The sequence below is a fragment of the Anabrus simplex genome, chromosome 6 (genome assembly GCF_040414725.1).
Source record: "Anabrus simplex isolate iqAnaSimp1 chromosome 6, ASM4041472v1, whole genome shotgun sequence".
Classification (NCBI taxonomy): Eukaryota; Metazoa; Arthropoda; class Insecta; order Orthoptera; family Tettigoniidae; genus Anabrus; species Anabrus simplex.
Genome location: NC_090270.1, coordinates 64,077,721 through 64,221,899, shown reverse-complemented (window position 1 = coordinate 64,221,899; position 144,179 = coordinate 64,077,721). Strand labels below are relative to the sequence as shown.

The 144,179-nt window shown below is 40.3% G+C and overlaps 1 protein-coding gene across 1 annotated transcript; it reads right to left on the bottom strand.

Annotated features, from left to right (window-relative positions):
- Positions 1–43,502: 43,502 nt before the first annotated feature.
- On the bottom strand, positions 43,503–111,031 carry LOC136875862 (metabotropic glutamate receptor 3). Its single transcript, XM_068228227.1, has 18 exons — positions 110,988–111,031; positions 109,509–109,677; positions 103,030–103,189; positions 101,947–102,083; positions 95,938–96,086; positions 94,076–94,272; positions 92,335–92,490; positions 90,096–90,277; positions 85,136–85,388; positions 81,492–81,617; positions 78,682–78,812; positions 76,647–76,839; positions 72,863–73,145; positions 64,924–65,123; positions 61,347–61,527; positions 55,507–55,661; positions 51,600–51,713; positions 43,503–43,639 (listed from the first exon to the last, which is right to left on the bottom strand). Exons 1-18 carry the CDS (start codon positions 111,029–111,031, stop codon positions 43,503–43,505), a joined length of 2,967 nt encoding a protein of 988 aa, XP_068084328.1.
- Positions 111,032–144,179: the final 33,148 nt, after the last annotated feature.

The following is a 144,179-nucleotide window of genomic DNA, read 5'->3' as shown; positions in this document are numbered from 1 at the left end:
CACCCCGCGATGAGATTAGGTACTGTAGCCCAGCGATGACGAATTCAAATTATGTGCCTTTGGGCACTCACAGCCACTCATGAGCTACTCAAGTGGCGTAAGGGCGAAGTGCAGCTTTTGGCCGTTTAATAATATACATTGTCGTGTTTTCTCTTCGCGTGATGTTTTCAAGCATTTCTATACTCTGAATATGGATTTTTTTTCTAAGGATTTATACGCCTCAGAAACCATATCCATTGCAGATCTAAACTGATAGAAATTGTAAAGCAATAAAGGAAAATTTATGGTCCCACGAGAGAAAATGGATTCGGGATTAAGAGCAGAACAGCGGACATCTATGATAGGTTCCCTGACGCCGTACGCAGGAGACGCCTGAAATTCTATGGCCACATCTACAGAATGAACAGCGACAGACTCACCAAAATATTATTAATTTAAAGTAATCATCTCAAATAAGGTCAATATAAACCGGCTAAAAGTAACTCGGACCTCCACCAAATGAATACCATGGACAACATAGAAGATCGTGAAGCCCTTACCACAATAATAGCCGAGCACAAATTCGTGCAGAAACCTAAAAATAATGCTGGTACGGGCTATCCACAGAACGCAAGATGCAACACAGTGCATTCATAAAAAGATTATGGAAGAAAAGGAAGGCGCAAGTTTTTTTTTTTTTTTTTTTTTTTTTTGCTTTACGTCGCACCGACACAGATAGGTCTTATGCCGACGATGGGAGATGAAAGGCGTCGGAGTGGAAAGGAAGCGACCGTGGCCTTAATTAAGGTACATCTCCAGCATTTGCCTGGTGTGAAAATGAGACACTATGGAAAACCATCTTCAGGGCTGCCGACGGTGGGGCTCGAACCCACTATCTCCCAGATGCAAGCTCACAGCTGCGTGGCCCTAACTGCACGGCCAACTCGCCTAGATAAAAACTGACTGCTAATCGAAGTCATTATAACCGATAGTCACACAAGAGTTTCTGTTTCCTTCCTGAAAATGTCATATCTGCAAGTTTTAGGTTTCACGGTTACATGGTTAATTAGAAGAATTAACGTAAAACTATAAAAACCTAACTGAATACGTGTGTATTTACAGTAGAGTATTAGTGGAGTGGAGCTGCGAGGAATTTAATTGGCTCTCGCTTGAAGAACAGGTCCATTGATCGGCACATTTTTGTTCTTTGCTGCTTTAACCACAGGAGTTCAAGATCCTTCAACATCTTTATACTCAGATGATCTGGCCCGCTTGATTTTTTAAAGATGTTTCTTTGAAAAAGGAGAATAAGAAGAATATTAGGTTTTTTTGCTAGTTGCTTTACGTCGCACCGACACAGATAGGTCTTATGGCGACGATGGGACAGGAAAGGGCTAGGAGTGGGAAGGAAGCGGCCGCGGCCTTAATTAAGGTACAGCCCCAGCCTGGTGTGAAAATGGGAAACCAAAGAAAACCATTTTCAGGGCTTCCGACAGTGGGGTTCGACCTACTATCTCCCGAATACTGGATACTGGCCGCACTTAAGCGACTTCAGCTATCGAGCTCGGCAATATTAATTTATTAGACGATGGTGTAGAAATTCTCAACACACAAACGTTCAAGCTCTTTTCTGACCAGAGAGAAGGCGTTACCTTCAATCAATCAATCAATCAATCAATCAATCAATCAATCAATCAATCAATCAATCAATCAATCAATCAATCAATCAATCAATCAATCAATCAATCAATCAATCCTGATCTGCATTTAGGGCAGTCGCCCAGATGGCAGATTCCCTATCTGTTGCTTTCCTAGCCTTTTCCTAAATGATTTCAAAGAAACTGGAAATTTATTGAACGTCTCCCTTGGTAAGTTATTCCAATCCCTAACTCCCCTTCCTATAAATGAATATTTGCCCCAGTTTGTCCTCTTGAATTCCAACTTTATCTTCATATTGTGATCTTTCCTACTTTTATAAACGCCATTCAAACTTATTCGTCTACTAATGTCATTCCACGCCAACTCTCCGCTGACAGCTCGGAACATACCACTTAGTCGAGCAGCTCTTCTTCTTTCTCTCAGTTCTTCCCAACCCAAACGCTACTCTTTTGTCGGAAATCACCCAGAACAAATCGAGCTGCTTTTCTTTGGATTTTTTCCAGTTCTTGAATCAAGTAGTCCTGGCGAGGGTCCCATACACTGGAACCATACTCTAGTTGGGGTCTTACCAGAGACTTATATGCCCTCTCCTTTACATCCTTACTACAACCCCTAAACACCCTCATAACCATGTGCAGAGATCTGTACCCTTTATTTACAATCCCATTTATGTGATTACCCCAATGAAGATCTTTCCTTATATTAACACCTAGATACTTACAATGATCCCCAAAAGGAACTTTCTCCCCATCAACGCAATAATTAAAACTGAGAGGACTTTTCCTATTTGTGAAACTCACAACCTGACTTTTAACCCCGTTTATCATCATACCATTGCCTGCTGTCCATCTCACAACATTTTCGAGGTCACGCTGCAGTAGCTCACAATCTTGTAACTTATTTATCACTCTATAGAGAATAACATCATCCGCAAAAAGCCTTACCTCCGATTCCACTCCTTTACTCATATCATTTATATATATAAGAAAACATAAAGGTCCGATAATACTGCCTTGAGGAATTCCCCTCTTAATTATTACAGGGTCAGATAAAGCTTCACCTACCCTAATTCTCTGAGATCTATTTTCTAGAAATATAGCAACCCATTCAGTCACTCTTTTGTCTAGTCCAATTGCACTCATTTTTGCCAGTAGTCTCCAATGATCCACCCTATCAAATGCTTTAGACAGGTCAATCGCGATACAGTCCATTTGACCTCCAGAATCCAAGATATCTGCTATATCTTGCTGGAATCCTACAAGTTGAGCTTCAGTGGAATAACCTTTCCTAAAACCGAATTGCCTTCTATCGAACCAGTTATTAATTTCGCAAACATGTCTAATATAATCAGAAAGAATGCCTTCTCAAAGCTTACATACAATGCATGTCAAACTTACTGGCCTGTAATTTTCAGCTTTATGTCTATCACCCTTTCCTTTATACACAGGGGCTACTATAGCAACTCTCCATTCATCTGGTATAGCTCCTCCGACCAAACAATAATCAAATAAGTACTTCAGATATGGTACTATATCCCAACCCATTGTCTTTAGTATATCCACAGAAATCTGATCAATTCCAGCCGCTTTTCTAGTTTTCAACTTTTGTATCTTATTGTAAATGTCATTGTTATCATATCTAAATTTTATTACTTCTTTGGCCTTAGTCTCCTCCTCTATCTCGACATTTTCCTTGTAACCAACAATCTTTAGATACTGCTGACTGAATACTTCTGCCTTTTGAAGATCCTCACATACACACTCCACTTGTTCATTAATTATTCCTGGAATGTCCTTCTTGGAACCTGTTTCTGCCTTAAAATACCTATACATACCCTTCCATTTTTCACTAAAATTCGTATGACTGCCAATTATGCTTGCCATCATGTTATCCTTAGCTGCCTTCTTTGCTAGATTCAATTTTCTAGTAAGTTCCTTCAATTTCTCCTTACTTCCACAGCCATTTCTAACTCTATTTCTTTCCAGTCTGCACCTCCTTCTTAGTCTCTTTATTTTTCTATTATAATAAGGTGGGTCTTTACCATTCCTTACCACCCTTAATGGTACAAACCTGTTTTCGCATTCCGCAACTATTTCTTTAAACCCATCCCAGAGTCTGTTTACATTTTTATTTACCGTTTTCCACCGATCATAATTACTTTTTAGAAACTGCCTCATGCCTGCTTTATCAGCCATATGGTACTGCCTAACAGTCCTACTTTTAAGACCTTCCTTTCTATCACATTTATTTTTAACTACCACAAAAACAGCTTCATGATCACTAATACCATCTATTACTTCAGTTTCCCTATAGAGCTCATCTGGTTTTATCAGCACGACATCCAGGATATTTTTCCCTCTGGTTGGTTCCATCACTTTCTGAATCAGCTGTCCTTCTAGGTGGCCCGCCCCTCCCCTTCCGGGAGTGGAATGAAAACTTTCCCTAGGTCGTAGGTCTCTTCCTCTCACAAATCTAGTACTATAAAACATTCAGTTAGTTGTTCATTTCCTGTTTGGAACTGACGCTTCTGGAGGGCGATTATTTTACTCAATGAATAAATTGCAGTCTGCCTCTGGTGTAGTGGTTAATGTGATTAGCTGCACGCCCGGAGGCCCGGATTCGATTCCCGGCTCTGCCACGAAATTTGAAAAGTGGTACGAGGGCTGGAACGGGGTCCGAGGTCAACTGAGTAGAGGTGGGTTCAATTCCCACCTCAACAATCCTGAAAGTGGTTTTCCGTGGTTTCCCACTTCTCCAGCAGGCAAATGCCGGGACGGTACCCACGGCCGCTTCCTTCCCTCTTCCTTGTGTATCCCTTCCTGTCTTCCCATCCCCCACCAAGGCCCCTGTTCAGCATAGCAGGTGAGGCCGCCAGGGAGAGGTACTGGTCATCCTCCCCAGTTGTATCCCCAGACCCAGAGCCTGAATCTCCAGGACACTGCCCTTGAGGCGGGAGAGGTGGGATCACTCGTCATGTCCGAGGGAAAAACCAACCCTGGAGATTAAGCAGATAATGAAAGAAAAAAAGAATAAATTGCAGACTGCTGAATAAGAAATCTCCTCAGCATTGGGATACTCAGAACAATGCCCATAACCAGAACGATTTTTTCTGTCCCTGTTCAGTTTGTTTTCTACGCTCTAAGAAAAGAAGCCACCACTGAAGGAAATTCACTCATCAGAAAAATATGTCCACGAAAGGAACCCACAAATTAAATCGGAAATGTGCCGTATTTTTATTCCAGAATTCTTGTCATCTTACGTTAAGAACAACACACGATTACTTGCACAGTGAAAGCATTTTGGTCCTTCAATTTGAAGAAAGTGATAGACTTTATACACATGTTCATTAATCTTATGTAATAGCCCCTTCCATTTGCGATATACAGAATGAACCGAAATTCGCGCACTGGGGCATCGCAGCGTGACTCCTAACATGCCAGCAATACAAAAATATCTCTCAAAAAAGTTCGTCTTGCGAGTATATCCGGCAGAAAAAGGACGTTGAAGAGCGGCAATCTGGCAACACTGTAACCACATGTACGGTAACTACCTCTGTCAGCACATATTAGTCATGCTGTACAGTTTGTGCAGTGGATATAGTTTTGGGTTAGCATGCAGGAGGTCGAGAGATTTATCCTGGGTTGAGGCGTATGTTGTTTATTTCGTAAATGTAGTCCAGGAGGTATGGTATATGGCATCTTAATCGTCAACAGCGATTGCAGCGGGACCTCTAGAAACCATTTGTACTCTCATACTGCGATCCTAGAAACGGACGAACAATCGTTTTCATTGGTCAACTTTGAATGACGCCCTTTCCACGTCGTGGGCGTGAATTTATTCGCTGTTAGATGCCAGATACCATACCACCATACCAAGATTAGAATGGGTAGACAAGGAAGAGGGACGGAAGCGGCCGTGGCCTTAAGTTAGGTACCATTCCGGCATTTGCCTGGAGGAGAAGTGGGAAACCACGAAAAACCACTTCCAGAATGGCTGAGGTGGGAATCGAACCCACCTCTATTCATTTGACCTCCTGAGGCTGAGTGGACCCCGTTCCAGCCCTCGTACCACTTTTCAAATTTCGTGGCAGAGCCAGGAATCGAACCCGGGCCTCAGGGGGTGGCAGCTAATCACACTAACCACTACACCACAGAGGCCGACTGGACTACATTTACGAAATAAAAAAACATACGCCTCAACCAAGGATAGATCCCTCGACCTCCTGCATGCTAACCCAAAACTCTATCTACTGCACCAACTGTACAGCACGACTAATATGTGCTGACAGAGGTAGTTACCGTACATGTGGTTACAGTGTTGCCAGACTGCTACTCTTCAACGTCCTTTTCCTGCCGGATATACTCGCAGGACGAACTTTTGTGAGAGACTTTTTTTATTGCTGGCATATGAGGAGTCGCGCTGCGACGCCGGAGTATGTGAATTTCGGTTCATCCACTATATTTATCGCTGAACTTTTTCATAAAACTCACTGTGATTTGTACGTGTTTCGAAGCGCATGGGTATCACTAGTTCACGACATTTACTTCATAGAACAATGCCAGAATAAATTCACTCAGTGGTAACTTTCAAAACAGGAGTAAGAGGATGTAAACAATCCAATGGCAAGCAGCCACTTCTTCCAGTATATTTTTCTCGCAATTCTTTTGTCATTCTGCCAGAATCTTTCATCACTCGTTTCCTTCCCTTCCCCCAGCTTCCCACATTTCACCAGCCCGGAATAATTGCCTGTTTCTCATCCGGTCCCCGACCCCTCGATATAAGAGAGAAGTTATTTTGACACAAAGCTGCTAAGAAGCCGTCAACAAGCACTTCTTATTATGTACTCAATAATTTACCGGCAGATTCAACCGTAAAGTGATAAACTATTTGTAAACTTTCTACCATTTTGAGCAAAACTAAAATGTCACGATAAATGAACACACCATAATCTTTAGGAGCATACAACTAGTTGAACGGCCACAACCTTCTAAATGAATTATGCATGGCCGTTGATGTCGTAATCACAGCCAAGACTCGAGTTGACCGTGCGGTTAGGGTCGCGCGGCTGCGAGCTTGCATCCGGGAGATAGTGGGTTCGAATCCCACTGTCGGCAGCCCTGAAGATGGTTTTCCGTGGTTTCCCATTATCACACAAGGCAAATGCTGGGGCTGTACCTTAATTAAGGCCACGGCTGCTTCCTTCCCACTCCTAGGCCTTTCCTATCCCCTCGTCGCCATAACACCTATCTGTGTCGGTGCAACGTAAAGCCACGAGCAAAAAAAAAAAAAAAAAAAGACACGAGGCAACCACCCAACCTGGGCCACGGCTATCTCAATACACAACTTATTATATAAGCTGACATCGTGGTAATAGTAGATTCCGGCCGGGCCGGGTTCCTCTATTTCGGAAACTGGTGTCCGGCTCCTCCTGCGGATGGAGGTGGTAGAATAACATCCACGGTAACCCCTGCCTATCGTAAGAGGCGAATAAAAGAGGCCCGAGGGACTCTTAACTTCGGAGCTTGCGTTGGCAACCATGGGGCCTTTAGCTGTGTCGTGGTATTGCTTCCGCTTCCGGGCTCTTCACTTTCCCCAGGCGAACCTAATATGTATGTCCTCGGACACTCTCGGCACTAAAAGCAATGAGACTAGGTGTTCTTGCTTGTCTCAATCGACATCTTCATCTATACACCACATATCATACAACAATTCCCCGCAGAAACGCGCAATAGTGAACACATTCCTCGATGATCATACGAAAGTTTCCATTCCCCTACCTGAAGGGGAGGGGCGGGCCACCTAGAAGGTAACGCCTTCTCTCTGACCAAGAGCATCCCCCCACATAGGGATTGCGCCAGACCGTAAAACGTATTCATTAACTATCTAAAGTACCCGTTCTTCGTACAGACTGTTAATTATTAGTGTGATTAACTGCCACCCCTGCAGGCCCGGGTTCGATTCCCGGCTCTGCCAAGAAATTTGAAAAGTGATACGAGGGCTGGAACGGGGTCCACTCAGCCTCGGGAGGTCAACTGAGTAGAAGTGGGTTCGATTCTCACCTCAGCCATCCTGGAAGTGGTTTTCCGTGGTTTCCCACTTCTCCAGGCAAATGCCGGGATGGTACCTTACTTAAGGCCACAGCCGCTTCCTTCCCTCTTCCTCGTCTATCCCTTCCAATCTTCCCATCCCCCACCAAGGCCCCTGTTGAGCATACCAGGTGAGGCCGCTTGGGAGAGGTACTGGTCATCCTCCCCAGTTGTATCCCCGGCCCAATATCTCACGCTTCAGGACACTGCCCTTGCGGCGGTAGAGGTGAGATCCCTCGCTGAGTCCGAGGGAATAACCAACCCTGGAGGGTAAGCAGATTAAGAAAGAAAGAAAGAAAGAAAGAAAGAAAGAAAGAAAGAAAGAAAGAAAGAAAGAAACAAACAAACAAAGAAAATACATATGACTTCTTTTTGTAGAAAATTGTATTTCAAGGCCATACAATTGTTAAAGCTTTAACAACGAGTTTATAACAGTTTCAACGACTATAGTCACCATAATTAATTAAGTTATCTTTTCAGGTAAAATCTGTTATTGAATGTTTTTCTTTTCGTGTCGATAGATTTATCGGAACGTAAAAGAACTCCCGTGAGACAAAATTCGGGCTCATCTCCGTAAACCTTAAATGAAGGCTTCTTTCAATTTGCTTTACGTCGCACCGACAAAGATAGGTCTTGGGCTAGGAGTAGGAAGGAAGCGACCGTGGCCTAAATTAAGGTGTGAAAATGGGAAACCACGGAAAACCATCTTCAGGGCTGTCGACAGTGGGGTTTGACCCCACTATCTACCGAAAACAAAGTCACAGCTGCGCGTCCCTAACCACACGGGCAACTAACTCCTTGTAAAAGAAGTTAGTGGGACGTAAATTCAACATTATTATTATTATTATTATTATTATTATTATTATTATTATTATTATTATTATTATTATTAGATATTTTCTAATTTTATTAATCCGGCATTAATTTCGACAAACTGAAAACTTCACAATTATAGAATGTGTACATGAAGTGTTTGGAACACAATCTGATGTTTGTACATGCAAGCACCGAAATGGTGTCCCGACGTAAACAATCAACACTGCCCCACTCCAGAACTGAAAAGAGGGGAGGGAGTGAAGGGGTAGTGCTGAAGGCACAGTGTGTGTATTGCTATACATCCACCACTGTGCCCATTTCAATCACAACAGTCTTGTAGCGGGCTGTCTACCTGCAGCAATGCGTTAAGCGTGGAGGTGAGGGTATACCATCGCACGAACGATATATAGCAGGACTCAAGGGCTCTTTTTGATTATATCGTTCGCCAACGGACGATGATTTACTGTCTTCTTCAGTAGTCTATATAACAAATCCAACGGTCCGCTTTGAAAGCTACAGTGGCCAACTGCTGCTGACGTTGATAACGGCAAATTTAAGAACCTACCATCCTATACCACCAGAGGAAGTACGATCTAGGAGAAATCTCAAGTCATCGGCCTAATAGTCCGACTCGTTGGCTGAATGGTCAGCGTACTGGCCTTCGGTTCAGAGGGTCCCGGGTTCGATTCCCGGCCGGGTCGGGGATTTTAACCTTCATTGGTTAATTCCAATGGCCCGGGGGCTGGGTGTTTGTGCTGTCCCCAACATCCCTGCAACTCGCACACCACACATAACACTATCCTCCACCACAATAACACGCAGTTACCTACACATGGCAGATGCCGCCCACCCTCATCGGAGGGTCTGCCTTACAAGGGCTGCACTCGGCTAGAAATAGCCACACGAAATTATTATCGGCCTAATGGGAGCGCGTGGAACCTCCCCTCGCCTGATCGCGGACTTCTGACGAACTTTTTCTCTACAGACTGACGTCTTAAAGCAGAAATGATCTGCCTCCGTCTCCAAAAGCCGCTGCTACTAATTGTGAGTGGCAACCGCAACAAAAACGTATTGATGAACACTCAAAATTTTAACCAATTAAAAATCTGTTTAGTATACTTTGTCCGACAGGCAACCCAGGATTCTGGGAAGAGTAGGGTAAACAAATCCTATTTGTATACGACAAACTTGTATCGCTTGCTTTGTGAAGAGTGGGAGTACGAAATGATCCAGTTTTAACCTTCGAGGAAAGTATTTTAGTTGTTGACATGATTTTGTCAGTTATTCGTTTCGAATTATTTTTGAACTTCATAAAACTACAACACATTTACTTGAAAAGAATTATTTCGGATGTGAAATTAAATTCTATCTTCACACAGACAAAAAATTCTCTTGGACTTTCTGCCTTTAAAAATAAAGTCTCCCAAAGGCACTGCTGAAATCATGAGTTGGGCCTCTGTCATCTGAGGCTCACTTAAAAAATTAGTGAAGGGTCCTTAAATGCCCTCATGGCATAAATAATCACTATACTGCTGTCATAGCACACATTTTTAGCGAAAAGGGAGAGAATGAACGATTCTGAATATTCAGTTTCGATGAAGTTACACTTTGGAAAGAAATTCAGTTTAATATGATGATGATGATGCTTGTTGTTTAAAGGGGTCTAACATCGAGGTCATCGGCCCCTAATGGTACGAAATGAAATAACAAAAAGTTCTAATTCACCCACTGACCAAAATAAAATAAAAAAATGTCATGAAGAATAAATGGATGGACATGAACCCAACACAAAACAAAAAACCAAGCAAACAAACAAAAAAACCGCACTCCCAAGATGAGAGCCCCTTGGGCCCCTTGCAGTCGCCTCTTACGACAGGCAGGGGATACCGCGGGTGTATTCTACATGTGCGTCCCCCACCCACAGGGGGTTCAGTTTAATAAAGTGGCTGCTTTATTGATTTGGGGAATCTCACTCCGAAGGAGAGCAAGGATCAGTGGTAAATCATACACTAGTTTTTATGTTTGTTCTGCGCTTTTGAATAACTGGATTCAGCATCTGGTAACATAATCGGAAAAATTCTCATCCAGATTATCATACAATTACAACAACTAGGTGTCAGAATAAATTACTGATTTCACGTCAGTCGGTGGCCAATCTAATAAGTTACGGAAATGTTTAGGATTCTGCGGTACCATAAGAAACCTAAAAAGCTCTACTAAATCCAGCCGACCAAAGTTGAAAACTGTGGGCATTTTCAGATAAGCCACATATTTAAATGCGCAAGGAATCGTTTCCTTGACAAAATGCAGGCAGATTGCAGTGGTGGCGGTGGCGATTACACATTTTAGAGGGGATATTACGTATGTAATATATCTTCCAAGTTTTCTGGTATGAACTCACATCTGTCCATTTGGACCCTAATTTATTCCATCGAATGAAAGTTTGATTGACATTTTAACTGTTCAGTAGATCTGCCGCTAATATGATAACATTTTATCCGAGTGTTAATTCACAACGTTTATAAGGTAGCGAAACTGGCGCAGAACTTTAACACAAACGTTTATGATTATTTTACCGAAAGAATGGGTAATACATTAACGAAAATGAATATTAAGGTTTACCTTCAAATGTAGCAACTAAGCCTCCATTTAGATGTTGATTATCTCTTCCACCGAAGGATTCGTCTTTGCAGAAAGGATTCTCATTTTCTTTACAGCTGCTGTGGTTGATAATGGTTGTTTCAACGTTTTGATATATTGTAGGAAGGTAATTGCACCACTTTAATAACTTTTCCAAAGATCCATATTATATTCTTGACATGTTTTTTAAATTTTCTTTGTAACAGAACGATGGAGATGAATAGGGCCTATTTCGCTATAGAGTTGCTTAAGCATTTCAGTTAGCACATGATCAGAAAGAAGTGGTTCCTGATTATTATTTTTAAACCTCTATAGAACAATTTTGCCCCATTTGTCGTTTGGGAATCGCTTGAAGGACTACTAGCCTATAATTATGGCGGAGAGTTGACGTTATCACTGATATACTGTAGTTTCCGAACACTCGACGAAAGCATTCAATTGGGGATTATCAGGTATCGTATTGTGTCATTCAACAAACCCCCAACTCACTATGTTTGAAGGCAAATTCTGCAATCCAAAGAAATATTTTGAGACGTTTGCCTAATTATGAGATTTTATTCACGCATACACATTTAAGTCCAATGTTTACAATGTTTATGGAACCAGGCCTGTCCCATTTTACATTTTATGCGCACGTTCGGGAACATTTTTACATGAATTTTGAGCAGATCAGTCAACATCTACAATTATACGGTCAGGGTTAAAATTGGTTTTACATCCAGTAGCTGGCGGATATCGTTTTACATGCTTTGTTATACATATACAGTTTTAGACAAAAGCACCTAAACAAGTTGTATGTACCCGGTCTTTGCATAGGAATTAATGGTTTAGGCTATATATCTGATAAAGAAAACTTCAGGGCTCACATAAAATGTGCCATCAGCTAATATGGGATTAGGATTACTGCATATCACGCGACTGGCAACTTGTATTCGGGAGATAGTGGGTTAGAACCCTATTGTCGGCAAGCCAGAGAATGGTTTTCCGTGGTTTCCCATTTTCACACCAGGCTGTACCTTAATTAAGGCTATGGTCATTTTATTCCCGCTCCTAGCCTTTTCCTATCACATCCTCGCTATGAGGTCTATCTCTATCAGTGTAATGTAAAGAAAACTGTAAAAGGAAAGGATTACTGCATACAAACTGTAAATTTGTTGTACACGTAAAAAACACCCATTTTTTGTGTTAAAATACATGACTTGATACATCAGACTCATGTAATTGTAACAGTGTTTCGTCTGAAGAACGAGGTAAAAGTGGCAATAATTTCTGTCATTATCTCTACATTGATATATTAATATTATTTGTTACGTTTCTTTTAGGACCGGGCGAGTTGGCCGTGCGGTTAGGAGCGTGCAGCTGTGAGCTCGCATCCGGGAGATAGTGGGTTCGAACCCCACTGTCGGCAGCCCTGAAGACGGTTTTCTGTGGTTTCCCATTTTCACACCAGACAAATGCTGGGGCTGTACCTTAATTAAGGCCACGGCCGCTTCCTTCCCATTCCTAGGCCTTTCCTCTCCCATCGTCGCCATAAGACCTATCTGTGTCGGTGCGACGTAAAGCAAATAGCAAAATAATAATAATAATAATAATACCAAACCAAACCCAATGGCACTACAGCCCTTGAAGGGCCTAATAATAATAAATTTGGAATTTCACTTTGAGAGTTACTTACAAATAATCTTACGCGGTTGCGTAGCCAGGTCTTCGACAGCTCTGCGTGTACAACAGAACTATTTCTAATTATATGATTTTCGATACACTCTCATGTCTACGTTCACCTCTTGTAAACACTACCTACTGTACTCATTAGAATCCGCATTAGTCTGTATGGTAGATACACAATTCTTAACAGTAAGCCGCCACGATATGTATCCACTACTCATTATACGTCGTCCACGGTATCTATAACTATGCCAAATGGCATATTGCACTCCACGGTTGGTCACTCTTTTGACAAGCTCCATGTCGGCACTAGTACTGAAGCACTGACACACGTTGATGTCTATTGACATACCAGCAATTGTTCGACAGCGCTGCCACACCTGATTCTTATGGCACTGGTAGTGCCATCTATTCGGAAAAAAAACCCCACTGCGGTGTTACCATAGGTCCCTTAGTCATTGCGGTACCGTAACAACAAGTTTTGCGTAACGGGAACCCACAGCGCTTCTGCAACGCACCTAGCGAAACAACTGACAGTTACACGAGGGATCTCAACACTCTGATTCATGCATAAAACTCATCAGTTCCGACACAGACATTGCATAAAGGAGCCATTCCCATTCTGTGATCCGCGGACCCTGGGGGACCGCGATGATAATCCAAGGGGTCCGCAATAGTAATGTAAGTCGCAAGTGCTTAAAGAGCGAAATTTTATTGTAGAAACACAATTCATTGACCATTATACCAAATTTAGTAATTACTAGCTGATGTACCCGTGCTTCGCTACGGAATTGTCAGAAACACTGTGTTTGTGATTTTCGCAGCTGAAGTCAACATAGGGCATTACAATGACGTCAGTAGGAATGAAGCGATTAAAAGCAATGTTATCATACGAAATACTCGATCAAATGAAAAACCGCACATTTTCTCACTTTTAACGAACAGTACTACGCTGCCGATCTAACGGTCCAAAGTTCCAGAGCTGGAATGACCAGGCTGCGGACAGCCGCGAACAATCCTCTTCCATTATTCTATTAAATGTGCACACTGCTCATTCTAATCAGTGACTCAGAGTAGGGATTGAATATCTGGAATGCTATGATGAACCAGTGTGTTACGTACCAGTAGTATCAGAAAATTTATGAACCAGAGGAGTGACATGCTAAAGAAGAGAGGTACTTCTCGCCAATATTCAGGCATGCTGATATACTCGGTAAGCAGCAGTAATCCTATCTATCGGAGATGAGTGGCAGCAGAAGACACAAAGCACATCACACACAAAAAAAGTCAATGTAATGTTACTGTTGATCAATTTTATGAGCTTTCTATATTGTAGGTCTTCCCATATAGTTTTCTTCCGACTCTGTGATATTAGGACATCTTATAAAATTATTTATAGCGTAGATTGTAGTTCCTTATTCCCCGACTTTACATACCGATTTTCATTAAAACTATTCACCCATTTTCTCGTGACAGCGCTGATATAGACTTAGCAACACAAATTCAAATTCATGAATAACTCTGTTATCATATCCGGTACGGTAAAACTGTATAAGACATAAATGATCGAAAATTTAATTCTATATAACTAGTTATGTAGTATTTATCGATAGAACCACTAATAACAGAAATATTTCAGAATTAAATTTAAGGCCATCCCCTAAACTGCCATTTCACTAAGCGTGAATACAATTATTTATGGCCTTGATTGTAGCGACTTCTTTCTCGACTTTACAACTCGTAATGCGCGTACATACATACATACATACATACATACATACATACATACATACATACATACATACATACATACATACATACATACATACATAAATAAATACATGCATACTGTACATACAGACAGACATTACGGAAAATTAAAAAGTGTATGTTCTTGTTACTGTGGATACATAAATAAATTCTTTTTAAATTCTGAGCAATGTACAAACAAAACTTAGATGTCTTCATTGTTGTATAACTTGCATGCAGTCATGGCCGACTTGATGCGTCGCTCTAGCTAGTTCCTATAGCCTAAGGAGCGCAGCGAGGGATCCAGTCGGCCGTGTTGCAGTATATGTAACTTTTAACTTGGCCGATAGATAGTACAAGACTACAAGTTAGCAGCGAAAAAAGAAGAAATACTACTAGGCGGTGGTGTATAGTACATTGGTGTTCTGTGGTGTAATGTAATTGTGAGACACTTGGAATTGCTAGTATTCGCATTCAGTCCATATTTTCCGCCTCTGGTTGAGAAAATCTCGTGGATTAGAAATCCTTTCTTTGAAACTGAACATGAATTGTCCTCCCTTAAGGAATAAATTGAAGTATAAGGGTGTAGAATCAGATGGAGTGGCATGTTTAGCTCTCTCTTTTTTTTTTTTTTTTTTTTTTTTTTTTTTTTTTTTTTTTTTTGCTATTTGTTTTACGTCGCACCGACACAGATATGTCTTATGGCGACGATGGGAAAGGAAAGGCCTAGGATTAGGAAGAAAGTGTCCGTGGCCTTAGTTAAGGTACAGCCTCAGCATTTGCCTGGTGTGCAAGTGGGACACCACGGAAAACCATCTTCAGGGCTGCCGACAGTGGGGTTCGAACTCACTATCTCCCGAATACTGGATATTTGCCGCACTTAAGCGACTGCAGCTATCGAGCTCGGTATGTTTAGCTCTAGGAAGCACCATGAATGTATCACAATTCCACGTCTATGATCCACTTTTGGGTCTGTGACGTCCTCTACACCGGACAATTTGTAGAAAGGAAATAGTGCCTTTAATGGCTTCCATGACTACATGCCCGTGTGAGTGTATCTTTTCTCCTCTCACACAAATGTAAACGAAATACAGGAACGGAGCTAATATAGAGGCTGATGTTTGGTTCGAGTGATTACGCTTTAAAATGTTTGAACCAACAACCGCAACAAGTGAATTTTTTCAAGTAAATTTCCAGATCCAAACTGTTGTAATTATTAGCCGAATGTCACACACTTTTATAATTTCTGTGCATGTATATAGCATCTTTATTCAAATGAAGTTCAATTAAACTTTCAAATAAATATTAATCATAAATCATACGAAAAATCAAACATGGTATCATCACAAAATTATGTTTTCTATTTACCGAATGCATTATTATTATGTTCTGTGGCTAACGGGTCCTTGGACATGTATGCGATATGCTCTGGGGACCTCAGAGACAAAAAGTCAGGAAACACTGGTATAAAGGATCAGAATCATTTGAAACTTATTCCGATATGGTCAAAACACATTCGCTTCTTAAAAAAAAACCACCAAACCCGGTATTTTTAGAGTGACAGTAGAAGGCGATTTAGTTGTGTCCTAACATTTTATATTAAACTACTCGCTTTCGCTCGTTGGGGGCTGCGCCCCCAAACCCCCAATTCCTCTATATTACAAGTGGTCTTATGGGAAATTACTGTGAGGAATGGGTACTTCGTTACGGAAAACGGATTGTGCCACCAGACGGCCCATTTATTTGCGTATATTTTTGGTCCCATAATATTTTCTCGTACCGTATATTCACGATTTATAGCAAAGATAGCGTTAAACGTTTGGACGTGGTGCAAATTACGTACGATTCTCACAAGATATGAAATATTTTCCTAACGTAAAGGGGAGTTATAGTCTTGATTCTTGGTAGGTTTATCGTGGTTGAAACGCTCTATATTTACGTTCTTTGATGTTCTGTCGTATCTGCATCGAGTTAGGGGAAGATTGGTGTAGAACCTTGGATTAGTAGTACAGTGTTTACGTATTACTTCCGTTTTCCATTTTTACAGGGTGCTAGAATCATGCATTTTGCTCACATATGATCCACGAACGTTCCAACGAGCCTGCCATATTTCATGATTCTGTCGGTCTTATAAGTGTGTAAAACAGTAACATTAATTAGGGAAAATGTAAAAAAAATGGACGTCAAATCTGAAAAAGCAGCTCTATCCAAGTCATAAGGGATCAAGATACGACTAAAATTCCCGGGACCGAAGTTGTAGATCTCTTCATGATGGGATCCGAACGCCTGGTCGATTTGGCGGTAAGACTTACAGTTTAGCCACCGAAATCCTCGAAACGTTAGTTATCACCATCATGAAAACTGCTTCCAGATTTCGATAATTTCTGGAGATAAAAACGTTAAACAATGCAACTCTTTCGAATTTCTCCCTCGCTTGCAGGCCAAAGTTGTAACTGCGACAAATATTAATTTCCTTGCGCACGGCAACACATCGTCCACAATTTAGTTTAAAAGAAGGGAAATAAAAATAACAAAAGATCAACATTCAGCCAGGCAATGTGCATGGTAAATAGTGCATGCTTTCATTTGGAAATTTATTGCGGGCAAACGGTGCGTCGTATCGTGGTACGGATTGCGGCGTTAGACGACCCTTTTAGTGGTCTACATTACTGTCTTAGGCGCTTTCTCCTATCCCGCATATTTATGCCATAGAAAGAGGTGAACGTTTCGATCCATGTCAAATTTCGCCCACTTTTCACAAATTGAAAAATAATTTTGCCAACTTGGCAGACAGCTACAGTCTTGAAACCTTGCAGGCAGGTTGATGATGAAACGACCTATAATTTTGGTTATTTGAGGTTTTGCCGTATCTCAACGGGTTTCGCCATAAATTGCTTAAGAATCATAAATTAGGCCGAAATTTCAATGGTGTTTCCACATGTAACCTCCGTTTTCCCGTACTTGCAAGGCAGCTAGAATAACGAAAGTCGGTCTACATATGGCCAATGACGTTGCCAAGGAGCGTCCTGAATTTCGTTCATCTATCCATCTTATGAGTGTGTGAATCAGTAACATCATTTATGGAAATTTAACAAAAATTACCAAAACCGGGAAAATGAAGCTCAATCTAAGGTAGAAGGAGTCGAGATACGACAAAAAGTCATAGGACCAAAGTTGTAGATCTCTTCATTTTAGGGTACGAAAGTGCAGTCCGTTTATTGATAACAATTGCCGTTTAGCCACAAGACAGCTCGAAACGAAAGCCTGCACCGTCATTTAATTTGGCTTAATATTTCGAATTTTTTTTGTGGATAAAATATTAAATATTTCAACTTATTGCAATGTCTACGTCGGTTACAGGCTAGGAGCTACAACTTTGCCAAATTTTAATTTTGTAGGGCACTTCATCACGGGGTCTGCCATTTTGTTTGGGGGGAGGGGAGCAGAAATTAAAAATGTAAACTTTTGGAATTTTTCCGTTGGTTACACGCTAATAGCTATCATGTTGAAAAATTGCAAGTTTCTAGCTCATCTGGAACGGAAGGGTCTAACCCGAAAATTGAGTCCGACGATTTGATTCGACGGGGGCTAAATAAAAATTTGAACTTCTGGAATTTGTCCTTGGTTTACAGCCTAATAGGTATCAGAAAGGGTGTACGAAATTTGAGTCCGATAATTTGATTGGGCGGAAGGGTGTAGCACGAAATTTGAGTCCGGTATTTTAATCCGGTGTGGGGGTCTATATATGAAAAATTTGAACTTTTTGAAATATTTCCTTGGGTAATGGAATAACAGTTATCAGATTTCCGCATTTCAAGTTCCTACCATATCTCGAAGGGTCTAACACGAAATTTCAGTCCGATATTTTGATGGGGCGGAAGGGGGGCTATATATGAAAAATGTCAACGTTTTTAAATTTTTCCTTGGGTTACAGCCTAATAGGTATGAGACTGCCGAATTCCAAGTTTCCAGCTCATCTGGAACGGAAGAGTCTAACCCGAAATTTGAGTCCGACATCTTGATTCGACGGGGGGCTAAATACGGAAAATAGAACTTTTTGGAATTTTGCCTTGTGTTACATCCTATTAGCTATCAGATTTCCGAATTTAAATTTCTTAGCTCATCTGGAAGGGTCTAACACGAAATTTTAATCCGATATATTGATGGGGCGGAAGGGGGGCTAAATATGAAAAATGTCAACATTTTTGAATTTTTCCTTGGGTTGCAGCCTAATAGCTATCAGACTGCCGAATTCCAAGTTTTCAGCTCATCTGGAACGGAAGGGCCTAACCCGAAATGTGATTCCAATATTTTGATTCGATGGGGGGCTAAATACAAAATACAGATTGCCGAATTTCAAGTTCCTACTTCACTTGGAAGTGGGCAAACATTAATGTCAGTCAGTGAGTCAGTCAATTAGCCTTGTGGCTTTATATATATAAGATAAGATTTACCGAGCTCGATAGCTGCAGTCGCTTAAGTGCGGCCAGTATCCAGTATTCGGGAGATAGTAGGTTCGAACCCCACTGTCGGCAGCCCTGAAGATGGTTTTCCGTGGTTTCCCATTTTCACACCAGGCAAATGCTGGGGCTGTACCTTAATTAAGGCCACGGCCGCTTCCTTCCCAGTCCTAGCCCTTTCCTGTCCCATTGTCGCCATAAGACCTATCTGTGTCAGTGCGACGTAAAACAACTAGCAAAAAAAAAATAAAAATTGAAGTATTTAAACATAATCCAATATTTGTACCTGCTTCTGTAACACCAATTAAAGTTTACGATTCTATCCAGAGCGATAAATAACTTACCTATCCATCGGAAAGTGTATTTGATGTATTGTTGCGAGTGGTAATAGTAATTGTCACAGCAAAACTATCGTCTGCTAATAGTTTATAGGAGGATATATTATATTCCTTGAGTGTTTGGATGGTTTAAATGTAATTACAGCGAAAACCTTGCAATTAGGATGCTGTGAAGATCATGTGTTGCGTTTAATATCCGAAGTTGTATTCCGCTGTTTGAAACACAAAGGAGATGAAAGCAAAATCATCTCGCAAATTCTCCAAACCATCCAGGTGCTGAAGTATTCCATAAGACAGTTTGAATTCTATATACCGTATCTGTTTATTACACTAGCCTGAAAAAAAAGCTTTTTTTGTGCGGTAAAAACGAAAATAGGTGGGTTTTATGAATTACTTAACGCAGAACTCGAGAAAAAAATAGTTTTGGCGTATCACGTCTGGTTTAGTGGCAATTTTACAAAATGTTATTTTGTTCTTACGTAAAATTGTTAATACTTAGTATTGATTAAATTTGACATATTAATGTAAATTTCAGTTTTCAAAACGTAATCATATTTTGCATGCATTAAATACATATGCATGCTGCTTTGTAAGCAAGTAGATGGTTTGTATTACATTTTTAATATATATTGAAATTCGTGAAACTGAAGCATAAAGCGCCTATTTAGTTTCGGCTGTACAGTTGCTTTTAAATTAATATAACCGTACCTTGAATAAAAATTACATGGTTAAACGTACATAGTTTTGTTACTTAAATTATGTGCAGGTTAGATTTACACCTCCGTCTTTTTCCGTTTTCCGTGGAATTTCCGAGTTTTTGAAGTTTTTGAATGATCTCTAGAAAGGTCGTCTCGTGCAATCGACCAACAGTAATCAGCCATCATATACACATCCCAACGTCCCTGATAGCGTCGTTCTGCATCTTTGAGATCCTAGTGAAACCTTTCACCTTGTTCTTCTGACACATCCTAAATTTGGAGGGAAATAATCCAGATGCGAAGCTAAGAAATGAAGCTTAAAGCTCATATTACAACCGAGTTCCTTAAACTTTACCAACATTTTCCTTACAATTTCTTTGTATTGAGGGTCCTTAACGTTGCCAAGGAATGCGTTCCATGTCTCTTTCTCAATTTTGGTCATCGTGCCTGTGAAATTTTTATCCTTCATCAGTTTACGAATCTATGGTCCATCAAATACGCCTTCTTTGATTTTTGCATCTGATAATGAGGGAAATTTAGTGGATAAATATTGGAAGCATAGGCTACTTTTATCTAATGCCTTGAGATACTGTTTCATCTATCCTAATTTGATGTGCAAGGGTGGAAGTAGTTCTTTATTACGGTCAATAAGACTTATATTCAAGACTTTTTGGATCCTGGTTGTAGTTGTTTCCTTTCTGGCCAATTCACTGTATCCCAATGTTTATCCCTTGCCCTGCTATCCCATTCGCATAGGAAACAGGGAAATTTTGTATAGCCTTTTTGTTGTCCCAGCAACAATCCAATGATCTTCAAATCCTCGCAGATTTGCCACCCACGCTCGTGATATTTAATTTTTTCAAGCACCAACTTTAAGGTCTCGTATGTTTCAGACATTTTTGTGGAGTGTGCAAGTGGTACGGATTCCAGAACATTTGTATTATGAAGCAAAAGAGCCTTTAAACTTATTTTGGAAGAGTCAATAAAAACACGCCACTTACTAGGATCATACTCTTTCTCTTAGAAGATTTAAAACATCCGTACAAAATTTACCAGGAAATGCCCAACTACAAATTGAAAATTTAGACAGCAATAAAACTATAATAAAATGCAACAATAACAAATCAAATCACATAATTGTATTCTAAGAAAAGTTGCGCGAGAACATCTCTCAACATTACATCTTACGAATTCATGCAGATACTAAAACTCCGAATTGCGTCAAAACTAGACGTGATGAGGAAAAAATAGCATCATTTTCGGAATCAGGGCAGCGATTTCCGAAAGAATTACATATTTTCTATTTTACCGCAAAATCATGTTGGTTAGTGTTATGTAATTAGTTGTGTTTATGATTGTCACTGTTCGTCATTTTTTTTCTTTCTTCCTTAATCCGTTTACCCTACAAGGTTGGTTTTTCCCTCGGACTCAGCGAGGGATTCCACCTCTACAACCTCAAGGGCAGTCTCCTGGAGCGTGAGACTTTTGGGTCGGGGGATACACCTGGGAAGGAAGACCAGTACCTCGTCCAGTCTGCCTCACCTGCTATGCTGAACAGGGGAGTTGTATAGGGATGGGAAGATTGGAAGGTATAGGCAGGGAAGAGGGAAGGAAGCGGCCGTGGCCTTAAGTTAGGTAGGAGCGGGCGAGTTGGCCGTGCGGTTAGGGACGCGTACTGTTGGGAGATCAGAAGAGAATGCACATGCCCGGTGAGGCACGGGGCGAAGGGGTTTTCATCAGCAGAGCCAGTGACGCAATGGTTACCATAGCAACCGGGTTACTACCCATGCGAATTTATGTTATCTTCTACTGGCAGCTCTTCTCTCTTGTCAGTTGTAATCCAGCAAACTGCAAAGTGTGAGTCAATGTTTTCGTGTAGCAGATACGAGAAGATAAGAGCCGATCTGTCTGGGCAGAACATGAAGTTCGTGCTTGCAGGCCACATTCCTCATTCTTCTCATCTCTACACAGTAACTATGAGCTTACATCCGGGAGTGGGTTCGAACCCCACTATCGGCAACCCTGAAGATGGCTTTCCGTGGTTTCCCATTTTCACACCAGGCAAATGCTGGGGCTGTACCTTAATTAAGGCCACAGCCGCTTCCTTCCCACTCCTAGCCCTTCCCTATCCCATCATCGCCATAAGACCTATCTGTGTCGGTGCGACATAAAACAACTAAAAAAAAAAAAAAGCACTTGCCTGGAGGAGACCACCCGAGGCTGAGTGGACCCCATTCCAGTCCTCGTACCATGTTTCAAACTTCGTGGCAGAGCCGGGTATTGAACCCTGCCCTCCAGGAGTGGCAGCTAATCACACTAACCACAGTGTGGCGTGTTGCATATAATTTTATTTGCATACCCACTCATGTTGTTTTATAATTGGGCAATTCTATACATATAACAACACTTTAATCTGTGTTTTAACTGGACTTCATGGTTCATATCATGTTCATGCTGCACCATTTTAAGATTCAAGATTGACAAGACACCAACATGCCACATCACAAGATTTAAAGACTTTTCATTAAATTATTTTAACATGTACTCACCTTATTTTCAATGTTTGTATGTGTGACTGAAAATGTCCCACAAGAGGACGAAACATTTATCATGAATATAGTCTAATGTAGTCTTTTCAATAAAGACAAATACAGTATTGTAAAGGTGGAATTATAAATTTAAATCTTCACAAGTTGATACATTGACAATACAGGCTCTAATATGCAATTTATTACATACTTTTTGTCGTAAGGTTATAAAATCAGCAACAAGTCTTTAAGTCCTTATCAAGATCTTTGTACCTGTGTGGGAGGAGAACCATTAGGATGCAGAAAGAGCCAGGAGTTGTATGATTTATTGAATCAACCCAACATTACACGAAGAATGAGGGCCAAAAGACTGCGATGGGTAAGACACGTGGTCCACATGTCTGAACACATCCAGAAGAAAGAAGTCCTGCAAGGAAGAACTAAGGGAACATGTCCACTCATTAGACCCAGAAAGAAATGGGAAGATGAACTGTTGAAAGATTTTTGGCAACTGGATATATGCAGTACAAAATTCTTTTAACTGGAGGCATATTGTGAGATGGGAGCATGATTTTCAAGAGTCCTTCAGTGCTGATTAAAGTAAGAAGTCCCTGATAATGAGTGGAAAGACACTCACACATCCTTTCACCATTGATGGCTGTGCTGAGAATTTTGAACCTACATAATTCTCTTCTGAGTGCGTACCACTGACCATGTTCTTACCTAATAACCTGTACTGCATCTCAGTTTCCTCAACTTCTATAAACAAAAATACACTTGACTGGCTTTCCATACATTGTTTTAGCTAAAAAGTAGTTGACGATCACACATCACAACAAGGGAACAAAAATACTAGAGAGGAATTCACTTATTTCATTTATTGCTGACATATAACAGTCTCTCATGATAATCTTACAAAATATAGATTCAAAACACTCATATTTACAAAATACAGATAAAGTATTCTGAATAGGTGCTCAGTGTTCAAGTCTCTGTTAGTGGCAAAGACAAGAACAACAAGCACTGACTAGCAAAATTAGGAATGCAATCAATAGTACTTATAAATAAAATACAAAAGTATGAACACAGTGATAATGTAAAATGTGAGTGGAATACCAGTGGTTCAGCACTTGATTTGAAATATATTCTGCTTCGTTTTACCTCTGTACCAGAGACGGGACCAATCAGGCCTTGGCTCAGAACTCTTAGTTCAGTTGGATGCCAAAATAGATGATTAGAGCACAAAAATGTAACTGAAAATTTGAGTTTCACACCTCGGCTAGGCAGCATCTCCCCCAAGAAAATCCATAATGACTGAGCATTGCTGCTGTGTGTTAATCACTTATTTTCCATTACCATCTTATAAAAGACATTTCAACATTTTTGATATACAACGAGAGGTACAAGCAGCATGCTTGTTAAATTTATAAAAGTTTATAGCAGAGTGAAGTCTGAGAGTGCGGAAGAAATGCTGTATTTTTGTTAACTTAGGAACCATAATGGTATCATAAAGCAGAAATTTTCCCATAATTAATTCGCCTAGTATATCTGATGGTATTCCTTGATATTGAGAAAGCGTACAACAGCATTGCAAGAGAGAAGATATGGGAATGCCTGAGAAAAAGGAATGTGCCGGAGGGACTGGTGAGGAAAGTTAAGATGCTGTATGAGCACTGTGCTGGCTGTGTGCGATTGAATGATGGGCATTCATCCTGGTTCCAGACCAAAAGTGGAGTCCAGCAAGGCAGTGCACTATCCCCATTATTGTTTATCACCATCATGGATGACATAAGAATATCAAGAAAACCTCTGGTGAACTAAATGCAATGGCTTTTGCTGATGATGTTATGATCTGGTGAGAAACTGAGGAGCAAGCACAGCCGAGGCTCAATGAGTGGAAGGTTAAGTTCCAGGAGTTCAATCACAAGATAAGGGAACCCAAAACAGTAGTGATGGCAATAGAGGACAACCAGCAAATATCATGCTAGGAGACCATCCACTAGAAAGTGTGGAAAACTTTACATACCTCGGCAGTGTAAATGTCTCGAGATACGCTAGCCACAAAGGAGGTGGCAGAGTGCAGAATAGCCTTCAAGTCAAGAAACTGTCAACAGAGGGCAGTGTATCAGTAAATTCCCTCCCAACCACCACAGCACAGTGCGACAATCCCCGAGTCCAGTTAGTGGGGGCCGTTGATCGTATGGTCGTGACTACTACGTTCCGTCGAAGAATTTCTTTGCTCACTGTAGGAGGCATACCTCCACATGCCCTGATGAAGGCCAATGCAATTTGGAAGAAAGCTTGGCTTTGCTAAATATACATAAGTAGCTTTAATCCGGTTCACATATTTATTTCTTTATTTTAAGAACAGGTTATGTTAACTTAGAGAGACATGTAACAGGAAAACAGATGGTGGGAAGACCAAGAACCCACTGGGTGGACATCGTAAAAATGGACGTTGCAGATCAGGGAAGGACATTGGAGGACGTCATTAACAACAGAACGTATTTCAATAGGACAGGATGGAAGAGGCTCACCAACAGTACCCAGAAAACTGGAACTGTAAAATGATGATGGTATCTCATGAATGAAAATCCACAGCCTGTTTCCAATCATTTGACCGAGTCAGGAATGGAATGAATGAAGCAGCAAGGATAGGAAATGTGCCAGCTGCCGAAACCTGTCACACTCCTCTGGGGCAATGATAAATGACTGACACATGAGATGAAATGTTAATGGAAAGTGTTGCTGGAATGAAAAATGACGGGGAAAACCGGAGTATCCGGAGAAAAACCTGACTTGCCTCTGCTTTGTTCAGCACAAATCTCGCATGGAGTGATCAGAATTTGAACCACGGTATCCAGCGGTGAGAGGCCAGCACGCTACCGCCTGAGCCACGGAGGCATGATATCTCATACCATAATAAAATATTATAGTGCAAAATTATTGTAACCTACATGCATTCTGTCACATCCCTGTAACCATTTCTCGGGATCACAAAATACATGCAAGAAAGGCACAAATATCTATAGAACTGCACTACTTTAAATCTGCCTCTGTTTCTTTTCATTTATTTCTGCAATGTGAATCATCACGTATGAAGTAAATATTGTTCAGAATGAGCACCATTTGTTACTTGTTGGTTGGCAGTACTATGGAGATGAACATTCAAGCAGCACCCTTCACCCTCCCCTGTCCCCACTTCACTGCAAAGCCAGCACTTAACCAAAGTTGGGTGTACAAAACCAACATTTTTCTTTCAGATTTTCAGCTTCAATTTAAGCCATGTTACATGAATAAGGTCCAATTCTAATTCAACGGTGTGGACATGTACGTGACTATGCAACTTTAGAGCTTATTTTCTGCAAATTAAAATTTATTTTGTAAGAGGAATATATCCTTAGAACCTACTGAAGATATTCAAATGAAACATACAGAAATTATAGAATGTTTTAACATAATGGTTATAAAATTCTGGTATTTTTATTTACTTACATTTTGTGTAGCAGTTTATGAATAAAAATTATAGCATATTTTTGAAAGATTATAGTTCAAGAACAAAACGTGAAAATACAAATTTACTCCATCAAAATATGTGGAAAGGTCACTAAAACAACCTGTAAAACTTCCAATCTTCTGTATTTAATACATTCTGAGAATATGTTCCTTAAAAATGAACAAACTTAACACTGAAAAAAATACCTGCCTCTGATTCCCTTAAACAAAGCAAGCTTGTTATTGTGATCATAGCCACAAGTTATTTATTTTATTCTGTGCGAAGCAGAATATACTTCTTTGTGAGGTATGCTGAGTAGATATTAAAATAAATTGGGAAAGAGGGATTCAATAAACCTATATAGCAACCCAATTACATACAATCAGGCCTGAATGCATATTATTTTCAGCATTGAAAATACCTCAACTGTATATTTGAAGTTGATATCTTTGAGAATAACAGCCATTCAGGTCAGATAATTACCAGTAAAAACTGTCACTGATTTTCCATTCATCTATACTGAAAGCTGTAGAAAGAATTTCAGTTCTCTGATATACCTGGGTACCGGTATGTAATTTGCATGTACTGTCTGTAACTTGGGAATACACTAACTACCCCATTTCTCATTTTATTTTTAACAGTTCAATTGCAATCTAAAGACAACCCTGCATAAACGAGTAAAATTCAATCTATACTGTACAACAGAAAATAAATTTATGACATAGAACAAATTACTAATACAAAACTTCTCTTTTACATAATATACAGATCACAACTCTGTCTCTGAAACATTCATTCATTATAAAATATTCTATGCTCACAAAAAAGAAAAGTTACCCATTTTCTCTTCTTTTTGTGACACAGGAGGAATGGTATGGTACAATATATAACCTTCAAAACATTATGATGATTTTTTTTGGGAAATGTTGACATTAGTTTTGATGTTATGAATTAAAAAGTAAGATGCTGCATTTTAGCAGTCAGTGTGTAGGGTATGTCTGAGAAAACATTCATTTCTTGAAAACTACATTTTACAGAACTATTTCCCCTCATAACTTCTAGGCTACGTGATATATCTTAATGATCTTTCTTGCTTGTATTCTTAGGTATAATGTATATATAACTGACCAGAAGCATATTTCTACGGTTGACAGTTGTTTGCACAAAAACTGTCTACATGCAGAAAATATTGACCAGACAACAGTAGGCTATATTTGTACAATTTTGCTCATTTTAAAAATATGTTCCTGGAAGTTGTCACTTATGTATCTATGACTGTAAGCAGCATAATTAAAAAAGCAAAATACAAATATATTAATAAATGGTCCAGTTATGAAGGAAACAATGAATATCATCATGTAGAAGCCACCATTTTGAATAGGTAATTAGTGAGTTTGTCAATCAATCAATCAATCAATCAATCAATCAATCAATCAATCAATCAATCAATCAATCAATCAATCAATCAATCAATCAATCAATCAATCAATCAATCAATCAATCTGCAATTATGGCAGTTGCAGGTGGCAGATTCCCTATCTGTTTTTTTACCTAGTCTTTTCTTAAATAATTGCAAGGAATTTGGAAATTTATGTAACATCTCCCTTAGTAAATTTTTCCAATCCCTAAGTCCTCTTCCTATAAACAAATATTTGCCCCAATTTGTCCTCCTGAATTCCAACTTTATGTTCATAATGTGATCTTTCCTAGTATTAAAAACACATGAAATATGTGATTCTATTGTAAACATGTAATTTTGTTCATTTTGAAGGTATCATTGCTTTAGAGTGCATGTACTGGAGGTTGAAATAAAACATATTTAAAAGACCAATTTTTGAAGGTTAACATATACCGGTACCAATTCCTTTAATATAAACAACAATCACATTCATTGCTCTTCTTAATCATAATATCATCCATCAGATATGTGCACACAATACTATCTTTAGACTAGCATTAGATACCGTAATACATTAATCTCAAACACTCTATTATGGAATAATACAATAATTCTTATAAATACCAAGGAGACACATATTAACCAGCTTTAAAAGAAATAAAGACTTTAAATTCTTACTCTCACCATCAGAACAATTAACAACAAGAGGTGAGCTTGTTAACAAGAATGGATACAGTGCACTATGGTGTAAGTACGATAAAAAATTGAACAGGCTGTATTGAGTAACGGTTGCAGGTTTTGACATAGAATGCATAATTCCAATATAATTGAACCGTTATGGAAATTGTACCGCATGAAAGATATGTTGAAATGAAGTATCTAATACAACATTTTCTACTGTGGCAGTAGATGTGTTTGGTTGGGTTCCAGTAGCATGGAACTTGCCTCACAAAGCTCGGCTGCCTTAACTTTGAGACTCTCCAAAAAGCCTTTGACAGTTGGGATTGGAGATTTTGGACGTTTTGGAACTTGACAAGCCACTCTATCCTTTTAAATCTGTTTTTGATAATTTTGAATCCATTTATTGTCCATATATTGGGACGTTTTGCAGAAGAAAGTTTTCTGCGCTTACTGCCATCGTAATTTTCTCTCATGTTCACTATTTGATATTCCTGAGTTGTTCTCCGATTTCTCTCTCAACTCACACCAAAGTTCCATCGTCTGTTCTCTTGCCTTTATAGGCCTTTGTTCTTCACTACTCATAATTCCTCTACTGTACTCTTCCAGTTTGTCCGCAAACTCGTTTAATTTCTTCTTTGACTACTTTTCTGTATTGCAAGTTTCTCTTTTCTGAGGTACAATAAATACTATCTTTCTTCCTCATCCTCTCTGCTGCATAGCCTACTAGTAAACAAATCTGTAAATTACCTGTGTAAAAGGAATGGGATGGGATAATTGAACAAGCTAAAAATTTGCAACCTCATTTTAAATAATGCTCTTGGTTGAAGTAATATTCGAATAGGGTGTACCACTGCTGTGCTTATTGGCTGTACAGTGAAAATATTGTCTCGCATCTGAATAAGTTTTTAGAATCTTTTAAAAAGCATGCTGCTAAAAATTGGGTGTGGAAATTCTACAAAATAAACCATACTGAAAGACTTTACTTTATAAATGAAATATGGTGTTAACCGGTCAGTGAGCATGTGTGTTACTTTAGGCCCCACTGTAGCTAAGCAGGTTTTGAAATAGATCTCTTCCTCTATTCGAAAGTTTTCTAATCTTTAGTTAATGGCTACCTGTACCAATGGCCAATTTTTTTGAAAAACGACTAGTGGGCTCTTTAGGAAAGTTTCACTGTGCCTACATATGGAGATAAGAATCTCCAAAACCTTTCTAATAAATAATATAATTAAAATTATTATTTACGTAAATAAATTGTTATTTAAACTTTGGCATCATGTAAGGTTTTAAAATATCACAATTAAGGATGAAATTATATTTCAGAACTTATCACAATGGTCGAAAGCATAGTTTGGTGCATTAATGTGTATACAGAAGGTTATATAGGCAGTACTATTTATTTTTCTATCCTTCTTCACTGCTACCAGGTGTATGCATAAGTCTTTTCTGATTTCACTAAGAGATGGCATCAGTGAACAGTATGCAGCGTATGATTTGGACACATATATCAGTCAGTTTGCCTGACATTAACCTACCAACACACACAAGGTGAGTCCGCCAAACACTGGCATCTCTATTCAGTTATCATGTCAATGTTTGTGCCTGAAAAAGAACATTCACATTGCTTTTCTTATTTAATCAAAAGAAAAAGGCTATGGAAAGTCATAGTTTGCTGGTAGAAACATATGGTCAACACGTTCCATCGATTAGAATATGTGAGACATGGTTTTGACAATGTAAACATGGTGATTTCAATGTGACAGACAGTGTGCGCTCTGGAAGACCACAAAAGTGCGAAGACAAGCAATTGCAGGTGTTAGTGGATGATGACCGAACTCAAACTCAACAGCAATTGGCACAAGCATTAAATAAGTCATAAGAAACAATCAGCAGATATTGAGGGGACTCAATCAAGTGGACTGAAGGATAATCAGTGCACAAACAACTGCTCTGCGAGGAACGACTTAATTAAAGAAGTCACCACGTTATGAGAGGTTCTAGCTACCACGACTGCGTATAGCAGAGGCCGGCAATGCAGTGCCCACTAGTACCACAGGTTTTAGGTGCATGCCTTATATTTTGTAATTTGTAAATTTTATTTTAAAATTTCATTTTCGATCACTAATGGAATAATTGTCAATCATTATTTGAAATTAATGCGAGTAAATTTAAACATTCACTGCACACCTTGGCACTCACCAATAGGAATTCACTGAAAGATTCACAGCCATCTCTGTAGTGGAACCAGTAGCAAAAAAAAAAAAAAAAAAAAAAAACCTTTTGCCATGACTGGTCTCAATGAGGTAACTCCTTGTATTTCAAGAAGCTTATGAACTGAAGATACAATACAGAAGCTCTTGAAGTGGAAATAATAAACCTGCAATCTAACATCCCAATGCAGTGAAGGTACATTCTGGAACTTGGCAGACAAATACTCCCATTCAGTGTTCAGAACATGCACCTTGGAACACCAAATCTCTATAAACTGGATTTATAGCCAATATAACAGCCTCAGGTAGAGAGTTCTTTTGGGTAAACTTATCTAAAGTTCCAGCTGCTTCACCTTTTTTGTATTTACACCACTCGTCAGAACAAAGGTTGTGGATTGGCTTGTCATCTGTTGATATTTTATGGAAAAAGGTTGCCAACACAGCCTTTTTCATATCATCCAGGTTGCTTCTGATCGCTTGACCATAGTATTCTGATAGTTGATTGATGGCATTGTCTAGCAGACAACATCTTTTGCTCTTGTCATGATCAAATGTACTCAAGTTCAATAACACACAAGCACAACAGTACAAAGAATGAAAAAATGAAAAAATATGCATATTATACCAAGAATATCATGCGCACAATGTAAACAATAAACACAAGTGTTATGCCAGTCCCACCAACTTATGCAGCAAGGTTTCCACTAGAATTTAAATCAAACCACAGCCTTCTAGACCTTATGGTTCTTGAGATATTAAGTGTTTACTGAAAAATGGTTTATGAAATCCTGAAAATGCCCTGTGCAACTAATTAAATTAAATTAAATATACTTCTAATCAAGCAAATTTAATAAATCATACACCAAATTAATCAGCAAATTACAAATAATGTTTTGGCATAAAAATAAAAAAAAAATACGATTTTTTTCAACAAAATGTTCATTTATACTCCCCCTAAAGTCACTAGGTTCCAAACCTGGGATCCTCAGATTGGAAGAGCTAGATGGTCAGACTGCTGACTTCGAATGCCTACGAGATTATATTAATGTTTACCCCCTAGTTACTAATGAAGAAGGCTGGTGCATAATGGATGAGGTCATTGGTTCACTATACTTATACATCAGGTTGCACTGTGCAAAATTTCATACGGTTCTCAAAAGGGAAGCAAGTTGAGCACCTTAATAAAACTTGGCTCATAGAAAGCTCATAGTTCGTGAAATCTGTTTTGGCTGGCGTCCATATGTTAAAGAGATTCAAGGCCTATAAGTAGAGGCATGATTTTTTCACATTAATTTATATTTGATTTTGCAAAAAGAAAACAACTTTTTGAGTTATTTTGCAAAATAGGGCTGAGCCAATCGTTTTAATAATTTTTTATTTTTTTGCTATGGGCTTTACGTCGCACTGACACAGATAGGTCTTATGGTGACAATGGGATAGGAAAGGCCTAGGAGTTGGAAGGAAGCGGCCATGGCCTTAATTAAGGTACAGCCCCAGCATTTGCCTGGTGTGAAAATGGGAAACCACGGAAAACCATTTTCAGGGCTGCCGACAGTGGGATTCGAACCTACTATCTCCCGGATGCAAGCTCACAGCCGCGCGCCTCTACGCGCACGGCCAACTCGCCCGGTAATAATTTTGTAAAATTATTCATAAAATGTTTAATTAGTGAGATTTGTGAGTTATTTATGTGAAAGATAGATAAATAAAGAGAAACAAAATTGATAATCATTCATTATGCCTTATGTAATCTTGATTAGAACTATAATATAGGCCTAATCAAGATTAATAACAAATTGCCCTTTCACTATACACGGCCACAGCTGTCACTCTATATGGCCATACCATTACGGGATTTTACAATTTTAATTAATACGAAGAGTTACTTCTGTCAAATTGAGAAATCCTTATTGTGTCTTCTGTTTTCCTTCACGCACGTGATATTGGAATACAATTTCAAGATCGTTATTTTCAATGAATTTCGCTGCATTTTCACACTTATCACAAAATAAGTGCATTTTGCTTTAAACTGTCTTTGTTGCTTTAATTTTCTGTAATTCGCAAAAAACAAAATCACTGATTTCATAACCAGAATCATATGATTCTTTAAGATATCTCAAAATCGCTTCAAAATATTTTTTGTCGCGTTTATCGTTAAAGCGAAAAAATCATGCCTCTACCTATAAGTCATGCAGAAACTCATTAAAAACTTCCAGATATGAGCTGTATAAGGTATTTTGCATGTCTGCAGTTCAGCATTACCATTTTCACTTGTGTAAATCAGTAATCTAAGAATCAAAGAATTATTTCATCACCTAATCGATATCTTTATTTGCCTTTGGTAATTTTATAAAATCATTAGTAGTACATGTTTTGACTGCTTTGCAGTCATCATCAGGTACATTCACTTATGCTTAGGTATAAAAAAAGGTGAACGTATGCACAATATACGTTCTCGTAATTTCCCTTGATCTCTTCTCATGGGAAACTTATGACTTTGTCTAATGCGGAAGGATGATGGTAGTGAGGGGGCCGAGGGGTTTTCAGGGATGGGGAGGAATGCTTAAAAAGTATAATTAAAAACTTATCCTTAACTAAAATATTGTCAAAACAATCTTTTGGGTTCCAATTAAGAAGATGAAAACACGTCTTTTTAAGTATCTTATTTTGTGCATCCGCTCAGAAGTGTATTTGAAAAACAGTAGTTAACTTTTTACAAACTAATTTCTTAAGATGTAATTAAAATGTAATTAAAACTTATCCTTAACTAAAATACTACTAAAACACTTTAAAGAAGCAAAAAAATAAGACACTTATATAGACTTTTTATCCTCTTAATTGGAAGCTGAATTTTTTAAAAACTATATTTTAGTTAAGGATAAGTTTTTAATTATACCTTTTAAGCATTCCTCTTCCCCTCGGAATGCCCCCCCACCCCTTCACCCCTATCATCGTTCCCCATTAGACAAAGTCATAAGTTTCCCATGAGAAGAGATCAAGGGAAGTTACGAGAACATATATTGTGTATAATTTGACTTTTTTTATACCTACGCATAAGTGAATGTAGCTGACGATGACTGAAGCAGTCGAAACATGTACTAATAATGATTTTATAAAATTGCCAAAGGCAAATAAAGGTATCGATTAGGTGGTGAAATAATTATTTGATTCTTAGATTGTCATATCAATACAGACATGAAGTGGACAGTTTGTAGTAAGTCAGTGACAGCACGATGATAATAAGAATTTGTACAATGAGCACATTGTATAAAAACCACAAGTATCACATTTATTACTGATACTATCAAAGCATAGTGAAATGAATGGAATTCATGATTGTTTGCAATGGTCATAATCATGGTTTCTTATTCATTTACACACTCAAAAGCAGATAAAAACGTATGGCCAAACAATACGAAGAAGATATTTAAGTCTGTGGCAATTTCAAGGAGAAGTATCACATAACGTTTTGTATATCAGCTGAAATGGACTTCACTTTTTGAGTCTACTGTTGCCTGCTTTCTACAATTCAAGTTTCATTTATTAGCTCAACTTACGTCCTGTACACTTCCCTTGTTGGACAGTATTTGTGCAGCCATATGAGCATCTATTAACATTTGTTTCTACAGCATAAAGAAAGACCTAAGTTACTACAATTTAAGAGTATTTTTATGGGAACATTCAGTTCCTGAAACATACTTTCAGTTTTATTAGGTCATTTTAAGTAAATATACGGTAGTACTGGATGATGATGATGATGATGATGATTATGATGATTATTTGATGCCACCTAGGCTGCCTGCATAACGTTTTACTCTTCCCGAATGGCAGAGTAAACCAGATCTCTCTTGGGCAATCTATGGCCGAGACTTAATTTTATTTTGCTGGATAAACACCAAATGTGTCACTAGAGATCCTTTTACATGCCAACATCGTTCAACAAGAAGTGATGAATGGTGCCCTTCAAAAATCCAACTACCACCTCTGCCAGGTTTGAAGGTGCGCTCTCGGGACCTGGAGGATGATACTCAGATCTATCTAATAAGCTGAAAGTATATTTCAAGTACAATATGGTTGTGAAAATTAGATATTCACATTTAATTTTGTTCATCTCGCATTCCTTAAAATTTAACACTAAACGCTTAAATATATGAAACACAGATCTTGAATGTATAGTGAAGGTATGAACATACATGACAATATATTTACACCACATAAAAGTCAAAGGAGAACATGAATTCATATTTGGCACATTTTATCTCATCTTTCTGATAATGACTGTCGAATACCATTAAAGGGAGTCTAATAAACAATGTCCTCTAGATTTTTATAGTGATTTCAAATTGACTTGATCATGAACTCATTAAATATATTAACAGCTCTCATTCCCATGTTCATTCCTACATCCATTGTTCATGACTTGATTTATTTTGCAACATAATAGGGTTCCAGAGAGCAAGATAACACAATATTTCCTTATACCAACTGCATCATCTGGAGTAAGCATAGGAATCTTGTGGTCACTCTCATAAAACCGAGGAACTTGCTGAGCTTCAGCTGTTCAAACATCCTCAATGCAGGGGCAGAGATTTGGGGGAGGGGAGGGACCCCACTTTGTGGAGAAAATTCAGTTTTTATTTCATTTTAGGCATCTGAAACTAGGAATTATATAAAAGAGCAATTTGCACAAATTTTGTGGTTTTTTTCAGCTAATTCTTTCCTTTAAATTCTTTAAGTATTAAGAAAAATACTTGTCAGAAATACGCACAAAATGCTGTTCATTGCGGCTAACCGATTTGTACAGTGCCACAGCAAGTAGTGGAGATTCCTGCAGCAGTGAGTGGCATGTGCTGCGTGGGAGAGTAGCAGGAGTTTTGCTCCAATTTTGAAAATCAAGGTATGCATGCATAGCTGAAACTTTGCTGAATGCAAAATAGCTTTGTGACTGTAAGTAACGTTATCAGTTATTTTTGTATAAAAATGTGAAAACGCATTAAAATGCTCAGTCTACAGTGTAAGATCTAACTTCACTTGCTCAGTCTTCAATGTGTTAAATTCCTAGGATGCTTGGAAGTACTTGTTCATTTGTTTCCTTCTACTTTCACCTTTCTATATTGCTACACTTTGACTTCCATTTATTAACATAGGGTATCCCCAAAAAATGTGGAATCAGGGCGTGGATAGTATAACACAAAACATCCCTATGGGCATGTCATATGGTCGATCATTTTCGAGTCACGCCTGCTGATTTTATCACCTGGAATGTATGAGATATTTTTGTATGAATTTTTGAGTCTGGAATTAGTCTTAAGGTCACATATCATTTAATTTACTATCTAATCATTACAAGCTCATCAATGTCTGTTCTACCTGTATGGCCAAAGTAATGTTAAGATTCTCTCTTTGGTAAAATCATGCAAGATTCCCAACAACATGCAAAAGTAAGCTACTGAATAGCCGGAAAGTCATCTAGCTTGTGCCACATTTTGAGCATTTCTTGTACACCAGCGGTGATCAAACACTGTACCGTTCACAGTGTGTACAGTTACCGCACACTGACTTCGCATGTGTGAAGAGCTTGGCAGGCGTGTCTGCTCTCGATGAGAGAGAGACATAATGTGGTGGGGAGCACTGACTGCAGTAGCGTAGCCAGGATTTCAGTTTGGGGGGGGCCCATTTATTTTGATAGGTGTCCAAATTTCCAGAGTTTAGGTGGTATACAATACCTAAAAAGGAAATGAGTGTCCTTGGATCCAAGTAAGAGTGGTGGATTCGTGCGGACTCCGGAAGCTAATAGTAATCATCATCATCATTATCATCATCATCATCATCTTCTTCTTCTTCTTCTTCTTCTGCTTCTTCTTCTTTTTATTCTTCTTCCGTTTTGCCCACACCTGTGGGGTCACGGGTGCGAAGTGTGTCGCACATGTGAATTTGGCCCTGTTTTACGGCCGGATGCTCTTCCCGACGCCAACCCTATATGGAGGGATGTAATCACTGTTGTGTGCTTCTTTGGTGCTTGGTTGTGTAGTATGTTGTCTGAATATGAAGACGAAAATGTTGGGACAAACACCCAGTCCCCAAGCCAGAAAATAAATACGGTAATTTTATTATAATAATGGTCATGTGATAAGCTATAAAGAAGTGACATTTTATACGATTAATGCGGCAAGAAACATACACATACACGTCGAATAAAGGTTTCTCGCCCTTCTCCATGGCTAGATGTTGAAACCAAGAGAATGATGGCCCACCGTGACTCGTTACTTCGACATTATAAACAAACCTTAGATGACACAGACTTCGAATCGTACCGCATCTTAAGAAATCGCACAAAGCAGTTAATCAGAAATTTTAAAAATGTGCGTATTTCCGGAATTTAGCTAACAACTTTAATTCCAATCGCGCATGGGACTAATTTAGAGCTCTGGGAATAGGAAAACATCAACAGAGCCTGACAACTCCTGACATTCTACTTGACGAACTGAATGATTACTCTAGTAGAATAAATATTCAACCTACCCCAATTAACTGCACCGACTCACCGCCCTCCTCTCCAGCCAATCCATCATTCACATTTCACAGTGTCACAGAAAATCAGGTTAAAAAGGCTTTGCACTCTATTAAATCAAAGGCCAATCACATCAAAAGCGAGTAGATGATATTCCTATTACTTTTATACATAACATTATGGGTGCTGTCCTGCCTATACTGACGCACATACTGAACTACTGTTTACTAAACGGAATTTTCCCTACTGTCTGGAAAACAGACAATATTGAATGTCATACTGGTACCTAAGAGTTTAGACCCACAATCACTCTCTGACATTCGTCCTGTGGCCATACTCCCTGTGCTTTATAAACCTTTGAACGTTTAGTATACGACAGCACTTTTGAAGGTAAGAAGAAACGCTATAGACAAACGACTGCTCACTATACTTATCATTCTTGACTTCAGTAGCACCTTTGACACTATAGAAATTCCGACTATGATAAAGTAAATGGAACTGCTAAATTTCGACCTGGCTGCACTTAAGTTTTTTAGTTATTGTTTGAGTAACCATCAACAGCGTGTAACAGTAAACGACAAGGCCTCTAAATGGAAAATGAAACTTAGTGGTGCCCCACAGGGCAGTATTCTAGGGCCCTTACTTTTCTGTATTTATATCAATGACATACCATCCGTGACAGGAAATAACATATCGACACTGCAAGACAAGATATTAACAATGACCTCCGATGACTCAGTATACATGCACAACGAAATTCTCTTATACTAAACTCCACAAAATCTCAGGCAATCATAATTGGATCACGAAAATCACTGAGCTGCTCAAACAATGTCGCAATCCTGCCTATCCTACTGAATGGTAACATTATTCCCTACAGTAAAACGGATAAAAATCTCGGCTTAATTATGAATGAAACACTTGATTGTTCTGGTCACACGAAAGAAATACGTAAAAAGACTTTTGGAATGCTTCAGCCTCTTAAACGACAGAGGGATATATTTCCATTTGAGCTAAAGGCCAAACTAATACAGACACTCATTATCCCTGTTCTTGATTATTGTGACGTTTTAGTTGACATGGTGAGAGAAGAAACACTTAAACTTCAACGAGCACTGAATTCCTGCCTGCGATTTATTTACAACATCGGGTACGATGTTCATACCACCCCATACCATCAGGCTGTCTCATGGCTGAAGCCTGATAAACGCCGGCAGCTACACATTTTATCGATGGTGTTCAGAAGTGTTAGCTGAAAGGCAGCCACGGTATATTTCTTCTAAATTCACCTTTTTATCATCATTTCACAACTTAAATACACGTTCTAGATCCTTTCTTTCTATTCCATTGCACCGCACAATTAAAATTAATAGATCATTTGTGGTGATCGGCGCCATATTATGGAATTCCCTGTCAGCTCAGGTCAGAGATCAAGATTTAAGGTCACCTGCCGAGACTACCTGCTGAGGACAGGTGACTGAATGGTTGAAGTGTGAATGTGTGCGTGCCTGAGGATTAGTCATTTTTAAGAGTTTTTAATATTGAAATGAAGTGCCGGGAGTGTCCGAGGACATGTTAGGCTCGCCAGGTGCAGGTATTTTTATTTGACTCCTGTAGGCGATCTGCGCGTCGGGATGAGAATGAAATGATGATGAAGACGACACATACACCCAGCCCCCGTGCCAGCGAAATTAACCAATGATGGTTAGAATTCCCAACCCTGCTGGGAATCGAACCCAGGACCCCTGTGACCAAAGGCCAACTCGCTAACCATTTAGCCATGGAGCCGCACTTTTTAATATTAATTCGTTTTAATATTAATTTAGTAATTTATTTAAATTTATTTTAATTATATTAATTTATGTAGTTTTAACTTTTTACGTATCTCAGTATTTTATTTAAGATTTTGATTAGTGTGCGGTTAAGTGTACGAGAGGACCTCGAGCCCTAACTTCGCCACTGTAAAAAAGGCACTAATAAATAAATAAATATAGAATGTAAGGGTATGGGTATAGATATTTTGTTAGTTGGCAAAGAAAAATATACGTCACAACATATGCTACGGAGTGTTTACCTTGTCCTATTAGTTTCCCTAGCAGTTAGGGCAGCGCAGCTGTGAGCTTGCATCCGGGAGCCAGTGGATTCGAACCCTTCTGTCGGCAGCCCTGAAAATGGTTTCCCGTGGTTTCCCATTTTCACACCAGACAATGCTGGGGCTGTACCTTAATTAAGGCCACGGCCACTTCCTTCCCACTCCTACGTCTTTCCTACCCCATCGTCACCATAAGGCCTATCAGTGTCGTTGTGACGTAAAGCAAATTGTTAATTCGTTTCCCTCGCAAGCCTGGGGTGCAGAATATAGTATTATAAAATTACAGTTTTATGACGCCAATATTCGTATGTGCCGGTCCCGTGGTGTAGGGGTAGCGTGCCTGCCTCTCACCCAGAGGCCCCGGGTTCGATTCCCGGCCAGGTCAGGGATTTTTACCTGGACCTGAGGGCTGGTTCGAGGTCCACTCAACGTACGTGATTAGAATTGAGGAGCTATCTGGCGGTGAGATAGCGGCCCCGGTCTAAAAAGCCAAGAATAACGGCCGAGAGGATTCGTCGTGCTGACCACACGACACCTCGTAATCGGCATGCCTTCGGGGCTGAGCAGCGGTCGCTTGGTAGGCAAAGGCCCTTCAAGGGCTGTAGTGCCATGGGGTTTGGTGTTTGGTTAATATTCGTATGTATAATTTTTATTAACGTGCCAGAAACCAACGATATGGTGCTGTTGCCATTTCAACACCGTTTTGAGGGCCACCGACCAAAGTCGGGATTTGAACCTGCGAACTCGGACTCAGAAGGACCGCGACTCAACCAACTGAACCACATGAAAAGGAGACGTTTGTGATTATTGTTATAAATAGATTCAGTTAGTATGTTTACACAGGTTTAATAAAGAGCATTATTAAGGTGTATGTTTTCCAACTGTCCTAAATGCACGAGACCGGACGGAAGAACTAGCTGGAAGCTAAAGGGCCTTGCAGGGGTGTCGCTTCCTTCTCTGTACACTTTTCCAAACCAAACTCCATGGCATAACAGCCCCGATGGGCCATCGCCTACCAAGCGACCGCTGTTCAGCCCGAAGTCATGCAAATTACGAGGTGTCCTGTGGTCAGCAGGACGAATCCTCTCCGCCGTTATTCTAGGCTTTCTAGATCGGGGCCGCCATCTCACCATCAGATAGCTCCTCAATTGTAATCTCGTGGGCTGTGTGTACCTCGAACCAGTCCTCAGATCCAGATTAAAAAAACCTGACCTGGCCGGGAATCGAACCCGGGGCCTCCGGTAAGAGGCAGGCAAGCTACCCCTGCACCCCGGGGTTGGCTTGTTACTTTTAGGTCTCCTTATTTTAGAATTAGACTTAAGGCATCCTGCATTCGATGCCCGCCACTGACAGAGTTAAGAAAGTCACGGGATCGGGAAGATACAGCCTTGTTTGTGGATGCAATAGAGTTAGCCACGAATCTCCCGTGATCGAAATATCTACGACCTGGCAGGTAGTCACCTTCACGGGGCGTAGTACCAAAGTGGTTCCTTTTTTTAAAGAAAAAAATTAAATGAAGATTCTACTTCCTCACAAACGAAGAATGATATTATCAATTTTACGAATAGTTTCAATAATGCAACCGGTTTAGAGTACAGAAGCTATGATTTAGATTGTTGGATATAATTACATGGTAACAATCAAACCCATCAATATCTACGGAAGATCCGTCACCGTACTCGGTAGAACCGGCTTTCTTTTCATATCCACCGGGCGAGTTTGCCGTGCGGTTAAGGGCGCACAATTGTGTGCTTGCATCCGCTTCGAACCCCACTGTCGGCAGCCCTAAAGATGGTTTTCAGTGGTTTCCCATTTTCACACCTGATGGCGGAGCTGTTGAGGATCTAACCAGCCTTAGGGCTGAACATACAACATACAATTAAGGCTACAGCCGCTTCCTTCCCACTCCTAACCGTTTACTTTCCCATCGTTGCCATAAGACCTACGGTGCGACGTAAAGCAAATTCTAAATACAAAATAAAACATCTTTTCACAACCCCTTCCAAGGAAAAGTTGTATCCACGCCACTGTATCCACTCACCATTTAAGGTACAAGGTAAGCCCGCAGAATGGTTGATACTCAAAATACACCATCGTAAATGATGCGATTATGTCTCAAAAGTAGTAAAGAAAGGTAAGGCACGCGACCTAGTGTTTTAAGTAGAATCTGAATCAATAGAACGTGACTTCCCATTTTTAAAATGTTTCATGCATCGACTGCGACTCAAGCCTCGGCCGTGTTGATGAGAAGATAGAACCATTGGAACTGAGTTATCACGTTCGCTGATTACAAGATATTTACATGCACTTTTGATGGTGCCATTTGAGGTTCCAATCAGTCCCCGGGCATTTGACAAAATATATAGACCTACCTATAGAACTAAGGCACGCATCTGCGATCTGTCTTGCTACTGTTAGAATTTTTAAAAAAGAACTTACCGAGGATGCACATTATTTTGCCCTTAGTGGCAAAACGGTCCGTGTTCAAATAAAGTTACTTATATGGCACAAAATGAGGAACTAACGTGCAGCTCACAATCCTGTCACATTCTTCCGAACGATGCAACTTAAACATAGCACATCTTTCAACCACGGTACAACCCCAGTTTCCTGGAACCGATCTGCAAAAGCTGACGCGATATTGTAAGCTTTGAACTGTTTCTGGCTGTGGACACCGTTATCTCGGTGGTCACGTTCCGGCCCCCTATTGAGTCATCCCTGGCTAATTGCCCTTTTCCTCATCTTTTGGCATTTGTCAACACACAGCTGCATTCCCAATACTGAGGCCTCTACAGTGAAATATCCCCGCGCATCACAATCCTAAGTGTTTTCCTTTAATTCAAGCAGTACAAATATGTAGGCCTAGAATTATGAATGGCCGTATTGAGCCCTGCTAGTAGATTCTTTGTCGCTACGTTAATTTAATATTTCGGCGTAAGTTTTTAAGTTGTTCATACCGTACATAAAACAACGGCCGATCCTCGCTCTAGTTCAGGAAACATTTTGGGGGGGGGCCCGGCCCCACTGGGCCCCCCCCCTTGGCTACGCCAGTGACTGACTGTAGAGCTGGCCAGGTGTATTGTATGATTCTAATGGCTAGGAACATAGCGCATATGGTTCAGGACGGCAGTTGGATGGAAGTGCTGTTGCAAACACATTGCATTATGAAAAGCATACCAGAAAAGAGAAGAAGTGGAAAAAATTTGCAATCCTTTAAAACATATGTTTTGTGAAAGGTTTTTCTCTGTAATGAAAATTCACAAGTCATGGTTGCATGCAAGATTATCTGATGAAAGCTTGCAAAACAGCCTCGCTTCTCTGTGTGCTGTACGTTTGTGCCAGACACTGGTTTCATCATTACTTCGCGAAAGCGTTGAAATGAAATGGCGTATGGCTTTTAATGCCGGGCGTGTCCGAGAACAAGTTCGGCTCGCCAGGTGCAGGTCTTTTGATTTGACTCCCGTAGGCGACCTGCGCGTCATGATGAGGATGAAATGATGATGAAGATGACACTAATAACATACAATACAATAGCATTTCGTACGTGATATACTGTTAATTAGAATGTGCTGTCACAGATTTACTCAAACAAGCCCGTATCATACGGATTTGTATTTGTAATGAGCAAGCATGGGACCAGCTTATCACATATTAGTGTGCTACACAGGTGCGACATTCCTGGTCACCGCTGTTGTACACAAATGTGGTTACAGCTACTTTAAGTAGAATGTGCCAAGTAGGGCTATTACCAAAAATTCCAATACAACTTCATCATGTCTGTAACTCAAAGAAGTGACCATATGACGCACGTTCATACCGACATTTTGTGTCATTTTGGTATGTACTGCCCTGACTACTTTCCACATTTTTAAGAACAAGTTGCATAGTTACCGAGCTCGATAGCTGCAGTCGCTTAAGTTCGGCCGGTATCCAGTATTCGGGAGATAGTAGGTTCGAACCCCACTGTCGGCAGCCCTGAAAATGGTTTTCCGTGGTTTCCCATTTTCACACCAGGCAAATGCTGGGGCTGTACCTTAATTAAGGCCACGGCCGCTTCCTTCCCACTCCTAGCCCTTTCCTGACCCATCGTCGCCGTAAGACCTATCTGTGTCGGTGCGACGTAAAACAACTAGCAAAAAAAAAAAAAAAAAGTTGCATAGTTAACATTGACTCCATTGAAAGAAATAAAGGTGTACCTTAATTTCTGGAACCCCCTTGAACCTCACTTTCTAAAGAAATGTTTCATTTCAAAGGCAGCTTCTCTTCTCTTCAAATCACATAAAATTCTTCAGAAGTGCCTCAATCTTCTGTGCATCAATAAATATAAATACTGTAACAACATTATAAAAAACAACACTCTTGTTCTCATTTCCACAGCCATTATCCATGACAACTCGCTGTCATCTAGTACTAACACCACTCATTGTGATCCACAGAGACCTGCTTGTGAATCACTTGCATTATTTGGTCAGCAGCTTGTTACCTGACTTCCTCTTCACACAATCCTCAACTCGGCTGATTCCTGAGACAGTTCTTTCTTCATGTGATTTTCAACCAGATTCAGTTCCGATGTAGCAGTATTCATAATGGAGGAATTCTTGCGAGCCTCCTTCAGAGATAACTTTGATCTCCCTAAAATTAAAACAGGAAAAATGATCAGATAATAATAATAATAATAATAATAATAATAATAATAATAATAATAATAATAATAATAATAATAATAATAATAATAATAATAATAATAATAATAATAATAATAAAATGGCCCTTCAGCTGCCGTGCGTACGTATTTTAATTTGACAGCATCTGGCTACCTGCTTGTCAACTGTGTCATTCTGTTTTACTTTAGCCCTTCTACTGGCTGAGCAAACCAATTCTTTCTTTGGTGTCTATGACTGAGATTTAGCAAATTTTGTTGGGTAAACACCAAATGTGTCACCAGAGTTTTTACATACCAACATAGCATGACAAGAAAACAAACCAAACCCCATGGCGCAACAGCCCCAAAGGGCCATGGCCTACCAAACGACCACTGCTCAGCCCGAAGGCCTGCAGATTATGAGGTGTCGTGTGGTCAGCACCACAAATGCTCTCTGCCTATATTCTTGGCTTTCTAGACCAGGGCCACCATCTCACCGTCAGATTGCTCCTTGACTGTAATCATGTAGGCTGAGTGGACCTTGAACCAGCCCTTAGATCGAGGTAAAAATCCCTGACCTGGGCGGGAATCGAACTCGGGTCTCCAGGTAAGAGGCAGGCATGCTACCCCTACACCAAGGGGCTGGCAACATAGCATGACATGGAGTGTCAAATGGACTTTTTTCAGTCTATCGAAATCAGACGACCTCTGCCAGGTCTGAAACTCTGACTTTGGCAATCAGAGGCTGATACTTTACTACTGACCCAAGGAGTGAGCAGAAAATAAGATTCATGAAGACAGAAATATAGAAGAGTACAACAAATTTACCTACTATGACAAATTACGCAGACATCTCCTACAAAAATCCAGATGAAAACAAATTTATTAAGTCATATACAGAGAAATAGGAACATGTACAGGAATGAACAGTAGGATAAACTCAATGATACGTCAGAATGTGAAGAGTAAAAAAAATGTAAACTCATGTCATCTGAAGGAGGTGTATCTCTTTTCAGATACACTGCTAATGGAGTCAAGTTGCATGTACTTTTATAACCACACACCAGCCCTCATTCCAATCTTTGCTAGACTGAGTGGCTCAGACGGTTGAGACGCTGGACTTCTGACCCCAACTTGGCAGGTTCGATCCTAGGTCAGTCCGGTGGTATTTGAAGGTGCTTAAATACATCATCCTTGTGTCGGTAGATTTACTGGCATGTAAAAGAACTCCTGCGGGCCTAAATTCCAGCACCTCAGTGTCTCGGAAAACCGTAAAAGTAGTTAGTGGGACGTAAAGCAAATAGTATTAATTATTTCCAATCTTAAAGTTCTGCAGTACCAGGAATCAAACCTGGACCTCCAAGAACAGGAGCTAATAACGCTAACTGCAACACACTGGAGGAGTCCTTCTCTCCTCCTGTATTTGCATGTTTACTACCTGCATTCATCAATCTCTCTTTTCTTTTTTCCTTTTCCTCCATTGCCCACCACATTAAAATCAGAAAGATTTCAAGATAGTCCCTCAGCAACTGCTGATGCACACCCCCCTGATAAAACCAAGTAACAGAAACAAGCTTGTCAGAAGCTGAGAAAAATGAATGTAGGGAAACTAGGATTGATCAGGAAAGAGCCCGTCTATTTGAAGAATATATGACCGAGTGGATTAGCCGCATGTGTTAACACACTACGGCTAAGGAGCCACTCAGCATTTAGAAGACACGTGGGTTCACCTGTCCTGCGAATGGTTTTCTGTGGTTTCCCATTTTTACTTCCAGCAAATACTGGGAAAGTTCGTATCCATAGGCCATGGCCAATTCTTTCTACCTCCTTATCCTCTTTCATTCCCCATCATTCATTTTATCTTCATTAGCTCCTCAACTGAGGGTGGCATCAGGAAGTGCATCTGGCCGTAATAAAAAAGCATACCGTGTAATACATAATACATGTCACCTCGTCTCTAACTCTATACCACAAAACGGGATTAACCTTTTCAGTGGCACACCCGAAAAATTATCGGGCACTGTTTGCTTGCCTGTAACGTGACCGTCCGAGAAATTCTCGTTTAGCTGCAGTGTTTATTTTGCGATCGCCCAGTAATTTCTCAGGCATTGTAATCTCTGTGGAAAATGTTTTCCAGCATTCTTGACAGATGGCAGGAAGGTTTCCAGCTGCATTCATAAATCTTTGGCCTTAATATCTCTTATCTCCTCTCTTTTACGTACACTCTCTGACCAGCTGACGAGGTAAACAGAAATTGCAACCCCACAAAAAAGACGATTTTTTGAAAATAAAATAAGGGACTACATTGAAGATGAATCTCTAAGTGATATCAGTATTTCTGATAGCAGTGATAACGATTCAAATAATTTTTCAGATGTTGATCTTGTTGGTATTTCTAGTGAAATTGAAGAAGAAATGCTGGGAGCAGTGGTGATGGTACGAGATGTAGAACATAACTTTGTAAGGAAAAATTGTTGGTCTAGGAATATGGTACGGTCTAATATAGTTCCATTCACTGGAAATCCTAGTATACAAGAGGTCAGTGCGATTTGTTTCAAATTATTTCTAACGGATGATGATATACATTTGGTAGTGATTCAAATCTATTCTTATGCTAAAAGGAGCTTTCCAAAACTTGTAAAAAAAACTCCGAGTACAAGGGCACAATTTTCAAAGGAAACCAACTTTTGTGAAATTCGGCAGTTTATTGCGTTAGTTTTGTTTATTGGAATAATTCGAAGGCCAGAGATAAATATGTATTGGTTACAAGACAGTACTCACAATATACCAATAAAACACCAAAAGAAAGGTAAAAATTTGTAAATAAATTGTTAAGTAAGCTTCTAATAACCATTGAAGATTATATAATGTGTTAGCGTTTTTCCTATATAACTGACGTGGCTTTAATTAAGGTACAATCCCAGCATTTTCCTGGTGAGAAAATAGGAAACCATGGAAAACCATCTTCAGGGCTGCCGACAGAGGGATTCGAACCCACTATCTCTCAAATGCAAGCTTACAGCTGCATGCTCCTAACCGCACAGCCAACTCGCTCAGTAATGACAAGTTTTGTATATGGTCAATGCATATACACAAACATACATACATCATCATTATAGACTATTATGCCTTTCAGTGTTCAGTCTGCAAGCCTCTGTGAATTTATTAAACGTTGCCACAATCCTCTATTTGCAACTAGTGCTGTGGCCTCATTTAGTTCTATACCTCTTATTTTTAAATCGTCGTCTTGGTCTACCTCTACTTCTCTTACCCTCCATAACAGAGTCCATTATTCTCCTAGGTAACCTATCCTCCTCCATTCGCCTCACATGACTCCACCACCGAAGCCAGTTTATGCGTACAGCTGCATCCATCAAGTTCATTCCTAAATTAGCCGTTATCTCCTCATTCCGAATACCCTCGTGCCATTGTTCCCACTTTGTACCAGCAATCATTCTCGCTACTTTCATGTCTGTTACTTCTAACTTATGAATAAGATATCCGGAGTCCACCCAGCTTTCGCTCCCGTAAAGCAAAGTTGGTCTGAAAACAGACCGATGTAAAGATAGTTTCGTCTGGGAGCTGACTTCCTTCTTACAAAATACTGTTGATCGCAACTGCGAGCTCACTGCGTTAGCTTTACTACACCTTGATTCAATCTCACTTACTATATTACCATCCTGGGAGAACACACAACCTAAATACTTGAAATTATCGACCTGTTCTAGCTTTGTATCACCAATCTGACATTCAATTCTGTTGAATTTCTTACCTACTGACATCAATTTAGTCTTTGAAAGGCTAATTTTCATACCATACTCATTGCACCTACTTTCAAGTTCCAAGATATTAGACTGCAGGCTTTCGGCACACTCTGCCATTAAGACCAAGTCATCAGCATAGGCCAGACTGCTTACTACATTTCAGCCTAACTGAATCCCTCTCTGACATTTTATACCTTTCAGCAGATGATCCATGTAAACTACAAACAGCAAAGGTGAAAGATTACAGCCTTGTCTAACCCCTGTAAGTACCCTGAACCAAGAACTCATTCTACCATCAATTCTCACTGAAGCCCAATTGTCAACATAAATGCCTTTGATTGATTTTAATCATCTACCTTTAATTCCATAGTCCCCCAGTATGGCGAACATCTTTTCCCTCGGTACCCTGTCATATGCTTTCTCTAGATCTCTGAAACAGAAATACAAATGACTCTTCCTCTCATAGCATGTTTCAATTACCGGGCGCATACTGAAAATCTGATCCTGACAGCATCTCTGTGGTCTGAAACCACACTGCTTTTCATCCAACTTCTTCTCAACGACTGACCACACTCTCCCTTCCAAGATGCCAGTGAATACTTTGCCTGGTATACTAATCAATGAGATACCTCGATAGTTGTTGCAATCCTTCCTGTACCGAGCTCGATAGCTCCAGTTGCTTAAGTGTGGCCAGTATCCAGTATTTGGGAGATAGTGGGTTTGAACCCCACTGTCGGCAGCCCTGAAGATGGTTTTCCATGTTTTCCCATTTTCACACCAGGCAAATGATCCTTCCTGTTCCCTTGCTTAAAGATAGGTGCAATTACTGCTTTTGTCCAATCTGAAGGTACCTTACCAACACTCCATGCTAAAACTACTCTATGAAGCCATTTCATCCTTACCTTCCCACTAAACTTCACCATTTCATGTCAAATCTCATCTATTCCTGCTGCTTTGTGACAATGGAGTTTATTTACCATCCTTTCCACTCCTCAAGCATAATTTCACCAACATTTTCCTCCTCCCCATGAGCTTCACTGTTCACAACACCACCAGGAAGATTTTCTTTTAGGTTGAGAAAGTGTTCAAAATATTCCCTCCACCTCTCCAGTGATTCCATGGGATCTATTATGAGTTCACCTGAATTACTCAAAACACTGTTCATTTCCTTTTTCCCCCTTCCTAAGATTCTTTATGACTGTCCAGAAAGGTTTCCCTGCTGCCTGACCTAGTCTTTCCAGATTATTACCAAAATCTTCCCACGACTTCTTTTTGAATTCAACAACTGTTTGTTCCCCTCTGTTTCTTTCATCTATGTACAAATCCCTGTCTGCCTTGGCCCTTGTTTGGAGCCATTTCCGATAAACCTTCTTTTTACATTTACAAGCTGCTCTCACTTCATCATTCCACCAAGATGTTCACCTTTCCCATCTTTAAACACAGTTGTTCCTAGGCATTCCCTTGTTGTTTCTACTACAGCATCCCTGTATGCCATCCATTCTCTCTCTATATCCTGAACCTGCTTACTGTCCACTGTTCCAAACTCCTCACTAACCATATCCGTGTACTTCTGTCTAATTTCCTCGCCCTGGATATTTTCTACCCTTATTCGTTTGCAGACAAATTTCACTTTCTCTACTCTAGGCCTAGAGATACTTAGTTCATTACAGATCAGATAGTGGTCTGTATCATTGAAAAATCTCCAGAAAACTCATACATTCCTAACAGATTTCCTGAACTCGAAGTCAGTTAAGATATTGTCTATTATGGATCTGGTACCCCTAGCCTCCCATGTGTAGTGGTGAATAGCTTTATGCTTGAAGAATGTATTCATAATTGTTAAACCCATACTAGCACAGAAGTCAAGCAAATGCTTCCCATTGCCCCACATTTACCAATCACCCTTTCATATCCTTCAGTTCTATTTCCAACTCTCGCATTGAAATTGCCCATTAGCACTATTCTATCCTTGCTGTTGATCCTGACCACGATGTCACTCAATGCTTCATAAAACTTGTCAACTTCATCCTCATCTGCACCCTCACATGGTGAATACACTGAGACAATTCTCGTCCTAATTCCTCCAACTGACAAATCTACCCACATCATTCACTCATTTACGTGCCTAACAGAAACTATGTTGCGTGCAATGGTATCCTGATAAACAGCCCTACCCCATACTCTGCCCTTCTCTTTCTAACTCCCGTCAAGTACACTTTATAATCTATCTCTTCCTCGTTATCTCCCCTTAGCCGAATATCACTTACTCCTAGGACATCCGCATGTATCCTCTTTGCTGACTCAGCCAGTTCTACTTTCTTTCTTCCATAAGCCTCATTAATAGTTCCCCATCGAAATCCATTTTGTTCTACCGTCCGTTATTGGACATTATAAATTTTCCAGCTAACTCATTCCTGGTTGCCAGCGTTTCGCCCCCATGTGCTAGGCTGGGCTCATCAGTTGGTACCTAGCACACCTACCAAGACGCTGGTTAGTGCATCAGTTTTTGGTAATGAGACAAAGTCTCTCATAGTGCATTGGCACTGCCGGTGGCTACAATTAGCCTACGCAGTAGCCTCCACGGTATGCACTAACCAGCGTCTTGGTAGGTGTGCTAGGTACCAACTGATGAACCCAGCCTAGCACACGGGGGTGAAATGCTGGCAATCAGGAATGAGTTAGCTGGAAAATTTATAATGTCCAATAATGGACCATTTATTTTGGTATTATAAATTTACTCATTCTGAACAAATATTTCAGATTCCCTTTGGGAATCAACATCTATATCATTCCATTTTGTTCGCCAAGTTGTTTCCAAGGAGTACCTCACCTTTCAAATGGGAGTGGGACTCCATTACTCCCATAGGTCCGAGGCTTGCTTAAAATGTTCTGAGATCGGTAAATTCATGAAGCAGGATGCTACCCTACTTACACATAGTCCAAGTGAGGATCTCTTCTCTAACGGGTTATGGACCACCGGTGGACTGTATAGTCCTAGCCACCTGAGCAAAAGATAGGCCATGACTCAGAATATGTCTGAGATGTCCACTCCCATTTCATAGCAACTGGTATCCCGACTCTCAGGACCACTTACTAGGCCACTCAGCTGTTGCCCATGGTTCATGAACTTAGGACGTGACTACAGTAACCCACATCATGAACATCAATGCATACATTATTTTTGAAATGAAGAGCTACCTACATCCTATGCTTCAGTATCCACCTAACATTGCACATTCTATTACTCATCATCATACAATCAACTGTAGATGGAACTCCAAGCTTTCTATTTGAGAGTTGAAGCTTCCATGCTCTGTTAAACAACCATTACATTCATTGTGTCCAGGTTGGACCCTGTCTTCATTCTATGGTCATTATTTACTGGTTGCCAATAGACCCCATTAGTCTATCACATTGAACTGAATGTAAATACAGTATCTGCTATGTAGACAAACTGAAGTGACCAATTTCTACCAAATTCAAAGAATATACCCATCACACAAAGATCAAAACAAGGAAATATTAGCTGTAGCTAAGCATTCATCAGAAACAAGCCATAAAATTTATTTTGGAGAAACTAAGAATCTAATCCAAGAGACCAAGAAAATACCTGAACAACCTGCACTTATAAAAGACTACAAAATCAGCAATTCTTGGGTTGGAGCTTGCAAGAGTTTGGGGGTGAAAATACAATCTACTGTAAAGCAAGGCACAGACACCAGCTTTGTAACTGATTTTAGCTGCCTGGGTGGCAAACTGAATATCTCAGATTGAGTAGGAGTAGCCTACATCAGTCGTCTTGATAAAGAATACTACAATGTATTTGAAACGTGCGACCTGTACATAATATCCAAGCTTTCTATTTTTACTACCTTAAGACTCGTCTGAGGGTCTAGAAGTATGTTTCAGCAGTGGTTTCAATATTTTAATAAAACAAAGTTCTCTCTGCTACCACACTAATTAAAAAAAAAAGAAAATCAAATGTTGCTGTCCAGGAGTCAGCTGCTGAGAATAGCAGCAAGTGGTTGAATGAGTCAATTCATTTACTGCTATAAATGTCGTGATTTGTTTTAATTCTACTACTGTAACTGTTATCATTGCTATGTAATGCATATCAACATTGAAAAAATATAGGTCTATTCTCTAAAATTAAGTTAATAAACCAGAAATATGAACAAAAACATACAGACACTGGGCGATGGACTTCTTCGAGGAACTTCTGTCCGTAACTGTTGGGCACGTCCACCATCGGACACGTCTGACTTGAGAATATCATTGTTTTGAATGTAATGTGCACCACCTATAAAAGGATCAAACAGCTTCATTAGTATGTGCAACATATTACAATCACTGACAAAATTAGATGAATGTTGATTTATATTTTAAGTGTTTGGAATACTTTGATCTTCAGCACTGTTCATATGTGCAAGTAGAAAATATGTGTCTGTGACGGTGTGTGTGTATGACTGTATTACTTAGGTGTAATGATTAGCATTGGAAGCTAGTAGGCAAGAATTACGTGGCTCTATCAAAGTTTGCCACAGAAAAGTTGTATAATCCATTTTTACTGAAAGCGAGATTCAGTTGGAATAACATACATTATCCAGTGCTGCATCATTTCTCAGCATGTTTTCACAAATACTTTGGCTACAGTCTTTGTTCCGTAATTGAGAGTTGAAAGTTGAGTGTTGTTAGAAAAAGTTGGTTATCAATCAAAGATGGCAGACGGAGAGCATGAAGCCGAATCAGTTTCAAAATTAAACCAACTTAATAAGAGCACAAGAAGATGTATTAACATAGTCAATTAGAAAGAGAATGTTAGGAAAAGGCAGAAAAATAGGTGGAAAACCATATACTACAACAAAGAAGTGAAAGCACAGTGCAACAATGAAACTCTATTCTTCACAAGTTTGTGATCTATGGACTGAATCTTGCCTCTTAAGTGTTTTTGACTGTTGCTGCTATTACTCAGAGGTCTGTGGTATACTTCACTCATTAGAGTGCTTAAAGCAGGCCGGCTGCACCTGAATACTGTGTGCATGGAATAATGGAATAAGACCTCGGTTCTATTTTGTTGGTTTTCGGAACCCGAGGTAATGATTAATAGGGAGAGGGGGGGCATTCGTATTGCGACATTAGAGGTGAAATTCTTGGATCGTCGCAAGACGGACTGAAGCGAAAGCATTTGCCAAGTATGTTTTCATTAATCAAGAACGAAAGTTAGAGGTTCGAAGGCGATCAGATACCGCCCTAGTTCTAACGATAAACGATGCCAGCTAACGATCCGCCGAAGTTCCTCCGATGACTCGGCGGGCAGCTCCCGGGAAACCAAAGCTTTTGGGTTCCGGGGGAAGTATGGTTGCAAAGCTGAAACTTAAAGGAATTGACGGAAGGGCACCACCAGGATAGTTTGCCAGCAAGCAACTCTTATAATGATGTATACCATACTATAAATGACAGAACAAATATATCGATGAAGACATATGAAAATTATTTTGTGAATGCTTTGGCTCAAATGCCCAGTATTCCATTGTGATACCAAATTTGCAATCATCAGTTATAACTACACCTTGAAATAACCAACATTTAACAATGGCGTAGATGTTCATATTTTCAGTATCGTTCACATAACATCCAATTTTCTATACAGAAGCTCATGGCAATAAGCACATTAGTCAACCAATATTGTTAAATACATATTACTGGTCAGGAGAATGAACAGAAAAGAAGTACAAGAACAACTTGATGATGTAATGAACGGGAAAATTGAAAAGTATGGTATGAAAATTAGAGCAGAGAAAAGAAAGACCATGGTGATATCAAGAGGAGTAAAACAAGGGAAAGGTAATGTGAAAATCGGTGGTCAAAGCCTTGAAATTGTTAACAGTTTGAAAAACCTAGGGAATGCAAAATACAAGGCTGATCATGGAGATTAGCAAGAGGGTGCAACAGGGCAATGCATTCTACCAGAAAGTGAAAAACCTTGTTTGGAATAAGAAAACACTAAGAAAATATAAAACGATAATGTACAAAATGTATTATGCACCCATGTTGACTTACGCAGCTGAGACCTGGAGAATGACAGGTAGGGAAGGAGAGTAGAATTCAAGCCAGCAAAATGAAATACCTAAGAAGTATGATAGGAAAAACAGACTGAGAAACAAAGATGTGAGAAAGGAGGTCAGAATGGAAAACTGAAATGAAAGAAACTAAGATGGTTTGGACATGTAAAGAGGATGGAGGAGAAAAGGATACCAAACAGATGATGGAGATGAAGTTTGAGAGATGGAGAGTGAGAGGGAGACCTAGAAGAAGGTGGATCGATTCGATAAAGAAGAGTGAAAGACGAAGACAGAGGAAGGTGGAGAAATGCCATAAATGCTGGATAAGTGGAAAGGAGATGATGACTGCGTGTATTTTGAATGTGCTTGTAATGCAAATAACATACAAACTGAACTTTAAAACAGACCCATAAAAACACTATGCAGGTGAGATTAGATCTGTGAAGCAGAATGCTTGCTTGTTCAGCTGCATGTTTGTTGTGGGAATTAAATTTCCTTGGAATTTGGTGGGAATTGTGCCTTGAAATTTGAATCAATGGAAGTTCTCACCATGGCCTGCGCATATATTGAAAAAAGGTCAAATTGGTGTGGACATGTCAGCAAGGTCTCCTCATGAGGTGTGTTGGATGTAGAGACCCGATAAATAAAGAAAGAATATGGAAAGAAACTTTGGTTATACAAATAAAAGGAAAGAATTACAAGGAAAATCTACACTAGAATGGATGAACTTGGTTAAAAATAGCAAAAGACAACAGAGTCTGGACTGGAATATGGTGTTATTTGAAGAGTTTACCCTCACTTGGCTGTGTATGCATAAGGTGAAATGTATGTATGCATGTATAAGCTTTAAAATGCATCCTCATATTAGTAATCCAACATCCATCCATCCAACATATCCATCTCATAAGAACATAAAAACCCAGTACAAGGTTGTATTCTTATTCTTATATTCTTATTCCTCAAGGCAGTATTATTGGACCTTTATCTTTTCTTATATATATATATCAATGATATGTGTAAAGAAGTGGAATCAAAGATAAGGCTGTTTGCAGATGATGTTATTCTGTACAGAGTAATAAATAAGTTACAAGATTGTGAACAGCTGCAGGGTGACTTCGATAGTGTTGTGAGATGGACGGTGGGCAATGGTATGATGATAAATGGGGTTAAAAGTCAGTTTGTGAGTTTCACAAATAGGAAAAGTCCTCTCAGTTTTAATTACTGTGTTGATGGGGTGAAAGTTCCTTTTGGGGATCATTGTAAGTACCTGGGTGTTGATATAAGAAAAGACCTTCATTGGGGTAATCACATAAATATTATTGTTAATAAAGGGTACAGATCTCTGCACATGGTTATGAGGGTATTTAGGGGTTGTAGTAAGGATGTAAAGGAGAGGGCATGTAAGTCTCTGGTAGGACCCTAACTAGAGTACGGTTCCAGTGTATGGGACCCTCACCAGGACTACTTGATTCAAGAACTGGAAAAAATCCAAAGAACAGCAGCTCGATTTGTTCTGGGTGATTTCTGACAAAAGAGTAGTGTTACGAAAATGTTGCAAAGTTTGGGCTGGGAAGACTTGGGAGAAAGGAGACGAGCTGCTCGATTAAGTGGTATGTTCCGAGCTGTCAGTGGCGAGATGGCGTGGAATGACATTAGTAGACGAATTAGTTTGAGTGGTGTCTTTAAAAGTAGGAAAGATCACAATATGAAGATAAAGTTGGAATTCAAGAGGACAAATTGGGGCAAATATTCGTTTATACGGATTGGAATAACTTACCAAGGGAAATGTTCAATAATTTTCCAATTTCTTTGCGATCATTTAAGAAAAGGCTAGGAAAACAACAGATAGGGAATCTGCCACCTGGGCGACTGCCCTAAATGCAGATCAGTAGTGATTGATGATGTTGATGAAATAATGCATATAAGCAATAGCTTTGTCAGAAAACCATGATATTTACTGGTATCAAACTATGATTGAGGCAAGGTTTCTGGTTGGCTACAGGACCTTTCTAGCTTGCAAATGGTACTTACCATTGACCACAACGACTGGAGTGAGGTTGGTTGGTGTTGCCACAAATGATGAACTTCTATGCTGTGCCATCACAACCTCCTTCGTATTCTTCTCTGGCTTGAAGAGTACAATGTAGAGTTTGGGGAAGAAGAGACACCCAAGCTGCACCAAACCGCTACAAAACAATGTAAGAACTTTATTATTCTTTGTGCATTGTACTGAGCCCTAGAAAATCTACTCCTTATGATTACCTGAACTACAAAAGATTCAAACAAAGGCAGAACATAGACAATTCTGTCAGGGCAAGTATACAAAAGGTACACAAATGGTAGAGTCGAACAGCACAAAAAAGTACAAAGAGGACTTCTCTGACATTTGACATAATTTGTCTAATTGAATAGTTGCGGAGCAAATTTGGTCAAGCGCACATTTTCCTTAAAGTAGTGAGGTCAAATCCTGATGGAGCCAATTAGCACTTGAGGGTGTTTTAAGGTGAGGGACCCATGTCAGTACCATCCCAGGCAGAGAGAAGGCCTGTTGACCAAGAACTCAAGAGTGCTAGATAGCACTAGCACACTTGCTCTAGCTGCTGTATTCATTGCTTATGAACATTTTTACTCTGTGATAAGGTCCACTAGTTAAACAAAAATGGCAGAAAACAGTAAGTTTCATTTATAAATTTATAATGAAAGTAAAATTGTATCACTGTATTCCTACGAAAATTCTTTGGTATAATATGAAATTAATATATAAATATAAAAAAATGCTGAACTTAAACTCTATAAGATTAGTGATTTCAAATCTAACAACAGATAGCTGACCATCTGCAGAAATCACTAGTAGAGTAGAGAATGCAGCACAGTTTTATCATCTTGTGAGAAAACTTCTTTGGGATAAGCAAGTTCCATTAAGATCAAAATTAAAACTCTACAGTAGTTTTTTTGTACCAGCTACCACATACAATCTAGATACCTGTATACAAACCAACAGAAATATCAGCAAACTACAAGCAGTGGAAATGAAGTTCTTAAGAAATATGATTCAGAAAATGAGGAGGGACAAAATAAGAAATGACGAGGTACACCATCTTGTCCAAGTGAAAAAATCCTTTAGTGAGATATGTGTCAAAGCCAGGGTGAAATGGTTTGGCCACCTCAAAAGGATGGACCCATAAAGAACAGCTAGAGTGTAGTTCTTTTTCTGCTATTTGCTTTACGTCGCACCGACACAGATAGGTCTTATGGCGACAATGGGACAGGAAAGGCCTAGGAATGGGAAGGAAGCGGCCGTGGCCTTAATCAAGGTACAGCCCCCGCATTTTCCTGGTGTGAAAATGGGAAACCATGGAAAACCAACTTCAGGGCTGCTGACAGTGGGATTCGAACCCACTATCTCCCGGATGCGAGCTCACAGCTGCACGCCCCGAACAGCACGACCAACTCGCCTGGTAGAGTGTAGTCTGAGAAGGAATTTGAAGGCAAAATATCAAGAGGTCAGCCAAGGAAGAGATGGATTGATCAGATTAGAAACGATCTAGCTGGACGAGGTTATGGAGGACATCTACATGGACAGAAGTAAATGGAGAGTGCTCATTCACCACACCCAAGAAACTGGAACTGGTTCAGTAAGATGATGATGATAATGATGGTTTCAAATGTGTCAGAAATGAGAAGCAATATGAACAGGCAACTGAATGATGAACATTCTTCCCGACTTTTTATACACCAGTGTAGGGTATTAAATATTACTGAAAATATAATCTGCACTTCTTCAAATACTGTTGTGTTCACACAAAAAAGATCTTCTCACTAATCAGAGTTCTTCTGTATTAGGGTGTTTTCAGAGAAAACAGAACACTTTGCTTGAATATTTTGATGAAATGATTTCATGAAGTCAGTACCATGTTACGAGTATATCATAATTCTAGTAAATGCAGAAAAAAAAAATGAATAACCCTACACATAGGTAATTTTACAACAAATGAAACAATATTTTATTTACAAAATAAAGAGACATAAAATGGAAAATTATTTGAAAAGTTCCTTTATCAACCTATTAACATGTAGATGGCTGCAAATCTATTTCGACAAAGTTACACTAACATTCTTGTATTTTCCAACTGAATCTATGCTAAATTCTTTATTGGTAAAGAAAATTAAAACATAAAAAGATTTAATAAAGCTATAAAACAGCTAAGTTCACCACAGTGTTATGACATCTTCCTTTTACATAGCCTTCTAAATATACCAGATCTTGATGACATAATTGCCTGATCAACAAGAGAATAAGCCTAATATTTGAGGTAAAATGCCAACTTTATTCTGCAGACAGAAAATAAAGGGGCAATTATATGTCCCAATAAGTTTTTGTTAGGATAAAATGACAGGGACTAAAAGAAGGGGAAATCTCATTAGGAATGGGATGTCAGTTCACCCTATTCTACATCCACTTTTCTCAGCACCCAATGAATTTGAAACATGGAGTCCAAACATAGTCACTGGAGGTAACAGATGGTTAGCAGCTTAAAGATAAGTTCAGAAAACTTTCTCAAAAGTTACAAAGGTGCCAGTGGAGAACTTCTGTATTCATAACTTTGTCTCACTTGTTCATAACATCAGCAATTCACAGTCATTGACAAGTTCACATAACATAAACAATACTGTACAGACATCATCATCGTTAGGGCTCAGATGTTTAAGACCTAAAAATAGTCCAAATAAGCAAGCAAATATGACCTCAAAAGTGATGAAATAAAACAAAAATTACAAAATATGACCCAAAAATGATTAATCTCAATATGGCCATTTTAAAATAAATTATAAAATCAATATGACAATTCTTTTGATACACATTTGTTAACTAAATTAATTATTATTCCTTTCCTATTAATTTTCTAAATATACATGTTTGCTATTTGCTTTACATCCCACCGACTCAGATAGGTCTTATGGCGACGATGGGACAGGGAGGGGCTAGGAGTGAGAAGGAAGCGGGCGTGGCCTTAATTAAGGTACAGCCTGATATGAAAATGGGAAACCATGGAAAACCATCTTCAGGGCTGCCGACAGTGGGGCTCGAACCCACTATCTCCCGAACACTGGATACTGGCTGCACTTACACGACTGCAGCTATCGTGCTCAGTAATATACATGTTTAGCAGTTAGTCTATTTTCCTTGGTTCACTTATCAAACATTTGGGAATACACACCTATAAAGTACTAAGTTCGCTAAGATTATCAGATCACACAACATTTTGAAAGTCAAAACATGTTTGCACCCTGCATTGGTGGTTTGAAATACGAGAAAACTAGAAATCAATCTATTTTTCAGAAATATTGTGGAACGTTTCAGCCCAGATTTCATTAATATTATTCAAATGCATTGAAGTTTAAATTGAGCACCACAAAATGAATTAAGTAGATGTCTTCCAATACCTTACGGTAGGTTGGTAGGGTCTATAGCGCAAACTCACATATATGTTTTTCATTCTTCTCTGCTGCGAGTGGAATTGAAGTGTATAACAAGATTCATCTTCAAAGCATCAGACGGGAAAGACCTCCGATTATCACTTAACACATTCTTGTAAGGACAGAAGCTCCTTTCTACGTCACAAGACACTATTGGTGCATATTTAAATAATGTTAAATCACTGCTGGGACGAGTTTTTCAGGATTATTTCTGTCTCTACCTTGGAGACCAGGTTGCTGAGTACAGCGGGTGGGGTAAAAGTGCAGTGAGGTCTATGACCTTCATTCTATACAAAGGGCATTCCACTTGTATTAACTGCAGATGTGATACCGAGAAGCAGTTTTGTGAACACTAGTTCACATTCGGTAAGTTGAAGATTATTTTGCACAGCTCCAGCTGTCGTCAAATGGTTGAAATATGACTGAAATATGACGTTGCTATGAAAATAGCTCAAAATATACCTTATGACAAAAAATAGCCAATATATGCATTTATATGACAAGAAAAAATCACTTAAATGTGATGATAATCACCTGATTTGCATAAAAATCCAATCAGGCAAGAAAATAGAGACAAAGAAAAAAATATGACTCTTCCTAAGCATCCGAGCCCTAATCATCATCCTCATCATCCTTTAACCATCACCCGAGTGCAGTACAGCAGCGCTTTATCTATCCAGGTACATTTCTTCCTTCTCAACTTGATGCCATTCCACTCCTCTTCCTTCCAGGTCCTGCTTTACTTGATTGGTCCACCGTTTCCTTGGTCTGCCTCTCTTTTGTCTTTCAGTTCCTTTTCTAGCCATGCAGTTCTCATTTGATCCATCCTTTTTACTTGGCCATACAATTTGAATCTTGATGTTGTTACATTTTCCCTCAGCGACTGCTTTACTTGTGTATTTTGACTGATCTCTTCATTCCGGACCTTATTTCTCCTTGTTTTTTGTAGCATTGACCTCAGGAACTTCATTTCTACAGCTTGAAGTCTGCTACTATCTCTACTGTTGATCATACAAGTTTCAAGGGCATATGCAGTTATTGGCATGAAATATGCATGATAAAGGGTTCTCTTTGTACTTAAAAGTATTTGGTTATCCTATAGAAGAGAGACCCAACTTGGTGATAAAAGTGATATGTACAGACATATACATAGTTAAAAGTGATATGATCGAGTCAGATAATGTTCTTGTAGAATAAAACAAGCCATTCTTTGTTTATTAGTGTGCTTTCTTGTAGGTATTTTATAGTGTTATAATTAGCATTTCAACAGAGCCTCCGTGGCTCAGGCGGCAGCGTGCCGGCCTCTCACCGCTGGGTTCTGTAGTTCAAATCCCGGTCTCTCCATGTGAGATTTGTGCTAGACAAAGCGGAGGTGGGACAGGTTTTTCTCCGGGTACTCCGGTTTTCCCTGTCATCTTTCATTCCAGCAACACTCACCAATATCATTTCATTTCATCTGCCTGTCATTAATAATTTCCCCAGAGGAGTGCGACAGGCTTCGGCAGCCAGCATAATTCCTATCCTCACCGCTAGATGGGGGCTTCATTCAATCCATTCCTGACCCGGTCAAATGACTGGAAACAGGCTGTGGATTTTCAATTAGCATTTCAACAGACTGAAAAACGTTAAATTTTTGTATAAAGTGGGCACTGACACTTATTAAGAGCCATCTTGATAGATATTCAGTCTTGATGTGAGAAGACCAGGTGAGATGGCCATGCAGTTATGGTCACGCAGCTGTGAGCTTGCATTTGGGAAATAGTGGGTTTGAACCCTACTGTCAGCAGCCCTGAAGATGATTTTCCTTGGTGTCCCATTTTTCACACAAGGAAAAGAGATAGGCTGTACCTTAATTAATGCTACAGCTGCTCCCTTCCCATTCCTAGCTCTTTCCTATCCCATCATTGCCATAAGACCTATATGTGTCGGTATGACGTAAAGCACATTATAAAAAGAAAGATCTATGAGAGGTGTAGGATAAAATGAATGTCAGATAAATACAAGAAAAAGGAAGAGACAACGATGATTTCAGGAATATAAGAACACAAGTCAAACACAGGAGGAGCAGTGGAGCCCAATGGGTCAATATAAGTACTGGAAGAACAAACCAGTAACAAGTAAAGTAAAAAATGCCGCCATAAGATCTATCTGTGTCGGTGCGACGCAAAGCCACTAACATTAAATATATATATATATATATATATATAAAGTCAAAAACACAATGACAGGTCAGTCTGGAGAAAGGGGACAACAGAAAGAAGAGACAAGGATAATCCCCACATATTCATACACTGCTGTCATTTGTGTTTCCACATTTGTTCATCTCTTCTCTGTTGCTCCTTCCTCCCACACTAACCTTCCATTATGTTTTACCTTCGAGTTTGTAAGCTTACCTGAGCGACAGAGATAGGGCCAGTGTCACAATACGGATGGAGTTACTTGTTGATGCAATGTACAATGGTACAAAAGCCAACCATATGATAATAGCTGTGTAATTGGTAAAGGCAATGTGTTTTGTCTCGTTAAAACCTCCGGGGCATTTACGAGTCTTGATGGCGTATGCAGTACAAATTCCTGAAACATACAAATGCATAATTTTATGTAAATATAATCAGGTACCATTCAAAAACCATTTTACATAAAGTTTTCTAGTATAAGATCAAGCATGTAAGCTGATGCACAAAGATCCGTCAATGAGGCTGACTGCGAGGTTATGTCATGAAAGGACTTGGTATAACATGTTAGAGAAAAAGCTACCTTCAGTACTTACTGATCAATAGCCAGGTAAATGATTGAGTCATAATTTCGTTATGATGTTTAACCTATACTGTATACCATTCAGTGGGGAACCTTGAGGAAGATGACAAATAAAATGTTTAGGACTTAAGAGAGAATAATGCATGAATGATTCAATAAATCTGTTAAATACAAAATATTTACAATGACAACTGATGATTCAGTTGAACTTTTTGACCATTCAATTACTTCTTTTAACACTGTCAACACTACCATACTTTCACATGGACACTGGCAGTGAACTGGGTCTTTTTCCTGAATGTTAATACATTATTACACAACAGCAAAACATAGTACATATCTGAGTTTTGTATCATAGGAGGGCTGGTTTTTTTTTCAGGTTCTGATAGGCCATAAATAATAGACGTATTGAGATAGCAATGATAATAAGGAGAGACCAGCGTTCCCATACCCTCTGCAAAGAAGTCTGCTGCCAGTCTATGCCAGATGAGGAAGCCTACTGCGAGACCCTATGTCATCTCCCGAGAGCGATACAAAACAAACGAAGAGGCATGCTCTCATCTGGCATGGTTCTGATCCATGACAATGCACAACCGCATAGTGCCAATGTGACAAAAGAACTTCTCCAAAAGTTCAAGTGGGAAGTCTTTGACCACCCACCTTACAGTTCTGACCTAGCACCCAGTGACTATCACCTCTTTCGATAAATGAAGGCGTGGTTAGGTGAACAACGCTTCACTACCAACGAAGAGCTTCAAGACGCTATAAGGACCTTCATGGTGACTATGCAGAAAAATAAGTAAGAATGTACAAATCTTTTGGTAATAAAATCATCGTGTTATCTCAATATGGCTGTTATTTATGGCCTATCGGAACTTGGAAAAAAAACAACAACAGCCCTCGTTTGATGGTGTCAGCCAACCAAAATGATATTAATCAGGAAGTACATATCTACAAAGACAAAGTCAAAAGACAAAGTCACCTCTGTACAGGCCATGAAGGCCCTTGGAGGAGTGGAAGGTAAAGGCTTCCACCATTGTTAACCGCAGCACATGATGGGGTAGAGTGGTTAGCTCTATGCCTGGCCGTCTTTGCCCCCAGGAATTAACCTGGTACTCATTTTTGGTGTAGGCTGAGTGAACCTCAGGGCCACATGCACCTCCGGAAGTGGAAATCTCGTTTCTTAAATTTTACGACTTCCTGACGGGGATTTGAACCCACGTCCTTTCGGGCGAACCTAGCACGCCTTTACCGCCTCGGCCAGGCAGCCCTTAAGTATATATCTAATGTAATTTAATTATACTAGTCTAATGAAAAACATAAAATATGTGCAGGAAAACTTTACATTCAAGTAGTGTTGCAAAGTGGTTTTTCAGCTAGTTGTTGTGCTCTTGAAAGCAAGGCCAGGAGGGAACATCTTCAAACAGGTGGTCAACTGTGTAATGAATATAGCCTTAGTTGTGTGAAACACTTCCTTGGAGAGTACGTGTGTTTTGTGATGTTCCCTCGTGTCCTCATGGGCCAATTCCCAGTGGCCTCGTTTCTGGTGCATTCTTCTGTCATTTGTTAAAAATTGGAGGAAACAATGTGTTTCACTGTAAGTTCGTGCGGCCAAAATAAGAGATATATATAGACTAGTGTAATTAACTTCATGAAGCCCTATTTTACAGTACTGAGAATTTAACATAGCACAATAGGATTAAATTAAACAATTGGCTACTAGATTTCAGGATAGTAAATTTATAAAAATCCGAGAAGAGTGTTTTGAGGCAACAAAATTACATAATCCCGATGGACTTATGGTTCCCCATTCAACAAACAGAGATATGTCAGTGAAATTAACAGATATTTTATTAGATTTCAAGACAGTAATATCTAACAATAATTCAAAGAAAATGATTTCTAATGATTGTGAATGTACTCTTTATTGTTAGTGTAACAAACCAAACAAACTAGGTACTAGATATTAATACAGTGAATTTCAAAAAGTTTGAGAAGAGTGTTTTAATTCAACTAACAGCGATATGCTTGTGAAATGAAACATGGATGGTTATTAGATTTTAAGACTGTAATATATGGCAAACTCGAAGAAAGTGGTTTCTTTTTTTTTTTGTTATGGGCGTGTCTTATGGCGACGATGGGATAGGAAAGGCCTAGGAGTTGGAAGGAAGCGGCCGTGGCCTTAATTAAGGTACAGCCCCAGCATTTGCCTGGTGTGAAAATGGGAAACCACGGAAAACCATTTTCAGGGCTGCCGATAGTGGGATTCGAACCTACTATCTCCCGGATGCAAGCTCACAGCCGCGCGCCTCTACGCGCACGGCCAACTCGCCCGGTGAAAGTGGTTTCTAATGATTGTGATGTTCTGTTTTAATTTTTAGTGTAAGCAACTGAGGATAATCCATGGATCAAAACTAGGATTGAAATTTAGATGTAAATAAATAAATAAATTTTACAACATATATAGTATTGATTAGGTGGAAACATCAAAAACTCTGTAATTGTGAGTTAACAAATATAAGATGTTGCAAACAGAATCAAAGCACTGAGTGTGGAATAGCTTAGGTTATATTCATTAATATTAATATACTGGGCTTCCTGATAGGAATTATAAGAGGTAAAAAAAATACAGCAGAATTAACACTATCCCATAGAAAGACTTGTGTAGTCCATAGTAAAAAAAAATGCCCACACGGACATGGTCGTTTTATTATTTTTAATCACTGAGTAAGTACGCAAGGATATCCTTAGCGTGGCACCCTTGCCAAAGTTTGGCAGCGCCCCTGGGAGCTGCAGCACACACTTTGGGAACCATTGCCCTAGAGCGTGAATATAAAGAAAGAAGAATAATTTTACTATATCAAAGTTAAAAAAAAAAAAAAAAAAAAAAAAAGAAGCTGAGTAAACTTCACTGACATCCTCCCAATTCAGAGGCTCGCTTGTGTGTTAAAAATGCAACTTGTCATGGGGAACACAGCTCTCACTGCATTCTGTGTGCTGTATGCATGCAACCTGCCCTCATGTTCCAAGAATAAGAAAGCGAGACCACAGACATTGCTTTTAACACATCTCATTTGTGACATGAGTGCAAAATCACTACACCACCATGCGATGATAATATGAAAGCAAAGCTCTTAGGCAGGTCAGTGCTGAATCTGCCCAATAACATATGCCTGAAATATTCCTATAAATTTATTAAGTTCTTTTACCTACCTATGAGTATAAAAGGGTAGACAAGGCTGACCATGTACGAATGGTCTTCTAGCCCATCACAAATCAGGAGTCGAGAATCCTGAGTAGGGAAAGTGTGAGTCACTGTCGGTGGCACGTAGATCAACCACGACATGTTGATGATCACCTCAATGGAAGTCAGTAGTGCTGTTATCACTAACTGAGATACTGGACTTGTGTATCTGTAAGAAAAGTATCACTGAATGTCTAATTTGAAATTTCTTTCAAAAGACATCAATACAATTCAAATTCACAGTCAAACCATATTATACCCATATGACATGGTGAGTTAACATTTAAAGTTAAAAACTTCATGATCGTTCCGTATTGAATAGAGAAATAAGAAGATGTACAATATTAGAAGGATCCACCTTTCAATACTTCGTTGTAAGTTGAATTAAAAAGAAGTCACAACTTGTTTATTGGGACTGGTTTCGACACATTACAAGTGTCATCATCAGCCAAATAGTAAAGTAGGGCAAGATATAAAGATCTGCAACCAAATAGTAAAGTAGGGCAAGATATAAAGATCTTTACTATTTGGCTGATGATGACACTTGTAATATGTCGAAACCGATCCCAATAAACAAGTTGTGACTTCTTTTTAGTTCAACTTACAACGAAGTATTGAAAGGTGGATCCTTCTAATATTGTACATCTTCTTATGGTGAGTTAAAGTAGGATTTATATAAAACTTGCTGATCAAAAAAACATCATCCCTATCAGTTACCATGCCTTTAAGTGGAGTCACTCTTAGACACGGCAAATGATCTAGCTGCAATGTGACAGTGCACAACAACGATGTTGCTTGTATATGACTTAATGTTCACTAAAGTGTGTAGTCAGTAACTAGCAACATGCTTTCCTTAGAGGAGGAAGATATTCTGCAGCCAGTAAATTTTTTTTTTAATTTTTTATTTATTTATTTCATTTTAATATAGGCACCTGAGCCAAGGCTCTTCTTGGTGCAATACAAATAAATTACAATGGCAGCTATATTCACAATGTAATTATAAAATAAAATACAGTAAGTATATAATTTAACATGATGTAATAGATAAGATAGGACAAAGCTTCCTAACCATAATTACCATACTACTTCAAGAATTTACTTACATTACTCTTGAAGATAGATAAAGTTGGTAACATTTTTATACTTTTTGGAAGCGAGTTATACATAGTTATAGAAAAATGCCAAAGAGAATTTTGACCATAACTAGTGGAATGAATCTGATTGTAGTGAATATTATGAATAATTCTTGTTTCATAATTATGAACCTGTGAATTAGTAATTACTGATGTGTTTGAGCGGACCAATTTGTTTTCAATTTTATAGATCATAATTATAGAAGCCTTTATGCGGAGGTTTGGAAGTGATAATATATTACAATGTTTATACAGATCTTTAGTTAGTGTCAGAATGGGCAGTTTGAAAATTATTTTTAGTGCTCTCTTCCTAAGGACCTCTACCTTTCCAAATAATTCTTTAAATAATTCTTTAAATAACATTCATTAAAAAAATAGTATGGTAAGGGGTAGTTTTGGACACATCCTTATCAGTAAGCTAATGCATGAAAATGTGGTGTTAAGAGTTGAACAAGTCTCATGAAGGCTTTCAATCATTTTGCAGAATGACCTAGATGACAATAAATACAAGACTGATGAAATTAATATTCCAGTCTGGATCTCCTTTCACCATTTATATCCACTGATTTATTGAAACAAATGATGAGAAAATGTTATCTCTCTCTAATTTCATTACTAGGCAGCTCTTCCTCCACTAACTGAGCACGAGCTTTAAGTCAATACACAAAAAAGAAAAGACTATTACTGCAAGCACAATGTGTTGCTTTTGGTCACCATACTAGAAGTCAGTTGTCAGATAATACAGACAACTTTCAGGGAGACTTTGTGGTCTCAAAAGATTTCAGTTCCTTTTTAATCTGTCTTGATACAAAATAAAATCAACACTTCATATAATGTATAACAAGTTTAAGGCATGGTCTTCACAGCACCCTAATTCTTGTGAATTAATTGCGGTACCATGTGAACTGTCCAAACGCTTGTAAAATATATCACCGTATAGACTATGTTCAGAGGAAAATTTTTGTGACAGTATATTATCAACTTGCACAAACATATTAAAAATAGATAATTTCAAAATGTCTATACTGCAGAAGCTCTTGTCCTGTTTTCCTTCACCAGTTCACTTCTTTCCCTTGTCATAAGAACTCCTTTTTCCATGTATTTTACTTTACAATTGGTTGTTCAGACCTTCAATTTTAAAATGTCCCTATTCAGCCAATTTTTGGCCCATATTTATTTATTTAATTTATTTTTGACTCATATTTTGTCATTTTTAAGGATATATTTGGACAATTTTTAGGTTTTTAACATCCAAGCCTTAATTATGACTGTCAAAATGAGAAGAAAAACATGTAGGAATGTTCACTCTCATCACTACAAATATAAATAATTATGTCTTTTGGAACATCAACTGTGTCTTCTCAAGTGGCTGGCCAGTCTAATTCTAGATCCACAGACTATATTACAGAGATAGCTCATACTAGTTATAGCAGCAGAGTGTCGTTCTTCCTCGTTCTTTCATGCTATTTCATCTCTCAGATTCTAACCTTCTGTCTTGTTCAACATTTTTTTAAAACTCCATCATATACGATTTGGCAACATTTTGATTTATCATTGGCTATAGTTTCCCACTTGACAGTTGCAATTTGACATTCTTTCAGATTACATTTCAAAATATCCTTACAGCAACTTACCTAACAAAAGTATCTCGTCGTTGCCGGGACAAAACCTCCTATGTGATAATATTTTTGGAGATATACTGACCCGCAGCACATACGTTATGAAGTGCGAGAATGCCTTGCACCTTAGATGACAGAACCTTACCGGACGAAGTTCTAAGCTAAAATATTTTACATAGGAGGTTTTGTCCCGGCAACGACAACTGTTAATGAACTCCTTGTCCTACATTTATGGTACAAATTGGTCTGCAAATATTTCCTGGCTTATTTGTGTTAATATACAATTTATGAAACAGAGCTGTTGAAATATGGAATGAAGCTCATGAGTTATAATTTTTGAAATATTTTGAGAGCCTATAAAAATACCCCACTTTTAGGTGTTCACTGAACTACAGCAGGTATTATGACTACTTATTTTTTCCTAACCACCTATCCAACAGAGTACAGTCAAACCTCAACATCTCGAAGCTCCATTACTTGAATTTTCAGTATCTCGAAGTAATTTAAATTTCCCGGCCGTTTGTCCTATTATTCACATGTACTTCATTCTCTATTACTTGAAATTCAGTTACACAAATTTCTCGATTTCTCGAAGCAAACATTTATCTCGAATTTTGTGCAAGATACACTGTGCAATACAGCATTTGAGGTTTGTGAGAAACAGTTAACAAATAAAGAAAAGTTTACAGTGATGCCGAGAGCTAATATGACGGGAACCAAAAGACTAAAACTTTGAATGATCGGAAAAGCGGCGAAGCCTCGCAGTTTCTAGGGTGTGAATAAATTACCGGTCTCGTACGAAAGCAACCCCCAAAGTCGCGCATGACAAGCTCCATTTACAAGCTGCGTGGTACTGACGAGAAGTTTTAACGAGAAGGGAGGAAAGGTTAACAGTAACAAATAGAAGAGACTATCAGATTTTTTCCAAAGGTGTTAACCGAGGTATGTTTCTTGTTTCACTACTGTATGTACTGTATCCTGTCTTCTAAAAAGTTACTACTATAAGGGTTACAATTAAAGTGATGCCGTAAAATATTGTTTGTATATTTTTAAATACTGTTAAAAATAATGTATTCAGTATAAGCCCGTAGATACATATGATTCAATTATGTGCTATACATGCTCAAACATGGTGTTCTCTATAGTGTATCTCAAAATTTCGATAACTCGAAATAAAATTTAGCTCCTGAGGCGATTAGAGATATCAAGGTTCCACTGTATATATATCCGAAAAAGTTGAAAGATGACAGTATCACAGAGTCTTTTCACTCCATTTCTCACGACACTCACTTCCCTGTTTGGACGGTGACTATAATCTCAAAGATAAGACGCCAGTCAGCGATAATTCTTCATCTGTAACATGTATCGACCTTTGTGATCTGTTGAGCGAAGCCTGTACAACGTGAGGAGTGCAGGCTCAGTGACAGAACTCATTCCAAAGATTTTTCAAGCATTTCTAATTAGAAAAGCTCTATCATTGTATTCTACTGGAACTATTACGTGCATTAAACAATTTTATCTTCATTTTAACAGAACTGAAAAACAATTGTGCTCCAGCATTTTAAGAATATTCTCCAAATTTTCCTCCTCTGCGAACCATGTGACCTTGCCGCGGTGGGGAGGCTTGCGTGTCCCAATGATGCAGATAGCCGAGCCGCAGGTGCAACCATATCGGATGGGTATCTGTTGAGAGACCAGACTAACGAATGGTTCATCGAAAGGGGGGTAGCAGCCTTTCGAGAGTTGCAAGGGCGGCAGTCTAGATGATTGACTGATACGGGCTTGTAATAATACTCAACATGGCTTAGCTGTGTTGATACTGCTACACGGCTGAAAGCAACGGGAAACTACAGCCGTAACTAACTCCCGAGGACATGCAGCTCTCTCTGTATGAATGATATACTGATGATGGCTTCCTCCCGGGTAAAATATTCCGGAGGTAAACTAGTCCCCCATTCGGATCTCCGGGTGGGGACTACACGAGAGGGGGCGATCATCAGGAAGATGGATACTGACATTCTGCGAGTCGGAGCGTGGAATGTTAGAAGTTTGAATCGTTGTGGTAGGTTAGAGAACCTGAAAAGGGAGATGGATAGGCTAAAGTTAGATGTAGTTGGTATAAGTGAAGTACGTTGGCAGGAAGAAACCGAATTATCAACACAAAATCAAACAGGGGAAATGCAGGAGTTGGTTTAATAATGAATAAGAAAATAGGGCAGCGGGTAAGCTACTACGACCAGCATAGTGAAAGAATTATTGTCGTCAAGATAGACACCAAACCAATGCCCACCACAATAGTACAGGTCTATATGCCTACTAGTTCAGCGGATGATGAAGAAATCGAAAGAATATATGAGGAGATAGAGGATTTAATACAATATGTAAAAGGTGACGAGAATCTAATTGTGATGGGAGACTGGAATGCAGTGGTAGGCCAAGGAAGAGAAGGTAATACAGTAGGAGAATTTGGATTGGGACAAAGGAACGAAAGAGGAAGTCGGCTGGTTGAATTCTGCACTGATCATAACTTAGTCCTTGCCAATACTTGGTTCAAACACCACAAACAACGGCTGTATACGTGGACGAGACCTGGAGACACCGGAAGGTATCAAATAGACTTCATTATGATTAGGCAGAGATTCAGAAACCAGGTGTTGGATTGCAAAACTTTCCCAGGAGCAGACGTGGACTCTGACCATAACTTGTTGGTCATGAAATGCCATCTGAAGTTGAAGAAATTGAAGAAAGGAAAGAATGCAAAAAGATGGGATCTAGACAAGTTGAAAGAAAAGAGTGTGATGGATTGTTTCAAGGAACATGTTGCACAAGGACTAAATGAAAAGGCTGAAGGAAACACTATAGAGGAAGAGTGGAGAGTCATGAAGAATGAAGTCAGTAGGGCTGCTGAAGAAATGTTAGGAAGGAAGAAAAGATCAACTAAGAATCAGTGGATAACTCAGGAGATACTAGACCTGATTGATGAACGACGAAACTACAAGAATGCTAGAAATGAACAGGGCAGAAAAGAATACAGGCGATTAAAGAATCAAGTGGATAGAAAGTGCAAGGTAGCTAAGGAAGAATGGCTGAAGGAGAAGTGCAAGGATGTCGAAGGCTGTATGGTCCTGGGTAAGGTAGATGCTGCATACAGGAAAATCAACTAAACCTTTGGAGAAAGGAAATCTAGGTGTATGAATATTAAGAGCTCAGATGGAAAGCCACTTCTAGGGAAAGAAGACAAAGCAGAAAGATGGCAGGAGCATATCCAACAGTTGTATCAAGGTAAAGATGTAAATAATTTGGTTCTGGAACATGAAGAGGCTGTTGATGCTGATGAAATGGGAGACCCAATTTTGAGGTCAGAGTTTGACAGAGCTGTGAGTGACCTCAATAGGAACAAGGCACCTGGAATTGATGACATTCCCTCTGAATTACTGACTGCCTTAGGAGAAACCAGCATGGCAAGGTTATTTCATTTAGTGTGCAAGATGTATGAGACAGGAGAAGTCCCATCCGATTTTCGGAAGAATGTTGTTATACCTATTCCCAAGAAAGCCGGTGCTGACAGGTGTGAAAACTACCGCACCATTAGTTTAGTATCTCATGCCTGCAAAATTTTAACACGTATTATTTACAGAAGAATGGAAAAACAAGTAGAAGCTGAGTTGGGAGAAGATCAATTTGGCTTCAGAAGAAATGTAGGCACACGTGAAGCAATACTGACTTTACGTCTGATCTTAGAGGATCGAATCAAGAAGGACAAGCCCACGTACATGGCATTCGTAGATCTAGAAAAGGCATTCGATAATGTTGATTGGACCAAGCTATTTATGATTCTGAAGATGATAGGGATCAGATACCAAGAACGAAGAATTATCTACAATCTGTATAAAAATCAGTCTGCAGTGATAAGAATCGAGGGCTTTGAAAAAGAAGCAGCAATCCAGAAAGGAGTGAGGCAAGGCTGCATTTTGTCCCCTCTCCTTTTCAATGTTTACATAGAACAGGCAGTAAAGGAAATCAAAGAGAAATTTGGAAATGGAATCACAGTCCAAGGAGAGGAAATCAAAACCTTGAGATTTGCCGATGATATTGTTATTTTATCTGAGACTGCAGAAGATCTCGAGAAGTTGCTGAATGGTATGGATGAAGTCTTGGGTAAGGAGTACAAGATGAAAATAAATAAGTCCAAAACAAAAGTAATGGAGTGCAGTCGAACGAAGGCAGGTGATGTAGGAAATATTAGATTAGGAAATGAAGCCTTAAAGGAAGTAGATGAATATTGTTACTTGGGTAGTAAAATAACTAACGATGGCAGAAGTAAGGAGGACATAAAATGCAGACTAGCACAAGCAAGGAAGAGCTTTCTTAAGAAAAGAAATTTGCTCACTTCAAACATTGATATTGGAATTAGAAATATGTTTTTGAAGACTTTCGTGTGGAGCGTGGCATTGTATGGAAGTGAAACATGGACAATAACTAGCTCACAAAGAAAGAGAATAGAAGCTTTTGAAATGTGGTGTTACAGAAGAATGCTGAAGGTGAGATGGATAGATCGAATCACGAATGAAGAGATACTGAATCGAATTGGTGAGAGGAGATCGATTTGGCTAAATTTGACGAGAAGAAGAGATAGAATGATAGGACACATCTTGAGACACCCAGGACTTGTTCAGTTGGTTTTTGAAGGAAGTGTAGGTGGTAAGAACGGTAGGGGTAGACCAAGGTATGAATATGACAAGCAGATTAGAGCAGATGTAGGATGCAATAGTTACGTAGAAATGAAAAGGTTAGCGCAGGATAGAGTGGCATGGAGAGCTGCATCAAACCAGTCTATGGACTGATGAGTCAAACAACAACAACTCCAAATTTTATCATGCATTTTAATTTGACGTATTCGGTAACCTGAATCATATTTGTCTTTGTCTATGTTACTTATCTTACAACTATTTCGGCTGGCGATGTCCACTAAGAAGGACGAAACATGTTCCAACATTTGTTAATTGCTAATTAAACAAAACTATTATTTCACTGACTGGCTACTACAATGCCATTATTATTTTTAACTCTTTTTTTCCAGAAATATAGTTGATGAACCATATATCTGGCACTCTAGCGTATAAGAAACAAGTGATACAAAAAAGAACAACACTTACTTTGTTTTATGTGGTGAGCAGCCCTTGTTGTTGAAAATTCTTGCAATTCGGTTGGTCTTGGTAACAATGGCAGCATAACACAATGTGTAACAGAATCCCAGAAAGAAACGAGTCAGACCACAGGTGAAGTTGGTTGGACGAGCAACAATAACAAACGTAACACAAAATGATGCGAGGATCCCCAGCAGAAGAAGGTAACTTAACTCACGGCCTGATGCTTTGATCACCGGAGTATCATTATATGTCCAGAAGATGAGAGCCACAAACACAGTCAGTAAGATACCTGAAATACAAGAACAATGGTAATAAATTGCTGAACACCTTAAGTCCAACTGGATAGAAAGTGAGTGAACAGAGATATGTTGTAATAAATGAAGTACTGGTACCTCAAGAAGTAAGGAAAGAAAAACTTTATTTTTAAGATCATCATCATCATCATCATCATCATCATCATCATCATCATCATCATCATCATCATCATCACGATTACCACCCTTTGTGGATCAGGGGTAGTTTGTCAGTCTCTGGATTCCAAGAGTGTATTATTATTATTATTAGCTGAAACAAGAATAGCTGTACAGTTAGAGCAATAGATTTTGGAAGGGCAAAAAAGTTAATTTGGTGTTCAATTTTGTATGTTATCGACATGTTAAAGATTTCTAGTGCTAGTTCTCTTGGACAGTGGAGTCCCAGTTTCTCTTTCATCAAGGAGAGTGAAATGGAACATTGAAATTGAGATTCAGGCAGCATAAATGCCTGCAGATGGCAGCTGAGGTCATAGGATTATTTTTTATTAAAAATTTGGTCAATTATAGACTGCTTAGAATTAAAGACTATGGCACAGTATTTTTATTTTCCCTTTCTTTCCAGAACGTTTTCATGCATTCGCTGATTGCAAGCCTCTGTTCTTCCGATAACATGCTCCGAGGGTGATGTCCGATTTGCAAAAGCGAAAAATATGCAGAAGTGATCTGTCGCTGGAAGTCCACCCTGTTAGTTATGATTTCATCTGTGATCCTCAGGTTTTGTAGATCCCATTGTATCTCTTCAGTCAACCAGTGGTGCGTTTCATTTTGGAGATGTAATCAAAACCCTTCTTAATTAGCCTGCCGTTGTTCATTATGTGAGGGAGACCACAGAACTGTAGTCTTAAGTCTTTTAATTGTGTTTGTAATTTTCTTTATGTTGCAGTAGAGGTCTTCATTTTTCTCTTCATCCAAATATCTTTATTCTTTAGAGGGGCCCCAAGTTTTCATAAGTTCATAGGATTATTATTATTATTATTATTATTATTATTATCATCATCATCATCATTAGCTGCACGAAGAATAGATGTACAGTCAGAGCAATAAATAACATTTCAGAGAAATTTTCACTCAAAAATAATCAAGTGTGATAGTGATATTCTGTTACAATTGATCTTCATATTTCTTCACTGTCATACACACAGTCTTACAGCCAACACTAATTGTATCCACCAGCCTGAGTAGCTCAGGTGGTAGAGCACTGGCCTTCTGAGCTCAAGTTGGTAAGTTTGATCCTGGCTCAGTCCAGTAGTATTTGAAGGTGCACACATACGTCAGACTTGCATCAGTAGATTTACTGGCACATTAAAGAACTCCTGCAAGACAAAATTCTGGCATCTCCAAAATCCATAAAAATAGTGAGACGTAAAACCAATAGCATTATTTTCTACTTGTATTCTTGAGTACATTAGCAAATATAACCATTAGGAGTGTGTTAAACAAGAGTAGTAGTAGTAGTAGTAGTAGTAGTAGTTGTAGTCCAACTTCTGAGTTTGTCCTTTATCTTAATCTTTTACTGTTTGTAACGAACTTTCATCTCTTTTGTCTTTTCATTTTCTCTGCGTTTATTCAGCTTTCTTCCCATATGAAAACTGAAGATTTATCAAGTATGCCCCATCAATGGATGTCAATGATCACCCACACCAGATAAAGCTGAGAAGTAGAAATTTGTCTAGGGCTGAAAGGAAATGAACGTAGATGATAGAAGATCTGCAGTTAATCGCAGAGCCTCTCACAATGTGAAGAGGGCAAAGTATCAAGATGCGGATATTGTGCTCTCTCTCTCTCTCTTTTTTCTTCCATGTTCATCCTTGTCTCTCCTTCCCATTGCTCCCTCTGACAACACTAGTTGTGTTAAGAATGCATCAGCACTGTGCTTTGGCACTAGTGCTAGAGTTGACACTGATGGAATAGTGACACCATTTTAAATATCATGGTGTCAGTGGTACTGTGCAAAACATAAGTCTGAGAGGAGTTAAATGTGAAGGTTTGAGCACATGAAGAATATGAATATTAAAAAAACAGAAAACCCTTACTTTCAATTATGTCTACAAGCAAGAACAAAATGTACTCGTGGAATGGAACTGTGCTATTATTTGCCTGTGATGCGACCGAGAGTGAGAATATAGATACGCTTAGAGCCTGTGCTGGTACTCGAACAGAACACTGTTAATGCACATCAGCAGAAAGACCATATCATATTACCCAAACCCTGGTCGTTGCACAGAGTTTAATGGATTGAATACAAAACAGCGCTTCTCTTATCAATGCCAGTCTGCCAGTGTCTAAGCCATGCACCTTGTGCTAAGCTGTGTTCTAGTTTAAGTTTACTCCTACTGCGACTGTTACCTTTAGCTACTCGAGATGGCAGAAAGATGTAAAACTGGTCCCTTGTGGGGTTATTTCGCTTGGAATGGATATATTTTCTAGCATCTTTTGATGTAATAAAAGAATCATCATCATCATCAATCTTCATCATCATCATCATTGTTCCACTCCAGTCACCTGGGTGTGGTTTAATAAATGAATCATGAAATTATTTTTTAAAAGTCCATTAGCTTTAGTTCTGAGAAGACTAGACAAAACTGTGTAGTGACACACTCACCACCAAAGACCTGTAAATCTGCTGTACTCCCCTGCAAGTGTTAAATTAACCATGGAGTTTTGAAGTAGGCTACTCCACTCCTACCCTTTTCTGTAGCTTTCTGTCTTTGATGAGGGGCTGTTGTAAACTTGTTTATTTCCTTAGGTTGCACCATCATAAGAGCTGCTAAATTATCCAACAGTGTTTCCAAACCCAAACCCCAAGGCATAACAGCTCCAAAGGGCTATGGCCTACCAAGCGACCGCTGCTCAGCCCAAAGGCCTGCAGATGTGTCATGTGGTCAGCATGGCGAATCCTCTCAGCTGTTATTCTTGGCTTTCTAGACCGGGACAGCTATCTCACCATCAGATAGATCCTCAATTCTAATCAAGTAGGCTGAGTGGACCTCAAACCAGCCCTCAGATCCAGGTAAAAATCTCTGACCTGGCCAGAAATCGAATCCAGGGCCTCCATGTAAGAGGCAGTACCCCTACACCGCAGGGCTGACCTAACAGTGTTTCAGAAGAATAAATATTAATCATATGATCTCAGCTACAATTTGCAGGCATTTCGAACAGACAATATTTAGGCTGCCTGCGTGTCAATTTTGACATTCCATTTTACTCCAGCAGATGACAGAGAAATTGGAACACTGCCCAACAACCTATTGCCAAGTTCCAATTCATTTTTTTAAGTAAACATCACTGTGTTATCGGAGATATTTTACACGCTAACATCATACATCATGAAGACTCAAATGGACTTTTTTCTGCCTTTGAAAAACACGACTACCTCTCCCAGGTTTGAATTGTCTAAACTGGCGAACAACACTCTACCAATGGCCCACAGAGAGAGTTGTTACTTAAGGAAAACGATTCTGATGAAACTGTCTTACCTAGGCTAGCGACAGCCATAGCTCCAATAGCCCAAGGGTTCTGGAAGTCGATGAACTCCTCTGGTATGGGAACACATTTCTTCATGTTGGGAGCTGCTCTATAGCCTTGCTTACAATCCTTGCAGCTAAATTCATCTTTTCTGAACTGATATGGTGAACAGGCTTGACACCGCCAGCAACATGTCTCCTCTCCCTGTTAGACAAACATGTAATGACAGTGAATTATACCAACCTTGGTACTATTTTAAGTGTATAGTAATTACATCACTGGAGTGCTTTCAACTGTTTGGGAGCAGCCACCTCGGATACTGATTCCTGGAACACGAACACCAGATGTCAAAGGTCTGTTACCAATAGTGAATTTATAAAACCCTTTTGGTGGTTCTAATATGTTAGTATACAACACGTCCCATTTTTCTTAACATGATGGCAGCCGGAGCAATACGCTGTACCGCTGAGTTTCTCATGAGGCCACTAGGGTACAAAATACCACTGATAGGTGTTGTTATATGACTTTCCCTGCTGGGCCAATGAACCACTGAGCTGTTGACTTCGCTATGCTAGCATGCTGCTATGGCCTATTTTAGAAAACATTTCTACAGTTCTCACTTTCACCAATCTTTCCTCTATTAGCCTGAATTGGTGATGGTTTACTGCATATAAAACTAATAAGGCAACTTCTGGGATGGAAATTGTAAGGAAAATGGCTGAAGAGATTTGAATCAGCAACCCCTCAGTTTGAATTGTATGATCTGAAGGGCCTCAGATAAACACTTTTATGATTGCTGATTTTCTCACATAATTTTCTTCAGTCAGTTCCAAGATCTTCCTCTAGGTACCATGTAGCAGCTGGCATTTTTACAAGGTGCTTGGCTGTGTACCACAAAGCATCTTGTATCCTATTTAGCACCTATAGAACACCAAAATTATGAAAAATAATGCTTGTATTCATTTTTTAATGAAAGATTGATATTTTTATGGAAAATATTATTTTCAATAGTTCAGTCCCTGAATTAGGTTATTTCATAATGGGAAATTAGACCTATATAATGTAATTTATTTATTGTATTGTACACTTTCCACTGCATCTTCTGAATGTATTAACTACTGTACATCTATCTCAGTAAATTCAAACTAATAAAAATATATTTGTACTCTGTAACTATCCAGACTATTTTGAGTTTTAGCAAGCTTCTCAACTGACAGTTCAACTGTCAAGAAAAGGATCTCTCTCAAATGATGAATACAAGAAGATCCAGGCACAAAAATTTTCTGTGAAGACATAGCATACTACAACTTCTTGTAGTGTACAGGAAGCATCTACTGGTAAAAAAAAAAAAGGAAAGCTCTTGATATTTTAGTGAAAACTGAAAGTTATTGCAAAGTTTTTAAAGTAATACCATATAAGTGTTTAAAACATATATGATTCAGAAGGATGTACTAAACGGAATAATATTAACCTCAATAAGGGATGAATTCTTCACGTATGGTGTCACTTAATATATTACTGTATTATGGATGAATTAAGTTAGTGGTGTCACTATAAGTGACCGAGCATGTGATGAGAACATGTGAGGCTCCTTCAGAATCATCTCTATTTATGACAAACTCAAGGAGAGACAACTCCGCTGGCTGAGCACGACAAGCGGTGTGACGAAGATAAAGTTGATTTCATCGCACAACCAAGGAGAGTCCAAGGACATCTGAAAGCAACATGGTGGCAAACAGCTAAAACCTCTTAAGGAGGAAGGACATCCCTGTTGTCCAGATACAGAAGAATCAACACTGAATGATACTGAGGAGCACACTGACGGCCAGGGAAAAGAAGAATTAAGTTTCAGTGTTTAAGAGACCCCAAATCTTGAAAACCTGCATGGAGGCATCAATATCGTAAGTGGCCCAGAGTAAGAAATTTGTCTGGGGTAGGCATGATCATTACCAACACCACCACTAGTAAGTGCAATTCAAAGTTTTCATTAAATGACATTTTCAAGAAAATGTATACAAAAATGATACTAAAGGGCATAAAATTTACCTCTCTGATTTTGACTTCATGAGGAGCACAGGTCTGAGAGCAGGCAGATTTCGGGAAACCATCTTTACTTCCCATTCTGTACTTCATGACATCATAGTCAATGTTGAGGTTTGGTCTTCCATCTTCACTCACTAGAATTAAATAGTAATGTTCATTAGATTATAATATAATGACAGAATTAGAAAGCAAAATAGCATATATTTTATCATTTACGTTATGAAACGTGGCAGAGAACTAGACTGGGCACAACCATAATAACCTATTCCATAATTTTTAGTTTCCTTTACAGGTCTGCTTCCTAGCCTTAATCCCAATTTATTAGGGTCATCACCTGATAAGGATATGGCCCATTTTTATGGCTGGATGCCCTTCCTACATGGAGGGATGTATTCACTATTGCTGGTAAGTAGTGTGGTGCGTTGTGAGGTATGGACGGAAGTGTACTGAGATGAACACTGACACCCACTCTCCAAACCAGAAGAATTAACCATTCGCAATTAAAATCTTTGCCCCAGCTGGGAATTTAACCCTGAGCCCTCTGATCCGAAGATCAGTTTGCTGACCATTCACCCAAGGAGCTACTATTCTGGTCTAAATCTAAAAGCTAAACTTGACAAGGATCAATACAAACCTACTTTAATGCTTGATGATGATGCTTGTTGTTTAAAGGGGCCTTGAATCTAGGTCATCAACCCAAACGTACTTTAACCATACGCCTAGTGTATGCTCAAGGTTGCAGGAGTAAGTACCGACTTAGTTGGCATTTAATGTCTGTAGACTAACTTGTGACTGTGGATTTATTACTACAATGAAGATCCCCTTTCAGGACAAATTATCCAACAGTCTAATTTTGCCTTGACAGCTAATATCCCGTAAGACCAAAAGTAGTTGAAGGATCATTACACACATTGTACACTCATATTTATGAAAACTGCAACACCATAAAGGAGTCACGACTTTTGCCCCAATCCTCGTATTTAGCTTGACTACCACATAGTGTTGTGCGCAAGTGATGCCTGGACTAACGTGAAATCGCATGCAATTCTGCATGACATCACAAATCCGTATGGCACTCCACAGCAATGAAATGGTAAGCCCCCATGTTAGATATTTATGAATGAACAGTAGAACACTAGAAGTTTCAAATACTCTGTTATGTCTGGTTTGTGATAACACTAAAATAGCTTAGTTTTGCAGTTATTGTTTACCTGTCCAATATTATTAATGCCCTGAGGGGAATAAACTGAAATTTTATCATATCAGTTTTCTCCACACTATTTTCTACCCGTCTGCTCATTCCTGACACCTGGCTGACAAAACTTTCTGGGGAGAACATTTCACGTGTAGAATAGGTGATATAGCTGGAGAAATGGCAGGCATGGAAGAAGCTGTATTTGCTGTGCTTTGAAGAAAACTTGAATATTTTTGGCAATACTGTATGTAATACCAATATAAATGGTCCGTTATTGGACATTATAAATTTTCCAGCTAACTCATTCTTGGTTGCCAGCGTTTCGCCCTCGTTTGCTGGGGTGCTTACACATTTTCTTGGTGGTATATAGTGCCAGGAATCGTCTGAAGAAAGGGCATGATTTTTGCCTCGACAACTTCCCTGATGTACTAATAGTTGCTAAGATTACCCTCAATACTTAGCAACTGAGATCGCGAACGTTATGCAATGGTGACCTCTTGTGCCTGGCCAGTATGACGCTGGACAATGTGTATTGGATGATACTCAATGATATTTTCTAATATTTGTACAGTCATCATTTTAGTCCAATATAAAGTGGGACTCATCCAAAAACACAATGCGTTGACAATCTGCACGCCACTGTGCGAGATCACGAGCGCATTATTGCCTGGAATGTCAACAGTTCAGAGTCAAGGGAAACCACTGCAATCAGTCCTCTCTGAAACAGAGAAATTTACATTAACTGAGTTGACAGTGGAAAGTATGGCTTCATATTTAACAAAAGAAACAGAAATCATCAGACAGTGGACGCAGACAATACCACACCCGTTACAGTGACCCACCATTGTGCCAACACATGTAATGAAGCTGTAAAATCCATCATTATTATGTAGACAAGATCTCTGTCATTACATTGTGCCACTGCAGAACATGATCTACTGTTAGACTTTTGATGTGTCTGATTCTCTTCAGTCCACTGTTTTCACACTTGCAACTCTGGTGTGACATTACGTCTTGTAGAAGCAGCTTTGTTACATCACGAAAATCCAACTTTATGTAGGCCGATTATTCATCCCAGTTCAAATTAATTAATTTAAGCATTAATTATTGTGCCCTTGTAGCATAATAAGGCACACTGACTCTTGGAGAAAGGTAGAAAGGTTAACAACCTGTTGACTCTGATACATGCTCAGCCCAGGTATGCAGGATCACTCTAACATTCTTTACATTATTTTACTTTAAGTTTCACATGTGTTTCAACCTTCCATCATAGCGTTGCAGTTTTCATTAACACAAATGTAATAAACACAGTATGAAAATGAAATGGCGTATGGCTTTTACTGCCGGGATGTGTCCGAGGACTTCGGCTCGCCAGGTGCAAGTCTTTTGATTTGATGCCCGTAGGTGACCCGTGCGCTGTGATGAGAATGAAATGATGATGAAGACGACACATACAACCAGTCCCCATGCCAGGGGAATTAACCAATTATGGTTACAATTCCCGACCCTGCCGGGAATCAAACCCGGGACCCCTGCGGCCAAAGGCCAGCACGCTAACCATTTAGCCATGGAGCCAGACAATAAACACAGTACATATTTATAAAAGAAAGTAACTTACAGGTGTAATTTCCAATGATATTCCAGTGGTAATTGTTTGTTTCATCATCCCTCTGGAAGTTGAGAATGGAATACCGTGGTGGACCATCTCTCCCATCCAGAAAGCGGAATGTTTTGCCACCTTCATCTGTACTCAAGAGAACAAAAAATTCCCTTCAGTTCATAATTCAAAGAGAAATTAACACATGATATGTTTAAACTTCACATCTACAATCTACCAACAATAGAATACAGGCAAAAGTAGTAAATAACAGTAAAAAAGCAAAAAAGAGGAGTGGAAGGTAAAGGCTTCAACCATTGTTAACCTCGGCAAGTGATGGGGTGGAATGGTTAGCTCTACGCCCGGCTACCTTTGCCCCCAGGAATTAACCTGGTACTCATTTTTGGTGTAGGCTGAGTGAACCTCAAGGCCATATGCACCTCCAGAAGTGGAAATCTCATTTCTTAAATTTTACGACTTCCTGACGGGGATGAAAAATTCTAAATTCCCATGGAGGGAATTAGATATTTTTCACCAATAGAGTACGTCAAAAATGTCAAGAACATATCAGAGCAAACTCCTGGAAAGCCTTACATCCGATATGTTCTTGACATTCCTGATGGGGATTCGAACCCATGTCCTTTCGGGAGAACCGAGCTCGCCTTTACCGCCTCGGCCAGGCAGCCCCTAAATAACAGTAAGTACTGTAATAAATTTTCTTTATTGTGATATCTGATGTAGAATAAAATGGAATTACTAGGTTAACTATATATTTTAAGTATCTTGATATTCTGGCATAAACATGGAGAAAGGCAAAAGAAAAGGGGAAAGGTATTGTAAAAATTAGGGGATAAGACCTTGAAATAGTGTAAAACTTCAAGTACAGTGTACTGATTATTTGGGCTAATGAAGGGGGAGAACATGCACAAAAAACTGAAAAGCACAGATAATTCATTTCAAAAAATAATTATTAGCATCAGAAAAGATTACATACAGTGTTCCAAAACACAGCATAAAAGAGCTTATTTTGTAAAATACTGTGTAGTATTTGTTTGCTTGCTAGATGAGTTTAAATTTTTCCTCATGATGCTATGTATTTTTCTTGCCATTAAAATGTCATTGTAATCAAAGTCTTTTTGACTCATATATTCAAGCAACGTGTCACAATATTGTTACCCAGTATTGTTGTTCACAGTGCAATCAGTATTGTGATCTTCTCCCTCTTTCTCATCCTCCACTTCTTCGCTGACTAGACTGTTTGTAGCTATCGTGCCCACAGTATCTTCAGTCATGTGTTTGCAGCCAGGTTCACAAGAGTCTATGATCAACCACTTCTCAATATTGTTCTAATCTAAGTCTTTGAATCCTTTCATATTGGAGATTATGTCTGAATACCTCAAATCTTCTTCTGTGAAGGCTAAAGAAGTAATTCCCTTCTACATCCGGTGGTATTTTGCACCAAGATATCACTAATATCTGTGATTTGATGTATTGCCAAGTATTAGATATGCTACAAATGGCATCAAACATGGTTAGTTTCTTCCAGAATGCCACCATGTTCTCATCTTCTCCCAATAATTCACTCAGGAGACCTGTTCAATATTGTCTTTTACAGGGCACTATCAAACCTTGGTCCACGAATTGTATTGCCAAACTCACATAGGAAGCAAGTATTTGGTAAAAATGAGGCCTTCATTGGAAACCAAGCTGGCTCTCATTTGGATGTGAAGGGGGTATTATAGAGGACTAACACCACTTGTTATTCAATCCCCTTCTCTTCAAGATAACGTGTTACTTCAGGCACAATTTTTTTGTAAAAAAATCAGTCCGTGAAAATTTCTCAGTCCATCCATACTCCTTTTTTGATTATAACAGTGCACTGGAAGATCTTTAACTTCATTTGCCCTAATTCTTGAAATTTAGTCTGAAAAGAATCAAGCGCTTCTACATTTCATTCTGCAACTACTCCTGCATGGCAAGTTCATAGATCCCATGATGATCCTTACATCTTGTCAGCCATCCCAACAAAGTGTCAAACTCTCCATCTAATCCCAGTGCCTCATGAAATTGCTTGGCTTCCTCCGAAACATTACATACTAGTATGTTCTGCAGAAATGATTATAATTTCAGTACCTAGGTTTAGCATGTGTCATGTTGCCTAGTAGGCACTGATAATTTGTTCCACGCGTGATGGCATCGACACGTATAAGGTGCAAATGGCATCGACGCGTATAGCATCCATGCTGCATTCTACTGGTTCCACAGTTCAATTTTGGTGGTTGGCACTGGGTCACAACGCTGTACCCGTTGTTTCACCATATCCCACACATTTTCGATTGGCGACAAGTTTGGTGATCGGCCGGGCCAGGGCAACAGTCTGACATCCTGTGACAACAAGAAGGCACATATTCGTGTAATGACATGTGGTCGCGCATTGTCCTGCTGAAATATGGGTTCTGGGATGTCGTGCAGAAAGGGAATGGTACAGGTCACAGGATGTCATTCACGTAGGTCAAACTGGTCACAGTGCCCTGGACACGCACCAACTGTGATTTGTGGTTGTACCCAATAGCATCCCACACCATAAAGCCTTGAGTTGGCCCTGTATGTTTTATGCGAATGCAGTCAATGTGATGCCTCCCCCCCCTGTCTACGGTGAACTAAAATGCGGCCATCATTTTCAAACAAACAGAACCTGGATTCATCCAAAAACACTATCTGCTGCCATTTCTGTCCCCAGTGACGTTGTTTCATACACCATTGCAATCTAGTATGTTTATGCACATTAGTCAAAGGTAGGTGGAGAATTGGACGATGCACGGTAACCCAGACCATAATAAACGGTCAAGGACTGTCACTCCTGATAGTGTACAATGTGTTACACTGTTGCGCCAGAACCAAGGAAGACACAGATCTGTCCTGCAATGCCATTTGGATGAGGTGTTGATCTTCTCGGGGGGTGGTCTGGGTGGTGCGACCAGACCCATCTCATCGTGTTTCTACGCCCTTCTGTGAACCATTCTGTACACACCCATTGCACTGCCAACAAACTTCATCCCACATGAGCAGTAGTTTCCCAGATGGATGCATCACATTCTTTCATGTGCATAATGCGCCCTCTTTCAAACTCCCTCATTTGACGATACGGTTCTCGCATACGTCTACACGTCTGCTCAAGTCACACTGATCTATTACTTTCGGTTTGTAGCGACAACGAGAACCACAGGCACATTTTACCGGTCAGTGGTGATGCGCAGAGATATTGATGTGAACCTTGAACCTGAAGGCCGACATGGTTCAAATGATAATCATTTCTTCAGAACATACTAATGCACATGTCCTGTGAATTTGAACTTCCTATCTGTAGTCTTTCCAGGTGTTCTGGCTTTTATGAACATGAGTGTACTTGAAAATAAAGCAATTATTGACCCATGTACATTGTACATACAACACATATTCTTCTTCTATGTGAGAGGAATGTACCCTGAAAGTTTGGCCGTAACTTATTGTTACACTCTGTATATTATACATTCCCCCTGTTGGCTGATGAAAATTTAAATTGCAATGTCTGAAATCTAAGGAAATATGGCCTAATCTGAAACAAGAATGTCATATAAACAGTAATATTGGCAGTGTGTCTTACAACCACTACACCTTCTACCTACCACTGAATGTGACATTACTGAGGTAGACTCTCAGATCATCCCCATCAATGTGCTCCATCTCCTTGCAGTACCCTGCAGGTTCAGGGCCACACTTAGCTTGTTGGAGGTTATGTAAGGCATATGCCACAGAGTACACAGCATCTCTCACAAAGTGTAAGTACCGTTGTTGTCTGTAATTTAAAGGAGTTCTGCTGCATTCCTCCAAGGAGTCTTCAGTGGTTGTTGTTGGGGTTGTGGTCATGTTCCCTCCAGCCTGGAACACAATTACAATGCAAACAATAGTTTATAATGAATATGAATAAAATTTGAATAAGAATACAAGAAAAGATATTTCAAACAAAGAGGTGTACATCCTTCTGGTAGACAACATGAATTTAACTGCAGGTGACAGGATTCCTTCTGTACAATAGAGCCTGCAACATACAGAAACTTACTGTAATGTTTCTCCGTTGGCATGTATGTGTTACCTGGTCAGTATATTTTAAATTTAACAAGAGACAACAATTATGTAACATTAAAATTAGGCCACATAATTATCAAATTGGGAAGCACTTCATACATGATTCAAACTAGGGGTAATATAAGTTGACGAATTACATGACCAACAATACAGACAAAACCAAGCAATAGACACTAAGTGCTTAGCACCACATTAATATACAGGGTAGGTACCCCTGCTGGGCAGCCACTCACTCTTTTATTTTTGCATGTAGACAATTGTACAGATGATGAATATCATCCTGCAGAACAATCTTCTTTGACTCTTAGACCTGTTGATGCAACGGTATAAGGTTAATAACTGGTTGTACAGACCAGATCACACATTGTTTCATCATGTTCCAAACATGTTCATTGGGAGAGAGGTTTGAGATCATGTTAGCCAGAGCAGTTGTCCAACACCACAAAGGGCATCTCATGTAGTAGCAGCAGCAGCAGCAATATGTGAAAATTAGTCTGCTGGAGCAGTGTATAACTTTTCTGTTGCAGGAATGTTTAACAGACTACAAGAATCGTAGCTCATTGCTCCCTATACCATGATGCCAAGAACTGGGCTCATATGTTAGAAGATTATACATGTCTGGTTGCTGTCACACACATAAGCAGTTATCACATGCATGAAGGCAGAACCAGCTGTAATTACTAAACACAATACAGCACAATTCCATTCTCTAGGCTATCTCTGGCCCGCACTACAGGAGACGGGCATGATGGTGATAATCTGTTCCCGGAAACTGCATTTCCCTGGAATATGCGTTCAAATGATGTGGTCCTGCGAGCATCGTAATTAAATCACGTCGTAAAAATCCCGCATTATCCGTTCCTCGAAGAAACGATTTCCTGGATTAACCGTCCAAAAATTTCAGTACCATCAACGCTAAATCCTGGATCAATCGTTTTTTAATAAACTGTACCTCACGAAAGGACGGCTATGCATACTTTGGATCTTGGCGTTAACGCCCCGCCATTGCGATAATTAGAGCCATTACTGTACTGGAAAAGCGATCGGCGGTGAACTTGCATAAGGGACCATCTCAGCATCGCATTTGGGTGGTATTGTTTGGAGAATCTCGGAAATCATAAAGCAGAGAGTGCCCACAACAAATCGTAAGGAGACACGGCGCATTTCGACAGCTCTGCTTGAAGACAGAACGAGTTTCGTCAAATGTTCGCACTTATAAAACGTCCACATTATATCCAGGGTTAGAAGTTTATATTTTTACTTTTTTCGATCGTACTGCCGAACAGGTTTTTGGTACTCTCCTTAGGGCACTGTAGAGTAACTGGGCTTTTGGGCAGGAATCAAAACTGCTCTCTCGTAACACAAATTTAGTATTTTAATATTATCGTACACGATTATGTTAGCGAGATCAGAACAGATGTTGCACCTTACATTAAAAGAAAACAATGGGAGGTTTTGGGATTGCCTATTACTGTTTTGGTCCTGATGTAAGACTGGGAATTTCAAGTTTTCATTTTAAAATGCCAAAAACCGCAGTCGTTTTATTTGCGCACGTTACATTTAAATGGTTTGTAAAATTTCCACCTCGTACTGACATGTGCAGCGAGCACACTTTCCAGATGACCTCAAGGTCATGAATAACCGTAATTTCTGAAGTTTTGATGACATTCTTTTTTCTCTTTCCAATTTGATTGGATTAGTCAAGACCGACTCCAGTCGGTCTTGGATTAGCGACGAGCAGAATTGAATATAATGCATTCGAGAATTTTGAGAATCGATACTTAGATTCGAAACCATGTTTTCGAGTTCAACATACCGGTAACCTTTAAAAGTCGATGTATTACAGGTCTAATTTACGCGGTACAAGATTTCCGGAAACTGACTACGAACAGTAGGTATACTGGAGACCAAATTACAATGAAAGTTTAATAAAAGAAGGGATTTCACCATCATGTCTGGTGCTTTTGTATCTAATGTACTTTATTTTATTAGATGAGAGAATTAAAAACTACTTGCGGTCGACTGTCGTTTGGCTTGGCGTTATTAGATTTTTCGAAGAGTTTGGCTAATCAAAGTTACTGAACTGAAATAAGTTTTCACGGGAAACTGACGAAGATTCCCCTATAAAATTTAATATAAGGTACCTATTAAGATTTTGAACTCGCGCACTGGTAATTAATGTGGTTTCGCGGTCTAACATGCCTGCCTCTCATCCAGAGTGCCCGGGTTCGATTCCGACCAGGTCAAGCAATTTTACCTGGATATAAGGGCTGGTTCCAGGTCCACTCAGCCTACGTGATTACCTTTAATTGAGGAGCTATCTAATGGTCAGATGGCGACCCCGATCTAGAAAGCCAGGAATATTGGCCGAGAGGATTCGTCACACTGACTATGCGTCACCTCGTAATCTGCAGGCCTTCAGGCTGAGCAGCGGTCACTTGGCAGGCAGTTCCATTGGGGCTGTAATTTGGTTTGGTTTAGGAGTTTTTGTAACATTATAATTATACATATTTCATTTTTGTGATGTTTAGCCAAATTCTTGATGGTTTTCATTCATTCCTGGATTTTCCGTTTTCCCATGTTGGACGTTTTATTTTCATGGTCCCCCAAAAAACGGAGAATTGAGGTTCCACTGTATATGATTTTTCATTTCAAAAATCCTACATGCCTTTGTTGGGATTTGAATTATAGCCACATTATGTGTAGAAGCCAGTGAAGGCATCATTCCACTAGTAGAGGACATCATTCACAACTATTTTATCAAGTGCCAGAGAGAAAAGGTCCTGGAAAAACTGCAACACATTAATTTATAGAGGCAAGAAGGATTCATGTTCAAGACTCATTCTTGTTTAAAAAAGTAGTTTTATAGATTCCTTTTCTCATAGCTGTTCAATATCATACTATGATTTCAGCAGCAATGGAGTAGGAAATATTAGGTCCTAATTTACAGCCTGATGTGAAAATGAAAAACCATTCAAAACCACCTTCTGGGTAGCTGACGGTGGGGTTTCATCCCAGCATCTCTCAAATCCAAGCTCACAGCTACAACCTGCAATTGTGTAACCAATTTGCTCCGTTGATTTAGTAAAATTATCATCTGTTGTAAGTCCTTTCTTCTTCTTCTTTAACTTAGCATTTTTCCACTGGTACAGGGTCCGCTTTTTGGATCGACGAACAACATTTTATGTGATCAGATGCATCGTTTGGTGTCAGCTGAACAATCTTTGTGTCTGCAGCTAGGGTGTCTCGCTATTGTTGTCTCAGCTTTCCACATGTACGCATCATGAGCTGTCAGGATATGGCCGTACCATCTCAGATGCCCTTCTTGCACTTTTCTTTTTGAATGGGAACTACTCCCATCCTTCAATGCAATAATATTCTAGATTGATGAAAGTGCAAGGTCAACTGGATGCAATGAGTGAGTATATTGGTAATTATACAATGAAAATAAGTGTGGACAAAGATAAGACAGTGGTGTTGACTAGAAGAGAAAGAAAAGGTACTACAGTATAAAAATGGGGGGAAAAGACCTTGAAATTGTGGAAAACTTCAGTAAGTTACTTGAGAAACAACCTGATACAGGATAAAAAACTGTCGATAAAAAGATACAGCAGCGAAATGCATCTTACCAGAGTTTGAAGTACTAGATCAGGAAGAAAGAACTGGCGTGACAAGCAGCCTCTGGAGAGGCCTTGGTGTAGGTCTTTTGAGTTGACACCCACTGGCAAACTGTACGTGGTGAGGATGAGGACCTACCTATGATGATGGAAGAGAAGGCCTGAAGGCCTTAATCTTGCCAGGTAAAATGAAACATTACTAAACTAAACTAAATCTAATTTTGAAAACAGTACATACACCCAGTCTTCAAAGCCAGAGAAATTAACCAATGAAGGTTAATATCCCTGACCTGGCCAGGAATAGAACCAAAGACCCCTTAGACCAAAGGGTAGCATGCTAACCAGTTAGCCACAGAGCTAGAAAAAGAAGGAAGTGTAAAGGGGAGATGTATAAGATGTATTATTGCTCCATACTCATGTATGCAGCAGAGACCTGGACATTGGCAAAAAGACAGGGCAGTAGTACAAAATAGTACAAAAGAACTGACTAAGAAATGAGGGCATCAGGAAGGAAATTAGAGTAGAAAAGCTATCCGAGAGAATGGAGACAAATAAACTGGTTTGGACAAGTTAAGAGGATGGAAGAGGTACTATACTGAAGTGGATGATTGAGGCTAAGAGTGGAGGTAGGGGAGGAAAAGGCCAGACAAGTTAATGGACTCAATCCAGAGCAGTATAATGAGAAGGAACCTGAACTGGAACACAGTTGAGGAGCAGCAATCGGGGTTGGATAGAGGATAATGGAAAGATGCCAATAACATCCCATCCAAGCTGGAGCTGGAAAAGAGAATTTGGTGATGATGATGATGATGATGGAATACGGTAATTTAAAAAACTGTTGTTACAACAATTAGCTAATGCATTAAGGGTTATAAGGACTTACCTCGTCTACAGAACGAAATCTTGCATAATGCCGCTTCTCACAGTGGGTTTCCTTCCAATATTCTCGAAACCATGGATTCACTTCTGCGTGATCCAGAGTGAGTGAATTAAAATATTCATCAAACCCAGATAAAGTACGAGCCAGTGGCTGTATGGCTAATGCCCCTTCAAGCACTTGTTCCTCTGAAAACATTTTAAATATTAGGGAATGTAAGAAAAGAAATACTCTCATATGATGGCTGCTTAGTTTCACAATATCCAATAAAACATCATCAGAAAACACATCAAAACAAATCAAATCTAAAACAAATTAGTGTGCCATTCAAAATCTTGCTCCTAATTCTTAGAACATTGAAAGCCAATCAGATCATGCAGAGCCTACTTACGAATCTATATCATCATCATCATCATCATCATCATCATTGTACAGTTCCAGTTTCCCGGGTACTCTTAATGAGCCTCTTGCACTTCTTCCTGTCCACATACAACTTGTCATGGAGAGCATCATAGACTGTCCATCCTCTGGTAACTAGATCAACCTTGATCATGTCCATCCATCGGGATTTAGGTCTTCCTGCAGGTCTTTTCCCCTCCACCTGTCTTACCAAATTTATTCTGGCTGTTTTTGTAGGCTCCATCCTCATCATATGCCCATACCACCATAGTCTGGATGTGCCGATTCGGTCTAATAGGGATGTCTTTATTCTGGCTTATTTCCTCACCTCCTCATTTCTTAACTTGTCCATCTTGGTCTTCTGGATGATGGATCTAAGAAATTTCATCTCTGATGCTTACAGTCTTGATGTATCTCTTTTTGTGAGGGTGTGCGCTTCAATCCCATTGGTCAATATTGGTATGAAATAGCTGTTAAACATCATCAGTTTGGCCGGTTTTGAAATGATGTCATCCCATAAAAGTGTTCTTACTTGTTGGTAGAATTCTGATTCCTTATGCACTCTGTTTGTAATTTCCTTTCTGACCAAATTATCACTGGAGATTACACTTCCAAGGTAAGGAAAACTGTCCACACATTCTAGCTGGTGGTCTCCTAGTTTTACACTTCTCTGTTGACTGCCATCACCACTGTCTTGGTCTCACTGATGTTGAGGTTATATTCCTGGAACTGGGATTTCCATTCATCGAGTCTGGTCTGTACTTCCTCTTCTCTTTCACCCCAAATCATGATATCATCAGCAAAGGCCACTGCATTCAGTTCACCTAACTTTTCCTTGACGTTCTTCATTATTTTGTCCATAACAGTGATGAACAGTAGTGGGGACAGTGCACTTCCTTGTTGAACTCCATTCTTGGTCTCAAAGCATGATGATCAACAGGTATCTAACAGCCATTTCTTATTCTAGTTAGTTTTTTATATTTTTATTTAATCGGCTAATGACCCAGAATAGTGGTCAAAACCGGTACCGCTTTTAATCAAATAAGAATGTAACATTACATTTCTTATTTTCCTTGTATTGAATAGGTTGAACCATTTTATTTCTTGTTTTCAGTTTAATTGTGATACAATTCAATATGGAACATTATGAAATTTCTATCTTTAAATTTTCCAGCCAACTCATTCCTGGTTGCCAGTGTTTCACCGCAGTGTGCCAATTTGGGCTCAGCAGCTGGCAAGCAGCACACCTACCAACACTCATGGCATGTAGTGGAGGCCACTGCACAAGCTACATGGAACATCAGGCAGAGCCAATGCACTATGACAGACTCGGTCGCTTTTACAAAAAATTGATGCCTGCTAGGCCATCAGATGATACAGATTTTGATTCCCATAGGGAACTTGGCTGGAAAATGTATAATTTCCAATAATGGAACAATTATATTAGAATCATGTTAACGTTAGAATCATGAACTTACTCATTCAGGACAAATATTTCAATTTCCCCATGGGAATCAAAATCTATATAACTAATAGTCATAAAATAAATAAACAAATAGCCTACATACTGTAAATAAAATTGCAGTACATAGTTATAATAATTATGATAGTTCTTAGAAGAATAGTATCTTGAATTAGAAAGAGATTTTAATGGCAGTTCAGAAAACAAACTTAGATCCTTGAAAAAATTAACACCATTGTGACACTGTCACATTCCTGAATCATTCTGCAAACTTTATACATGTAAATGAAAAGTAAATTGTCTTTGCCATATTCATGAAGTGAAGGCTCCATATATTCTCTTTAGTAATAATAACTGAAGATACTACATTCAATACCTACTTACCACCATCATTCTTCATTGATCTTGACAACAGCTCCCGATGACTAGACAGACTCCAGGCGTCTGAGCCTAACCACACAAAATGACTACCCATTCCCTTCTGTCTTGCTGCATCCAACAACCTCAGGATGGTCAACTTCTCAGCAAACACAACCACAACTGAAAGAAACATAAAATGCAAGTCGTTTTCAATGCGGATGCACAAAATTTTCCTGTTTTAGACCAATAATATTGATTCTTAATGTAAATATTAGGAGGCAGGATGTCTTCTTGTGGCATTAATTAAAAGAATTCAAGAAGCATGCATCTGATGATTGAAAACAGATGATTGAAAATCATCGATGGTACAGTACTCTGCTAATGGGCAGGTTATGATCTCTAGTATTTCTAGATGACTACATGAAGTGTAATGGTCTTTCTGTTCATTCCTCCTCCTCCTCCTCCCCTGTACAGTGTAAATTAATTAAAATCATCTGTCTAAATGAGTGTTGTTTTAGCCATAAAAGAATTGAATTCAGTAATTTCTGAAATTCTGTGTGGTGTAGTATGAACTCTATGTAGCTAGTGTATTATCAGAAAGATAACATGTACATTCCAGATTTGGAACAACAAGTGTTTGAGAACCATGGGATGGCTAGACACCAAATTGAATCAAGACTTGTGGGAGTGCACCCAACAATGCATGTCTGAAGTCCAGATAAAAGAACATAAAATGCTAATGGATAGGTCACCCTTTTTTTTTTTTTTTTACAATTTGCTGTACGTCGCACCGACACAGATAGGTCTTACGGCGATGATGGGGTAGGAAAGTCCTAGGCGTGGGAAGGAAGCAGCCATGGCCTTAATTAAGGTACAGCCCCAGCATTTGCCTGAGACAGGCGCATACGCGACAGTGAGCTTGCATCTCTTACCCCACATCCACATGACTTCTCTTCAGATGACCATAGTACGTGCCCAATGCTCCAGAAAAGAGTGACAGGAATGAAGTCAAGTAAGTCAAAATTATTGGAAACTATTACAACTGTCGCTATAGTAACATTGATGTTGATGACTACTCAGCAATTCAGTGTATGTTGCTAATAACCTAGCATCCCGTGTTCAATTGTATTTAGATTTCCAAAGACACCTGATTTCACTGTAAATGATAAGTGGTGTTAATATTTCTTGATTTTTTTGTAAGTTTATTAGAAGAATGATTGTGTAGTGGAATTTTTTATATCTTCTGGTGCTTTTCCATCTTTCTTGGTTGGCAACACTGCTGAAGGTGCTCCTCCACCCGAAGCCATTGGTACCTTTACTGGTCATTTGACTGCCATGCAACACTCAGCATCATGTTGCTGGCTGTATGGCCTACTCCATCTCGTAGCAAATAAGCCTGATCAGATAAACTTTCAGTATTTACGAATTACAAGTATTAATTTAAGTAACATATAAGATTTTTATATATTAATGGCTTCATTACCTTGCTTTCAGTGTAAGGCCTATATTTCATGGAATAATTTTAGTAGAATTATTGAAGTTGCCTAGTTTTAATTTCAAGAATATTTCAGTACTGTTTATAAGATAGCTAAAGTGGAATTCAAAAAATATAATGTTTTAAACACTACTGCTGAGCATCTATCCATATGGTCAACCTGTTCATGTGGAAATTAATCACTTCAACATCCTTTTCTTCTAAAAAACTACTGCAATTAAAATAATGAAAAAGCTATTTTATAACTTAACATTTATTAATTTCACATACCTCTAACATCTTTTCTTGCTGCAATATTGTCCACAACTTGACGATAATCCTTGTCAGTAAAATGATCCTTGTCTATTCGTTGTGGAGTGGTGAAACAGATGCTGTAATTTGCAGCCAGTTCGCTCAGCGTCTCAAAACCTCTCGTACCATATTCATTGTCAGAATATACCACGGATACATAAGTCCAATTGAACTGCCTAAAATGATAGCATATTACAGAGAAATTATTCTAGAAAACAAGTCAACTGAAAGAAAAAGTACCACAACAATAAATAAACAGAAGCTGAAGTCCATTACCAGTATCGGAAAGGAATAAATGAGAAAGGTAAGGAAGGACATATCTGTTTTACATACTTCATATTCCTAAAATTGTCTTGCATCTTATTTTAAGCACTATCCAAACATGTTAGGGAGTATAACTGAAAAAAATTTCTAGGTTAGTCAAAAGTGATACCATATTTTAACCATTTCTCTTCTGAGTTTATTTCTTAAGGTTCAAGACTGAGTACAATCTGTTCTAAACCAGTTTTAATTTTAGAGGGAGGCAGGAATTGAAACCAGGGTAGCCAAACAAGTAGCTGATCACTGGACCATGAAGTGGTAAGAAGAAGATAATATTTAGAGAAATCCTTAACACTAAAACAAACATACAATATCAGTAATATCACCATAATTTACAGAATAGCAGCTTGTTCACCAGTAATGTATACTATACTGCTAATAATAAGAGTTGGCGTGTGACATTTCTTAGAGGGAGGTCCCTTTACTGCCTGCCAGGGCGGGATAAAGGCAGTGGCTGTGTGATTGCCATGGAAACGAGGGAGGGGCGACTGCGGTTGCCATGGAGATAAAACTCCAGGGCAGCTCGTCTTTCTGGGAGTTGCCAAACCTGTCATTGTCACTGAGAAGAACCTGATTGTTTGTATAAGAGAGATCGCAAATGGGACGACACCACCTGGCCAGGTAGTCTACAGCAGATCACAGCAGTCAGAATGAAAGAGGGAATAAGTGAGCCGGAAGCGAGGGGTAAGAGCATGTAGAAAAGAATGCTTGAATGTGGCAACATCGTGAAATGGCACGTGCAATGCTCCTCCCTCCAACCTTACCTGTCAGACGCCAACTTTAGTTAAGTCTAGTATAGTAGTAGTCTTAGATACTGGTCCATTTGTTTTCTAGGTTAAGTTTGATGACATTTGAATGCATTCTTTTCTTGCATGTCAAGTAATCATATGATGATGAAATACTCTCCTCCTCTCAGTTCCATGTATTTAATATGTGTTTTCTATAATGATGTCTTTGAAGTTCATTTTATCTGTCTTGGGGGTCTGATTTAACTTACTCGGATCAAGTAGGGGTATGTCTACATCAGTTGCTTTGATAAAGAACAGATATGGAATTGAAACGTCGGCAATCTGTACGGTACAGTACATAAAATAAAGACTCTGTCAAATCTGGACAAAGTACATAATAGCCTGTCTGTTAGATTACCAGCCCAGAGGTTAATTTGGTTATCAAATAGCACTACCAGAGGTTATGCGGTTACGGGAAACAGCAAAATCAGATGACGGCGTTGAAATGAAGCGTACTAGGCAAAATGAGGAGTGAGATACTGTAGTTTGCCGTTGCTTTCCTCGCTTGAGTAACACTTTTCATAACACTCAGACGCAGAAGTCGCGCCCCGAATACCATTACTCGGTCCACCCATACCTCATCAACTTCCATACTGTCACTCACAGCCATACATGAAACTGGAACTTCAGTGGATAAGATAATATCAGAACACACCCAAACTGCAAGTTACTCATTTTATTGAAGACTGCATCCATATCTAAGAAGACAAACAGAGGGTGCTGCTGAATTACCTGAGGATCTCCAGCATAGCATGGGCCTGGTTGATATCGCTGGGCACAGTACGGAAGAAGTAGGGGAAGCGATCCTTGTTGCTGAGTGAGGGCGATGTGGACATATAGCTCACCTGGGGTATGCGGAATAGCCTCAGCATTGTTGCAACCTGAAGTGAAAGGAAAACACTCTTAAAGCTTAGGTCATAGAGAGGGCATATTTCAAAAAGTGGGACAGAAAAAAAAAAAAAAGAAAAAAAAAGGTTTCTAGACCTAAAAACAGGGTGGGAAATGAGACGGTATCTACCGATATACAGTACCGCCACTGGTTGGTATGGCCAGGCAAGATATCGTTAATAGAAAATGAAATAACGTCACAGACACAAGTGTAAGCTAACTGTCTGTGTCTTACTTCTAAATACTTATAACAGTAGCTGTTAAGAGTAACAATGAATATGCATTATTTTTGTTCTAAAGTCGATTTCACCGGGCGAGTTGGCCGTGCAGTTAGGGACGCGCAGCTGTGAGCTTGCATCCGGGAGATAATGGGTTCGAACCCACCGTCGGCAGCCATGAAGATGGTTTCCCGTGGTTTCCCATTTTCACACCAGGCAAATGCTGGGGATGTACCTTAATTCATGCCACGGTCGCTTTCTTCACACTCCTAGGCCTTCCCCATCCCATCGTCACCATAAGACTTATCTGTGTCAGTGTGACGTAAAGCAAATTATAAAAAAAAAAAAAAAGAAAAGAAAAGAAAATGTTGTTTGTTTCGTACAAGTTTGTACTAAGATGATTGACTTTAACATGTATTATCCGCACACTTTATCTTGGTGCGTTTACACCCTAGTGCTGAATCGGTCGACCTCGGCGATCTTCGAGATTCGTACTGGCAACCTTTGAAACACGAACTATGAATCGCTTAAGCATCGTTGTGCGACATCTGGCGTACACTTTACGTACTAGTACTGTTGTTGTTTACACAACAAAGCCAAAGTATAGAATTCATGCTAGGAACAAGATTCGCATCGAGAAATGTTTTATAATGTTATATAATGTGTATGTGACATAGTTGTTGGCTTAAGATGATAACAGTTTAGAAATTTCATATCGATCGATCATATTCTCGATTCAATTCAGATTTCATTTTCATTCGGTTGGCAGCACCAGGCAGCACTATCGATACCGGGACAGCTCCCTCCTTACTCCTCACCCCCGTACACAAATGTTAATAATGTTATTTTTTGTTTTACGTCCCACTAACTACTTTTTAAGGTCTTCGGAGACACCGAGGTGCCGGAATTTAGTCCCACAGGAGTTCTTTTACGTGCCAGTAAATCTACCGACACGGGGCTGTCGTATTTGAGCACCTTCAAATACCACCGGACTGAGCCAGGATCGAACCTGCCAAGTTGGGGTTAGAAGGCCAGCGCCTTAACCGTCTGAGCCACTCAGCCCGGCCGTACACAAATGCATCAAGATAAAGTGTGCGGATAATAGGTTATGGTTGCCATTGCCAATACGTGCACAGATATACTGTACCTATATTATCTTTCTACTATTTGACATTCCAAAACAGGGTTACTGATAAACTAGGGTAAACAAAAACTGTTCCGTTTGGTTGAATAGACACAAACAAATTAATGATACATGTTATCATTCTTATTCTTATTCTTCGATGGATGTTTTAACACCATGGTTGGGTCGCAGGTGAGAACTATGTCACACGCGCAAGTCTCCCCTCCGAGCTTGGCCGTCGGTGACGTTATCGGAACCCAGACATCTCAGCGCCCTGTCCTGTATGAGGTAATACACAGATGTGAGCTATTCTCTTTTTAGCCACAAGTTAGAGGCAAGATAACTTTACTAATATTTTAATCTCACTTCAGAAAAGGGATTCCACTATTATATCAGATTAATAATATGGGATAAAATACAATGCGAACCAGGTAGCATTTCTGGAATATTTATGTCAGTATAAAAGGTTGTAACAATACTAAGACTGCGATCGCAGTGGAATGGACATTCTATAAATGTTCGTGTTCCTAAAACCTATGTATGACAACAGTAACAAGGGGCTCTCGACCATTAAAGCTTGATGACCGCAAGAAGTATCTTCATTGTTACAAACAATATAATATTAGGAAAGTATAATTTACACTGCGAGCAGCACAAACAGCAAATGTCAGGAAACTGTAACTGTCCACACAAAAACAGTAACGTTCTCCTCCGAGTGATAAAGAACAGACAAATTTCATGTTAACATTAGATAGCCTGTTCAAATTAATGCTCTTGTGGCTGTATATTAACACTGGTGTCAAATACCGCATATTTAAACTGCCTTTCACAAAAAATAAACAACCGAGCTCGATAGGTGCAGTCGCTTCAGCGCAGCCAGTATCCAGTAATTGGGAGATAGTGGGCTCGAATCCCACTGTCGGTAGCCCTGAAGATGGCTTTCCGTGGTTTCCCACTTTCACACCAGGCAAATGCTGGGGCTGTACCTTACTTAAGACCATGGCCACTTCCTTCCCATTCCTAGTCCTTTCCTATCCCATCGTCGCCATAAGACATATCTGTGTCGGTGCGACGTAAAAATAGCAAAAAATAAACAGGAGTTTTATACACAAAGAATAATGCTGATACTCATTATCATCATCATCATCTGTTTACCCTCCAGGTTTACCCTCAGCGAGGGATCCCACCTCTACCGCCTCAAGGGCAGTGTCCTGGAGCTTCAGACTCTTGGTCGGGGGATACAACTGGGGAGAATGACCAGTACCTCATCCAGGCGGCCTCACTTGCTATGCTGAACAGGGGCCTTGTGGAGGGATGGGAAGATTGGAAGGGATAGACAAGGAAGAGGGAAGGAAGCGGCCGTGGCCTTAAGTTAGGTAGAAGTGGGAAACCACGGAAAACCACTTCGAGGATGGCTGAGGTGGGAATCGAACCCACCTCTACTCAGTTGACCTCCCGAGGCTGAGGGGACCCCGTTCCAGCCTTCGTACCACTTTTCAAATTTCGTGGCAGAGCCGGGAATCGAACCCGGACCTCCGGGGGTGGCAGCTAATCACGCTAACCACTACACCACAGAGGCGGAATGCTGATACTAAAAATATATTATCAAACACACTTATCTGTAGCATTAGTGAAAATTCTTCAATTTCTTTGCTTTTCTTTCTAATTCATTTTTAACGGTATTGTATTCGCTGAAACTCGGCCTCTCGAATGCTTTACTGTTGTTTAAAGCGTTCATTCGAATAAAAGTACGGCTTCTCATGAAGCAATTCGCTGCAAGCTCTTAAAGGGTGTCAACGATCTCTTGCCCATTCTCCGGTAAATAATAGGATGTTGTGGCTCAACGCTGCCCTTAGACTCTTCCTCCTGGCATACAATATCCGAGTTTTGATTGACTTCATCAATAGCAAATGATAAAATCTTTGCACTTATTGTTTCATAATCTTCTGGAGAACAGTTCGAACTTCTTATCACCTCCTAAGCATTGAGACTGAGAAGCAATGATTTCACCCTTTACGTCACAGCAGTCGGAATAAGATGGTCATAAAATTTTCCGAGCCCTCGAAGGTGAGAAAAATCGTTTTCAATAATGTATCGATTATTTCTTGCTGCCACCGTTTATTTAGGTCAGGGGTTTTCGGAATAAATGAAAGTGTATGTTTCGTTCCTTTGCGTGCCTGCTTTGATTTGTGTAAGCTGCAATGGCCTAACAAACCATACTGAAATGTGCATACTATTACTACCTTTTATGTTTTATCACATAAAATAAATACACACGGTTTCTTTTTGACCACAGATATCCTACTGTCGTGTGTTATTAGTTCATAGCTTTTGCGTGCATAGCGAGTCTTATTCGAACTACTTCTACCTCGTTCAGGGCAGCTTCAGCGTGAGGGTTCCGCGTGACGTCACAGCTCCACTTCGCTACTGCTCATCTTTCCCGTGTCCGCCTCCGTAGCGTAACGGTTAGTGTTATTAGCTGCCGTCCTCGGAGGCCCAGGTTCGATTCCCGGTACTGCCAGAAATTTAAGAATGGCAGGGGGGCTGGTATGTGAAATGGTACATGCATTGGGGGTGTGCCGAAAAAGAGCTGCACCACCTCGGAATGGAGACACGAGTTTAATTTTTATCTCTCCCGTGATAAATAACTCTACTGCCAGCATCATCTCCCCTTTCATTCAAAGTTCCATCATGCTTCCTCCATTTCTCGCTTCTTCTTTCTTGTTTCTCCCCTGCCATCTTCCTATAACTGCCCTGTATTGTTCTATACCAATCATCTTCCTCGATACTCTTCGCTTCTCTCTTGCACTCCCCTCCAACGCCCCTCTCTCGCACTACCGGGACATTCTACCCAACACGTCTGCACCCGTCGCTTGCTTAAGCTAAACTGATCTCTTCCCTGATACCTACCTCCTATTCTACGTACCTTAGATTTATGGATGGATGCCCTTCCTGGCGTCAAACCTACGTGGAGTGATGTATTCATTATTGCGTGTTTTTATGGTAGTTGGTGAAGATGCATATGGTGTGTGTATATGAATAGGTGTGTATTAAGTAAACACAAACACTTAGTCCCCGAGTCAAAGGGCATAACCAAAGGCAGGGAAAACAGAAGTACCCGGAGAAAAAAATCCTGTCCCGCCTCCGCTTTGTCCAGTACAGATCTCGCATGGAGTGACGGGGATTTGAACAACGGAACCCAGCTGTGAGAGGCCTGTGCACTGCCGCCTAAGCCACGGAGGCTCATGTAAGAAGAGTACACAATATAAATCATACAAAGCATAAAACATATTTACTGCTTGTAACCCTACCCTGTAAACTGTTAGGAAACATATCAGGAAGCCTCGGAAAATTAAAGGAATATACTACAAAAAGTCGTCCCCTTGCAAGGCTGTGATGGCAGGATGAGCTGGATAAAGACCTAAACCCACTGGGCATCACAGAAGATTAGAAGAGAGAAGCACTAGATCGGTAGAGATAGAGGCAACTTGTTAAGGTAACAAGCAGTCTTCGGGCCGCCGATGATATGAAATGCAAGTGCCATAAATTTGCAAGCATTTCCTTAAAACATAAATGCTATTTTAAAAATGAAACCAGATAACTAAATTATTTAATTCAAATAAATTTAAATTGAATAACAATATGGAAATTAAAGATGTAAATGAAGTTCTTTTTTAAAAACATTGATACCGAACGAATGGCTGAGTGGTTTGGCTCACGTAGCACTCAGAGATAGTGGGTTCGAACCCCACTGTCGGCAGTCCTGGAGAGGGTTTTCCGCTGTTTCCTATTTTCACACCAGGCAAATGCTGGGGCTGTACCTTAATCGAGACCACGGCCGATTCCTTCTAACTCCTAGCCCTTTCCTGTCCCATCGTCCCCATAGGACCTATCCACGTCGGCGCGACGTAAAGCAAATTGTAAACAAACATTGATAATTGGTACTCAAAATCAATTGTTTGGACAATAAAACACATTTAAAACATTTATGCAATTTGGTGAATGGTTAAATTAGTTTTTCTACACACAGCTTAGTGCATTAGAGCCAGTGTAGTAAGAGCCCATGAACCCAGAAAATACTGTTTTCCATATTTTTTTAGGTAGGTAAGGGTTATTCTGCCCGAAGGCAGGCCCGAACCTCCGCAGAGGTGTTCCTGAGCCGGAGTTTACGTGCGGTAGGGTGGCCAGTTCCTTTCCGCTCCTCCATTCCATTACCCCCAACCAACAGCGCGTGGCAACCCATCCAACTCCTGCCCACGCCCAATGTTGCTTAACTTCGGACATCTCACGGGATCCGGTGTTTCAACACGGCTACGGCCGTTGGCGTTTTCCATATATTCCCGTTAAAATTTGGAAAATTGTTTGGGATATTATCCTTCCTAATTCTTGTTCAAATTAACACAAATTTACAAACTAAAACAGACACCACAGAAACATCAGATAATTAAAACATCTTCTTGTACACCAGTATTCTAATAAAAAGGAGCTACCTGTGAACATAGGGAGACGTACTTGGATTGTAACGGAGCTGGACTGAGCGCCAATGACAGCAACTACTTGGTCAAAACCACGGGCACGGAAGACAGGTAAACTGCCGTCATTACACATGAAGTCTTGGTCGTGAAACTCGTTGAAGTGCGCGATGAAACCTGTGAATAAAGTATAAAAGAACATAACTACTGGGAGTCAAAATAACAGTCTATGGAAAGTACACGGTTACAAGTAGAAATTACTAAATAATAATCGTTACAATGAATTCTGTTACTAAATAATAACAAACTGTTACAAGAAATTATGTTACTAAACAATAATCGTTACAAGGAATTCTGTTACTAAATAATAATCACTACGAGGAATTCTGTTACTAAATAATAATCGTTACAAGGAATTCTGTTACTAAATAATCACCGTTACAAGGAATTCTGTTACTAAATAATAACCGTTCCAAGGAATTCTGTTACTAAATAATAATCGTTAAAAGGAATTCTGTTACTAAATAATAACCGTTACAAGGAATTCTGTTACTAAATAATAATCGTTACAAGGAGTTCTGTTACTAAATAATAATCGTTACAAGGAATTCTGTTACTAAATAATAACCGTTACAAGGAATTCTGTTACTAAATAATAACCGTTCCAAGGAATTCTGTTACTAAATAATAATCGTTAAAAGGAATTCTGTTACTAAATAATAATCGTTACAAGGAATTCTGTTACTAAATAATAACCGTTCCAAAGAATTCTGTTACTAAATAATAATCGTTAAAAGGAATTCTGTTACTAAATAATAACCGTTACAAGGAATTCTGTTACTAAATATTAATCGTTACAAGGAGTTCTGTTACTAAATAATAATCGTTACAAGGAATTCTGTTACTAAATAATAACCGTTACATGGAATTCTGTTACTAAATAATAACCGTTACAAGGAATTCTGTTACTAAATAATAACCGTTACAAGGAATTCTGTTACTTTTGCTCAATTACTTCCCAACTTTGCTCACATCATTAAAGTGATGAGGAAAAAGGGAGAAATAAATCCAGCTTACTAAGGACCGTTACCCAAATAGAGAGGGAAAGAAAATTATCACAGACCTTTTAGAAAGTCCAAGGATTGTTCCAAACCATATGAGGGATTGTCGCAAGAGTCGAAGGCCAACATTCCTAGTCTGATGCCTGGTAGCAAGTGAGGGTCCTTATTGATTTGTTGTACGGTGTACAACATAGCTTCCAGCGGTTGTATGCCATCCTCCACCTGAAACAAAGCGAGTCATACGTACTTCCAGAATATTTGTGAAGCAGAATGGACAAATACGTGTTTATCCTTCAGCTCATTAGAGAAACAAAAATGTATCTTCACCCGCACAGAAAATCCCTTCTTTCCACCGATGTGGGTGGGGAACACAGAATACATGCCGCACTGTTGTTCGTTAAAAATGTTGGACCTTCCCTAACAGTGTTTGATCCAACTACTGCAAGTACGTTAAAACATGGCTGCATCAACGTTACCATTCTGTAAGACCAGGAAACGATTCCAGGAGGATGGAGACATATCTAAAGTCTGGAAGTTGTTTTAAATATCTGATATACATTGCACTGCATGAGAATTATTTTGGTGTTTCTCTTGTTTACCTCCTGAGTTCCGGCACCATGTCTTTGTTCACCTCCTTCAGCCAGCGTGGATGAGATTTCCAAATGAGCAAGTTGTGCGCCAATCTGTCCGGGTCCATATACTGTCTATGTTTAGCGGTTAAGTTTTTTCTACCTGTCATATGACTGTATTTCTCACCTTATATCATCTGTAATAGGGATTTATCCTGTTGGTGTAAAATCAATCTATCTATCTATCTATCTATCTATCTATCTATCTATCTATCTATCTATCTATCTATCTATCTATCTATCTATCTATCTATCTATCTATATTATTTAATGGCTCATGGTGTGGGTTACTGTAGTGACGCCCTAGTTCGTAACGCATGGGCAACGGCTGAATGGACTAGTAAGTGGTCCTGAGTGTCGGGATACCAGTTGCTATGGAATAGGAATGGGCATCTCGGACATAATCTGAGCCGTGGCCCTCCTTGTATTCAGGCGGCTAGGAATATTCAATCCACCGAGGGTCCCTAAACCGTTAGAGGGAAAATTCTCAATGTAACTATGCGTAAGTAAGGGTTGGGTCCTACTTCACATAAATTTCCAAGCTCAGAATATTTTAAGCAAGCCTTGGACCTATGGGAGTAATGGAGTCTCACTTCCATTCGATTGGCCATGGACTCCTTCGAAACAACTTGGTAAGTGAAGTAGAATTCGATCAGGAGCTGTCATTATTAATGGGGCTTATGGAAGAAAGAACGTAGAACTGGCTGAGTCAGCGAAGAGGATGCGCTTGGACGTGTTACGCGTTAATGATGTTCGGGTAACAGGAGATAACGAGGAAGAGATCAATGTTCTTAAGAGGCGTGAAAAGAGGAAGGGCAGGTGTGGGGTGGGACTGTTCATTAAGAACGCCATAGCACACAACATAGTTTCTGTTAGGCACGTAAACGAGCTTAATGATGTGGATGGATTTGTTGGAGGAATTAGAATGAGGACTGTCTCAGTGTATTCGCCATGTGAGGGAGCACATAGGGATGGAAGAGACAAATTCTATGAAACACTCTGTTTATTTACTTGCAGCTGTCACAATTCTCTATTTTTAACTAGTTCTATGGCCTTGTTCAGTTCTGTACCTCTTAGTTTTAAATCTTTAGAAACTGAGTCTAAGCATCGTCGTATTGGTCTTCTTCTACTTCTCTTACCCTCTAAAACAGAGTCCATTAGTATCCTAAGTAACTTATCTTCCTCCATTCGTCTCACATGTCCTCACCGAAGCCTGTTTATACGAACAGTTTCAAGTGATGTTGCAGCAAACGAGTTTTTAGCGAGACCTCAAGTTGAAGGTTTGCTCAGTGTCTCCAGTAATGAAGAGTGAGGTAAAACAAGCAATAACAGAACTCAAATCATAGAAATAGCCTCGTGAGGATGGAATCCTAAATGAATATCTAAAGTTAGGTGTGGAAGGCTTAGCAAGCCTGAAAGCAGACGTATTCAACGAGATAGTATGGATGGAAATCCTACATAACGAGTGGTAAAATGAAATGAAATGGCGTATGGCTTTTAGTGCCGGGAGTGTCCGAGGACATGTTCGGCTCGCCAGGCGCAGGTCTTTTGACTTGACACCTGTAGGAGACCTGCGCGTTGTGATGAGGATGAAATGATGAAGAAGACGACACATACACCCAGCCCCCGTGCCAGCGCAATTAACCAATGATGGTTAAAATTCCCGACCCTGCCTGGAATCGAACCCGGGACCTCTCTGACCCAAGGCCAGCACACTAACCATTTAGCCATGGAGCCGGACTTAAAGAGTGTTGATTGAGTACATTAATACTACTACATAAAAATATTCGAGGAGCGACATAAACAACTACCATCCAGTCAGCTTGATGTCAGTGATTTACACGTTGTTCTGATAGATAATCACTAAAAGGATCGATCAACCGGTTTTTATGCTACTTGCTTAACCTCGCACTGACACAAAGATTTTCGGTAACAGAAGCATGGAAAAGGTCTGGGAAGGAAGCGGCCGTGGCCTTAATTAAGGTACAGCCCCAGCATTTTCCTGGTGTGAAAATGGGAAACCACTGAAAGACATCTTCAAGGCTGCCAACAGTGGGATTCGAATCCACTATCTGCCGAATGCAAGCTCACAGTTGTGCGGCCCTAACAAAATCAACCGTACTTTAGAAGAAAATCAACCAGAAGACCAAGCAGGATTTCAAGCAGGTTACTCTACAACGGGCCGCTTTTTGCAAACGGTGTCTTACTTGATTCACAAGGCACTTGAATACAGGCAGGAAGTATGCATAGCTTCTATCGACTATGCAAAAGCATTTGACTCGGTAGAGCACACGCCACTACTAACATCACTGAAAAGAAAAGTAGTTGAAGCAAAGTACGTACTAATTCTTTCCAAACGCTAATATTACAGTAAAGGTGAGATACGACACAGATGAGAAATTATCCAGTGGAGTTAGATAAGGATATCCAATGCCTCTTAAACTCTTCATCAGACACCTAGAGGAATTATTTTGGAAGATTAAAGGCAGCAATGTAATCAGCATAAAGAGATTGCATAATCTGCGGTTTGCTGACGAAATTGTCCACTTCGCTAAATCCGCCAACGAGTTAGCTGCACTGATAGAGGAAGGCGACGAATATAGTAGAAAGGTAGGCCTTCAACTGAACCCAAGAAGGACATAAGTCATGGCAAACAGCTGGGAAGAAGAAGTAATTAATTACTGCATTGATGGGGTGAAAGATCCTTTTGGGGATCATTGTAAGTACCTAGGTGTTAATATAAGGAAAGATCTTCATTGGGGTAATCACATAAATATGATTGTAAATAAAGGGTACAGATCTCTGCACATTGTTATGAGGGTATTTAGGGGTTGTAGTAAGGATGTAAAAGAAAGGGCATATAAGACCGTAAATAGAGTATGGGACCCTCACCACGATTACTTGATTAAAGAACTGGAAAAAATCCAAAGAAAAGCAGCTCGATCTATTCTGGGTGATTTCCGACAAAAGAGTAGCGTTACAAAAATGTTGCAAAGTTTGGGCTGGGAAGACTTGGGAGAAAGGAGACGAGCTGCTCGACTTAAGTGGTATATTCCGAGCTGTCAGAGGAGAGATGGCGTGAAATGACATCAGTAGAGGAATAAGTTTAAGTGGTGTTTTTAAAAGTAGGAAAATTATGGAAAATATTAGTTTGTAGGAAGGGGACTTAGAGATTGGAATAACTTACCAAAGGAGATGTTCAATAAATTTCAAAATTCTTTGCAATCATTTAAGAAAAGGCTAGGAAAAAACAGATAGGGAATATGCCACCTGGGCGACTTACCTAAATGCAGATCAGTAGTGATTGATTGATTGATTGATTGATTGATTGATTGATTGATTGATTGAATGACTGATTTATTATAAGCATCAACGGTGACTGCCTGGAATACTTTTAAAGAGTACAACTAGCTTGGTCAGATCGTGTCATTCAACAACACGCCCAATAGCAGCAGGACCGAGCTCGATAGCTGCAGTCGCTTAATTGCGGCCAGTATCCAGTATTCGGGAGATAGTAGGTTCGAACCCCACTATCGGCAGCCCTGAAAATGGTTTTCCGTGGTTTCCCATTTTCACACCAGGCAAATGCTGGGGCTGTACCTTAATTAAGGCCACGGCCGATTCCTTCCCGCTCCTAGCCCTATCCTGTCCCATCGTCGCCATAAGACCTATCTGAGTCGGTGCGACGTAAAGCAACTAGCAAAAAAAAAAAAAAATAGCAGCAGGAGAGTCTAAGTTCTGCAGCCTTGAGTTAAAACTGGCAGATATGAATTACTGTACAACCTGAAATTGAAAAGAGAAGTAATGAATATTTGCATCCTGCCAGTTCTTGTGTACGGCTCACAGATATGGTCCAAACCCAAACAGATAGAGACGCACTGAAGACTTGCCAATGAAAAATCAAGAGGAAAATCCTAGGCATCGCTTTGAAGGACAGAATAAGAAACACGAAAGTGAGAAAAGGGAGGGTACTCAGAACGTGGTGATTGCAGCAGGTTATCTTAAATGGAGGGGGCTGGACACATAGTGAAAACGGACTCTAAGAAATGGGCACACAGACTCACCGACTGGGACCTACAGTTCAAGCGAAGAAAAGTAAGAAGCTAAAGTGGCCAGACGAGTTGAAGGAGATATTCGGAAAATATTGGTCAACAAAACAGCCTCCGTGGCTCAGGCGGCAGTGCGCTAGCCTCTCACCGCTGGGTTCCGTGGTTCCCATCCCGGTCACTCCATGTGATATTTGTGCTGGACAAAGCGGAGGTGGGACAGGTTTTTCTCCGGGTACTCCGGTTTTCCCTGTCATATTTCATTCCAGCAACACTCTCCTATATCATTTCATTTCATCTTTCATTCATTAATCATTGCCCCAGAGGAGTGCGACAGGCTTCGGCAGCCGGCACAATGCCCATCCTCGCCTCTAGATGGGGGCTTCATTCATTCCATCCCTGATCCGGTCGAATGACTGGAAACAGGGTGTGGATTTTCATTGGTCAACAAAGTCAGAACAGAGAAAGGACTGGAATATTCTTGTCAAGGAAGTTGTAAGATAGATAGGCCAAAATTTCCTGGAATGGCTACCCAGGATTATTCAAACTACTCACCTTTCAGCACTTAAAAGAATTCTTTGCCCTGTACCAGATGTTATTGGCTGATTATAATTCTATTTTCTGAAATATCTTTCCGGCATAGGTATGTGACGACATCATCGCCCAGTAGGAAACTATTGCAATTAGCAACCGAAGTGTTAGCGGGAAGAACATATCTGCTGTAGATCAGTTAAGAAGGAAATGCCTGCCCAAACCTCGACTATATGGGATAAGTTGGCAAGGAAGCAATAAACCTCCCTTCCTGGCAGACCCCTGGTTGGCCTTATAACATTCTGATTCGGAGAGAGCAACGTAAAAAAAAGAAGAAAAAAAAAAAAGAAAGAAAAAAGAAAAAAAAGCCGGAAGGAGACCGGACGTCCCCGCAGAACAAGCGTGTTAGAATGGTTGCCTACACCATATCCGGGATATTATTAAGGACCACAATAATTATAATAAAAATATTCCGGGTTATTCTGCCGTGGACTACTCCTCTCATTCCTTTCAGACGTTTCGACTATTACTGCGGTAGTCATCTTCTGTGGCGTCGTCTGGGTACTCTCTCCTGTATCCGGCTGGCGACTGTTTGACATCGGCCGTGAAAGCTTTCATACTTTAAGCACAATTATTACTTGTAGATTTTTGATGACGGTGGAATGGGGAAGGGTTAGGACTGGAAACGTATCGGTGGTAATGTTGATTAATATAAAGGCTTCGCCTAGTGTGAACATTAGAAACCTCGAAAAGAACATCTTTAAGGCTGGAACCCAGATGGGGCCGTGAATAATAATAAGTAAAATTTGCATTGTTAAATTCAGAGAATTAGACCTGACAATGGTATTTACATTTTTTACTATCGTTTGCTGACAGCCTACAGTTCAGAGGATCCGGCGTACGATTCCCAGCCGGTTCGGCGATTATAGTCGCATCTGGTGAATTCCTCTAGCTTGGGGACTGGATGTTTATGTTTGCCACAATCGCACTTCTTCATATACACACAATCCGCCACACTATCAACCACCACAGAAACACGCAATGACGAATACATCCTTTCATATAGGTTTGGTGTCAGGAAGGGCATCTGGTCGAAAAACGGACACTAATCTTCCCCATAAACTGGCTCAACGCCAGGAAAAGATGTGTTCTACTTTGAAGTTTTATTTCAGTTTCAATATTTATTATATTGTCTCCCTGTTTCTTTCTATAAATTCTTGAATTAAAATTTTAATTCTAAAATTTATTTTATTTTAAATGGTTTAGACAATATAGCTGTCCGTTAAAGCAATAGTACAGTGTTTCACTTCACTCATACAAATGTTTATCTCATACCTGGATACGGCCACAGTCAACGCCCCCTGAACCTTTGCGGTGAACTGGAAACAGAGCCCCCAGCATGATATCTCCGGAGTAGTTGAGGTACTGACGTAATCCTTGACAGGTGTATGAAGCACACAGAAGCGTGAGGATCACCAGCGGTGCAGAAAAATCCATGATTAGTCTGAAAATAATAAGAAAGCAAAATTAATATACAGATTTGTCTAATAGCTTTTTGAGGACGGTTCATAATATGTCTACATTATAGACTTTGAAAGTTCCTTAATGATTTAGAGTCAAGGTTTTTAGATACTGAAAAGTTAGAATGTAAATTTACCGACGGGAGTAATAAGTATACACTACCCTGTACAACGGTTATGCTATAAGCTTTGCATAGACATTAGGGGTACGGCCTATAGAACTCCTAGAATTTATGTTGCTCCCTCTACATTATGGAATAACGGGTTGCACGACCCTCCTTACTAACTAAATTTATTTGCATTCTAACCTATTATAGATTAAAAATCCGATGTCTATTAATGACTCTTCAAGAATCAATGAACAATATTGCAAAATGAATTTCATCCATCATCAATTAGACCTTCAACTTAATATCAACATCAAACGTGCGTCGTCTCCACAAATATAGTCAACCGATAATTAGTTTGAAGACCTTTAGTACTCACATACATATTCGTAATTAATTTTATATTTTTAACTGTTTGCAGTGTTCTTTAACGGGCCACATTGAATGGCAAGAATTGTAAATATTTTTGTATATTGTAATTTTCAGCTGAAGATGGCCTAATTGGGACTGTTTTATATAGCTATTTAACGTGAACACTGACAAAGTATTGAAAAGTTGGAAACTAAAAGTGTCAAATTCCATAAGAAATGAAGTCATTTTATGTTAAAGTCAATACGGAACAGAGAATGGAGTTTATAGTGTATGTTGCAAACTGGGAACGAATTACAATAGTCTAGAATGGATTTAAGTCATTTCAAACTGAAGATTTGGTTAGCAACAAAAAGTTAAGAGATTCTGTCTTCTGCTATAGAGAGCGTTTTGTAAGTTAAAGGCTTTCACGATCCCATCAGTGGTTCTGTACGCTTAAAGTGAGGTGCAATAAAAATGAGATACTTGTTACGGTGTAGACAACTTATATACATCAATCAGTCCAGACATATACGTCAAAGATTGGAAGGCCTAAGAGGGTGTAAGTTCGCATTCAGGTAGCACCGGGAACAGGACTACTCGGTGACCGAAAATTTCCATGGGATTCCCTAAAACGGGCGGGGAGTTGCGACAAAATTTGAATTTGCAAAATGAGTCCTTTCAATCATCGTTAAGTGTTAGTATTTCTTTGATGACGACGGGGACCATAGCTCAGTCTGATATTGCTTACACTCTCTTGTGCCAGGCTCCCACTTTCGTCTTTTCTATCCAACCTCCAAAACCGAGGATAAGAATCAAAAACAAGCTAGAAGTTTTACGTGACTGTCGATATCATGATCATAGCCATGATGCCTCCAGTCATCGTCCGCAATATTCCGGTATTCCAGGCAAGGGCAGAGTATACGTACCCGCACAACGCGTGTGTTAGAACGGTTGCTTAGACGAAATGCGGGGATAATATTAAGGTGCAGGACTTTTTTCTCTTCCTATTCCAACGGTATTAGGTTCGTGAGGCCTAGGCTGCCTGATTCACACACCTTTCATGGTCCTTTCCCTTCTTTTGTCGATATATTTTATCTTCAAAGAATTAGATCTATTCCATTCTTCTTCTGACCAGTGTTAAGAGATGATGGTTGCCCAGTTGTACTTCCTCTTAGAACAGTAATTACCAGCGCCACCACAAATTGCCGGAGCAGATGACCCTTGTTATACGTTTCCAAGTTGAAATCCTATAAGAGTCACCCATATTATCGCCTATTACGAAGGATAGAGGCATGATTTTTTTTTGCATTAATATATGTAAGATTTCGCGAAATGGAAGCAATTTTTCGCGGTATTTCGTGAATTTGGCTGTAATACTTTTCTAAAATTATTCATAGAAACTCTTATTTGTGTGGTTTGTGATTATGTATGCGAAAGGTATATAAAGAGAAACAATATTGATTAGCACTTGCCCTTTCACTCTATATGACCATAGTTGATATCTTCGGTTAACATATAGGCTACTTGCTATCACGCTATCTCTTAAGTGGGCTATGTAGCAAAAAAAAAAGAAAAAGACGTGAAGCAAGTCAGAGGGAAACACTATATCGCCATACCATTGAGGGATCTCCTAGAACATTAACACGAATAGGCACTTCTGTCGAATCGAGAAATCCTTATTTTGCCTTCTGTTCCCTTTCACACACGGAATTTTGGAATACAATTTCAATCTCGTTATTTTCCATGAATTTTGCTGCAATTTGGCAGTTATCGCAAAATAAGTACATTTCGCTTTAAACTGGCCTTATCGCTTCAATTCGTTGTAATTCGCCAAATTAAAATCACCGTTTTCTTAATCAGAATCATATGATTTTTTAAGATATCTCAAAATCACTTCAAAATATTTGTTGTCGCGTTGATCGTTAATGCGAAAATTTATACCTCTAACTATGGATATATATTCTACTGTCGCATCCACAGGGGAATTTTGAGAAAAGAGAACAATTCCAAACGTGGATGAGGAATAGCCGTTGACATGGCAACGGACTTTTCTCCAAGGATAAGAATCAAAAGCAAGCTTTTAGTTTTGAACGTGACTGTTGATATCGTGATCATAGCCGTGAAACCTCCAGTCATCGACCACAGGGGCAGAGCCTGCATTCCGGCAAAACGAGCTTGCTAGAATGATCGCTTAGACCACAAAGGCGATAATACGAATAGCATAAAGTGGGAGTTAGTTTTCTTTTACCACGAGACCTCCATTCGTCTCCCGCACCGTCAGAGTCTACGTTCCCGCAAAAGGAGCGTGTTAGAATGTTTTTTTTTTAATTTAGCTAATATAACATGTATAACACGGGATATTTACAGTTATGATAACAACATATGGATAAATTATTGAAGTGAATGGAAGATTTTCTTGAGGAATTCTGTTACTTCGAAAGTGTTCCAGTGGTATTTCACAATCGTTGGCAGGGGAGTTGATTGTCGCACAGCTGGTCGTTCTCTCGAGTACGTGGTGCATTCAGTCGACGGGTGTCGGGCAGTCTGTGGAGATTTTTCCGGGCAGCTGCAGAGTGGTGAATCCATTATGTTCATTTTATGGAGATCGGATTTAAAACGACCATGATTTGTTAGAATGGTTGTCTCGACTTTATGCGGGATAATATTAAGGGGCAGTAAGATTTTTACCATCTGTGTCATCACCTGCAGGGACAAAGTCAACGTTCCTACAGAGCGAGCGTGTTAGAATGGTTGCATAGCCGAGATGCGGGATAATATTAAGGGGCAGTAAGATTTTTACAACGACACCTCCAGTCATAGTCATAGCCTGCAGGGGCAAAGTGGACGTTCCCACAAAACGAGCCTGTTAGAATGGTTGCATAGACCATATACGGGATAATATTAAGGGGCAGTAAGGCTTTTACCAACTGAGCCCTAGTCATCGTCTGTAGGAGCAAAGTCGACGTTCCTACAAAACGAGCGTGATAGAATTGTTGTATAGACCATATGCGGGATAATATTTAGGGGCAGTAAGATTTTTACCATGAGACCTCCAGTCATCACCTGCAGAGACGAAGTCTACGTACCCGCAAAATACAGGTGGTAGAATTGTTGCATAGACCATATGCGGGATAAAACTAAGGAGCAGAGTGATATTTCACTTTAAGTTTTCGATAACGGTTGAATGGGAAAGGGCTCTAACAGGAAATATATCAGTGGTAATGTTGATTAAGATAAAGTTTTAGCCTAGTTTGAACATTAGAAACATCGGAAAGAACACCTTCAATGCTGTCGACGATAGCATCATACCTTGGACATACGTTTCTTACGGGTATCTGGACAATGGATGTTACAGCGAGCGAGTTGGCCGTGTGGTTAGGGGCGCGCAGCTGTGAGCTTGCATTCGGGATATAGTGGGTTCAAGCCCCACTGTGGGCAGCCCTGACGATGGTTTTCCGTAGTTTCCCATTTTCGCACCAGGCAAATGCTTGGGCTGTACCTTAATTAAGGCTAAGGCCACTTTCTTCCCACTGCTAGTCCTTTCCTGCTCCACTTCGCCATAATACCTACCTGTGTTGGTGTGACGTAAAAAGCCGACCGTAAAAAATAACTAAATGCGTTTTACTATCAAAAATGCACGACTTCACTGTGCTCTGACCCACCAGGAATATCTTGTTGGCCCCTCGCTGACGAAGCAGGTTTGAATGGCTGCTGCTGCCCAGTACGGAGGAGATTTCAATACCCATCACTTCAAAATGAAGCTGTCAAGATAAAGTATCATAACATTCAACCTATCAAGCAGTTTTTCTTCTTTCACAAGCTGCTTTTTTGGATCAGTGGTAGAGTGTCGGCCTCCGGATCGCAAGATAGCGGGTTCAAACCCGGCAGAGGTAGTCGGATTTTTGAAGGGCGGAAAAAAGTCCATTCGACACTCCATGTCGTACGATGTCGGCATGTAAAAGATCTCTGGTGACACACATTTGGTGTTTACCCGACAAAATTCATTAAAATCTCAGCCACAGACGCCCAAGAGAGATCCGCTTTACTCTGTCTCCCAACTAGTGGGCCTAGAGTAAAACGGAACGTCGAAATTGACGAGCAGACAGCCAGATGGCGTCAAATTGAAATGTCTGCACACGGTAGCTGAGGCCATAGGATTATTATTATTATTATTATTATTATTATTATTATTATTATTATTATTCTTTCACATTTTGAGGAAGCCTACTTCAAAACATGTAAGTTATTATTCTGTACGTCAAACGAATGCAGTTTTCACATTACCTTAGTAATTCAGTTAGGTCTCGAAGCAGTTGTCCAAGCAGAGTTGCACACCACAATCATACATCTGAAATCTGTATCATTTCCGTTCGTGGTAATTTCCACCAGTCGACCCCGTGATGTAGGCGTAGCGTGGACTCCCTCAGGGCTCTGTATTTGCCCCTCTACTATTCAATATGTGCACATATGAACTCCCAGCAACCAACCAACCACAAAATTCATCTACGCAGATGACATCGCATTGGTCGTCCAACACCAACGCTTTGATGAGTCAGAGTCGATACTTACATCACACTTAAAGATTCTAGAGAGTTACTTTCGTCAGAACAACCTTATACCAAACCCTTAGAAAACTGTTGTGTCTACGCTCCACTTGCGGAATAGGAGTGCTGGGTACAAACCAACCATACCATTCAGAGGAGAGAATCTACTGTATTGCAGTAACCCAAAATACCTGGGAGTCACCCCGAACAGGTCCTTGGCCAACTAGAATCACCTTTGTAATGTGTCAGCCAAGATAAAGACCAGGAATAACATCCTTCAAAAGCTGGTGGGTACATCCTGGGGCGCTAATGCTCAAATCCTGAGATTCGCTGCTCTTGCACTTTCTTATTCCATCGCTGAATATTGCTGCTCAACCTGGCTTAACAGTGCTCACACTGGACTAGTAGACACCCAGCTGAACCATGCAATGCGTATCATTACAAGGTGCATCTCAGCAACTAACACACAATGGCTTCCCACCCTAAGCCACATACCACCTCCATCCCTAAGAAGATCACAGTCACTGCTTAAGTTATGGAAGAAAATAGAAAACAATCCTCATCTTCCTATTCACTCTAACAAGGCAGTTTCTCCAGCTAAACGACTGAAATCCAGACACCCTTCTTGGCCTACTGCAATGAATCTACAGGACACCTCCTTTAATGCATCGGACGCCTGGAAAGAACAATGGCAACAGCAATCCTCGTTACCACATCATCACATCATTTTGAACCCCTGCAAATGCCCAGATGGATTTTTGCTTCCCAGACCGAATTAGAACCGGCCAAGGTAGATGTGAAGTCACTCTCTTCAAATGGGGATGGAAGACATCACCGCAATGTGACTGAGGAATAGAGGAGTAAGACAGTGGATCACATTGCATTTGAGTGTCATTTGCATGCTTATAGAGGCTCTATAGAAGACTTACCCCGTGTCTCAAGTGAAGCTCTTTTCTTGACCCTTAATTTTTGATATGAAACTTTAATTATGAACTTGAGATGGTTGTTGTACATATTGTATTCATCAGCCTCCGTGGCTCAGACGGCAGCGCGTCGGCCTCTCACCGCTGGATACCGAGGTTCAAATCTTGGTCACCCCATGTGAGATTTGTGCTGGACAAAGCGGAGGCGGGACAGTTTTTTCTCCGGGTACTCCGGTTTTCCCTATCATCTTTCATTCCAGCAACACTCTCCATTCTCATTTCATAGCATCTATCAGTCATTAATATACATCACTTTGGGAGTGGCGACACCATCGTAATAATAGCCTATATATGATTCATTCATTACATCCCTGACCCAGTCAATGACTGTAGAACAGGCTGTAGGTTTTCATTTTCATTGTATTCATCATACGCTAAATAAAAAATGCGTGCCTGCCTCTTACTCAGAGGTTTCGGGTTCGATTCCAGACCAGATCAGGGACTTTTATCTGAATCTACGGGCTGGTTCGAGTTCCACTCAGCCTACGTGTTTACAATATTGAGGAGCTGTTTGATGATGAGATAGCGGTATCGTTCTAGAGAGCCAAGAATAAGGACCGAGATGATACGTTGCACCGACCACATGATACCTCGTTATCTCATAGCCTTCGGGATGGGCAGCGACCGCTTTGTAGGCCAATTCCCTTCGGGGCTGTTACGCCATGGGGGTTTGGTTTGCTTTGGTAATTTCTGCCGTACTGATATCATCCACATCACTCGAACTATACCATATCTTTATGATAGTTCAGGATCACCAGATTCCGCTAAAACGGACCAAATATCGCCTTTGCGGAGATCTTGAGACATTTCAACTGCCATTGTAGACTAAAGACTGACAGGATCCTTCGCGCTTGGCCTGCAGATAGGTGCGTTGGCAACAATTTATAGTTTGAAGTTGGGACTAATCAGAAGGGAGCAAGGACCATTAGCCTGTAAGTTGAATATGCTAGTTCTTACAGTGCCAGCCCTGGAATTTTTATATAGTTCACAAGAGTTAAGGTATTAGTTACTAAAGAATAAGGGAGGAACAGTTCAAGGAGTCAATATTATTCATGTTCTCAGATGACTAGGACTATCTGGTCCATCAGGAATCTCTAAACCGTTGATATTTAAAATATCACTGGGACTGTGTGTTGGCAAGGCCAGCACTCGTCTTAAAAATACATGTTCTGCTACTTCTTTCAGCACTTCGAAATCTTCTGTCATTATTGCAATATCATTCGCGAAAGCTAAGGGGTCGATTTTCACCCCGCTCTTCTTCATCCCAATCCTTAAATGTTTGAATAAGTTACTATATTATGGTATTTAACGCCATTCCTGTACTACTTTTCCCAGCACGCAGTTCAACAAGAGTGGAGAGAGTTCATCTCCCTGTCTAATAATAATAATAATAATAATTGTACCGTAAGGTACACCTCTACGCCGCGCATTCAAAATTAGCGCCTAAAATAACTCCTCTTTTGGTAAAACAGTGAAACTGAAACTACACCAACTTGGAACTTTAATCAGAAGGTGTCACCACCTAAATATTGAGTAATTTCGTTATTGTGCAGTTTCCTAACCTGAGTGAATTTCTACTTGTTTTATTTGACATTCAAAGGAAGTTTGGACATTCTCCCATAGATGACATTACCAAAAAAAGCGCAAAGTGTAAGAAGTTATAATTTAAAGTAGTTTTGTATTTATAGGTTTTTGTAACTGAATAATGTTCATTTATTCTTGGGTTGGCAATTCTTCCTTTTCTTCCGCCAGTTTTGAATCTAGCCAATCCCTCATTTTTGTAATTAATTTTCAACCAATCCCGTATTTCTTCTTCACTTTGGATTTATTCAATAAATTTGAGAGGGTGTGGCTGGTTTATTCCGGAATGATCTCGAACCTTCCCTGAGGGTTTATAAACTGCGGCTTTTCACGTCTCTTGGCCAATTGATCGATGTCTATCTGAGTGTGTGTGTGTGTTAAGCAGGAGGCGGGCGGCCTCTTTCTTCGGTCAGCAGAACATCTACCAGGTAATGGCCACTTAACTTTATTCTTTCTTACTACCTCCGCAGTTTAATCCGAGGGACAGGTCCGAATCGTTAACTTTGTAACCTTCTTTTCTAAAAATGTAACTTTCTGCCGGCTGATGTAAAAATTTCATAAATGTTTAACTGTAAATCGGGGATAGAGAGTGAAGTACCTTCTCGAGCTCCCCTTCATCTTGATTTGAGGTGACTACGCTTCATAACTGTTTTTCATTCCGTAATGTGGTAATGTAAATTCTATACGAGTCACCTCAATAGTTTGGGAATAGCTCCTGTTTCATCGGCCTAGAGCCCTTTAGGTTTTTAGTGTTTATTATCTTGGAGTGCAGGGTACGCCTCCATTCATTTTGTGTTTGGGCCAGTTATTTAACCCGTTCCTTTCCTATGAAGGCCCCCGTAGGTTGGGTGTTAAATACCCCTGTATAAATCAGTTTTCATATCGCAAGTTGTGCTTTGAGAGGCCAGTGTTTGTAAGTTGATGTTGCCTTAAGTAGGCAGTAAGAAACTGAAAGCCTGCTAGCTCTTTTTCAAATTTTGTAATTGTAAAAAGTGCCTTTGAAAGGCTATATATTGTATTTTGGGAGCAAGTGCTCCATGAAGTAGGGGATTTCTGCCCTTGTGTAAATTTGTGCTCTTTGTAAATTTGAGCTGAGAGATCAAGAATCGTAAAACGAGGGGCTTGAAGCCCAGGACTTGTAGAATTCACTATATTGTATTTTCCTTGACTTATTTCTAAATTGCTAATTATACCTGTTACGTTGTTATTTGTTGATTTTTGAAATTCTAAAGAAATATAACCTTTGTTAAAGTTTTAAATTAACTTTGATATTATAGTTAGACCCATTCACCCCAGCTCCTTCTTTTACCTCTTTCTGCTCCACGGGTATCCCCTAATAATAATAATAATAATAATAATAATAATAATAATAATAATAATAATAATAATAATAATAATAATAAATGGCTATGTTGCGGCAGTAAGTACCTGGTCGGTCTTTGGATAGTTCGCAGTGCAGATATGGATGCCCGGAGAATGAAACCCTTGTTCACGTTCAAGGGCAATGTGATGGTCTTTTATTACTCACTAGATGTGTGGCAAACTGTTATTTTTGTGTAATTGCTCCATCTGTCACTGCTACAATAAAGTAACTGTGAAAAGTAATAGTTGAAAATAACGTCCAACTTTACTCACCTGTTACTGGTCACAGCCTGAAGCTTGTCTCCTTACAGCTGTGTTGCGAAGTCACATTCATTCACTCGCACATGCGCGCACGCATCACTACACTGTTGAAAGTCGGTGCAGCAAAACACGCATTCCTGTTTGCTATAAAGTTAACGAGAGGCAGACAACGGTTGAAATGTGAAGACAACATAGCGTCTTTTCTGAAATCTAGAGGAGTGACTTTGACAATGCCCCGATCAAGGATAGAAGACAAGAAAACATGTTGATCTGACTGCCAAACCTCTACACAAACCGGTACAAGAGCATCGATTAAGTAAAATGAAGTAATGTTATGTTATCTATAATATAAATATGGAAAGTTAGCATACTAATTTATTTATGGTACTATAGGGGTGAAACTTATAATAATATTGCAATGTAGGTAGCCCTGGGCGATGTCCGAGTCAACAATTACCCCTGAGCAGTTGAATATGTCATAACAGTTTACACTTTAGTTACCAGATGACAGCAGCAACTTAAACAAGTACGCTATAGAGTATATTATACCCCATAGTGTATTTGACTTAAAGCAATCTCCTACGAAAGCGCTCTCACTTGGAAGACATGGGTACTACCTGAACTCTGAAGGTCACATTCTGTGTCTGTAAGCTGCTACTAGTGACAGTTCCCACTTCCCAGTTACTGTTTTCACTAGTACGTTATTCTGTTGTCGTTACTCGGCAACCTGTTATTTTTTGTCCTCGTTACATTTGTAACAGTGTCAGACATGTAACTGTAACAACGTTATTTTTCAGCCATCTCTATTACTCAGAAACGCTCGATACCATCAAGTAAGGACACTGATAGCAGCAGCATTGAAGGACAAATCACCGAAAGTTGAGGAGGAAATACCCCGTATTGCAACAAACGGCCCCACTAGACGAACACATGTTGGCATATTCAAAAGGTCACCAGAAGTGGATTAATTATAAACCCGAAAGTTATATTTGAAACGGGAAGAAATCGGCCAGAAGAATTAAATGTTGATAAGAACATATACAAGCCAACAACTGGATATTTCAAGGTAAAATATCATGTGACACATCCAGACATAATAGGACTTCTAATAGGATCTCGCGGTGTTATTTCGAAATTCGATGAATCGTTTCGGAAGAAATTCGGATTACCTCAATATTTACGAGAAGAAATTGTCACATTAATGAAAATGTGTACATTGTAAAATAATGGAACATATAAGGGGCGATCAAAAAGTTTCCGGTCTACGGCCGTACAGTTCTGTATCGGGATGCTAATCAGGCAAAATAGCCGTGGTAACACTGACGCACCAGGTTGAAGATTTTTTTTTACTAGTTTACGTCGCACGACACAGATAGGTCTTATGGCGACGATGGGACAGGGAAGGGCTAAGAGTTGGAAGGAAGCGAACGTGGCCTTAATTAAGGTACAGCCCCGGCAATTGCCTGGTGTGAAAATGGGAAACCACGGAAAACCATCTTCAGGGCTGCCGACAGTGGGATTCAAACTCACTATCTCCCGGATGAAAGCTCAAAGCCGCGCGTGAGGAGAGATCAGGGCTATAGGGCGCCTCAATCTACCGCCCACTTGTTGTAATGGATGAAGCTGGCCTCCCAGATCGACTGGCGTCTTGTGTCGAAACGCGACCCGCATGGAACTTCAATAGTGGTTTTCGACAGACATGCTGCCCCATACACAATCTTCATTCTCCGATGGATGTCCACCGGTGTTTGTCCTCCGGCAGCCAACAAAAGACTAACAAGCACTTTGGTCCTGTTTGGACGCATTTGGTAATAACGTCGCCATAGTTCACCTATCCCCTTTTAACGCACGCATCTCGGCACGACACGACCGCCACATTAATTTCTTTGCCTACATGACCGTGCTTATCCGTTGCCTACGCTATAATAGAAGGCCCGGACAAGCCGACACATTTCTGGGCGAACAAAGTAGTTCAGGCAATGGCCGCTTCGATCGCGTTTATGTTCTGTTGTTCTCATGTTCTGTCTATATCCTTATATTGAAGATACATCCAATAACGCGAAATAATACATTTTTACTTTCATTATGCTTGGCGTGAATCAGATATAAAAATATAAAACAACTTAGAACACACTACACTTCATAGATTTTTTTTCATTTTGCACTTGTTTATCACACAAAAATAAAGAATAGGGAAATAAATAGAAGTACTCGCCTGATTTTTCCCTATTTCTAAAATTTCAACACATTTTCTGCTCAGAGGCTTGCTCTTGAATTTGTTTAATAAATTACAGCCATTAGTCACTTTCTTTGCATTGTTATCAAGAACAGCCCTGAAAAATTTTGTAATTATAACGTATGTGATATGTGCTTGATCACAGTCGCGGCACCGAAACGTCTCTTTAAACTTTGGAGCGGTAAGGAATTTCAGCTTTCGGACATTTTTTAGAAGAAGACGAATTTGCGTCGGCATTTGTCGGGGAGCAGAATTCGCCTCACAGTACTTACACTGTAATCTGAATCGACAAAGTGCAAGCTACATATTCTGGAGTTATCATTAGGAGTCCAAAGATATCCTTTTCTGCTGCCCTGTCGAGAAATAGCAAGTCTCCACTTCTCCAGTAATCTCGGATCTTTATAACAAAAAATGAACATTTATATTTGTGTATATTTCTTCGCTGTGTCAGATGTGCAGTTAGGCTCGCAACAATAAACTATCTTAACCTACAGAATGGAAAGAGAAACTTGACGGTAATTGGCCCCAGGGGCTCTGAAATTTGGAGCATGGGTTGGTGACCACGGGGCCTTTAGCTGACTCCTGGCATTTCTTCCACTTACTTGTGCCAGGCTCCTCACTTTCATCTATCCTATCCGATCTTCCTTGGTCATCTCTTGTTCTTTGCCGACTCCAACTCTATTAGGTTTCCGTGGGCTAGGGAGTCTTTCATTTTCACGCCCTTCGTGGCCCTTGTCTTCCTTTGGCCGATACTTTCATTTTTCGACGTGTCGGGTCCCTTCCAGTTTTTCTCTCTGGTTAGTGTTATATAGAGGATAGTTGCCTAGTTGTACTTCCTATTAAAACAATAATCACCACCACCACCTTCACGGTAATTTGGAAGCACATAACTAAACAAATGTTAAATGCATCTCAGCAACCATCCATATATTGCAAATCGTGAGACCAAATAAATTAAAAAACGTCAAAATTCTTCACATTTCATATTAGATAAGGCCTTGCCTTATGAAATGGTTTAATATGTAATTTCTTCTCATAAAACATGTTGCTGTAACACACGTAATCATAGAAGTCATGCCAAACAAAAGAACATAAACGCGAACCTAGCGGTGGAAAAGGGAAAAACTATTAACCCGCTTTTAATGCAAGAAATTGGCTTTCTGTCCAGGCCTTCTAGTATCTAGTAGGCTTTGGCTTATCCCACATCGGAGTCGCGCTACGTTGCATGACCGCTGAAGCAACGCCCTCAAACGGAAACTCTTTTATAATTTGAGAGTATACTGAGTCCGATGGGAGAGAGTTTTCGAATAAATAAATAAATAAATAATCATAATAAACCGAATAAGCTACTGGAAAATTACAGAATGCTAAATACTGGAAGTAACTCGTGCAACGCAATTTGTTTCTATTACGATTCAAGCTAAGCCAAGCTGTTTTCATACTTAAATGTGTAGCGACTTTAGCGTAGTAGTGGCAGTTTAATCACGATAGCAGCTTGCAATCGGATTTGGATATTATGTGGTCTCTTCCATTTTAGTTTAGAGAAAGTTCAAAGATAATATATTTTATTTAATACAAGTCTTATTTATCATTGAACGAAGGAGCATCAGGCAATGAGTAAAAATTGCCTACATTAGTTAATAATACAGTTGAAGTTGATTACTGAGAATCTACAGCCTATTTCCAGTCATTTCACCGGGTCAGGAATGGAATGAATGAAGCCCCCATCTAGCGGCGAGGATAGGAAATGCGCCGGCTGCCGAAGCCTGTCGCACTCCTCTGGGGCAAAGATAAATGACTGATAGATGAAATTAAATGTTAATGGAGGGTGCTGCTGGAATGAAATGTGACAGGGAAAACCAGAGTACCCGGAGAAAAACCTGTCTCGCCTCCGCTTTGTTCAACAGAAATCTCACATGGAGTGACCGGGATTTGAACCACGGTATCCAGAGGTAAGAGACCGGTGCGCTGCCGCCTGAACAACGGAGGCTTCTAAGTTGAGTACTGTGAAGTTGAATTACGAATTTACAGAAGAATTTTTGTAGTGTCAAAGTACAACAATTCTCTCCATTTTTCTCTCTTTTTCTTCATATAAATATCCATTCACCACCACAACATACCCCTTACCTCTACATTCTACATTCGTAAGACTTTCTTTCTATCTTTCTTTAGAGATAACTTTTTCCTAATTTGACAGAATTCCCCTCCTACATTCTGTCATAACCACCAGTTTCTCAATGTCTTTCACTGAAACAGTTACTTTCTTACTCAATGATTGTTCTCGTTTTGGATATCTTTATCCCAGTAATCTGATATTCTTATTCTAAGAAGTAGAAGAAGAAGATTATTTAAAATAATCCAATTTGCTTTACGTCGCGCCGACACAGATACTCATGGGGACGATAGATAGGAAAGGGATACAAGTGGGAAGGAAGCGGCCGTGGCCTCAATTAGCGTACAGCCCCAGCATTTGCCTGGTGTGAAAATGGGAAACGACGGAAAACCTTCTTCAGGGCTGCCGACAGTGGGACTCGAACCCACTATCTTTCAGATGCAAGCTCAAGGGTGTGCTCCTCTAACCGCACGGCCAACTCGCTCGTTAGAAGGAAGAGGTCTAGAGTTTCAGATACGTATTGGACCTATGAGTGTTAAAAATAACATGAACGTTTTAAATTCAACATTATTTCTAGACAACACCTGTGACGAGTGTTCAGTAAAAATCCAAAGCCTGTTTCCAGTCATTTGATCGGGTCTGGAAAGGAATGAATGAAGCCCCCATTTAGCGGCGAGGATAGGAATTGTGCCGGCTGTCGAAGCCTATCGCACTCCTTTGGGGCAATGATAAATGAATGAGAGATATAATGAATTGATATTGGAGAGTGTTGTTGGAATGAAAGATGACAAGAGAAAACCGGAGTACTTCGTCCAGCACAAATATCACATTGAGTGACCGGGACCTGAACCACGGAATCCAGCGGTGAGAGAACGCCTGAGCCATGGAGGCTATTTTAAGTGTTCAATATCTCGTTGCAAAGAGGTAGGATCTGTGTATCTATTAACAACAGTCTGATCGCGGCATGATGCCAATTGAGTGATGCAACAGTGTCGCCATGTTGAGGTACTACAATCGTGGTGCCATGCGGCTCTGGACTCCAGCACGACGCGTGACGAGTCGTTTGATTCGCCTCTGCAAGTATACGGCGAAAAGAAATTCAAATCAGGAAAAGAACGTATGAGACAATTGTGATGGGAAGAAGTGCAAAAAATGGGGAATAAATTGCCTTATAATTATGGAAAACGCATTCGAAACGGGAAAGCGGTTTAACAAAATTCCAAAAAGTGCCAAATCACCAATGTCAAATATCAAAAGTCTTGTAATAATTTAATGTTACCGAGAGAGCTGGTCGTGCGGTTAGGGTCAGGCAGCTATGATCTTGCACTCGGGAGATAGTGGGTTCGAACCCCACTGTCGGCAGCCATGAAGATTGTTTTCCGTGGCTCCCCATTTTCACACCTGGCAAATCGCATGGGAGGGGGGGGTGAGATCAGGACTATACGGCGCCTTATCTACCGCCCGCTTATTGTTGTCCGTAATGGATGAGGCTGGCCTCCCAGGTCGACTGGCGTCTTGTGTCAAAACGCGACCCGCATGGAACTTGGTTCCCCATTCCACATCAGTGGTTTTCGACAGACATGCTTCCCCACACACAGTCTTCATTCTCCGATGGATGTCCACCGGTGTTTGTCCTCCGGCACCCAAGGAAAGAAAAACAGCACGTTGGTCCTGTTTGGACGCATTTGGTAATAATAATTATTGCCACGGCCGCTTTCTTCCCACTTCTAACCCTTTCATGTCTCATCATCGCAATAAAACCTATATGTGTCGGTGAGACGTAAAGCAACTTGTGATAAAAAGTTCTTGACTTTACGCTCCACTAACTACCTGTACGCCGAGGTACCCGAATTTTGTCCGGCAGGAGTTTGCTTTTTTACGTGTCAGTAAATCTACCGACGCGGGGCTGACGTATTTGAGCACTTTCAAATATCGCCGAACTGAGCCAGGATCGAACTTGGCAAGTGGGGCTCAGAAGGCCAGCGCTCTACCGTCTGAGCCACTCAGCCCAGCAATGATTTATCAGGAACGCCTCAAACTTAAGGAAAATGAAGCCCCAATCCAGCACATCTACTGCCCCAGTGGTGACAACATTTCAACCCCATATTAACTGGATTATTTTGACAATATTTATCACACTGTGCGCATTCTACGTCAAAACTTGTGGTCGTGGCTCTAACAGAGCCCCGTTCGATTTCTTTTAATAGCTTTCATGTGTGTTTTGTTATGAACACCGCAACGGCCCCCGGGTCCCAATTAGCGCCGAGGTTATGAACCGCAGGGGCCTTTACTTTCCATGGCCTGACGCGAAAGAGTTTTATTGGGTTTTATCCAACATATAAACCGTTTTCTCTTAGTATCCTAGTGCAAATTAATAGTTAATAGCACTCAGCGAGTTGGCCGTGCGGTTAAGGCCGCGCAGCTATGAGCTTGCTTTCGGGAGATAGTGGGTTCGAACGCCACTGTCCGCAGCCATGAAGATGATTTTCCGTGGTTTCCCATTTTCCCAATTTCTAATCATCATATGGCGTGCCAAAAGCCTGGATTCAATTCCAAACCTCTCCGCAGTGTTCATTATGAAGTGAGGGCATATGACGTTGCAGATGGTGATTCGTCCGTCGGATGGTGACGTTAAGCCTTGAACAGAACCCTTGGTGTTATTCGACAGGAGTAGATATGTGCAGATATCGAGTTTCACCCTATCCCTGCATCATCATCATCAACCCAGATCAAGACGGGCAGGTCACCCATGTGCGTCAAATTCAAAGACCTGCAGCAGGCGAGCCGAACATGTTCACTAGTACTCCTCGTAGTAAAAACCATTCGATAAATAAGCCCACACAAAGATTTCACACGCATTAAGCACGCAGAGCTGATGATCATTATGTCATATCCCTAATACGACACATCAGCAGGAATACTGTCACTGGTAGACAAGGGAGAGTAGCCATGTCTATTGTAGGGGACATAAAAAGGGATGATCTCCAGTGCTCTCAACTTGAGAAAGTAAGTTGTTGACCATGGGGACATTTGTTGACCACCATGGACATGTTTTCCGGCTTGGGTTGTCATCATCAGTTTCCCGACACTACTGTGAGCATGGCACCCAGTGTTCGTCTAAGACAGGCCCTCTCAGGGTGCATGCGCCTGGTGCATGCACTGGGCACGGTGCAAAAGACGACTTCGCTTGGTTGACCAGAGTGCAGACCCTCACTCCTCGATTTGAAGCAATAGCGCTGTCTCTCTCTTTCCCCACGCCTGTCTCGCTCGCTCCCCATGTCTCCCTCTTCCTCACTTGCTCCGTAGCGCTCCAAATCCGAGCCGACTTGAGCCGAGTTGAGCAGAGCTTAGCCGAGTAGCCCAGAGACGAAGCGTTGGTCCGAGCCGAGCCGAGCGGGACCGATGCACAGTGCACGGAGCTCTTGCGCCTCGATTTGCACGCGTGAAATTTTGGGCGTTTGAGAAGCCCTGGTCTATGTATACTAGGTCAGTGGTGTCATCGGTCCATAAGAGGCCACGGCTGGTCCGTGGTCCAACAGCTCTGCACTCTGACCGGCCAACCGAGAAGAGGAGGGGTGGCAACGTCTCTACCGTGGCTCTACGCCTCTGCATTCGGGAGACGGGACAGGGCTGGACCTCACAGCTGGCCTAAACCATCGGCTGTCCTGAGAATGGTTTTCCGTGGTTTTCCATTCTCCTGCACTAAGGTGAATGCCGGGACAGTTCCTAGTATAGGCCACGGCCGCCAACCCCGTCACTTTCTCCGAGCAACTCCTTCACCGTAACAAATCTCCCGGCCTGAGAGACGGCGTCACCGTCTAAGAGGCCCGCCTCTCCCTTCAGGTGAAGAATGAAAACGTTTAAGTAGTAGTAGTGGTGTCATCTTCTCACTGTGCGCTTTCCTCCTGTAACTAAGATCTTGAGAACATCTCGTATCAAGTAGACACTGTTCTACTCCTCAGTCCAGAATTAAAATTCATGAACTGGCCAGAAAACGAACCCAGAGCCTTGGAATAAGAGATAAGGGCACGCTACCTCTACACCGCAGGGCTGGATAATAATCTTATTTTCTTCTTTTTTCCTACCTCTTATCCCACTCCTGTGGGGTAGCGGCTGCGAATTGGATTGCACATGTGAATTTTGCCCTGTTTTACGGCCGTATGCCCTTCCTGGCGCCAACCCTATATGGAGGGATGTAATCACCACTTCGTGTTTCTGTGGTGATTGGTAGTGTGGTGTGTTGTCTGAATATGAAGAGAAAAGTATTGGGATAAACACAAACCTTTAGTCTCCGAGCTAGAAGAATTTATCAGAAGCGATTAAAATCCTTGACCCAGTCGGGAATCGAACACGGGACCCTCTGAACCGAAGGGCAGTACGCTGACCATTCAGTCATGGAGTCGGACGCAGTGCTAGGTAATAATAATAATAATAATAATAATAATAATAATAATAATAATAATAATAATAATAATAAAATAATAATAATGTCCCCATCTGTGGTTTAATGGTTAGTGTAATTAGCTGCCACCCGCGGAGGCCGGGTTCGATTTCCGGCTCTGCCACAAAATTTCAAAAGTGGTACGATGGCTGGAATGGGGTCCACTCAGCCTCGGGAGGTCAATTGAATAGAGGGAGGTTCGATTTCTTCCTCAGTCATCATTCAAGTAGTTTTCCGTGGTTTTCCAACTCTCCTCCAGGGAAATGTCGGGATGGTACCTAACTGAAGGCCACGGCCGCTTCCTTCGCTCTTTCTTGTCTATCCCTTCCCATCTCCAACAAGGCCCCTGTCAGCATAACAGGGGAGGCCGCCTGGGCGAGGTACTGGTCCCCAACCCCAGTTTCATGCCCTCGACCGAAAATCTCACGCTCACGCTGAGTCCGAGAAAAATCCAACTCTGGAGGGTAAACAGATTAAGAAAGAAAGAAAATAAATAATAATAATAATAATAATAATAATATTAATAAGGCTTCGGAACTTTATGACCTAGTGCAGTACAAAATATGCAAGCAAATATGGATGTATTACTAGCATTCAACGTCCTAAGTATCAGCAGACAGATTAAATCACGCAAATTGACTGAGCTACAATACGTGAAATCTTTCAATAGGCATTGACATTAAATCACTTTATTTCCGCTCCTTAACTTCAGACGCTTTCCCAAAGAGAACCGTCCCGTCAGTAGGCCTACTGAAGATCCCTTCACCGAACTTTTTCACACAATTAATTTTACTTCGCTGCACTTTAATTTATGCATGCAAAGGTTCGTTGTACTACTAAGAAGTGTGACCAATGTGTTGAAATTCTTTGGTGGTGAAAGGGAAGATGGCTGTAACTGGACAGGAAACATGGAATTTCCTTATTTGCTAATTACATCTAGCAAGGAGAGGCCAGACCCTGCGGCCAACCGATTTCAACGAGCTTCAATGTTCATGTCGGGAGACACTCAGCAGTAACGCTTGTGTATGTGTTTATGTCGATACGCTTTAGTAGTTGTTTTTTCTTCTACGGATTTTACGGTATTCTCTTAAGAGGGCGTTCGATCTGCGCAGATCAGGTGGCATTATTCCCGTGAGCAGCGGGAGGCAATAGATTGGCGTGGATCTGATTGTGCCCGAACTAAGGCGCATGCTGTTGTTCAGCTGTGTATCAACTAATCGGGTGTATGGGGTATTAAGCCATACAGGAGAACAATACTCTGCACTGGAATGAACTAGACCAAGGGCAGAATGTCGTAGAGCGCTTGCAGTGGATCCCCAAGTGGTCGCGCACAGTTTCTGAAGAATATAGTTTCGAATCTTAGATAAGTTCAATATATGTTGCTTGAATGATAAAGTGCGATCCAAGGTTACACCAAGATATTTAGGAAAGCAGTTATGACGAAGAACTCGAATGCAGAAGCTTATGTTCAATTTTTTGTTAGCCAGTCGATTATTTAAATGGAGGCATGACACTTCTGTTTTACTTGTTCTTTTTTTTTTTTTTGCCAGTTGCTTTACGCCGCACCGACACAGATAGGTCTTATGGCGACGACGGGACAGGAAAGGCCTAGGAATGGCAAGGAAGCGGCCGTGGCATTAATTAAGGTACAGCCCCAGCATTTGCCTGGTGTGAAAATGGGAAACCCCCGAAAACCATCTGCAGGGCTGCCGACAGTGGGGTTCGAACTCACTATCTCCCGGATGCAAGCTCACAGCCGCGTGTCCCTGACCGCACGGCCAAATCGCCCGGTTTACTTGTTCTAGGACTAAGTCTGCATTTCTTGAAATTGACCTCTGGCATGGACAGGTCCCTTGTTAGGATTTCCTCAGTTTTCTTGAGTGCAATATCATCAGTATAATAGAATTTCCTGCAATTTGACTCACGAAAATCAGAGATGTACAGATTGAACAACAGAGGGGACAGATCTGATCCTTGGGGTAAGCCATTTTTTAGTTTCTCTCTGTGCTTTTACTGTTGCCTGAGCACACACGGAATCTCCTGTCACTTAGTATGTTGTTGAAAACTTGGAGGATGGTTCTGCAGGGTGTGACTTTGAGGAGCTTGTAAATCATACTTTCCCTTCAGACAGTATCGAAGGCAGCAGCGAAGTCTATAAACGCAGCAGATCTATTCTAAAACCTTCTTATATTAGAAAAGATCTCCTGGTTGTGATATGATGTCAGGAACATCTAATGGAAACAGCTATTTTCAGTGCTCCTTAACAAGAAACATTGGACCTTCCATTCCGTAAATTTTTATTTTCGCGATACCTTCATCCTTTGAAGCTGCCAGCCCCGTAGTGCAGGTGCTGTGAGCCCGAGGACCCAGTTCAGGAATTTTAATTCTGTACTGAGTGGTGGAATGGGGTAACCCAGCCTCGTGATGCAAACTGAGGACTTGTCACAAAACCCAAGCAATTCGACTGAGGATATTTTGTCAGGCCGACCTAGTTGAACTCCAGTATTGCAAGCCAACTAACCGTTTTGGTAAGCGAAGGCTCATAATAAACCGCATGTGTCTCGATATTTTTCACTCCTAGAATGTCCAAGTCCGGCTTCTTGACTGATGAACAGCACTGTTCATTTCGGTTCAGAGGGCCTCGGTTTCGATTCCCGGCCTGTTCGAGGATTTTAACTGCGTACAGTTAATCTCTATAGCTCGGGGGCTGGGTTATTTTTATGGTCGTCTTAACACACATCTTCATTCGCATACAGCACATCGCCATACAAAACACCACAAAACACTCAACAGTGAATTCATATATCCCCTTGCCGTTGGAGTCAGGTAAGGCATCCGGCCGTAAAAATAGGCTAATTCCATACAATGTACCATGCCAGATAATTGCGCAAATGTCAAGAAGAAGCAGTAGCATAAGAAGAAGATTCTTTGAAATTCCGACCTCTTCTCTTCCCACTACTGATCAGAGTTGCCAGGGAATGGTTGCCTAACTGTACGGTACTTCCACTTGAAACAATAACCACCATCACGACCACCACAAAACGATTTAATCAGTTAATTCTGCTTTAGACACATCAGCTTCACAGAAGCTACGTTTTTGAAGGAAATATTCGTTACTAACACGAAGGAAGTAGCTGGAATGTAGATAGCGATGGAGTCACAATCTAATGGGGACAAACCACTTCCCAAAGGAAGCCTGGTGCGGAATAGATGAACATTAACAGAAACCTGGTGTCTCTGGTCCTGTATACTGAGGATAAGCAAGGTATATGCCATAGATCCACGAGCACGTAGACTGTACTTCTACCTCAGAGGTGCGTCTTGATCTCAGTAGAAACCGATCTGAAAATGAAAACCTACAACCTGTTTTCCAGTCATTGACCGGGTCAGGGATGTAATGAATGAAACATATATAGGCTGTTATTACAATGGGGTCGCCACTCCCAAGGCGATTTTTATTAATGAGTGATAAATGCGATGAAATGATAATGGAGAGTGTTGCTGGGATGAAATATGACAGGGAAAACCGGAGTACCCGGAGAAAAACCTGTCTCACCTCCGCTTTGTCCAGCACAAATCTCACATGGTGTCACCGGGATTTGAACCACGGTATCCAGCGGTGAGAAGCCGACGCGCTGCCGTCTTAGCCACGGAGGTTTAGAAACCGATCTATTACCCTGAATTTAATACGCGACGTTAAGTTTACTGACAATCAGTATGCTAGTAATGAAATGGCGTATGGCTTTTTGTGCCGGGAGTGTCCAAGGATACTTTCGGCTCGCCGCCAGATGCAAGTCTTTGTGGTGAGGATGAAATGATGATGAAGACAACACATACACCCAGCTTCCTTGCCAGAGAAAATTAACCAATAATGGTTAAAATTCCCGACCCTACCGGGAATCGAACCCGTGACCCCAGCACGCTAACCATTTAGTTACGGAACCGGACAATATGCTATACTGCTAATAATAAGAGTTGGCGTCTGACAGGTAAGTTTGAAGGGAGGAGCACCGCACGTGCCATTTCACGATGTTGCCACATTCCAGCATTCCTTTCTACATACTCTTACCCCTCGCTTCCGGCTCACTTGTTCCCTCCTTCATTCTGGCCGCTGTAATCTGTTGTAGACTACCTGGCCAGGCGGTGTCGTCCCATTTGCGATCACTCTTATACAAACAATCAGGTTCTTATCAGTGACAGTGACAGGTTTGGCAACTCGCAGCAAGACGAGCTGCCCTGAAGTGTTATCTCCATGGCAACCGCAGTCGCCCCACCCTCGTTTCCATGGCAACCACACAGCCACTCCCTTTATCCCGCCTCGTCAGGCAGTAAACGGACCTCCCTCTAAGAAATGTCAGACGCCAACTCTTATTATCAGCAGTATAGTAATCACAAGAGATCCAAGACAGGCGTTCACAAATGAGGCTAGCGGGTAAATGTCGGACTACCAAGTAGGAGGTTTTACCTTGATAAAGTTTGTTGTTTAGGTTGTGCCTAGAGAGGCTAGAGATTGTAAGGTGTAAAGTTGCCTTCAGTAAGCTGCAAGGAACTGGGAACTCAGTCTCCTTGGTGAAATTTGGAGATCATGTAAGCTCTTTCTGATATTTGTGTAATAATGAGTGGTGCCTTTGGAAAACGGAAATTGTAACGGTTGGAGAAAAGTGCTCTGGAAATGTGTGTCTGAGGAGATATCTCTCCTTATCTAACTAAAGGCAATATTTGCGACGTGGTAAACTTGTAAATGACCTATCCTTGGGTTTTCTATTCTAGTGCCAACATTGTCATTGTACCTGACGTCTTGCTCTTTCACAAGTGAAGAATTTTGTTTGTTAACTATTTCATTTTTTGAAAAGAAATATAACCTTTATTTCAAAGTTTTAAATGAATCTTTGACTTTCGTACGTAGACCCACTCAGTCCGCACCTTCTTTCACCTCTCTCTGTTCCACGGAATCTCTGTGACAGTTATCATCATTTCAGTAGTGATTTGATGTATGGTATTACATCAAAGACACTACACAGGAACATTGAAGCACGTACACTCAATTCTTTCTCTTACAGAGAATTACAAAAAGCAGGAATCCTGGCCACTTGCACTATAGTAAGGAAGTTTGTTGGAATTGACCATCCACCATATACAGAGGACTAATGAAAATCGTACACTAATAGTTTTGACTATTTATGTACAGAAAATATCTGTCAAATTCTCCGACTCGTTGGCTGAATGGTTTTAGGTTCAGGGGGTCCCGGGTTCGATTCCCGGCCGGGTTAATGGTAAATTCCAATGGCTTGGGGCTGGGTGTTTGTGCTGTCCCCAACATCCCGCAACTGACACACCGCACATAACACTATCCTCCACCACAATAACACGCAGTTATCTACACATGGCAGATGCCGTCCACCCTCATCGGAGGGTCTACCTTACAAGAGCTGCACTCGGCTAGAAATAGGCCCACGAAATTATTATTATTATCTGTCAAATTTATTTTCAACATTGAAGTATATACGTTTGGAACATACAGTATGTGCATATGCACTAAATAGTACTTCTTCCATGTACATTGTGCCGAAGAAACACGTAAGCCCTACTGTAAACTTGTGAATTATATAATAATACTAATAATCCGGAAAAAGTAGTCAATAGAACAGGTATAAGAATTTCAAAAAAATGATGACATAAAAAATGCTCCAGAATTTATAATAACAGAAATTGGTCGAATAAAGTATGTAAAGAAATTCAAATATTTGGTAGAAACAATTCAAAAAATGGTTTGGAAAAATCTGCTGTAGAAGAAAGGATACACAAGATGGAAAGGGCCATAAAGTATAACTAGGTATATTTACAACAAAGAGTGTTTATCTAAAAACTTCAAAATACAACACTACAACACAGTAGTCAAACCGGAATGTCTATACACGAGTGAATGTCTAGTACAGAATTACAAGCTGAATAAATTAGAAGTACTGGAAGGAAAGAATATACCTCTCCTCCGGCGAGGCTCCCTCGAGGAGCGAGACTCCTGCCGAGCCCGCTGTTGCGAGCTCAGGCGAGTCCTGTTCGTACTGTGTAAGCGGCGGCCCCGGCCGTCGCCGACAGGGGGAGTGTCGCGGTCCGCGTCTCCCACGACGCAGACGTTCGGCATTGGGTACCTACCTCCTCGCTCAGTGGAGGGTACCCGTCGCGGCTTCGGCCCGGCGGGAAGGTTTTAAATGAACGCCACGCCCATGCTCGAAACACTTCTTAGCTCTGTGACGAGAAACCCATGAAAATGATTGCTTTTCCTCCACTCACCGTGGAGAGAACGATCGAAAAATGAAAAAAAAAAAACAACCCTGAACGGTGGATCACTCGGCTCGTGGGTCGATGAAGAACGCAGCAAATTGCGCGTCGACATGTGAACTGCAGGATAATATACGGAAAATACTCGGTCCCCTAAGAACTACAGAACTCTAGAAATCAAGAAGTAATGATGAGATATACCGGAACATAGAAAATATAACAGATACAATGCGGAAGAGGCGATTGATATTTATTGGATATTTACACAGAATGGATGACAAGAGGTTAACCAAACAGATCTTAAAATATCTGTGGAACAAGAAGTCAACAACAATGTGGATTCATGAAGTGAAGAAAGATTTGGAAAGAAACAGCATAAAGGAAGAAGAAGCAACAGAGAGAGAGAGAGGGAGAGATTTTTAGAAAGAAAGTGTTGAAAATGGAAGGATTCCAAGGTCGGCAGGGAAAGAAAAAAGGTTCAAAATTGTCTGAGGAGAGGAACAAGAGGCATAGTGAGCAGATGAAGGAGTGTTGGAGGAGGAAAGAGGAAAAAGCATTGAAATTGTCACGTGGTATCTAGAAGACCCTAACGGAGAAAGAATAATGATAATCTATTCTGGGACCTGTTTCATAAAACTTCTCTTTCTTTCTCAATTTGTTTACCTTCCAGGGTTCGTTTCTCCCTCGGACTCAGCGAGGGATCCCACCTCTACTGTCACGAGGGCAGTGTCCTGGAGCGTGTGACATTAGTCGGGGGATACAACTGGGGAGGATGACCAGAACCTCGCCCAGGCGGCCTCACCTGCTATGCTGAACAGGGGCCTTGTGGGGGGATGGGAAGACTGGAAGCAATAGACAAGGAAGAGGGAAGGAAGCGGTCGTGGCTTAGGTACCATCCCGGAATTTGCCTGGAGGAGAAGTGGCAAAACCAGGAAAAATCACTTCCAGGATGGCTGAGGTGGGAATTGAACCCACCTCTACTCAGTTGACCTCACGTGGCTGAGTGGACCCCATTCTAGCCCTCGTACCACTTTTCAAATTTCGTGGCAGAGCCGGAAATCGAACCCGAGCCTCCGTGGGTGGCAGCTAATCATACTAACCACTACACCACAGAGGCGGACTTCATAAAACTAACTAATAATGTTAGAACGCATAAAAATAACTATTAGTTAACCAAATTCTGTTTCATAAAGATTTACACATGACTGATAAAATATCTTCACTCCTAATATTATTTCATTAGTCAGCTGATGTAAATGGTGGTTAGAATCGGTCTGTTGAATAAGTTCCCGGTTTGTGTTTGTTCCTAGCAGTAGGCTAGTGATTGACTACAACCAGCTATTAATCCATATGTTCAATAAGCTCACTTGATATTTTCGTTGTTGTGACTTTGATACATATGAGAATGGAGAAAAGAAGTGAAAATAATGTGAGAGAAGAAAGTTTCTTTGCAGAAAGTGATTGAGTTAAAGCGTCAACTATTCGCAGCCTTTTGCACACTATAACCCTCCTTGTTCCTTTTACTTTATTCCATGTGCTCTTAAAAATCTCTGTTGAAATGGACTACCAAAATCTTGGTTTGCTATCCCCCTGTGGGTGGGGGCGGTAGAAAAACACCCACGGTATCCACTGGCTGTCGTAAGAGGCGACTAAAAGGGGCCCAAGGAGCGTGGGTTGGCTACCACGGGGCCCTGAGCTGAGTCCTGGAATTGCTTCCACTTACTTGTGCTAGGCTCCTCAATTTCATCTACTCTACCGACCTCCCTTGTTCAACTCTTGTTCTTTTCCGACCTCGACGGTATTAGGTTGCAAAGCCTAGAGAGTCTTTCATTTTCACACCCTTCCGTGGCTCTACTCTTTCTTTGGCGGATACCTTCATTTTTCGAAGTGTCGGATCACTTCCTTTTTTCTCTGATTAGTGTTATATAGCGGATGGTTGCCTAGTTGTACTTCCTCTTAAAACAATAATTACCGAGCTCGATAGCTGCAGTCGCTTAAGTGCGGACAGTATCCAGTATTCGGGAGATAGTAGGTTCGAACCCCACTGTCGGCAGCCCTGAAAATGGTTTTCCGTGGTTTCCCCATTTTCACACCAGGCAAATGCTGGGGCTGTACCTTAATTAAGCCCACGGCCACTTCCTTCCCACTCCTAGCCCTTCCCTGTCCCATCGTCGCCATAAGACCTATCTGTGTCGGTGCGACGTTAAGCAACTAGCAAAATAAAAAAAAATGTCACCATCACCATCTTGGTTTACTGCTGGTATAAGCCAAGATTTTAAAAAAATAGCTTGAGTCTCCGAGTAGAACTGCACTGGGGAAACACAATGATACTGTACTGTATATCACTACCAACCCGTAGAGTGCAATGTGAAACTGCTGTTTTGAGGTTATGCTTCATTCCTTCCAGTCGAATATTCTATTAGCAATCCCATCAAGCAAATACTCAAAAGTTCTGTAATCTAACCTAAATCTGTCATTGTATTCATATGTTTGTTACATACCAGTACAGGTTGTTCTGAACGGTGAGTACCTACACTTGTTCCTCATCACTATTTGAATCACAATCGACTATTTCACTGATCTTCACGACTTTATGCCAAAGTATGAAAATACCACTTTGGTTTCACTAATAATATGGATTATGAGTCAAAATACACTCATGGAAATAATGCCAATAATATGAGTAAATTTTCCTAGTCACTAACATTATTAAGAAAATCTACTAATAATTTTGACTCATTAACTAATTACTAGAAGCCTCCGTGGCTCAGACGGCAACGCGTCGGCCTCTCACCGCTGGATACCGTGGTTCAAATCCCGGTCACTCCATGTGAGATTTGTGCTGGACAAAGCGGAGGCGAGACAGGTTTTTCTCGGGTACTCCGGTTTTCCCTGTCATCTTTCATTCCAGCAACACCCTCCATTCTCATTTCATGGCATCTCTCAGTCATTAATAAATCACTTTGGGAGTGGCGACCCCATCGTACTAAGAGCCTATATATATTCATTTCATCACATCCCTGACCCGGTCAATGACTGGAAAGCAGGTTGTAGGTTCTCATTTTCAACTAATTACTAATATTATTAGCTAATAACTCCATGAAACATAATACTAATAATAATATTAGTGAAAGTTTTTTTATGAAACAGGGCCCTGGAATTACTTTCCCACACGCTACGAGTTTAGAGTCCTCAACCAAGGCCTTCCTGAGCCAAACTGTACCATAAAGAATGGCTATCGTATAACGCGCATCTTTTGTCGACGATCTACCCACCGACGTGTTGATGAGATGGTTCACGCTCGGGTAACAGCGTCATTTCCCGGCAGCGAGTCATAGCGGGCAGGCTATTCCAGGTTACCGCCGTCCTTATCGCTATGGTATCACTTATCAGTTATTTCGCGCTGACGCACAGTAGCTGTCTCAGTCCAGAGCAACGAGTATCATGAATGATATAAACTACTGCGTGTTTTGTGCTGTTCTACAACTTCCGTCAACACACAGACAATATTCGAGGAGAAAAAAAACATTCATGCGTTGTACGAGGGTGAATCAAAAAGTAAGTTATACTTCCAAGTTATGGCCATTTATGAAGCCACCTACACATAGGCAACACGGCTATGACGACATGCAATGTAAGTTCACATAGTTCCCAAGGGACTGGAAACAGCTGCTTTCACCTCCTCATCGTTTCGGAAAATTGATCGCCGGTGTGATTTTGTTGCACGATAACGCACCACCTCATACGGCCCGCCAAACTTCCGAACTGCTGCAGCGATTCAAGTGGGAGGTATGGCAACATCCTCCATACAGTCCAGACTTAGCGCCATCCGATTATCATGTGTTCGGTAAGCTGAAAGAGGATCTTGGTGGACGACGATCCCAAAAGGTGTCACTTCCCAGTTACCCAAAACAGAACACAACGTTCTGAATGAACGAACAAGTGAGTCGGAAGCGAGGTGAAGGAGAAAGAAACGCAGGAATGTGGCAACACCGTGCAATGCTCCTCCATCCAGCTCTACCTGTCAAAACGCTTCTTTTAATATTATGAGTATAGGAGTGGGAAGGAACCTGGTTGTTTGTTGTTTAAAGGGGCCTAACATCTAGAGCATCGGCCGCAGAGGGAAGGAAGCGGTCGTGACCATAATTAAGGTACAGCCTCAGCATTTGTCTGGTGTGAAAATGGGTAACCACCACGAAAACCATCTTCAGAGCTGCCGACAGTGGGGTTCGAAGACACTATCTCCAGAACATGTAACAAGCTTTAACAGCTTCATTTTAGATAAAATTCCGTATTGACTATAAAATCAAGTAGTGAATATTTAAGAATAACTGAAATATTATATTTAAGTGGTCCGCCCATTCAATCTATATAATATAAAAGGCTAACGCGTATGTTTCACAAAACTCAAGCTATTAAACCAGAGGGAGTTAAAAGGTGCGGTTTGTACCAGAATATTCCAAATCGCCTCAATAGTACAAGACAAATCTTGCATTTCTTGAAAAGTCAACTGAAATACACTTAAGAAAATGGAAATTGCAACACCATGAATGCATTGGTCGTTTGTGTTGATTTTCACGATATGGAACGATGCCATGTAGGTATGTAAACGATCAAAGTTTCAGACCCATTGGATTGTTGCTACAGGTCTTCCCACGTGATTGGTCGCGGAGGAATCAACTCCAGTATACGGACTCTGGTGTAGCGTAGTTGACTTGCAGTCTGTGCAGTGAAGTGTTCCCCGTCAAACATGCCTCGACGACAGAGAAGAGCACGCTATCAACAACTGTCGCCGTTTGAGAGGGCTCGGATAATTGGGCTGTGTGAGGCTGGATTATTGCTAAGGACTGTCGCTGCACGTGTTGGCCGACAGGCATCTACGGTACAACGTGTATGGCAGCAGTGGTCAAATGAAGGTACCCACAGTCGTAGACCTGGCACAGGCCCAGCGCGACAGACAACTGTGAGAGAGGATCGCCGCATCATTCGGATAGCCCGGATCGAACCACATGCAACAGCAGCGCAAATTCGAGCAGCTGCGGCACCCCACGTTACACAACAAACAGTTGGTAATCGCCTGCGTGCAGGTGGCTTACGAGCCCGTGTCCCTGCAGAAGGTGTTCCACTGACCCCACAACAGCGACGTGTAAGGCTGTCCTGGTGTCGAGAAAGATCGACGTGGGTCGACAAATGTCATAGGGTCGTGTTTAGTGATGAATCGCGCTTCTGTCTTGCCCGCAGTGATCGCCGGAATCGTGTGCGCCGACGTACCGGGGAGAGGGCCACCCAGATCTTATTGTCGAGAGGCACACAGGGCCAACACCAAGCGTTATGGTCTGGGGAGCTATTGGCTTTAATGTGAAATCACAATTAGTGCTTGTTGAGGGCACTATGACTGCTCGACCATACGTTGATAGGGTACTCAATCCAGTGGTTGTCCCTATGATGACGAACATTGCTAATGGGATGTTTCAGCAGGACAATGCCCGGGTTCACACTGCACGCATCTCCAGAGAAGCTCTCCACGACATCACGACCTTAGAATGGCCCGCCAGATCCCCGGACCTCAGTCCTATTGAGCATGTGTGGGACATGATGGATCGACAACTGGCCAACCGTCCTCAGCCACCCACAACTCTGGAACAACTGACCCGTGCAGTGCAGCAAGCATGGGCCACAATTCCTCAGGAAGCGATCCAGGGCCTTACTGACTCCATACCTCGACGAATTCATCAATGTATTGCAGCTCGTGGTGGACACATCCTGTATTGATTGTTGTCCAAACTTACAGTCAGAGGGACCTGAAAGTGTAATCATCGAATCACAACCGAACACTCGTCTTGCATGTTCAATTGCAGCAATGTACTACCACTCCTTCTGGGTGTTGCAATTTCCATTTTTTTCAGTGTATTATATTTATTTAAGGTAACTGATTTAGTTACAAAGCCGCACCAAGAGAGGGATCGACCTTGATGGATATATTGTCGCTAGGCGACAGCGACTTAGTCTGTATCATGAGAGTCCGGTAAGAAATGTTGTATATAGGACGATGGGAACACGCCGCCATGTTTTATGATGTGCCTTTCTTGCTAGGAGGTTCATATAAATAGGCAAATCATTGCCTGATATTTGGAAATAGCAATCCAACAAGCCGTGTTCGAGATGTACTTTCATGTAACTAGCCAATTAATTGCAGAGGAATCTGTTCATTATCGCACCAGATGGAAAAACAAAGAATGTCATGTATCCACTCGCGTTGCATTGAATATCATGCAGCAGGCAACTAAATCGCCATTTATGTAAGCATATAGAAATAGTTTGATACAATTAATAGCCATAGTAATCTAAAAATGTAAGAGTTTTACGGTAATTATTTCTTTGTTTTGTAAGTGAAATTACAAATAAATTTAAATGTAATAAGAAAAATATAAATAACAAAACAACCAAAAATAATGAGGACATTTTTAATAAAATATGCATTAATTAGAAAAATTAAAAAAATACATTTTTATTATAATAAATTATTAGCAAACTTTGTTAAAGTTAAAGTCATATAGTCAATAAAATTAGTTACACTATATTACTTGAAACTTTACAAAGTTTGCTAATTAATTTATTAAAAAATAATTATTATTTAATTAATTAAATAATTAATTAATTAATTTAAAAATATTAATTTATTTATTTCAAATATAAAAGTTTTTTAATTTGTCTTACCAATCTAGTAACGCAAATTTTGTATCTGATATATTCTGTAATTTATTCTAGCTGATGTTGTCCCTTAGGGGAAGAAACATGTAGGCCCTACTAGCTTTAATAAAGTATATACGTATTGAAAAGGCGGGCTGCTTAAATATAATATTTAAGTTCATTCTTAAATATTCGCTACTCTCTCCAGAATGCAAGATCACAGCTGTGGGACCCTAACCACACGGCAATCTTGCTCGGTGAAATGAGTCCTGATAGTTTGGCTGTATCTTATTGATCAACCCTGCATTCATCAAAATAGCGCACTGAAACAGCTTCAATAATATATCTGACAACAGAACAGAACACTATCAAAAGTACGTAACTGATTTGAAACTGACAGCCGCCATATTGGGAGACTGCCACAAAAAAGAAAAAAAAAAGACTTTAAATGTAAAAATAAAACAGTATATTTTCGTGCTGATAGTTTAGAGGTTATGTGTAGTGCCAACTGTATTTGATTTCTTTTATATTTATACACTTCTATTATCATGTTTAATTTTGTAGATATTCACGAAAAAGTCAAAATAAATACAATTCGGATTCTAGATTCTGTCGAGGTAAATTCTGTGGCTCTCGTTACATTAGTTCAAAATATATTTTGACCCTTCAATTGGAAAAGCGCTGCTACTAATATTCTTCTTCTTAATGGTGTTTCAACAGGCCAAACACTGAGGTCACTGGCCACAGATGTTTCACCAGTTTATTCTTTTCTTTGTTTTCTAATCCGTTTACGCTCCAGGTTGGTTTTTCTCCCCGGACTCAGCCAGGGATCCACTTCTGCCGCCTCAAGGGCAGTGTCCTGGAGGATGAGATTTTGGGGTGGAGAGAAGTACCACTACCTCGTCCAGGCGGTTTCACCTGAGATGAGAAAATTTGAAGGGATAGGCAAGGACGATCGAAAGCACCTTCCCGGAATTTGCCTGGAGGTGAAGTGGGAAACGACGGAAAACCACCTGGAGGATGGCTGAGGTGGGAATCGACCCACCCCCTCTACTCAGTTGACCTCCCGAGGCTGACTGGACCCCTCTCCAGCCCTTGTAACACTTTTCAAATTTCGTGGCTGAGCCGGGAATCGAACCCGGGCCTACACCACAGAGGCGGACCACGTGTTTATTCATCATTATGTAATACGATCCATTACGTTAATTAAAATACTTCTCTTAAAACTCGTTACGAATTGTATAAGTAACAAGGAACATGCATTCTGCAAATAAATAAATAAATAAATAAATAAATAAATAAATAAATAAATAAATAAATAAATAAATAAATAAATAAATAAATAAATAAATAAATAAATAAATAAATAAATAAATAAATAAATAAATAAATAATAAGAATTACTTCTTGAAAATGAAGACCACTACAGCACGGATTAAGGAGACGTGGGAGATATCGAAAGGTTAAACATCTCAGAGATCCAAAATGTTAGAGATACGTACAGTAAATTTAGGAACACAGCAAAACAATTTAAAAGGGTTTCAAGCCGAAGAAAGAACTAAGAAGAGCGAAAGAACCTGGCCAAAGAACAGCGGAAGCAGGCCAGCGAACGCATGGACACAGAGAAAACGCTGTACGAAGAGAAAGAAATGAATTAGCGGGATTTTAAATAGTCGTTTCGCTTGTAAAATAATAATAATAATAATAATAATAATAATAATAATAATAATAATAATAATAATAATAATAATAATAATAATAATAATAATACATGAAAATCCGCAGCCTGTTTCTAGTTATTCGACCGGGTCAGGAATGCAATGAATGAAGCCCCATCTGGCGGCGAGGATAGGAATTGTGCCGGCTGCCGAAGCTTGTCGCAATGATTGATGAATGACAAATGAAATTAAATGATATTAGAGAGTGTTGCTGGAATGAAATGTGACAGGGAAAACTGGAGTACCCGGAGAAAAACTTTTCCCGCCTCCGCTTTGTCTAGTACAAACCTCACATAGAGTGACCGGGATTTGAACCACGGAACCCAGCGGTGAGAGGCCAGCGCGCTATCGCCTGAGCCACAGAGGCTCTCAATAATATTAATAACAATAAAGAAAATGAAATTCCACAGCCCGTTTCCAGTCATTCGACCGGGTCAGGAATGGAATGAATGAAGCCCCTATCTAACGGCGAGGATAAGAATTGTGTTGGCTGCCGAAGCCTATCGCACTCCTCTGGGGCAATTATTAATGAACAGCAGATGAAATGATATTGGAGAGTGTTGCTGGAATGAATTATGATAGGGAAAACCGGAGTACCCGGAGAAAAACCTGTCCCGCCTCCCCTTTGTCCAGAACAAATCTCACATGGAGTGGCCGGGATTTGAACCACGGAACCCAGTGGTGAGAGGCCAGCGCGCTGTCGCCTGAGTCATGGAGGCTCAATAATAATAATAATAATAATAATAATAATAATAATAATAATAATAATAATAATAATTTATTTTTACGTCACTTAAGGAATTTTGTCCCGATGGAGTTAATTTACGTCTCAGTTAATCTGCCGACATGGGATCGAACCCGGTGACTTTAACTTAGAGAGCAAGCACTCTACCGTCTGAGCTTCTCAGCTCACCAATTCAACTGTCAAGATATATTTTTATTGTTCTTATTTTCCTACAAGATACGGAAAATGTGATTTATTATACCATTCATCTAGTACAAAGTCAATATTATTTTCCTTTCCTTTTTTTAGCTATAGCTGACATTTTACGATGTAACTCGACGCAGCACGTCATCTTTAATATGAGGGACAGCAGACGACCTCTTCCGCGTTCATCCCTCGTTGCTGTTTGCCTGTTATCTAATAGCTGCACCCATGTTATCGGAGTCAAACAGGCCACTTGAGAAGGTAATATCATTGTAAATGCGGAAACGATTAATGTTTCGAGGAAGAGCTATTGGGAGTTACGGCGCCGCACACAACACACCTCCCGCCCAGCAGTGTTGCCACGAATTTCCATGTCAGAGTGATTATTTTCCCTTTTATCTCTCTTTGAATGGAATGATGTACTGTATAAACATTTAACACAGAATTTAATTCACAGTAATATTGAAAGTCCAATGTTTCACTCTCTACCAATATTAAACTACCTGTGGCGCTTGTTTTGGAGACTCTTAACAATATCAATACTTGCTCAGCTACTGCGCTTTAAAAGTATTGAAACGTCGAATTTTTCTACATCTATCATATTCAACCGGCTGCGAGAAGATCGTCATTGCACCGAACACATTATTTGAGTAACAAATTTCTGAATTTATTACCGGTAATGTAAGAAAAATGGATTCCGCCTTCGTGGTGTAGTGGTGAGTGTGATTAGCTGCCAACCACGGAGGCCCGGGTTCGTAAGGTCAAATGAGTAGATGTGGGTTCGATTCCCACCTCAGCCATCCTGAAATTTTCCCACCTCCAGGTAAATGCCGGATGGTACCTAACTTAAAGCCACGGCCGCTTCCTTCCCTCTTCCTTGTCTATCCCTTCC

Bases quoted from the DNA above. Each gene is read 5' to 3' on its own strand.
- LOC136875862 (XM_068228227.1), bottom strand. From the start codon at position 111,031: ATGACTGGAGGCATCATGGCTATGATCATGATATCGACAGTCAC. The intron at 96,087-101,946 runs GTACGTCTCCCT...CTTTCACTTCAG, and splicing joins CCAGCTCCGTTACAATCCAA to GTTGCAACAATGCTGAGGCT. The intron at 43,640-51,599 runs GTATGTTTTTGT...TTTTAATTTTAG, and splicing joins AAGTCCATCGCCCAGTGTCT to GGAGATCAAAGTTATCTCTG.